Source organism: Rhea pennata, chromosome 4 (assembly GCF_028389875.1).
Source record: "Rhea pennata isolate bPtePen1 chromosome 4, bPtePen1.pri, whole genome shotgun sequence".
Lineage (NCBI taxonomy): Eukaryota > Metazoa > Chordata > Aves > Rheiformes > Rheidae > Rhea > Rhea pennata.
Genome location: NC_084666.1, coordinates 56,304,481 through 56,448,659, shown reverse-complemented (window position 1 = coordinate 56,448,659; position 144,179 = coordinate 56,304,481). Strand labels below are relative to the sequence as shown.

At 37.0% G+C, this 144,179-nt stretch overlaps 3 protein-coding genes across 6 annotated transcripts; all 3 read left to right on the top strand.

The window, feature by feature from the left end:
- The first annotated feature begins 41,207 nt into the window (after positions 1 to 41,207).
- Positions 41,208 to 95,417, top strand: INTU (inturned planar cell polarity protein). Of its 3 annotated transcripts, none has more exons than XM_062573986.1 (16): positions 41,208 to 41,325; positions 50,006 to 50,592; positions 61,986 to 62,071; positions 69,463 to 69,666; positions 74,171 to 74,289; positions 74,948 to 75,037; positions 75,605 to 75,682; positions 76,826 to 77,015; positions 83,222 to 83,275; positions 84,697 to 84,759; positions 85,780 to 86,001; positions 86,548 to 86,970; positions 87,500 to 87,597; positions 88,296 to 88,485; positions 92,405 to 92,559; positions 94,890 to 95,417. In XM_062573986.1, the coding sequence occupies exons 1-16, from the start codon at positions 41,237 to 41,239 to the stop codon at positions 94,999 to 95,001; spliced, it is 2,760 nt and encodes a 919-aa protein (XP_062429970.1). In that variant the 5' UTR covers positions 41,208 to 41,236; the 3' UTR covers positions 95,002 to 95,417. The 3 variants fall into 3 exon arrangements, with proteins under 3 accessions (XP_062429970.1, XP_062429971.1, XP_062429969.1); XM_062573985.1 differs by lacking the exon at positions 41,208 to 41,325 and adding an exon at positions 47,190 to 47,329; XM_062573987.1 differs by lacking the exon at positions 69,463 to 69,666.
- A 3,926-nt stretch (positions 95,418 to 99,343) lies between these two features.
- On the top strand, positions 99,344 to 108,894 carry SLC25A31 (solute carrier family 25 member 31). Its single transcript, XM_062574947.1, has 6 exons — positions 99,344 to 99,560; positions 100,389 to 100,516; positions 102,685 to 102,802; positions 103,818 to 103,972; positions 104,195 to 104,320; positions 108,080 to 108,894. The coding sequence occupies exons 1-6, from the start codon at positions 99,344 to 99,346 to the stop codon at positions 108,278 to 108,280; spliced, it is 945 nt and encodes a 314-aa protein (XP_062430931.1). The 3' UTR covers positions 108,281 to 108,894.
- Positions 108,895 to 110,489: 1,595 nt separating this feature from the next.
- On the top strand, positions 110,490 to 141,034 carry HSPA4L (heat shock protein family A (Hsp70) member 4 like). Of its 2 annotated transcripts, XM_062573983.1 has the most exons (19): positions 110,490 to 110,746; positions 115,057 to 115,114; positions 116,559 to 116,699; positions 118,423 to 118,545; positions 120,082 to 120,181; positions 122,161 to 122,294; positions 123,277 to 123,521; positions 123,613 to 123,689; positions 124,862 to 125,013; positions 125,499 to 125,605; positions 125,984 to 126,117; positions 127,772 to 127,974; positions 130,586 to 130,687; positions 131,205 to 131,342; positions 132,005 to 132,130; positions 133,306 to 133,413; positions 134,631 to 134,750; positions 135,142 to 135,303; positions 135,771 to 141,034. In XM_062573983.1, the coding sequence occupies exons 1-19, from the start codon at positions 110,640 to 110,642 to the stop codon at positions 135,963 to 135,965; spliced, it is 2,532 nt and encodes an 843-aa protein (XP_062429967.1). In that variant the 5' UTR covers positions 110,490 to 110,639; the 3' UTR covers positions 135,966 to 141,034. The 2 variants fall into 2 exon arrangements, with proteins under 2 accessions (XP_062429967.1, XP_062429968.1); XM_062573984.1 differs by lacking the exon at positions 130,586 to 130,687.
- The last annotated feature ends 3,145 nt before the right edge of the window (positions 141,035 to 144,179 follow it).

The following is a 144,179-nucleotide window of genomic DNA, read 5'->3' as shown; positions in this document are numbered from 1 at the left end:
CAAACAATTAATTAATAATACTTTCAATGTTTTGAGAGAATACTGCCCCTAAATTACCAGAGAAAATGACTATTTAAAACAGGATAGTTGAAATCAAAGAGAAATACAACTACTCCAATCAGGGTTGTTATATTTGAAATCTATCTAACACTATCCTCAGCGCTATACAGAACAACCAAAGGAATACACTTTCATTCTTTTTGAGTTCAACGGATGGAAGAGGCTGTAGTACGAATCAGTACTAATTACTACTTAATGACATTATTACTCTGCCATGGAAAAATGAATACTATACTGATACAGTTCAAGTATGTTATCTAAAGCAAAAGGAGTGAACTGAATACACTCCAGCTGACCATATCCTTAGGAACGTAGCTACCAATTTCCTATTGAAATTCCCCACAGAATTATAATATTTGTAGGGAAATTGTACCTCATATAGTGACATTAACAAACTGAGTATCCATGGCATTTTCTAGAGAACATGTTCTGTATAACAGAGGGCTACCAGCTAGTTCACCAGGCTATTGAGAAGCACAGTTTAAAAGAGGTCTTGTCTAGTTCTAAGGAACAAGTTGGATTAGAAAAGAACTCCAGGAAAGGTATCTTGCGGCCAGGCACTATTCTGCTCAGCAACTTTCAGAATTTTGCTGACAGACAGATTTAATCATCTCATACAAGCAGATATTTCTTCTGCCCTCAGTTTGTAGCTTCAGTTTATCAGCTGTGTTCATCAGCACCTTTCAATATCCAAAACCACTGCTTCTGCCTTTCAGCTGGTCACTGAAGGTAATCCCTCATCAACACCAGAAGGTCACAGGACTGGGACAAATTCCTCTCACAGACACTTGACCAAAGCAATTAGAGTTTTTATGGTACTGTAATGTAATTTTGGCTAACTCCTATTTTTTACAGTTTGCATTCTGGGGCGTGTATATTGTTGCTGGAGTAGAGGTTTAGCTTGTGCCACATATTCTACTGCCTGATTAGAAATTGTTTTATTATTGGATTCACATGCTTTTGGGACATCTGTTTTATCACAGACATTTCACTGGCTTCTATTTCACAAGAAGTTTTGTGACTATCTCTGTGACAATTTTGTTTAACACAAGTGGAACAAGTACCTTTCATAAGTACATCAAATTTCTCTTTAACTTAGTATGAAATATTGTGATGTAAAAATTTCTCAGATGTAAACAATATTGCTTAGTTTCAAAACACTTTATATTATCCCAAAAAGTTATATTTAGCTTGCAGACTGAGACTTAAAATGCAGAAGCTACTGTATTACTCTGGAGTGCACTGAATGTGTATTGCTGGCTCTGGTGTCATTTTAAGTGTCCATGTACATCTTGGATGTGCCACAAGGCAGGAAGTTTGTTCTTCTGGTTATTAGCTTTGAAGGCAGGAAACCTGAACCATCAACCAGAAATAACTGTAATTGTGATCCTCCCTGGCAGTAAGCCTGGAGCCGTATATTGTACTTTTGTGGGCTCCTGTCCACTCCCACAGATGCCATAGCGGTTTGTCAATACAGACAAGGAAGGAAGAATGAGGCTATAAAATTAGAGGCAGTCTGCGAAAGGAACATATAAATAAATGGCATTCAATCCATTAGACATGGCCAGAGGCCAATACTCAGCATTTGGGTGTAAAGTGAGTGTAAACATACTTATGTTCCCTAGTTACACTTCCTCACACCTATTTACTTATGCCCTCAGCTACTTCATTACTGACTGGTGTCTTTCAAATTGTTAGCTTAGGAGGCAAAAATACTATTTTTAGGATGTCAAGAGGCTACCATTACTGTGTTGAGTTACTTCTCTGCATTGCCTACTCATTTTGAGCAACTCAAATGGTCCAAAGTGCAGAACACATTCAGGAACACTGATGAGGGGACTTCAACAGATAAAGATGCAGTTCCTACCTCTAATTCCACACCAGTTCAAGCAGATATCCAAAGGGAAGTAGAGACCATCGATCCTTGGGGGGAAAAAAAGGAAAACAACTGGAGCACAAGCAAAGACATGTAAAATAAATTTACGAGTAACATAAGTATTTAAATTATGTTGATAAAGGGTGAGCCTTTTAATGAATTTTGTATATTGAGAAAAACAGCCAAAAATCACGTAAAATCATAGTGTAGGCAGATACTTTAACCTGATCCATGGAAAAGGAGGATAAATGTATTAAAATTAGTTGTAGCAGCAATAAAACTAAAAACATTTATATCTTCCTATTATTATATACAGGATAAGCATGGCATCTAAACTTAAAGATTTGTCTTGAAAGAGTCTGAGTACACACTGCAGAAGTCTCAATATTTTTCATATTTGGATTCTTCAAAACATATGCAAAAAAGTCAAATATAAAAGACTAAAGTTGCATATATTACAGATAAATTAACACCTTCCAGGTTCTACTGATTTCAATAAATGAAGGCAGAGGTGGTGCAGGATCATTTTGTTAAGATGAAGCTGTGGAAAATAATAGGAAAACACAATCTCTTTTCAGTCTGCAGTCTAGAATGTATGCAGACTACTGTACATAGACCTTTAAGTGGACACAGAAACGAGATTACTCTTTTTAATATAAATCTTGGCCTTTGCTGAACACCTGTTTGATCAACACCAGTGATGTTTCAAATTCTTAGGCTAGATCCATCCCAGCAATAGCAGTGCATAGAACAGCGAACAATAAGTCATAGTGACTAAGACATTATTAGTTCAGAGAAGGAAACAGAGCTGATATATAATAAGTTTGGAAGTTAAATAATTAACTAAGATAAATTTTAAAAGCAGCCTAAAAATGCTCTAAGATTCACTGAAGCTCTGAAATCTACACACACAAAAAAAAGAATATTAATTATATAATTTGGAAGTAAAAGAGTAAGTAGTGAAAATAACCGAAATGTTATCTGTGTTAGCCTCTAAGAGCTAAATTCCCTCGCTTCCTCTCTTCTTTAATCCCCAGTGGTAGCAGAAACAATTCCAGCTCTCTGGCCTTTCCTCATCCCAGCAGGTACAAGAAATTCAGCAGAGAGCTGAGCTCCCATATTTAGGCAGGAGGAATGAATTGTAGTGGAGAAAAGGGCACTCTAGGTTTGGCCAGAAAAGAGGCTGTGGACACAGATTCTCCCAAAAAGGAGCTTGGATGCAAAGGACAGGGAAGACATCATATCTTCAGGCCAGATTACCTGAAGATAGGAGAGAGAAATATTGATTATGTAGCCTTTCACAACCCCATAAAACACTGCTGATTTCTTAGGCCCTTCTTCAACTTCTTCAACAATTCAGAGCCACCCCTGGACATATATGTGTACACGTGTACACACATGCACACACACACACATTGCCTACACAATTGAAGAGCCCAGAACCAGATTTCAGCCTCTCAAATTTGGAATCTTTTAACTAGTCTTCAGTTTTGCAAGGTCTAGGCTGGAATCATTCTGCTTCAAGAGTATCTCTGCCCAAATAGAAGTCTAAAATCAAGCATTAGAACAGAGATGCACCCTAACAGAAAGCAGGTGAAATTATAGACACCAGCTGGCTCCAACAGCCTTGCTTTCATTTCTTCACAATAGGTTTTTAAATTTTATCTTTGACCTATTTGAATTTCTTTCTCACATGGACACATGATCATCTAAATGACTTAGTGTTTTACTTAAATAAATAAATAAAACTAATAAATGGCTTTTAATTTAAACAAAATAAAGTTGCCACAGCACCTCCTTTTGCCAGTTTTCCAATTACTTGTGAAATTATGTGTCTTCTACTTTCCCCAGTGACAATGTTGGAGAGGAAACCAAATTTGAATTATTGTTTTCATAAATGTTCATGTAGACACTTAGACATTGTCCAAAGCTAGTTCTGTACAACAGATGTTACAAAAACTGAAAGCCAAAACACTGAAATTTTTGCATTTCTAATGAGAAAACTGCTCTTTTTTTATTGTCTTACAGTGCATAGATAGATTTGGATAGGTCTGATAAATGTAATGATACAGAGATCTGTGTAATAGTCAAACACCGCAGGTGTACCTCATTAATGTCAGATATGAAAAGATGGTTCCTTAGAGACTGGAGATTTATATAGCTGAATGCTTTACATATTCATCATTGAAAAAAGCTAGATGCCATGACTCCAAGCCAAAGTTCATAGCTAGACTCTACAACATAAGTGGCAATCAACTATCTTAAAATGCAAAGCAGAACTTTTGTTTTAAAACTATAACAAGACATAAAATCACAATGACTTTCAAGCTGTTCTGAAGCTTGAGTCAGAATCTCACTCATTTTTTTTTTCAATTTTCTCACAGTATAGGGTAATAATATTATTGCAAGAGGAAAAAATGCAGTGACTTTCCAGAGGAGGACGTACATCATGGTTCATTTGGAAAAGCCGTTCCTTGGAAAGGACTGACAGGAGCTTTAGTCTTCCACTCTGTACTAATTGGGGTAGCTTGCAACTCCACATCACAAGGCAGAGTCACAACCGCATGGCTATATAATCTACTCCCTTCAGACTTGAGGACAACAGATCCTAGTGTAGGTGTACCTGCGTGTGTTGCTTTCCATTTGAATTGTAAAAGAAACATTAGAACAGGTTGAGCTTTTGAACTCAGACAAGATGACCATCTCTTCCACCGTGAACTGAGCCTTGCTGGTATTAGTCCTAAATTTTTCCATATCCTTCAATAGGATGACTTTTTTTATCAACGGAATAGATTTGATAACATTTTAATAGAAGCTATTTCATACATCACACACCAGCTCAATTTCTAAGTCACACAGAAGCTCAATGGTTCGCTCATTTTAGAATTTTCTCACCTTTTCTAAAGACAAACTTTATAGCCTGTTTCAGCTTAAAAATAACATATTTACCAAAATTATTTGTTACTGCAAATAATCCAATTTGACTCTTGATATTAAAAAATAAGATATTAATATTTAAAAAATTATTTATTTTTCCATTTTCTCTAATTCCTATCAAACTTCCTCTTCTATTTTTAAACTGGTGGGTAAATTCCAATGAAGTGAATGTTTCAGCAAGATAAGGTATAACTCAATAACGACATTTTGTGTCAACACACAGAAGTAATCAGTGTTCTCCCACTTATGTTCTCTTGAAACAAGTGGGACACAGCAGAGGGAATGTGAGATTTCATGTACCACCTAACACAGAACTGAGTGCTAAAGAACCTGTGAAAAGGTGGTATTAATATGCAGCTGCTGCCAATCAAGTGATTACTTGACAGTGTAGGGGAGGGATTAGAGGATGTGTAAGCACTTCTGTGCAGTTCTCTCCTTTTCCTTTCACAGGATATGACTTGTTACAGCTATAGTATGAACTGAAATATTGTGGCTTGTATTTTAACGCAAGCATCTGTAAGCACTCACACACCTGTAAATATCTGAAATTTCACTGCACACATGTTCCAAAGCCTGACCTCTTTAAGGAGGAAAAAGGGAAGATATTAGGTTCCAAATATAGAAGGTGTTTGTCTTATAAATTCTTAATAAGAAGGACTGCATTTACATCATATTTGTTGTAGGCCTAAGCAATCATCACTGCTCAAACATTTATCAAAGAGATATTGCTATAAATACATAGAACCTAAACCACATAACTTTGTGCAACCCCTGTTCCTTTTCCCAGCTTTCATAAAAGCCTGATTAGAAACACAGGTTAATAGGTATGCATTTCCACAACTATGCTGTCAGAAATGTGCAGTTTTTTGCTTGAATGCACATGTAGCCAGCACAGCTATTTGAAGACACACAGCAATGTGAATCATGTGTCCAGCTTCAGAGTCTGAACTGCAAGAGTGAAAAATGATTGGTAACACAGTATGAATCTTCCTACTAAAAGAATAAAGTCCAGCACTCTTTCTGAAGTCTCTCCATGCATGTTACTGAAGTCAGATTCATGCCAAGTCAACCAATCTAGGAAAAACACCAGAGATTCATATAATCTTTTGTTTGGAGAATGAAAAATAATTCTTATGACAGTGTTTCCAATCTGTTGGCTATAGCACCTTGGGGCTATGACAAGTTCAAAGGAATCTGAGACAGACGAACAGTGGATACAATTCTCCAGGTCCACTTAACTCCTCAAGGCAAATGTTCTGTTGGGATTATAAATTGGTAAATACATCCTTGAAAATTACTGCAGTGGCTGGACCTGATTCCTTCACAGTTTGCATATGCTGTGTTCCCTTGAAAGGCTAAGGCAGAGGGAAGAGCTAGCTGTTCCCCTTGTACTGGCTCCTGCCCTCTAGATCAAGCAAGGCTCTCTGGAGCAGAATTAGGTATCTCCCCTGGGGAGCAGATGAACTTACCGAGCACTGAAAAGGTTCTGGAGTGCAATCTGGGGCAGGCAGAGGAAGGAAGCAATGCACACAATAAGTGAAAAACCTGAGAGGTGACAAAAGAAAAATACTTTTTCCAGGAACATAGAGGAGACTCTATAGAGGTCTCTGCAGTGTGCCAGGCCATACCACTTTTCCTAGAATAACAGCAAGCCTGAATATGCTGCATGCAAGGTTACAACATGTAGAGAGGAAGACACACATAGAAATATTTTTATTCTGTCTTACTCAGCAGATACTTTTTTTTCTACTTGGTAAAAGTGCATAGTTCCAGTTTGTGCTCCAATAAAATTAACTTTTGAAGCTCAAGGCCCTTTTTCTTCAGGTAAGCTTTCTAGCAATAAAAAAGATCACAAAGTCACTTTAAAACACTGGGTGCATTTGTCACAACCTTTCCTCCTCTGCTTTCCCATGTTTGTGAGCTAACTTCTCTACAAGAGTGCTGGCAATAAGGCAACCTGAGAACCTAAGCTTTATAATTATTTTCTGTTCACACCAAGCCTAGCAAGATTTCAAGAGCATGTGCCATCATCAGAACTTCTTTGCCCATATCAAGAAGCATATGGCTTTCAAGTGAGAAGAAAGTGGAAGCAACTCAGTCAGAGGAAGAAAAATAACACAAGAAAGTAGAAGAGGAATGGGAAGAAAAGCAAGGGGCAAAAGAGAATGTGCTGGGTAGGCCATGAAAGAAGGAGGATAGGGGAGGGAAATTAATTCATCTGTCAATCCCCTTCAGAAGAGTTCTAACCAAAAAAGCACAGCAACCAATACCTGAAGAATAATGCAGTTCTTCGCTCCCATTGCTGGTACCCACATGCAGTCATGGATGTGGAAACCATGTGGGTGTTGACACTCACATCCAGTGAGGTGGAGACATAAATGAAATATAAATCAATTGATAAACACACAGTGAGATTTTCAAAACTGTTCACCCCCACACATAGTAACCTCAGTAGGGATTTTACTACTTGAATTCACAAAAAATTAAATGGATGATAATATTTTCAGAAAAAAACACACATACAGCTTAATTCATAGTTCAGTTATATTCACGTAAACCAGAAATCCCCTTGAGACAATTAAATGACATTAGATTAGATTCAGGCCCTTACAGCTTTGACTCCTGCCAAATACGCTAGGTTCATTTGATCATAGAATTCATAGTAGATTGGGACCTTGGGAGGATATTTGAGCCATCCCTTTGCACCTAGGCAGAATCAGATACACATACACCATCACTGATACTTGTTCTTCTAAGCTGTTCCTAACTTCAGAGAGGCTCTCTATTAAACTTATTCCATATTTATCTGCCTGAGGTAGATATTGCCACTAAACATTTTATCTCACCACAGCAGCCTCAGATTATTCCTATCTAAATACAATGTTTTGTATTCATCTTCAGTGAATTGCATTTTAAATATTTCAAAACTTAGCTCCAATTGGTCAAGATGCTTTAAAATTCTAATATTATCAGCTAATCATAATATGAAATTATTAAATTCTGAGATTACCATCTCCAAAAGAACTTAAATAAAATATTCTACTCCATCATTCAAGTTATTAATGAAAATTATGAATAATAATGGAAACAGGATAGCCCCCTGAGGGACTCCATTGACATATTTTTCCATTTTTATTGGGAAACTTTGATAATTACATTGAGTATGACTTTCCAGGAACTGATATGTTAATATAGTAGTAGTTTAATCTACATCACCTTTTACCCATTTAACTAGTAAAGTATCATCTGAGACAGCATCAAAAGCTTTATTAAGGCACGTGACATGTGCTGCTTCTAATCTATCCAAAGAATTCTGCAAGAGAAGAAAATTAGCCTGTTTTAATACAATTTAGTCTTGAAAATTCAATGTTTGTTTATTCTAGTCACTTAATTACCTTTCAGGTAACTGCAAATAGATTAGTTGATTATTTATTCTTTTATTTTTCTGAGGTTTTAACTTGGGATGACTAATGTATAATTTCCTTTTAAAAATTTCATTATGAAGACAGACATATTTTCCTTCCAGGAATCTTGTCTTTTCTTTTTCAGTTCTCAGAGACAGCTGCCAAAATTTTAATATTACATTGATTTTATATTTCCAAAACAAATTTATACTCAGAAAGAAATTATGAAGAGCTAAGGTAGAGCTATATGGATAATGAAAGACATGAGCCATCATTTCTTAGCATAAAAGCATATTTAAGTGTATATTACAGCTCCATCATCCCCTTTAAAATGTTCACTTTGTATTTCAGAATACCTGCCAGGGTATTTTTATGGTGAGGTTTCTCATTTTTAATCTTCAGTACTGCACGATAAAAAAGTTATATAAATTAATTCTATTCAGTAACGTTATACTCAGCTTATATACAGAATATATACATAAAGTATATAGCATATGTTTATAGAATATCTCTATTATATAGAATATCTACCGTATATAGAAGGGCTAACAAATAGAATCTGCATACCTCAGTACAAAAGTAGTTTTTAATATTTGCAAGCCAGAGCGCAGCTATTAGCCAAGTAACAGAGCCTTATGAGAAAATTTGGAAAAAAATGTTCCAGCTAAAAACCTCTCCACAGCTCTGAAATCTTATTTTATTTCTAAAGCAAACTCCAAATTAAAAATAACTAACTCACACTGGAGAGCTACAGCCACTTCCCAAGTTTCAACACAGATGAGAACCCTCAGCCTTTTCACTGCAAGTCGCAGACATCCCTACCCTTTTAAACCCTTGTTACAGCAGGTGCAAGTGCTAGATTACCTCCTCTTCTTCCATGACTTTTTGTATTTTCTACTAGACAAACAATTTGTTTATAACTTAATAAAATGACTTTTTTTGTCTCTTGGCTTGTAGATTAAACTCTTAAACCAGTCATCTTAACTTCAGTTAAACAATCATGACCACAAAGTATTGCCAGGATTCTATAAAAAAATTATCATCTGCCCCAGCCTTTTATGGGAAAACAACAACAAAAGAATGTGGCTATTCTCTCTCAGTGCAATGATTTTGATCAAGAAAGATAATAAATTGTTTAATGATTGTAAAACACTATGCATTTTATAACCTACTTTTTGAATAAAGGGTGAAAACATGGAAAATGAAGCTGAGTGCTACAGATGAACTTAGCCATTAAAAAAAATCACAGTGTGGAAAGTCTGATAAAACCACACTTGGTTTTTTTGTTTCATAATTAGTAAAAAGCCATTCCACCCAACGATTCTTATAAAGTATGTTAGAAATCACCAGAGGAAATCAGATAGAACCAGAATGACTCATTATGTACTGCAAGAATAGTTAAATCAGCCTCTTTAGACATTCAGAGAAACTGAGTGAGAATTATGTGTGGAGTGGAGTCTCCTTCTCTGGAGATACTCAAACCTGCCTGGATTTGATCCTGTGCTCGAGGTGACCCTGCCTGAGCAGGGGGTTGGACTAGATGTTCTCCAGAGGTCCCTTCCACCATCAACCATTCTGTGATTCTGTGATTATGCAGCCACAATTTATGCAGGAGAGAATTAATATCTCATAAAAAAAAAAAAAAATCCCCCTCTGAAAAAGTATAAATATAAAGTATTAGAGCAGCAATTTCAAATTAAACTGAAGAGCAGACTTCAGATGCCATATGACCTGAGTCCATCATAAGAAGGTATCATTAATATGTCATTGTCTTTTTTGCATGCCAGCATCATGGGTATGATACAATCACAGCTGGCTCCCAGACAAATAAACCTGCAGACCCACTAACATAAGATATGTGGAACTGTGTTAAAGAAAGGAAAAACGCCAAAGTAAGCATCAGTGCTTCAAAAACACTTTTGGAGATGGGTTTTTGCCTGGATAAAAAGCAGGAAAAATCGGTACAAAACAAACAAAATCTGTAAAAAATAGAGGTAAAAAGGCAAGAGGAAGTATGTGGATAACAATGCTAAAGTTCAAGTGGTGGTTGAAAGAAGTAAATCATTTTATCAGCTCAGCAAGGTCCCAGCTAGAGAATTTACATTATCCGAAAAGGTTGTCAAGAATAAACAGAACAAAAAATAACATAGAGTAAAAACAAAATGTGATACTTTCCAAGGGCTAACTCAACCAGCACTATAGGACACTTAAACAAATTACATTTCCAGAACAAAATATTAGACATGCCACACCACAAACTGGGGAGCAAAAGACTTACAAAAAGTTAAAATCTGTGAAAGTGAAGGCAATGGGGAAATAATACAGTACCAACAAAAATCTTCAAAATAATAACACTTGAAATTGAGATACCGAAGTGTCTTACATGAGTGTGATAAAGTCTAACAGTTGTGGAGGTGAACAAAAATAAGGACATAAGTAAGGACATAAGTAAAGTCATTTCCAATGTCATTTCAGGCACATTTTAAAAGAAAAGCTGAACTGAAAGCTAAAGCAAGAACAAGATGAATTTAATGTTGTTGACCAGATTTTAACCCAAAGAATAACCATCAAAGAGTGTATCAAATACCATTTACCACTCAGCACAACTTCACAGATTTCATCAGCACATTGAGAGCTTCCATCACAAATCACTACAGAACATCTTGAATTGCTGTTAAATTAAAGAAAATAATTGCCATCATTACAGTGGAGCTTGCACAGTTAAATAAAGGCTTGAACAAATAGTTAACCATATAGCCTGATATTAAATAATTACATATTCTTTCACCTTTAATGCTTGGCATTGCCATTAAATGCAATATAAGAAAACACAGACTGACACAACATATGCTTTCTATTCAAAAGCAACAAGAGATTTTGAAGCTCTAGACTCTGTTGATGACATTGCTTTAAACACTAGCTCAACAAAAGTGCAAAGACCAAAGCAGTGTCTAATAATATTAAAAAAAATGGTCATGAGAAAAACTTAAATCTAATGAAAACCATAGTAAACTCCAGCTCATATATTTAATTAGAAAGTTGAAGTACATCAGGAAATGAGTCCTTTCCCCTAGACAGGCAATGATAAAGAAACCTACAGAATTTCCAGAAGGAAAAATTCAATAAGTGGGCAAGGTAGCAGGTGCATTTACCAATTTAGGTAAGATTTGGCCACTAAAAATCCACAACTTAAAGACCAATATGGGAACCTCTAGCACATATTATTACCATTTTACCAGATGGATCTGAAAATTGGAAATCTACTAGAGATACACAGAGACAACTAAATGCTTTCAAATGCTTATGTTTTAGATACAAAGCATTACACAGATTTATAATGCTACAATTCATCAGAACAACATCAACATCATCTTATCTTTATAGTTATCAAAGAGAAAATGGAAAAATTCAGTACATGTTAAAAGATGGTCAATCAAAATGATCTTTTCTTAAAAATCATTGAAAGAAATATTCTAAGTGAACTAGACCTCTCCTTCCAATTTAAGACATAATGGTGGAGCCCTTTTATGCCCTAACAGATCTCTGACATTACAGAAAGAATTCAGACTTTGAACAACCTAAAAAAGGCATAAAACAGTCATTCAGTTTGAACAATATTTGCTGGGATTACATGCTATTTATAGTTCTTGCAACAACATCACTTGCAGAGAATTAACATATTAATAACGTGCAAAAGTACAGCATAACATATGATAGGTTATAAAAGAACAAGAGTCCATCTGGCAACCATGTAAGAGACATTAAAGACTATTTTTATATTCAACTTTAATTTAAAGTGTTACTCAGATTTGATCCTTAATTTTTTGTTTATTTAAATTGGGTCAAGACAGCTTTAAAGCCTATATGAAAATATGTAGAACTGCTTTAGGTTATTGCCCAGATACACCTCTAAACCAATGAATACTGTATTTGAGATTAAACTTTCCAGCCATAATAGGAGGCTCAGCCAATAAAAAAATCTCTACTTAGAATCCATTTCTACAAACTCTTACTCACTATATTGAAGTCACTTGCCTGGGCCCCTCTGACACAAGATAAATGGAAGAGCCCTGCTTTCCTACAGCAGCAGCTGGAAACCATCTGGGACACCTCGGGACACCTAAATTAGCACAAGACACCTGCATTAAATCATGCCCTTTGTTTTATTGTTGTCTGTTTGATTAAAGTATCAGAAAAGGAGTCTAAGACTCAATGCAATACCTGCACAAGAATGATACAAATTATAGACATGATTTAATAGTGTATTATGAATTCAGCTCATGTACATTGAAAGTAAGAAATTTATGGTGAAAAAAATTACGGTGAGTAAGGGAGATATTTTTATTTTCATGTTTTTGCTGTTAATCTTTTACACAGCAGTGTACCTGACTAATATGAGTGTATCTACATTCATGGCATATACCATAGATAAAACTATTTCATTTGGAGGAAGATGGTTTTGAATAATTTTATCCAGATGTTGGTCAGAAACTTAAAAAAAAAAAAAAAAAATCACTCACTTAGATATCCAGTGCAGGATCACCTGGTTTGACTCAGGGAGATGTGGAAATAACAACTCCTGCTCCTGAAGAAGTACACTGAACTGGAATTTGAAGTACAAGTCATCTTGTAGCCAAGACAGTATTAGGCAAAGAATGAGTACTGGGCAGAGAATGACAGCAAAAGCAAAACATGCAGGCAAAAACCACCACCAATTCCTCTCACTCCGACCTCTGTTAATACACATGGACAACCTGTTCTCTAAGCATCCACTATTTATTCTAAAATGTTCAGGCTGTACTTCAGTCAACAGCTAATTCAGAGACTTCACAAATATAATTCTTCTGCACTTTTTTCTACAATGGCTATGTAATTCTTCTATGGCTAGCAGTTCCCTATTTTTTGGAAATCATGAAGATAAAGACACTTTCCATTTCTGGACTGTTTGTCCCTATCCTGGCTGCTGGTAGATAATGCTTTTTTTTTTTTTTCTGAGAAATCTATAATGTGAAATCTGGGCATATTCTCTGAACTGCATGTGCATTTTACCTGATATACCCAAGTCATTGAAGAAGTCATCACAGGAATCCTAACCCAAATGTTAATTTCTAGGCTCTGAAGGAATACTTTGCCTCAAAATCACTTTTAAATATGAAACAGTGCAATGAACTTATGTTTTTTCACAGCTTCACTGGAGGACTGGCTAACAAAAACTAAAAAAGACAAAAGCATTTTCTCCAAGGCTGAAATACAGAGAAAACAACTTTCATGAATGTAAAGATGTCTATAAACCCAAGTAACAGCCAACTAAAACTGTGCTATTATTGCTTTGCCTGTCTGAGTCTTCAGATTTTATATTTTAATTTAGTCATTTGATTTCCTTTTTCTTACGGACTTTCATGTAACAGAGACATATTTTTATTCCTATCATAAGTCTAACTAACACAGCTTATATTGCAAATAATAATCTTTTTCTGATACCCTGCCAGAAATCCAAGTAACTTTTTCAGTCCTTAAAGGAAAGAAAAGATTAGAGATCCACAGCTCAAGTTCATATCATGCATATCAATCATTCTTAGCAAATTCAATACAAATTTCATTTAAAATTCACTTCTTTACAATGGTCTTCCTCCATGAGATACAAAGATAGTGATAGAATAAAACCAAGAAGGGGCACCAATCAACAAATTAGTATTGGAATAACTGGAATCTTTGTGTAAGAAACCCATGGATGCCTATTTTTCATGCTGTAATATCCTCCTTGTCTGGGCTTCTCAGACTCAGCTTATTACCATGTTATTGGTTTACTGTGCCCTTGCCTTCATCTCTTTCTCCAACGTACACACTCTAAGCATGGCATTGAAGAGCATTTCAGCTTCCAATAAAAGCATTTTACATAACTCTAACTGGTGAATAACTCTAATTGTTAAAGTAGGATGATAAAATGGCCATGTAAAATCAGCCCTTCCTTTAAGTCTTTCCCATGTCCATGCCTAACAGCAAGTGAGGAAAAGGTGGAGGAACATAACTGTGCTGTATAGGAACACATTGTTGAGGTGACTTTCAATATCGCTTCCCAGACAATCTTCAATGCAGTATTTGAGTCAAGTATTCCTTTTCTTTAGGAGGAGAGTAGTAAGATAAAATCACAAATAAGCACTGTTCAGAATTTCCTTGTTTCCTTGTTATTATCTCAGTCCACGTCTTTAGTTTTCAGATTTCAAATGTGATGATTTGCACATTTTTTTTTCCTCTCATATATCATCTTGACCTCTTCAGCAGAAACCATGCCACAGATCAATACCTCAGTGTGCGATCAGGAAAGAAAGCTGTGAACAGAACTGCAGAAAACCCCAAAATCTACAGTGGATATAATCAAATAACACTGCACTTTTTTGGTTGCCTCTGAAGTTAGATCTCATGTGTTTATGCTTAAATCTTAAGTATATTAATAATTATTAGTACATAGTTCAATAATAACTACAATTATAATAATTAGCTGCTGATTATAATTCTATGAAGATGTGTGTCATTCTCTCCTACAAGTCTGTTTCTGAATGTCTTTTCCAAATTGATGGAAGACAAAGCATTCTTATTTCTGCTGAAATAAATAAATTTGAATACTGCTTTGATGGTGAAATTACAGGCTTAGGGTAAAGAGTGAGTTGTCATTATTCCCATTAAAATATACCATGATTTCTCTAGTGGTAAATGAATGACTCTGTGGAGTCCCATGAGCTCTTCCTACAAGATTTTTGGTGTGTTGCTGCTTGTTACACGTGTACGTAGCAAAACCGTGGCCTCTGTGTGGTAGACATAGATGCCATACAGCCTGAACTATACTAGCACTCCAGCATCCTCTCTGTGTTCTGTGAAACAGAAATAGATATTATCATTGAAATCTCTTTAAGGAGAGTAGTCCAAAAGGTGAAGATGCTGCAGGATAGCAGACACTCAAATGAGGTGGTCATACACACAAGCATTACATAAAAATTCTCAAAAATATTTCTCCTCCAAGATATTTTTGTATTATCTTAATGGCAAAAAAAAAACCATCTTTCCCTTTTGGTTGCACACACGCAGTCCCACTAAAGTCACTGGTGCTAAAGAGAGCATTTGACACACTGTATTGAAAGAAGCTATCAGCGTGACTGTTAGAAGAGCACACGGACTAGGCTAAGGTGTTGCTGGGAAATGGGAAAGAAGATCTTCTGAGCACGGGAGTCAGCAGAGGAGGAGGCAGTGACTGAGGTGAACCAGCTGTGCTGTTACACTGACAGAGCTGCAGATGGGCTTAAAAACAACAGGTGCCTTGTGTCACAGAGACACTCCAGACAGTCAGACACGGGTGAGTTTTAAGATCTATTATTCATAAGAAGATACAAATATGTAAGCTAACATGGCAACTGGTAACGAAAACTTATTAAATGTATTTTTATAATATTTCTGTAATTTTATGATGGTTTTACTTCAAAAAAGAAATTAGAAGGATACTATTCTTCTACCTAATTAATTTGAAACAAAACAGTCTTTTTAACTGACTTTCCCCTTCTGTAAGGATGATGTAAATTGGCCTATGTGTAAAGGGACTCACTTCTACTATGCTTTCAGTTTTTAAAGTAGTTTCTCCAATAATGCAATTCAAAAAGGAAATCTGTGGGGGGGGGGGTCTTTTTCTTTTTCCCATTTGTTGTAATTCAAATAGTTATAAAACCTAGTAGAGACAATGTCTCGGAATCTCTCATATTGTCTCAGCCTAAAAGGAGATTGCTGATTTTTAAACAGTTGTTTTTCAGCTGCTTGTTCAGAATCTCTTTTAGAGTTAAATATGCCAATTTGTCTCTTATTAATCTGCTTGAGGCAGATAGCTATGTTTTCAGAACAAACAAATATTAAAATACATGTAGAATTCATCTGACTGTTAAAAACAGTGCAAGGGAGCCTGCTCATAGATCACCGCAATGTTTTAACAATGATCTAGACATTTTATGATATTAATTTAAATCTCTGTTAATCAGAACATCTTTTATTTTGTTGTTGCCTTTGGTGCTGAAGACCCAATCAGGCCACTGTTAACTGACCCAATAAGGCTGTTTTAAGTCACATTTTAGCACTACCTTCTCAAGAAGGTATGATGTCACGGGACTCCGAAGGGAGGTGTAATTCCACTCTATTGTATTTGCAAGGGGGGGAATTTTAAAGGAATGATTGGCAGAGCAGAGTTGTGGCTCAAGTAATTGTTACTTTTGCATACAAATGTATCTAGTGATAAAGTATGTATCTTTGAAGGGGAGAAGGTATAATGTTAGGTAATATTTTTGTTTTTTTCCTTGGCCTGTATTTGAGCTTTTACATACTAACCATTCTGAAGTTTTGCTTTCTTTTAAAAAAAGAAAAAAGCAAAAATTCTCAATTAATACACATATTCTTTTTAAATAAGTACAGTTTTCTGCTAAGATTTTATAGATTATTTGATGTAGTGACTGTAGAGAAATCTGAAAGTCATAGATTAAAATTAGTAATGCATTGCACCCTCTTTACTAACAGTTATGCACAACTCCATGATTTTTTTCCATGAAATAGCTTATTTACTGAAAAGGCTTTGGTCATTCTGAATTTACCTATTGCCTATTTTTGACAGAACACCCCACTTGGAAAGTTTTAGGGCTAATCAGACAAAAGAAGGAGGTAGTGGTGGTCCCTTGAATGCCAAGGAGCAGAGGTGTCTGCCATCTCCTTTTCCCCTCTTCCCCTCTTGCCAGACTTGTATTCCTAAGAGGATACCTCAACCGCTATTTTTTTGAAGATGTTCTGGATCTCCTTTGTCTTCAGTTGACTGTATCAAATACACTTTATATTCATTGGAACAGGACCTGTTTTGTCTAGAAAATAAGAATCCTAGCCAGCAAGCTGGAGAACTGTTCTCTCTCAATCTGAGTCAGTGTTCATGTAAGTATCTAATTGAAAATTATACAGCTGCTACAGCAGCACCTGTACCGAGGTACAGGCTTGCTCCAGCCTGGTAGATAGGGCATGATCTTGGGAGATAGATGACTGGGGGTCAAATCCACTCAGGGATGGAAAAGTCTTCTATTTCCAGATAAGCTCCCTAAGCATGGGACGACTGGGCAAAACAGCAGAATTGCTTACCCTGCGATATCAGCAAATATCTCAGTTGAAGCTCGTGTGATTGGGTCTTGAACCAGAAATGACAAATCTAGAGAGATGCTCTAAGCAATGGCAAATCAAGAAAGATGCTCTAAGAAGAGCATCAGAAAAGAGACTGCTGTTAACGATCAATTTCAATATAAAAACTGGTATTCCCTTGCCTTTCATCTCAGTCCCTGATATAAACTTACTAAAATGTAACTAGATCATAGTAAACAAACTGATATGTCAGCACCTTCTCTGAAATAGGCAACTCTGGAAGATTCAATTGAATTGACTGATTTCTTCTGCAGAACAATAAATGACATCTAAATTTGCCACATCAGGCCCAGTGCAATTGTATGGCTATTCTCTTGGCCACAGTTAGTAACAGAATTGCCACTCTAGACTTGTTGCTGAAGAAATGCTTGAATGAGAGAAATACACAAACATCTGACTTCAGCTTCTCCACAAGACACAGTACTCTCTTACACGACCGGTGAAAGAACAAGCCGCAAGCTTGCAACTCTGAAGAGGATAATGAGTTACAGCAGTCAACACTTAAAAATGAGTACAATTTCAAAGATATTTTTAAAAAATTTAAAAGTTTTGCCCTTTGAACATGGTCAATTCACATCTAAACTTAAAAGGCTGGCCAATCTCAAGACTGACACAGTCTCTTCAAAGCAATTTCTCTGATTGTCTTGTGACACATTTGCTAGACTTTCATGTATCACTGCATAACAAAACTAAGATGTGCACTAAAAATATTTTACATAGAGCACAGCTGAAAAAAGAGTTATTTGAATGATCACTTTCTAGACTTATTCTGAGTAAATGCTTTGTCTTAAGTCAGTTACCTGGAAAATCATATTGGTGCTATCACCCATCAGTAATGCAGCTTGATATTTAGAGCCCAAAAACTTAGAGTGACTTTTATTTCTGGGTGTCAGAATCTGTCTGTGATACTTTGAAGCTTTGAATAAGGTTTTTCAATTTTCATCTCAGGAGCTCCAATGCAGCATAGTTAGATTACTTCTAGTCTAGATTTTTTTTCTGCATGTTATAACAATGTGTGCAGACATACATTTACAAAAATGCACAGGAAGACAGTAGTTAGTGTCAAAAAGGATTCCCTACTGCTCTGGAAAGCTTTAAAAGGACTGAGAAAAGAAAACTTTTATTTCAGAATCGTTGTCCTTTATCAACTGCTCCCTGCTGCGCTTTTTTTTTTTTTTTTTTTTTAAGAAACTACATAATTAATAGTAATTAAGCAATACATGAGAGTAGAGGATCTCCCAGATATTATATTTGGTATCTAGTTACTTCTATCTGATTGTTCCAGTGCAGCTCTGTAAGAACTATTTTGTAGGATCCAGTACAAGTTTCATTCAAGACTTGGTGTATCTGAGCAAGTACTTTAGAATTTGCTAATCACACTGTGTGTAAACATGTAGCCTGATAGGATTTGACTGAGAAAGCTGCTACTCTTTGCAATAATATCAAGCCTTAGCATGTTAATTCAAGGTTCTTAAAAACTAAGACAAGTTGCTTTTTTCTTAAACTTCCTTTTGACCTTTTCACCAGCATATCCTTTTGCCTTATATTCTTTTTCCAAATAATCTCAGTTTTTTCTTGACTCACATCCAAAATATTTCTTTTTGAACTCTCTCAACAACAAACACTCCTCTGCACAATTTTGTGTTATCTGCTCAGTTTTTCTTGTTTTCCTTGACATTCAGCAATCAGCAGGCCTGGCCTGTGATCAAATAAGTGTTAGAGCTGAGTACCCTTGAACACATGGAGTGACTGCTGACATCATGGGGTCAACTGCAGGATAGATTTTCCTGCAGTCTTTGGTATAGAGTATCAAACAGATTGTTAGCTGTTGTTCTGACAAGTTATGTCCATTTTTGTCCCACTAAATTCTCACAGGACCCTCGAAAAATTTGCAGGCTGAAATAGATGGAGCGTAAATACATGCTAACAGAAGATTCCACATTGTTGAAGATTTTAATCCACAGCAGGCCAGATTGTGAATGGCTTTTATGCTATGCGCAATACCGGGCATTCACCCTCTTATCCTTCACATGAACCAACACCTGTACAGTTGTAGTATTTAGCATATAAATCTACTGTTCACATCTCCCCTTAAGACTATCTTGTCTCAGTCCAATTTTAAATATTCAAGAATCAGAAAGTATGATCACTTCTAATTAGGAACAACTTGTATTTTAGAGTTTTTTAAAGTCTTATTACTCCATAGTCAGTTTAGGAATGTTTAGAAAACCATCCAAACAAAACAATATGAGAGCCTAGAAATTTATGAGCTAGCATTTTTCTCTTTCATTTATCAGGAAATTAGGCTTATTTATATAATTTTAATGTAGGCATGACCAGCCTTTCTATTTGCCTAAAAAACTAAGATCCAATATCCTAGCAGGGCCAAAGAGGTCACATAAATTTTTCAAAATAAATAATGGCCATTACTTTTCTCTAATCATACAATTATGAAAAGGTCTTTCTTTTATATACACAATAACCATACATCCATACATCTTGGCACAGCTTTCATTACAGTGTTATCATATAAGCAGTCTGACAAAATGAGAACTAAGGACATTGCACTCTACAAGATACATCACTGGGAAAGATTACCAGAAAGAAAAAGTGTGTGTGTACATACATATATGTGTGTGTGTGTATATACATATATATATATATATAAGTATTCATCATTTGCACAGCTAATATGCACCCATGTTAGACAATGTAATCATCAAAAAGTCTAGACTAGATTAATTCAGGGCACTATAAATCAGGGTAATGTGATTATTATTATTTGTTTTATGTAATAGCAGCTAACTGCCCTAAGAAGTAGGGATCTGAATTGCTAAATGTTTCCCCAAAATAGCAGTTCCTTGTCCTGTTGAATCAGATTGGAAATTAAAGAGGAAATATAATAAATGATAATAGCAGGTGAAGGAGCATGGCAAAGAAAAACAAGGGAAATACTATAATATGGCATACTGTTGTTGAGATATCCTTCCAAATCACATAAGAAAATAGTGAAATACTGTCCATTGTGTTTGTAAATCTACATACTAGCAACACAAACTGAATTCTTCATCTTTTGAAACCAAAGAAGGGAAATGGAGATGAGATAAGGAAATATTTTTGAAGTGTGAATTCCATTAGAAGAGGAAATGTTCAAGCAAACAAAGCTGAGATTTTTATTTCACTGATCATTTAAAGTGAAAAGAAACCCTGCAAAACATGTATCAGTGAACTACTGCGAAGAACAAAGACCAAAATATCAGATAAGACCTGTTACAACCTGTAACAATAAAAAGCAGTCTTAAAGTGCAAAAGAAAAAGAAATTCTGATGAAAGACTGGATGAAAAATGGAAAGAGCAATAATGAATGTTAGAGCAACATCAGGAAAGGAACACATGTACCAGTAGTGCAGGGCAAGAAGGGAAGAGAATAGAGGAAGAGAGGCTGTTAAAAATTCTGGAAGGAAGGTGAGGAAAGAAAGAGAAAGAAAAGGAAGCCTGGAAGAAGGATCAGAGAAGAAGAAAGGAAAATAGCTTATTTTTTGCAGAAAGAAATATGTTCACATTTTGGGGAGGAAGGAATAATCCAGAATAGAAGGCTATAAAGTTATGAATTATGGCATGGAATTTCATCTGAACAGTTCTGTGAATTGAGTTTCACTGTTAAGAAATTAAGCTAACAGACCCACCCACTCTTCTGATAAAATAATAGCCCTTTCGTTTATACTCAACTGTTTATTCTATATTTAATACTCCCTGTAGGTGTTAGAACTCTTGGGACTGCAAGCTGTCAACACAGCAATCTGACATTCAGTATTAACGAGTCAATAAATATGTCCTCTTTGTTCTGTATAAAAGCCCAAAATGTTCTTCTGTCTTTGATTTTTCTTATTCATTAAAAATATACAGTCTTTCAAAGCATTCCCTGACAAACAGTGATAATGGAGATTTCATTGGCCATTGCCTTGCACATACTGATGTATCTTCTAAACAAAAGTGTCAGAATGTTTACATAGGAGGAATTTGGCCAGCTGGATGGCTTTACTGAAAACTAAAATATAAAATTAAAGCTTTTATAACGTTTGTATTTAATGTAAAAATCTGCAGAAGGTAATGACTGAACGGGTAGTTTAAAACAAAAGCACCACTGGTCAAAGAAATAAAATTATAAGTTAGCACTGGAAATTCTTGTTCCAGATCTCTGGAGAGCATAGTTGAAATATAGCAGTGTAGTTTTTAATACAAAACAATTATAGGCATCTCCAAATAATAAAAATCCATAAAATCCATAAAATTCTCTGGTGTTCTGGTTCATTTTTTTCATTAGATAATGTTGAAAAGATACAGAATCCCATTGCATGCTGACAGCTCTCCACATCTGATAAGAGCACTGGGGAGATACAAATGCTTATGTAATCAAATACTGTATATTTGCTTTCAAATGCCCCCATTATGTTTAGTACAGCATTCTGAAAATGAATATATGACCTTGTAAAAATTGAGAACTGTATTTGCTCCTTGAAAAATGAAATTCAGTGCCTGTAGACATGTTGACACAACTCAGAGTACAGCAAATACAAGATGTGAAACATCTCAAACTTAAATTTGGCCCATAATAAATAATCTAAATGACTTTTGCAAACTTACTGCTGATTGCGCCTGTGATGTCACCCATATTGGGAAAATCAGTAATCTTTTCTTTGCATTCTAATGAAAACTCAGTATACTCAAAAGCCGAACGGAATAGACTGTTTCTTTGAAAATCAAGATGTGCAGCTTCCAGACTCATTACAGACGCTCATTAATAGAGGAGGTTTTGATACCTCAGAGGATAAGCCCAGCACCTAATCCGTAGAGAAATGTGATCTCAGCAATCTGAGCTACAATTTCCATTACATATCCAAAAAATTTTCTAAATTAAAACACAGATATACATGCAAACAATTATCTGTAATTTTAAAAAGCATCTTCCTGTTCAAATTGGTTAAGATGGGATAAGCCCTTCCTACTGTTATGCTGCTCCTACAATGAAAATTTCATATACTCTTCAAATGAATCCTCATCATGCCAAAATAGACATTTAACATTGAAATGCTCTGAAATGTTAATATTGACATGTTCTGCACATAGCAGAATGCACGTTGATGAAGTGTTTTGCCATTAGAAAGATTCTCAAAGGTCATCTATAAGAATAAATGTCGTTAAATCAATAGACCTGAACAATCTCTGCAGAATGTAGATCTGTAAACTGGATGACAAGATTTGTCTCAATGATAATGTTGCAGAAATGTTTCAAATATTCAAAACATTCCTGGAGTCTGGAAGAGAGCTCTTTGTATTTGAAAAAGGCAAGCCGTTTGACTCAAGAAATTATAAACATAAACAGAAAAATTATATTGGATTCAATTAATAAAAAATTCACATTATAAGCAATAGCATAATAAAGAAATAAACTTTCATTTTTCAAACTTATCCTTGTACTACATTATAAATTGAATGGCAATAAGTTTAGAATTTTTAACTGCAACTGAAAAAATATTCCATTAAAATATTACTAAAGCACATGTTAAGTAGCTAAAAACTGGTCTAATTATAGATCTCAAAGTAGATATCCATAAAAATGGTCATTCAGTAATGCCATTTTTGGGAGGGTTTTCCTGGCATTAGTACTGAAGTTATTGGTATCCAACATGTTTTTTTCAACAATCTGCAAGTAAATATAAAAATATAATTGATAAAATTTGAGGGATACAAGAGGATTGTCAGACTGGATCATTATTGCAAGAGTAAGGAAGTCATGTGAAGTAATCTGGATCATTCAGCAGGAATACTCACTATGTTACAAAGCTAAGCATGTGTGTTATAATTCACCCCAGCATCTGGACCCAATTCAAACAATGCATTGAATATAGTATATGATAGGGAGAGAGAAGGCGTGAGAAGAAGCAAAAATGTTGATGGAGCTTGTAAACATCCATAGTTCAACAGTTCAGAAAAAAAAATAAAACCTTTTGTCTATCTCTGTAAATAATAATCTGACACTGGTTTTCTTAGTATGTCCATTGTTATTTGTCTAACAAGTAGGTAGGTATCAGATATCCATCCTGAGAAAAATTTGAGCGAGGGTAGTGTTGATGAACTATAAGCCAGTTAAAATAGACTCCACTTACCAGAGTTGGCATAAAAAAAATTGAGGAAGAAATGAGAGAGCAAAGTAAATGCAGCTTCATTAACAGAGGGGCCAACGGTGAAATACAGACACTCAGAATAGGAAAGGCACTGTAAATGTTTTTCGTCGTGGAGAGTTTCTCAATGAAACACAAAAACAGCAAAGTATTGAACTAAAATTGAAGTTTGTGTCATTTCTGCAAAGTAGGTCTCAATTCTGAGATTTTCCTGAGAAAAATTCAGCATATGGAACATGCAGATGGCTTAAGCCTGTGAAGCAGATCTGAGGCATTAGGGATGTGTCTCAAATTACTGCATAAGTATAAATCAATATTATGACATAAGCAGTTCAGCCAAACAAAATTCTGGAGAAACAGAAAATATCCTCAAATTTGACCTGAAAAGAATTTGCAATAGGAGAAATTGGACATAGGTAGAACTAACTAATGATGTCCAGAACAGTGGAATGAGATTCTGCTGACAAAATTGGATTTCTTGAACTGTATTCCCTGTATTTATGAACATAAGCAAATATTTTACCAAGATTTCCATTGAAATCAATAAAATGTTTGCCATTGACTTCTACAGCGGTACAAACAAGCTCAGTGTGCGTTTCTGACAACTATATAAACAAGTTGCCACTTGGCCTCTCTCTTGGGCTCATCACTCAAGCAAAGTTCTCATCATTTCTAGGGAAGGAATTATCTGGGACTGTTTTGAATGGTATCTGCAGATTTAGTAGCATTTAGTCCATTCAGTCCTATACTTGGCAACACATTCCTATATTGAGCACAAAGCACCAGCTGGGTTTTTTTCTATTATTTTCGATAAAAATAGAATTGCTTTCAAATACAGAAATATTATTTCAAGATTAGCTAAACTACAAAATGTTGTTAGGTATAATGATTTGCAAAATTAAAAATCATTCATTACAACAGATGAAACAGATTCTCTTTTAAAGATGTGTTCTAATATATTTTCAAATTGCACAATATGGAGTTTTTCCTCAGTCCTTTGTATAATGGTATTGTCTACATTTTCCAGCCCTTAATCAATAACACTCTACTGTGACTGTTGGCTTTTTTTGTGGAGGAGATCAGACTGGGATTCGCTCCAGAGATACAATTCCTTAACCTTTACAGAATTCCTTAACCAGCTAGAGGGCGATTCTTCACATTCCCCTTTCACAGAGCTGAAAGCACAGCCTCTGCTGCCTAACAGCATGATGGAAGAGATCAGGGCAAAACTACATCTCAAAAGTATTCTTAAAAGTAGCTTGTTAGTATTTTTATACTCTCTTTTGAGGCAAAAGAACATCCTGAACTTGCCCTCTTGCTCCATTCCTGAATAATTAGGATAAAACCAGACAATCATAGAATCATAGTATCAGCAAGGTTGGAAGGGGCCTCTGGAGACCATCTAGTCCAACCTCCCTGCTCAAGCACGGTCACTTAGAGCATGTTAGACAGGGTTGCATCCAGGCAGGCCTTGAAGATCTTCAGAGAAGGAGACTCCACAACCTCTCTGGGCAACCTGGTCCAGTGCTCCGTCACTCGCACAGGGAAGAAATTCCCCCTCACATTCAGGCCGAACTTCCTGTGCTTCAGTTTCTGCTCATTGCCTCTTGTCCTGTCACATGGGACAACTGAAAAGAGTTTGTCCCCGTCCCCTTGACACCCTCCCTTCAGGTACTTATACACATTGATAAGATCCCCCTCAGTCTTCTCTTCCCCAGGCTGAAGAGGCCCAGCTCTCACAGCTGTTCCTTGTAGGGCAGATGCTCCAGGCAGACAAATTCTTCTGTAAGTCTTACCTTCTGCTCAGATGTTGACCTACTCTTTAAAAACTTGTGCACATTCCATAGTGCTACTTAATTTTGGAACTGAAGCAATTTAAATTACAAATTTTTATTTCTTTCTTCATATATGACAGATCTTAAAGCTAAGAATCCAGTTCTCTGAGTTTAAGAAAACCTTTTTAATTGCATTGACCAGCTGCTTTTTACACAGACCTTCACTTACTCCTCTCTCTCTTCTGAACATTCATATTTAATAAGACAAAGGAGAAAACAAGCTAATTTTACAAAGTAATATCCAAAAGTATGCAACAGTATCGCTGTAATATCAGCCAATACAAAAGAAGGTGCCAGAGCCAGTAAGAAGATCAGTGAGCTTTAAAGTGTTTGCATATTAAATGACTTATTTTTATTTTAGAAATATTTTTAAAAGAATGTCCATGTGCAGTACAAGTAGAAGTATTCTAAATGTTAAAAACAATACTGCAGAAAAAATAGGTGTACTTTATAGTTTACTATAAGATGGAAAGTAGTAGATAATATAAACAGTATTAGACCATTCCCTTCCAGCATTCCCCAGTAAATTCATAGCATGACTTCATCAGTTACCAATCAGAAAACACAACCCTAAGCTATAGTATGACTTTTATTGCATACTTTGTCATTGTTTTATTATAATCATGAAGGCCTGTTATGCATCTTGACATAACTGGGCATTGATAAAAACAGAGCTGCTTTATAGATGTTTCTGGAATGCATTATTTTGGCATGCTCTTTTATACTGAAGATACATGATCTGCTGTAATGCAGTTGATTTTTCTTCATTTAAATCACTTGAGCTCAAGAAAATTCCAAGTAAACATAAGCTGAAGAAGTGATTTGTGCAACAAGTACTACAAACAGTCAAGTTACTCACTTTTATATTGCAAGTTAACTGATAAAGATTTTTCTTCTTTTTATATAGATCATGCCAGTTTCCTCCAAAACACTGTTGAGTTTTCATACTATTTTCCTGCTAGGCAATGCACTGATGTGGTTTCTCTTCTTAAAAGCTTCCCTGATGAATACTAGCTTTCTTCCTCAAGAAAACTACTGAATATTATCAAGTGATCAGACAGGTATTTTGTGAACATTGAAGATGTGCAAATAACTTGCTGATTCCAGTATTAAGGGCCCTGTCTTCAGCTTCTCCTGAGAAAGAAATGAGGCATATCATCTAATAAAGGTTAACTACATCTGCCTTGACTAGTCTATGACATTAATATTAAACTCATTCCTTTTTTTTCCCTAGTGAAGACAAAGCCTTTATAATTAGATTAGACAGTAGGAAGAGTCAATGTAAAATGCTTAACTCTAAATTATTTCTGCTAGGTTCTGGATACGCAGCTGAGTCACATTAACCTGGCTATGATGCTTGTTTTGTGTTTTACCCTTTGTATTTAAACAAGCAAACATAGTATAGACACATGAAAGATCAGTAAATAATGACAGTCTTCCACCTATATGAAGATTTATCCTCGAACCAATAAAAAATGACATTAAGAAAAATTTAAGGGGGGTGGTTCAATATCTGCCCCTAAGTGAGGTTTCAAGAACATCAGATGACAAAAAAGGGAGGCCAGCATCAGTGAGAACAGAAATGCAGCACTGTTATTGATTCCACCTAGTACTCAAAGCTAAAAATGCTAATATCATTACTGTAAGCCTTCGTTGTAATCTTCTTTAGTAGCACTGTGTAAGAGTTAGATTCACAGTTTGGTGTTTTTATGTTATTCTGGTTCTTATCTTTAAGGTTTGTTTTGATGAAGGGAATAAAGGAAATACCCTATTAACATGGTTGTGTCATTCGTGCCACCCCATGCCTCTTTGATCTAAACACTGTCACATCATGAACCACTGCATAGCTGCCTTTGACTACTATTGTCCTTTTATCTACAACAATGTAGGGTATAGAAACAGACAGAGCACTTTATAATTTCAATTTGTTTTACACAATACTCCTTCCTGTAACAGATGAGCTATTCAGATAATGATGTCAAAGAGCTGTAAATAATGTTGCTCTCTTCAGCTGATACTAACAATATGAATGCTGCCCCATCCTGATAAAGTTGGATCCAATTATTATTATATGATTATGCTATGTTTCAGTGCTTGCCCAGTTCATACTTTGGTACATCACGTGAAAAGGGAATTCACACCTTACTTGTTTCAAATAAACTCGCAGTGCCTAGATGATACTCCAGAAACAGATAGCAAAAGCAAACCAACGCAGCTGAATTCTGGGCCTGACATCCTGATTTGTGCCAATGACATACTAGAAACTGCAACACACAGTGTGGCTCACAGAATAATGGTACATATCAACTTACTACGACAGGCCATAGACTGTTACACTGTGTACAGTTTTTAGTGGTACAGTAGCCCTTAAAATTTGTATTTTTGGAACCTAAAAGTTGCGGCTTAAGGCCCTGATCATTGTTGCAAGTCCATTGCCGAAAGAAGGTGAAATAATATTCTAATTAAGTCATAGCTACGAAAAAGACAGTATCATTCAACACTTCAGCTGGGCAACAACTAAGGACTGATCAGCAGCACAAATTCTTAGCTACAATTGGTTATTAGCAGAAACAGATGGAAGTGGTAAAGAAAACATTAAGATAAATATCATGATAAGACATAAGGTATTTTCAGTACAGAAGGAGCCAATATAGTGTTTCAGTTCCTCAAGATCTCTCATTTACAATCACCAACTCCTTCATCCCATTAATGTACGGTTTTAGTTCATTTCTCTGCATCTATATTGCCAGTCATAACAGCTGTTAACAGAATCCATAGCATCTGAGACTCTCAAAAAGAAACATTTTAAAATCACATGGTGAACTTGTTCAAGTGAAAAAATATGACTAGTAATAACACCCATCAGTTTATTATAAAGGGAGAAAAAAGCTATTCACAGAAGTCTAAACTGGGGAACACAAATCTGATTCTGTTCCATTGCGAAACACTATAGAAGTTCTGGTCTTTATTTTGTAAGCTTCCACTACAGATTTTCTGTAAATTCTCAGGACATTTCTGTATAATTCCCAGCCTTACAAATTTTTATTGACAGCTTGTGATGAGTACAATTAGATTTCTCTTATTTCTGTAAGCCTGGGGGCTTATAACAGATAGAGAAAGTTAATCTGATGATCTCACTTGCTAAAAGTTCTTCTGTACACTTATTATTAACAGATAAATATAAGATATGGTGTAACCTTGCTACATCTATGCCATTGTCAGTCCCACCAGTGTCACATGGGGTGCGATAGGGGTCTTTTGTGCTCCGAAGTGGTTATATTCCACATCTTGCTTAGACTTTTTATAGTCAAATTTATCAAAAGTTAATTTGAAACACTAATCCACTGATGCAAAAACTCCCTTTACCTTATTTTCTTTTCCTACAAAATATACTTCTAAAGCATAATCTGTATTGTTGTGGTACATGATTTACATCTTCTGATAATTAGTTTGTTAGTTACACAAGGACAATTTAATTCACCATTACTTTATGTGCAAGTCTGATACTAGGATTCTGCACTGGAGTTTGCACAAAAGATTTAAAATAGCAATAAACAATGATTCCTCTTTGGAAAAGGAGTGTTGCCTGCTTGTTTTCTTATTTCAGAACATGCTTCATAGGATTCCTGCCTACTACATGTCTTAATTCTCTAATGGCAATGTACCTTTGTTGGGACTGGGTTAAAGTCATGGGACACAACATTTTCATTGGAGTTAGCTTTCTATTTCTCTGCATCACTGCAGCAATATTCATGATAATGACATTACTGTGCATATGTATCTGAGTTTTGCATAAAATGTACTTCATTTACACTGATTTTTCCAAAAGAAAACTTAGAGGCATAAAAAAGAGTAATTTCTTCTTCTTAGTATGCACCGACAAAATCCCTGAGCACAATTCAATTGTAATAGATGCTGTTAAAATTTAGCTGCATTAGCTGGGTAGTGTAGCAATATGGAAAATGACTTAGGAAAAACATTCAAGTTTAATCAGTTTTAGTCACAAAAATAGTTGAATGTTAAATGCCACAGAACTACATGCAGGTAAAATAGTAAAAAATGTCAGAAAGGAGGTCCCTTCCGACCTTACCGATTCTGTGATTCCGTGAACTTTGGACCCTCGGCCTGTGGTGCACACCTCTGTGCAGGCTGGCAAAATAGGAAGGAGAGAAGCAGAAGGCTGCCTTTCCTTGCACCACTTTGCATCACTCTCTATCTTGCACTAGTCTGGTACGGTGGCAACATTTGCACTTTTAAAAATAAAACCCTTTATGAAGTCTGCCTTATACGTAAGTACTAGACATCTTAAAAGATAAAGGGATAGGAGAGAATAGGCAACTTCTCCTCTCCAAGGAAGACATTCCTCTGTTACATCCCACACATGCAGTTCTGCCTCAGGAACTCTTTGCACCCTTGGAATCTCTACTGCACTATTCTTTCCAGAGAAAAAGATCGGGGAAATCAATTATAGGGCACAGAAGTGTCTGAAGAGCCCACATTTTTTGCAGGGAAATAAAAGAACCATCTTGCAAGTTCTATTCCCATCACTGAAAAATGACTACCAAACTACCCTAAAATCCCTTTTCTGCATATACTCACTCTCTGTTTACTTCCCTTTTCTCTTTATGATGAACACATGCAGTTTAGAACTCATTTGAAACAGAAGCTAGTGATATTACAAGTATTATTGTGAGGATTTAAACAGAATTGTACAATGTATGAAAATGAAAAAATATTCTATTTCCCAGAGACAGGCTGGAATATATAATCTCATCAGCTGCCCAGCCCCAAGGTATATTATAATTCCACTTTCAGAAAGTATATGTACTTAACACTTGAAGGTATTTAATACTTGAAGGTATTCAGAAGTGCTGCATTTAATATTGTTTGGCCTACAATTTCAGAAAAATCCATGTGCAACTATAATTATGTTGGTTTGTACTGCGTGTATTGCATGTGCTTGCTAACCGAAACAATCATTGTACTTGCCATTTAAATGCCAGTTTTTTCTCAGTCTGCTCATGGTCTCCACAACTTTTTCCATCATGTTAATAATCTTTTATTTGCTAATCACATTGAGAAGGTTGCTGTTAAAGTAGAGCACTGTGGAGTTAACAGATGTATGTGCACAGAACTTTTAATGCCCTCTAGTGTTTCTCACTTGCAAATTAGAATTTATAGTTGATGAAAAATTGTTAGCATGGTTAGTTACCTGGATTTTTAAACCCCTTGTGGATACTGGGCATAAACCCATTGTAAATACTGCCATATCATGGAGCATAGGGGATTAAGTAAAATTATACTCAACTGAGACAGGCTATGGGATGTTCTCAGTGTTTAAAATTGAAATACTAAGTAGCCAGCCTCTCAGCTTCTCTTTCAAAATGTAAGGTCCCCATTCATTGGTAAAGTCACGCATTGAGCACATGCCTGCACAATGAATATGATGGATATGTGCTTGCACCTACAGTTTCCTGGTGAGAAAGAAGCTGTGACACTATCTGCCACCAAGGAAAAAACCTTGCAGAGGTTTTGGGCACAGGATTAGATGGCTCTGTTGTGGTAGTGCCACAGTCTCCGTTCAACTGTACGATCCTATGCGCTAGATCAAGCTGCCCAAGCGCATCTGCTACATAGGATCAATGGAGCAGGAAGAGGCCACGTCAGATCAAAGTGCCTGGAAAGGATAGAAGGCAAACAAATAGAAGAGATTTCAGAGATCTAAAGGAACCAAAGTCACATGATAGTTCGATTAGCATTGCATTATCTCAGCAAAAGAGTGAGAAAGAGTTCTCTACCAAAGAACTCCACGCTTATCCTAATTTTTAATTCTGTGGCAAAATCTTTGTCTCTGTTATACAACAAATTTGACCATTCACTGCCATTTAAATTAACTTTTACAATATGGATTTATGGTCTGATCCAAAAAACACTGAACTTAGGAATTTTTCTTTTAGTCTTGGATAAAGGCCTTCATGAACTAAACATTAAGACCGGTAATATAATCATTACATGGCCTCCACACTTCAAGTTTTTATACACCACAGATGTGTAAACTGACAACTGACAGCTGACTTATAAAAGCTGCCAGAGCTGAGGTGAAAGACTGCAAAATGGAGGTTTGACATCCGACGATAGAAAAATGGCCATTTGAGATAGTGACATAAACACATTAGCTGGCTATTTCTTCTCAAACATCAGCACTGAAATATTTAATAACATTAACACTTAAATCATTCCATTAGTTTTTGTACTTTAACTCTTTCAGAAATATATGGAACAATTCTTACTCTTCCAGACTGTTATTCCTGGCTGCCTGTTTGCACAGATACTTCATGGAGTCAGTTTAAGTGTTATTTACTTTGTTAAGACTTCCTTCATCCCGCAGGTGGTAGAATACACTGTGCTTTTTAAAAAATGATAAGACAATCTAGGCCATGATGGGGGAAGAGGAGGGGTTGGAGGGACTGTCATTAAATGTTGGAAGGTGGAGTGCAAATTTATGGGGAGAATGAGACTCCAGAAAGGCAGAATTTCAGAATTCAGTGGACTCTCAGTATAGTAAAAGTTTTCATGGTACAACAGCATACATAAATGTACTTTTTTAGTAAATTCCTGAAGATTGTCCTGTATATACTTGTGGCTCAGTTAATTTGTTCACAAAACATTTGCCATGAAATCACAAAACTAGTGAAACTTGCTTAGCCAAATAGAACTACTTTTTGCAACCGAGGTGACAATATTAAATAGTTTATATTTAGAAATGAAGTTTCACTTGTGAAGCATTCTTTCCTGTAGTTTTACATGGCAGCAATCAACACAAAAACAACAGAATGCCTCAACCCAGCTAAATATAGTTATTTCATGAATGAGAACAGGAGATTTGCTAATCCATTTGGCAGAGGCATTATACTAAATCTAATGGAGTTCCTTCACTTCATCAACCCCTCAAAGAAAATGCACTGGAAAAAGAAAAAATAATTTAAATGTGAAGAAGAAATTGAGTTTCTACAGTTGCCCTTGTTCATATACAGCCTCCTAATGTATCAAATAGATGGACTGCTTAAATATCAGGAGTAATGCTGGTAGTATAATTATATATTATTTTCATGATCATCTATTAATAATGCTTTTGATGACACTAATAGAAAGAAGCTTGTTCTAGTAATACGTGTACATAATGAGAAATAACATGAATGCTGGAGGTCACTAGACAATCAAGCCAACACATGACATACTTGGTATATGAAGTCCTCTCCCAAATAGCATAGCTTTGGGTTCCATAGGACATCTCCACAGTTACCATGACAGATTCAAACCTTTATTACACACTGAACACAACACTGGAGGAGACAGTAGACCACTACTGTGCACAGTCTGCAAAACAAGGTATCAAGTTCACTACTCTCAGGCTACATTGCATTTTCTTACTGTCACCAGAAAGAGAAAAGGACACAGCCACATAAGTGGGAGGAACTCTGACAGAGACTGGAGAGGGGGAAAAATAGAGGGAAGGGATAGAAAGAAAGTCTTGAGTCTATGGGACAGCAAATCCGTGAAGTTCCCCACAATCTCATCACTCCATGCTGTTCAGAAGTAGCTCAGGAAGAAATTCTAGCATCAAGCACACCACCAGGAATCCCCATCAAAAACACCTCCAAATTCACCAAGAATGTCATAAACTTCCTGACTATGGGGGAGTAACAGGTTTATGCTTTGGCTTTCTTCAAGCACCAGTATCAATTGTGGCTGCAGTCTGCAGCTGCATTTTATTACACACTGTCCACTGATCTATTCATTCACTAGAAGGCCAAGAAGAAGAATACTGAATCCTAGACATACACAGGAAATTGCTCATATCCAATATGGAGAAACTTCTTCACTGACAGAATTTTCTCTATAGGGGAGGCAAAGAATTTTCCACTTCAAGATGAGGCCTTTCTCGTACAGTGTTTCCTTCAGTACATCTCCTCTTCTCCTGTTCCAAAGCCAGTGTGTGGTATCTGGGACCCACACCATGGCACCAGGCAATACAGCCCAGGACACCAGGCACTTGTCTTCAAAATCTTGTTAAGAGCAAAATGGATGAAACATACGTTATAGGCTGCACAATAGAGAGGTATCATTACAGGATCACGCTCAAGCTAATCAGTTTTTATGACACTTTTAGAGCCAAGCTACTATCTCATACAGCATCACTCAGATTTGTTTAGGCTTATGACTTGGTAGTATAAAGATCTCTGTGCTCCTGTTGTGCACACACATGAAGACATCATTGGGGTCGCAAGTGCACTAATAGGCCTTAATTGCCCTGACCAGCCTCATCTGGGGTCTCCACTACTGCATGTGCCCAGAAGATGTATTTAAGCTCAGCCTTGGGTTGTCTATTTCTGCTTGAGCTAAGCTATAATGATGCTGGTCTCCAGATTACTCATAGCTATGCTGCTGCCTGGCTATGTGCCCTGGATCTGGACCCTGACCCACAGACTGACTTCCTGCCTTGAGCTCAGACCTGCTGCATCACTTTGGACCTGCTCAGCAATCACTGGCTCTGATCCTGACCTATGGATTGACTTCTTGCCTGATTGAACCTGACCACTATCTGAAGGTCTGCCCCTGCTTGCCTCACTTGGAGGGTGGGGGGAACTCTGGCAGGAGGGGCTCCTGTCCTGCAGCTTGTGGGATTCCCCCCTGGCACTTGGTGTCACAATCCTTAGGAAGTAGCTAGCCCTTGTTATGCCCTGATGGATGCACCCTTATTATCTCTTTATATTAAAGTTTCTGGTTTTCAGTTTCTGAATGTGAAAGTACTTAATTCTATCTTGCTGATCTCAGAGGGGTAGGGGGAAAATGTAAGAAGGAATGGTAAACTGCAATGCAGGAAAACTCATGCGAAACTCTCTTTGTTCTTTCATGGTAAATAAAGGTCAATAACAGTTAATTCTCCCCAATATATAAAATTTTAAGGCAGTCTGTCATCCACTGCTTTAGCAGGAATTAAACTAGGTTTGTGTTTTTTCTAGGTGGTTTTATTAGCTGTTTAAGGGCAGAGTAGGTTAGAACAGATACAGCTAAGCTTTGTGGGAGAGGGTTTGGTTTCAATTTTAATGATTAAATGTTGGTTTCCTTTTATTTGTACAACCTTCAGAATTGGGAAGCCTTAAGAGTGAAAGGCTAGCTGGAGACTGAAACTTAACCTACAACTTTAGGTAACTAGAAGATGTAGCTGGAATTAAGGATGCTAGCTGGGATGTCACATATAACGATGTTTTAATATTTTTCAGGGGCAAGGTAATTGAGGACTGTATAAAAATCACACAGGAAATACATTACTCAAACTAGAGGTTACCTTTACATTCTCTTGCAAAGATAAATATGTAAAGTTAAATATGGGGATCCTGATCCTTAATTGAAGTCTAAGGATGTATTCTCAGGCACTTAATTTCCCATTTATTTTTGACAGCTTCTAGGCATCTGAAGTCCTTTCAGGATGTAGATCTTGATCTCAATTATTCTCTTTTCAGCATGATGAGGGAGCCCTCAAACTACTGGTGTAGTTAACCTTTATCTGTAGTTCCTGGTGCTCCCCAAGAGTATACCAGTTTGTTATGAAATCAGAGAAGTCTAGAAAGCAGATTTTAATAAGTTCTTACATGTCCAGAACTACTTCGCTACAAGAACAACTCTTAGAAAAAGTCTCTAATAATTGGTAAATAGTGCTTAGAGAGAGTCAATGATAGCAATAGTGCTAGTGATGATGGCATGTCCCTAACTGTATCAACCTGTATCACTTGAATCATGACTCTGCAATGCAGTAGTTTCTCCGTATAGCAATATTGGAGATCAGAACTTGTCGTAAAAACTCTGCTCAGCACCAGGTGGTGCTATTTTGCTTTTTTAAAGCCTTTCAAACTACCAGAATACCTAAACCTTAAAAGAAGAACCTTGGTTTAAAACTAGAGAAAAGTATCTGTTATCTCAAGTTAACAGCTAACTGACTGTTGTCGTATGCATTCAGCTATTTAAGAAGCAATGGATTTTCAGCACATGATAGAATTAAATGTCTTTAGTTTTAAAAATAATCCTGATTGACTCATGATTAAACTAGTTAAACTGTTTAATCCATAAATATTGTAGGTATGATTCTTTGAGTGTCTGATATAAAAGAAAATTCAGCTTAATATAAAAGTGTAGATTGTCAGATGGCATGTACAAAAATACACCTCTGAGAGTGAATTTGTTAATTCCAGACATGTTTCAAAATTTTCCTGTCATGGAGAACTAAATCAGACTTGTATGTAGTCAACACTGATTATATGAATACACAATATGTTCTTTACCACAGGTTACTGTTAATGACTTACATAACACTGTTAACTCCAAACAATATTAGCATAAGTCACATCAAGTAGGTTTCTTTGAGATTTGCAAGTAATAAATGTATAAATGTATGCCTTTGCCTTCTTAGTATCTATAAAGCTGACTTTTTAACATTTTATTTTGAAACAATGTGGCACAGATTTTAGTTTTCTCAATAAAATTTCTGTGACTAGAAGCTGGACTTGAATGTTTGTCACATTATATTCACTTTTACAGAAATTGAGCATTTCTTTCAAGAAAAGTGTTTACAAACAGGTTTCTTGCCTTGAATGAGAGAGGCAAGTAGGCCTACTTGGTGTTCACTAACTCATTCCTTCCATCTTTTTCATCAAGCAGCAAAGTATTTTGCTTCAGAAGAGTTCAGAATGTGGAAATAAAAGGCAGAAAAAACTTTAAAATCCTTTTTGGGAAAGGAGAAGTCTGTGAAAGAATAAATGAGATCAAAGATCAAGGACTTTATTTAGCATCTTTTTCAAGAGGTTCTTACACCTTTCCCAGATGCTCATATAAAATGAGTTGCCCCTATTCATGGTTCTCATTTATTTCTTACAAGACCAGATGGTTTCAAACTATATTTATTGATAAACTTAGGTGAAATCTATCAGTTTCAGCTTAACTTTATGTTTAACCAGCCTTTGAAATGTATCTATAATCCATTATTTTAAGATAGTCTTTCCAAATAGATTTGGGCTGCTCACTAGAGCAGAAGTCTATTCCTAGATTCTCATTACTGCTCCTAGGAATCATTTTACTGGCCATGAAGTAGCTGCATGTCATCACCTTATTCTGTCTATCCTGCAAACTGAAAAGTCTCCTCACAGCAGAGGAACAGATATGGAGTGACCTCATCCTATGGTCCTTCTCAGTTTATCACTTTCTCCTTGGATTAATAGTTCATTTATGGAATTAATAAATTCTTATTTCCAAGTGTTCTTGTATTGCTGACTTTGCCAGTTTGTCAAAAGCATCATGTTTCTGGCTGATTTTTGTAGAGATCCCAGAATAATAGAGCTCAAGAATTCTGACTGACTAACTGGATTTTCCCTTTTGCTGCTGGAAGGCCTTGAACTGAAGGAAGCCATGGCAACTGCACATGGTGCTGCAGTGCTTCTACAGTTCGAGGAAAAACAGATCATCGCACTTGGCATAGAGGAGCAAAACTTGCTACTCCTTGAAGTGCTGATATAAGACAAATGAGTTAACAGAACAGCTGAGGGAACCTAGCTTGCCCTGTACACACAGAAAAGGGGGAGCAGTTCTTCAAATCATAATACCAAATTTTCTTCATAGTATTCTAGACTTTTGTATAGTTAAACAAATCCAGAGGTAGATGTCCATGTTTGATCCTGTCAGAAGTGAAAGGTAGTACTGCTTCTGTCTCTTATAATTCTGATAGCCAGTTATAGAATGGAAGTGGAGTCTGGAAAGGTTCAGTCCTTTCTTTGGCAAAAATTTCCCTTCTTTCCCACCTCTCAGTGCTTCAAACAGGGTAATAAATAGGCAGGTGGTAGCAGCCCATCCCATTACCTCAACATTAGTACTACTATGCAAAATTGCCATCACTCTCTGCTATTAACTAGCAAAAGATCAAACAATAGTGGAAGATAAACTACCATAGGATTGAAGAACATTCCTGCACAGCATGGCAGGATTTATGCATATTTGTTCTTTACAGATCAAGGTTCTGAAGAGTTAAATTTACTAATGTAATTACTGCTTTCTTTTTTTTTTTTTTTTTTTTTTTTTTTTTTGCAGTTAACTCAAGTTTAGAATTATTTGTGGGTTTTAATATAGCATATTTGGTGATGAACTCACATACCAGAAAATACAACACAACAGAATAAACCAGTACTAACTGACCAATTTCCTCTCTTTTGCATCCTATGCTTGCCTTTATGTCCAAAGATAAGTAATTCTTTATTTAAAAGTAAAGGTAAACAATGTATAATCCTATCATGAGGCTGGGGTAGGGAGGGTCCTTAGGCTGTCAAATCTCTGCATTATTAGGTGAGCAGAAAAGGTGGTCTCTGGTGCATCAGCCTTGGATTTAGCTGTGGTATTATATGCAATAGATATGTGAACTTTACTCAGCTGACACAGTTTATAGCATGGCATAATAAAATAAATAGAAATAGATGAAGGCTTAAGTTAGTACAGACTGGACTATGAACTGCAGCTGGTAAGTATTCACAGTACCTGTTCTGGAAGGCTGTGATAGCCAGGGAAGTAACAATTTACCAGAGCTCTTGGTTTATAAATTGAGTACAGAATCAGACAGTCTCTCTTACTCACAGGTATAACTAAGCAGAAAAAATAACCTTTGCTATGAATTTATAACCAGGACAAGAAATATGAAAGGTAAAATCAGATTAAGAGACAAGTTTTCCCTGCTTGATACTCCTAATTTCCATTAAATTCTTAAAATCTTGTCACAGCTTCAGCCTTATCTAGATACCAGTTTTCTCACAGTCAACCAACTTCCATTCACGTCTCATATTTAACCCCTCCTGGGCTTATAGTAAACAATAGCCCACAGCTGGCTGCTGCCAGTACATTGGACTTGGGAAGTTCTTTCTGCCTCAGAGTGCAGTAGTAGCTAGTGTATGTTTGGGAACGATGAATAGTTATCCAATATTTATATCTCAAAATTTAATAGAAGAAATTGAAACTCTTTCAACTATCCCCAAAGTGTTAATTTCTCCCAGCCAATTATATCAGTGGCAAATAATATGCATCAAGCAGTGATAATCTGATATTCATCTTTTTCAGATAGGAAGACAGCAGCCAAAGAAAGCAGGTTAATCTTCGATCTTGTGATATGCTAAAACTTATTGGCCAAGTCAAGGAAGTCAAAGGTCTTCAAATATAACAAAAGTAACTTTAAATCCTTCTTTGGTCTTTTCCAAGGGAGACGATGATCCAGAAACTTTTGATACTGTCAATATAGGAAATAGTTTCCTAATCAAGATCCCAACAATTACTTCTGTAAGGAGGGGGGGAAAAAAAGGAAAGAAAAAGAAAAATTACAATCTCAGAGAACCCCTCATAAGCTTAAGATCTTAATACTTTGCTGTTTCTTTTATGTTAGAATCACCAGAAGTGCCATTAAAGCAGAAGGGCTTCCATAAGGCAGTACAACTAGCAGTAAAAGTACCACAGATGGAAGGGGAGCCCAAGCACACTGCAATTATTTTGCATGCAGGGTGCCCTTTAAAATTTCTTTTGTTGTTGCTGTTTTTAACAAGGTTGTATTTTCTCCTCCCTCACTCACTAATGTTTTTATTTTTTACGTTGCAGAGCTTTTAAATCTTTCTCTAGCTGTATGTATTTCACTGGATACAAGAAACATGCTGGATTGCCATGTTTTCTATACGTAATGTGAGTTAAATATAAGAGCTGACAGACTTCAAATGGAATGATGACCTCCCTTTTTCTCTTGGCATAATGTACACATGCTAAAATCTTAAAATACAATAAAATGGCACTTTGTATCTTAGTGAAACTTAGCTCTGGAAGACTCAACTAAAATAATTCTTGTAAATGTCAAAGGCTGGGGGATTTGCAGAAGCTGTGTTTAAGATTAATCCTTCTAGCACAGAACTCTTTCTACAAGAAACTTGTGCATAGCTAAGGAAACAAGTATGTCCAGGAAAGCAAATACACATCTCTGAATGTATTCACTGTATCACTTTTGAATTTCTGCTCCTTCTTTGCTTTTCCAGTTGTGTCATCTGTAAATATTGTGCTTGGGCACACTAGATTTGGTAAAAGCTCTAATCTATATCTAGAAAAACATTCTGTTTGATTTTAAAAGGAGTAATTTTGCCTGTTTATCAGCAGCAAAGTGCTGGTGGATTTGTTATTTTACTTCATAAGTTACACTAATCCTAAATTTTCTTTTTTAATTTTGGCACACTTTGAAGCTCTATTTATATTTATAAGCTCTAATTTGCTGTAAGCAATTTTAATAAAGATTTTTCATGCATAATTTTAAGCCCAAGTTAAAAATACAATATTAGTCACAGATGATGTTACTAAGTATTAATATAATTATTAGATCAATAGTTACAAGAAAAAAAATCCTGTGAGAAAGATGAAGAAAAACTAACAAATTGTTTGGAAAGGCCTTCTGGCAGTACAAGGCAATTTTGATGTTAATGTTTGGGTTTTATTGTTGTTCTCTACCAGCAAATGCCAGCCCTAGAAATGGGTTTTGTGTTGCCCTAAGGAAATGGTGAAGACACAACCCTGCTGAGTACAAAATTAAACATCTTGCTTCCTCAGGGCTTAAAAATAGAACTAAGTTAAAAAAAATACAGAAAAGTAAATCTCTGCAGCTCATTGCTGCTATTACATAATACTGTTCTCATAACTATACTGTACAGAACTGATGGGAATCTAGAGGTCCAGAAAAGCTGCTGAAGTTCCAGATCTACATGAAATACTATCTTAAACTTTATAGCCTTGCTATGCATGTGTAGGGACTGCCTCTCATTTTTTTGAGGAAAACATGCAAAGTATTAGCATCTCTGGCTCCTAATCATGCTGCTGTTGAACGCTGAGCTGGCAAAGGCTGATTCCTTCAAGAGGAGTTACAAAATATTTTAGGATTAATTGATGCTGCTTTTAGAACCATTAGCTTTTTTTCACCCTCCGCTTCAGCACATAGATAGAGTGAATGTACAGCTCAAATTACTTCTGCCATCTCTTCCCCACTTTATGGAGCACATAGCAGGTACGCTATGAGGACACAGAAGTTATTACATCTATGAGTGGGAGGAAATATTCCCACTTGTAATTCAGTAACAATATAAAAATTTGTAATTAATAACTTAAAAAATGAAATAAAATGACTGGATTAGGGTAGGTGGGATTGTTCATTTTTCCTATTAATACTGGAGGAAAGAGAAATAACTGAGCAATTCTATTATTTTACCAGCAGGGGATGGAGGGAGGACTTTCTCGCTTAAGGAGAGCTGTTGAAGGAGCTGGCTGCCAGTTAGGAATGATTTGACTGCGTTTATGTAAAACTTGTGTTTTCAGTTTTTGCCAGTTTCCGAGAGAGAGAGCAGGGTCTAAGAGCACAAGGCAGGCCCCGCTCGTGCGGCCGGCAAGAGGCCTGGCACAGAGGCCGCCGGGCCGGGCGGCAGGAGGCCGCCGCGCCTGCAGCGCTGGGCGAGCGGCCGCCGGCGCCCCGCTCGCGGCGGGCTCTAGGACCGCGGGGGCGCGGCGGCGGCGGGCGGGTTGAAGGGCTCCCACCTGCCCGCCCGCCGCCGCGGTCTCCGACCCGCCGCGGCCCCCGCGGGGCCGGCAGCGCCGCTGGGCTGCGGGCGATGCCGGGCGCCGCCGCCCGCGATGTTCGCCGCGGGCCGGTTCAGCATCCCGCGGCCCGTCACCAGGAACCTGGAGGACCTGGACTCGGTGCAGAGCGTCCTGCTGCACAGGTCAGCGCGGCGCGGGCGGCCGGGCGGCGCGGGCGGCGGTGCCTGCTGCGTGCCGCCGCCGGGGCAGAGGTGGCGCGGAGCCCCCGCCGCGGCGGGCCGCGCAGTGCCGGCTGCCGGCTCCCCCACGGGGCTCCCCGCCGGCAGCCGGCGGTCGCTTGGCTACTCGCGCTCCGGGAGGCGGCGGCCCCACGCCGCGGGGGCAGCGCTGCCCGAGCGGCGCTCCGAAGGGTGCCCTGCGGCCTGCGCAGCGCTGTGTGGGCACCGGCGGCGGGGGGCTTTCTTCGCTACGCGAGAAAACAGGTTCATAAGCACTTTTTTTAACTTAAAATCCAACTCTCACAAATCATCCACGCTGGGAAATCCTTAAGTGATTGTGCAGGAGGAGCACTGAGAAAAAACTGCTTTTTCCCGTGCTTTCACCATCCCTAACATGCAATTCTCCACACTTTTTCCCTCAAAGAAATCTTGACAATAAGACTTTATTCAGCAGACCAGAACAGGAGTTTGAAAGCCACTCAGTGCTGTCTTCTTTGCGTCAGAGAGCCACTTACACGCTATACTACAAGCTCCATCCCACTCAACTCAAGTATCCAGCAAAAGATCATCTGCAGTCATTCTGTAATGTGCCTATTTCTTAAAATATTTTCTCTGCTAAATTGATTTGTTTCCTACTACAAAGAAAACATGCAGGTTTTCTCAGGATCAGCTCCAAAGAGATCTTGCTATGGGAACTAGGAACTTAATATTTACTCAGCTCCTCTCCAGCCCAAAGCACAAAACTGAGTAGTCATTACAATCCATTTCTATGACACTAAAGATGAAAACATTGATTGCAAGCAGGTAAAGCACTCAGGAATCAGTATATTACTATACTGCACTCTAAAGCAGCTTTATCTGAATAAGAGTAAATGCTCCCATATGCTGCTTCTGATATCTGAAACGCTGCGGATGCATTTGTCAGTCACTTAACAGAAAATGTTCCGCTTCAAAGTCAGATTAAAAACATGCTGCCCCGTGGTTTTGCTTATATTAATATACTTTCTGTATACTAAGGTACTGTTCATGCTTGAAACATTTGCATGTTGATTGACTGTGAATAATAGTTTTCTGTCATGCTTGACCTGTCTGTCATGCATAGCAGGTGATCCTGAAAAAGCCTGTAGATTTAAAGTGAAATAAAAATAGTAGGAAAAGTCTTATTTAAAATTACTGCTACTCAGTAGAGAGAGAGCTCTTAACCCTGTAAGATTTTCTAAAAGATTGAGATAGGTTGAATTACTCTTTCTGAATTCTTCTTGGTGTCTTCCATTGTTTTTACTTTCTTCTTCTGAAATACTTTTTATGACCTATTTTAACAATTTTATAGAGGGAAATTGATTCAGAAGTTTAAAAAGTCAGAAAGATTAGTCTGTTTTAATTTATTCATTCAGCATTAGAGTCTTTTCGCACCAAGTTCTACTCTTTTTCTCACAAAGGAAGCCTTCAATCTCAATATAGTCTGCTTAAATGTAAATACTCCAATTAAAATAACAGTGCGTGTCACTATTCAATTCATATCACTTTACTGTGGATGCTCTGTGTAATAATGTCAGAAAAGTTGTGAAAAAAGATTTTGTAATCACACGTTCTTGTTTATATAATCTTATGAAAACCTTACTGTAAACACAAAACCTTATTTATTAACTAATGCCTTTGAAAAGTGTATGCCTTTTGTCTCTCCTAAGTAAAGCAAAATTTTGAGAGGGGAATTAATCTTGAAAAATCCTCTTGGAAAAAGAGTAACTCATTGTCTTGCATATTTTAACTGAAGCTGTGCACTGGAGAAATAAATTAATTGAAATCTATAACTCAAAGGTCTTGAATTTAGCATTCTAGCAAAACAGATTTGCTGTTGCATTTTCTCCAGATGTTTGTTTGAGCAAAGCAGGTGTTAGCAATAAGAAACAGAATTGTTAAACAAAGAAGAAAAGCTGTCTTAACTTTATCTGCTTGGTACCTGCGTCATGTTATGTATGTTCAGTTGTCAATAGAGCCTCCCTGGAAATACTCGGCTTCTCCAGAAGTTGAATATCTGATTTGCAAATTTGCAAACAAGCAGGAAAGAAAAAAACAAAACAATAATAAGTCATTTAGATCATCTTATTTCTTTATCAGTAGTGAAGAGCTATAATTTCAAGTATGGAAGGGAAGAGGGAAAGCAAAGGGCTGTTTAAAATGCTGTGGATAAATGTGGCCAGTGTAAGAAAGATGGACTCCACTGTAGTCCAGGCACCTCCAGTGAGGTTGGTATCACAGTATTACTAGGGCCTGTTTACACTGCCTCAGCTACACAAAAAAAAGCCAGAAGGCTGGCAGATCTAAACTTCTCCCAGTTTAGAGTACTGCTCAGATAGTACAGAGACCGTACTGCAGTCAGTGCTTTTCCTCACCCACACTGGCATATGGCATGGGTAATGTTGCTGAAAAAGAAGGGGAGATTGTTGAAAAATCACTTAATTGATGTAATTTGTGGACAGTGCACCCTCACAGGCATAAACTGAATGCTCCAGATTATGAGCTAGCATTCACTTAGAGCAAAGGGAGTGGTAATTGGCCCCCAAATATCAGAGGCACAAAACTGTCCCTGCTTTCAGCCCAATCATATCCATGATTCAAGCCAAATACACCTTCTGAATATGGATCAATGAAATCAATCTGGCATATCATTGGTGAATGATGGGTCCTTGTAAAACTGCTAAGATTAGGCCCAACTACACAAAACCAAAAAATGCAAGTTAGAAAAGTCATAAGCACACATCCATAGCTTGCCAAAGTTCCACCTGCTACCAGAAAAGAGACTGAACTCTTCATCCTCAGGTTGAAAAAAAATCAGTAGTCAATATGTAACAATAAAGCAAAATGTTAGTAGTTTAAATTTTCAGTTATGTGGACAGTGGTTAGAATAGGAATTCACAAGTATCTGTACCACAAAACCAAAATTGTATTATACTCCTTTTATCTTCATCCTTTATTAGAAAGGACTAGTGTATCTCTCTGGTATCTCATATACACTTTTTCTTGTAACCCTGATCCACTCTTGAATATTAATTTGAATCAAGGTAGGCTGTAAATTTTAAAGCACAATAACTTTAGAAGCAGGTTAAGCTAAAAAGAAACAAGGAACTCTTGTTCTGAAATTAATGTCTGCACATGGAGTTAGTTCCTTGCAGAAACAGCTAATCAGAACAACCCTTAGGTCAAAGAGAGTGTTCTTTAATTGTCCACTTTTAAATGTTCATTAACTGTTTGTCCAGTAAGGGAAGGTAGTAATACTGGTGCCAATGATGCCCTGTGGCAATTTTTTACCATCTGCTTGTTAATAATAGCAAGCTAACAGGGAAGGCTTATGGAGTTCTGGGGCTCATGGGTTTCTTAGAAGCATCAGCCCAACTACTTGGGCTAAGTGTAAAGGATCTGCTAGAAGACTATTTCAAATCTCTTTCTAACAGTTATGCACAATAAATTGTGAGAGGCTTTCTTTACAAGAGGGATTGTGTAGGAAAATCTGTGTCTCCACTAAAATAAACCCTGCTTTGTGAGATACATGATGTCTTTCCATCTTTAATTGTTTCTCTAGCAGCAAAAATCTCCCAACCATTTCAGAAAAATACTTAGATGATTCCTAACTGCTTCTCTCAGTGGACCAAAATCTTCTGACATCTTTTCCTTCATGATATGCTTATCTCTATAAAACAGCACAACAGTGTAAGACTTCCTCCTTTCAGGAGAGCCCATACTTCTCACTTAGTGAACAAACAACTGGAAACAATTAACCAACTCTTGAACTCAGCGATATTTAACATAACTAACAGAACCATCTGGCATAGACTATCACTTCTTGACAGAAACATTCTGGTACTGTTCACTGCATTAAAGGTACTAGCAAATATAAGTGAAATTAGGGAGGCTGGGACTGCGTATGTCACCTACCTCTATTCAAACTCTAACTCTGGCGGTATCCCTTTTAGAAAATCCCAAGTCATTAGGCTCTTTTGAAAATGTTGTTTATGTGGACTGTTTTGAGGAAGAAAATTGTTTGGGATGCTGGGCACTTTTTAAAGGTTTATTTTTTCCATTTGTTTTTCTGGAAGCAAGGAAAGAACAAAGGTTGGTATAAAGCTTGCATTTTGCCAATTGCAAATAATTGAAGGTCTGAATCTGTTTAGGAATTGTCCCCCATGCACGGATTGTATACTTTGAGTAAAGTGGTTGTTGCCCCCTAAGATAGGAAAAACTTAAATTTTCTACCATGTCCTGTCCTAAACTGAATGAAACCATACTGTTAAACTTCTGCTTTTTTTTTTTTTTTTTTTTTTTTTCTTTCTTTAGGCAGGAATATTTCTGTCTCCTTTGGAAGATTTGTGTGATTAAAATCATACAACAGTCATTAATCTGTAAAAGAAATCTTCTATAGGCACTTCAGAATCATAAGTGGTCACAAAATTAACAAAATTTAGTTTAGGGTATCTCCACCTGCTCCAGTTGAAGCCTTAATCACATAGTTAAGAATGAGTCCAAAATATTCCTGTCTGTTAGTTCACTTGAATTTGTATTTATTAGCAAATGTTTCCCTAAGACGGTTTAAAGCACAGGAATTTCATACCAGAATTGAGACTCCTGCGGTATGCTCCAGCACTATAAAACCTCACTGCTGAAGCTGTGCAAATATCCCACTGAGCAAAGATTAAATCCAAAGTATTAAAAATGTTCCAACAATTATTCTCCATCCCTTTCCTTATGCTCCATGCTATCTTGATAGGCTTACTGACATAGCTACACAGCAAGTTGTCTGCAGGGTTGCTATGGGTCTTGTTCTTCATGGATGTGAATAATTAAAGTCCTGTAAATTGAGTAGGTTTCCCCCTGCCCTTTCTGTTTATTGTGCATGATTTTGCATTTGTAGACCTTACCGTTAAGATGCCCAATCATCTACCTTGTTTGAGTCTGTCTAAAGTATTTCATTTTCCTCCACAACTTAACTGCTCTCCTGACTAAGCTGAAGAAAAGTGATTTTACTGTCATGGCTCTTTAAATGATTATAATAAAGCATAACACGAAGCACAGAGGTATGCCAATGCTAACCATTTGATGTGATGAAAATTATTGCTTAACCCAGGATTCTCTTCCCAAATCAGTTTTTGATTATAAGCAGTGCTTTGAGGCTCACCCCAGGACCAAGAGTTTCATTAATAGTCTCTTTTATGCGACTGTTGCTGAGGCCTTAATATCAGACAACTAAATAAATAGTCTGTTCTCCATTATGTGTTCCTTTTTGACCCTCTGATTTTCAAGAGACTGGTGAAGCTTAGATGTTTGTTTTGAGAAAGTAAACTGGGAGGATGGGCACTTCCAAGTGTTTGTTTATTATCCCTGCGAGTGAAAAAGGGAAGGAGAGCGGGTCCTTCTGCCAGATGCTACGCTAAAACAACAATTACCTCCTTACAATTACCACCGCCGGGCTGCGGTACGTGCCGTAATTAGCGCTTCTGAACGCGCTGAGTTCAGAGACTGGCCGGCTGCCGAGCGGGACCGGGCGGCGGGGCTTTCCGCGGGTGCCCGCCATCACCGGCGGCGAAGCGCCCGTTAACGGTCCGCGCGGGCGGCCCTGGGCGGCGCGAGCGCATTTCCCCCGGGAGCTAACTGCCGCGGGAGCTCGGCGCTGCGCGGAGGCTGGGCCTTCCCCAAAGCCGCTCCCCTCGCAGGGCTGCGAAGACTCGAACCGCCCGGCCACGCCGCTGCCGCTTCAAGCTTCCCCCGTCTCCATGGCTCCGCTCCGGGGCCGCCAATGGGCGCGCGCGGCGCTGGTCACGCGGCGGCGCGGTGTCATGGCGTCCGGGGACGGCGGCGGGCGCGCAGCCGTGGCTGGCATGGAGCCGTGGCGCGGAGAAGCCGCTGAGCGCGCGAGCAGCAGCAGCAGCAGCAGCGAGAGCGGCTCGCGCACCGCCTCGCTGTCCGCGAGCTCCGAGTAAGGGCGGGGCGAAGCAGGGCGGGTGGGGGGAGCGCGGGGCTCCTGGCCCTTCGCGCGCGGGCCGCTGGGAGCTGCTGTCAGCGGCGGCCGTTACCGGGGGCGCCAACGGTCGGCAGCGGGGCGCTGAGCCGACAGCGGGTGCCTGTGCGCGGGGCAGCCGGGGCCCACCGCAGGCCCCGGCGGCTGCGGACGCTTACTGCCGTCCTCTGAGACTGAAGTGCGTGCGGTTATACCCGGCCGATGCCTGCGAGACTAAAGCCTTTATTGTACTCTTCAGACGAACATTGAAAACTTGTTCATTTCACCCTTTTCCCTCTGGAAACCTTTTTCCCCCCCTAACTATTATTTGAACGTATTTTTCTTGCTGAGAACACGATTCTGCCTTCAGAAACTATCCTGAACTATAATCAGATTGTATATAAGAAGAGCATTTGGTTTTGGTAGTACTATTTCTACATGCAGAAAATGTATGTATTTTTTCATCTTTAAGACTACTGGGTTTTGGCATAGTAGCCCTAAAAGTAACATGATGAGCTCCAGTATTAGTTTAGCTAATAGGCAATTTTTGGATCAATTGTATTCCTGCTGGACACTGCCAAAGAGAGATAAGTGGAAGAATGGACTTGGCTCATATAATATTAAAAATGCTTTATCATTTGAGATGCGTTTCTCTTTAATCATCTGTCTTGGGAAATGGGAGGTGAGAAGACAAGACTGTGTAATACCAGTTATACTAATATGTACTTCTAAAGGCATACACACAACCAGCAGTTTCTTGTTTGATTTTTATAAAAATTTACTGTCTGGCTGTCATTTCAATATTTTGAAATTGTGTTTGAAGGTCTAATGGATAGCATTTTATTTTGCATGTATTTTCATTATATAATATGGTGGGGGAAAAAAAGGAAAATTTCTGTGGGAGAGGTATGAAGCATGTTTCAACATAGGTTGTTTTGTAGCTGTCCCATCCACCTGGCTCAGTGAGAGGCAGAGCTGCTGGGCAAGCACCTACATTTTAGTTGGACTTTGTGCCTCTTTCTCTTTCCCTGTATCTTTCTCTCTTTTTCTCTTCCCCCCACCCGCCCCCGCCCCCATACCATGTAATAGGTTCCAGTAAAAATCAGCGAGGAAGCTGGAGAACATGAGTGTATGAATTGCTGTGCAAACTGATATTTTGACTTGTGCTGCATAGAAAAAAAAGCATTTCTAAAGAGCACAGTGCCTTTTGAAAAGGGAGTTAAAAGGCTATCACATGCCACAGGAGTTTCTGCTAGCCTAAATATTATTTTGTTGTAAATTTCTAATGTTTCCTTATTAATATCGCTTCCCCCACTTTTTTATATGTACCAGAATGTGTGATTTAATAATAAAGTCATTTTATTTCTTATATAGTACCTTCTGAGAAGTCACTCAGATAGCTGTCTGGCCTCAATGTTCATTAAGTGTTGTTATCATGCTGATACTTTTTTGAGTAGTAACTTGCAAAGATACAAATTCTGGCTTACTCATGACCGTAGCTAAATCCAGAATATTTAAACTATCATGCGTGGGGGCTTAGTTACCTCTTCCTTTAAGAGCATCAACTTGGGCAAAATAATGTATCTAGAGAAAGTGCATGGTATTTATATTGGTACTTCTTAAAGTAGTCATCAGTAGACTTCTTTAAGTCACTGGTGTTCCAAAAGGGAATAATATTGGATAGCTCTTTATATTCTTTGTTCAGTCAGAACCTCTCTTGGCCCCCTTATAATTGCTGTGATGCAGTGTCTGTGCATACTGTTCTTTGCTTAGCTAGACCTTGGAGCTGTATTGTATTGTTCATGTGTATTCAAATTAATGATATATTTGAATTCTGTATTAATTCTATCTCTAAACAAAGTGTAATTCCTGGATTCAATAAAGTATAACTAGTTGTAGTATAAAGTATACGTTAACAATTGTGTGTGGTAAATGATCTTGATTATTATGTAAGTCTCCATTTTGGTTTGTTCAAGTAATTACATTCTGTACTGGTTTGTTCTAGTAATTATGTGTTTCTTAAAATGTACTGTCTAAAACTGGACATGGCTGACACATGGCCATTGCCAAATTAGGACAAAAACATATTTTGTCTTGCATATGGTACTCCTGTTACACATCCTTCAGTTGCTTTGCCTTTTCTTTGCGACAGCATGATGCTGTTGACTTATAAGTTATCTGCTCCAACAGCCAAACTTTTGCTATAGCAGCATTGCTTATTTACATTTTTTCTGTTTTCTATTTGCTTGTGAACTTGAGTGAACTATTTTCAAATTGTCTAAAAAAGTGTTATCATAGTTTTCTTTTTTTTTTTCGTAAAAGTGGGTTTTAAATGTTAATCTAGTCTTTTCAAGGGCTTGCAGTGCAATCCTTTTAAACATGTACAGTAAAAATAAGGGGAGAGGACCAATAGGATGGTACTCTTCCTGTAAGAGAAAGCCTCATCATGCCCAGAAATATAATTAGTTATTAAAACCTGAATGTGAAAGGAGCAAGAATTTTAACAAAAGGGAATATTGGATAACACTTTTTTTCCCTCACGCTCTCCTTATCCCCACTCTACTTGAAGTAAACGGATGTCACTTGCACAGTAGCCCTCTGTATCAGAGATATCACTGATCGTTCTTCTTTCTTTCTTCTTTCTTTCCTTCCCAGTGATCTTGAGCCTGAGTGGCTGGATGGCGTGCAGAAAAATGGAGAATTATTTTATGTAGAACTAAGTGAAAGTGAAGAAGAAATTCTGCTTCAAAACAGCTGTCCGGAAATGCCAGCAGTGAATCACGTCAGATTTCGTGAAAATGAAGCTGAAGTTATTCAAGAGGGATCACGAAAAGAAAGAAAATATGAACTGAAGAAATTCACCAAACTTTTAAAAAAGAAGAATCTTTTACCAAAGCATTCTGGTAAAAAAGGCAGTGGAAGCTGCAGTGGGCACTCCGCTGGTCCTACTTCCATACTGAAACACCAGTCCACTCAGAAAATAGGTGTCAATGTCCAGCAAAAATTCAAAGATATATATCTTTATGTAAATCCCAGAAAACTCTGCAGTACTGGAGGAGAGGAGCAGCTCAGGCTGCTGGAGGCCTTAGTAGGGATTGTTCATCAGTCTTCATGGAGCAGCAGAAGAGCAGAAAAACAAGGCGGGAAGGATAAAGGCATCAGAGGAAATAGTGAAGAGAAGCTTGTAGTACATGGTTTGGTGCCAGGTAGTTCAGCAATTAAAACTGGTCAAATTTTGATTGGTAAGTAATCAAGTAAACAGTTAACTTTTGCTGTCTCCCTTTGAAATGAAGATTTTTGTATGCTTTTGAGAAAAGCAGATGACTTGAATATTCCTGAGACTTAAGTCATTATTTAAATGACTACCTTCTCTGTTTCTTAAGTATTATTTTAAATAAATGTCCTTGCATTTCATGTTTTGTTTCCTGTTCAATTTTACCATATTACTGGTTCTGAGAACATATGATGTAAACTAGAAGGAATTAAGATACTAAGAAGATGACTTTCCTTCAAGCTTATGGGGAGTAAGTAACTTGAAGTTAGTAATTTGGAAAGAAAAACAAAGAAACCTTCCCAACTTGAATTTAATGCAGGACTCTCTCAAATAGATAAGTGGGGCTGCAGAAAAACTTCAGTCAGTCAAATACTGTATCTTGTTTTTATCCCCCCTCCACAATAAGAAGCTCTACTGTATATGCATTATATGGATTTTGAGAACTTAAAAAATGAGGAAAACTTGCTGAATAAGGTATGTTCATGTGTTATAGACCCCTTCACAATCTTATCTGAATATTCTTCTGTTTAGCAAAGTAAAAGCTTTTCCTTCGGCGGTTGTGATCGTAAGGCCTCTCGTATACAGAGAATCTGCTGTCTGAGGAGGCAGAGAGCCAGTGTAGCAGCACTCTTGTGCTGGTTTGGCTCAGACACTTCCATGAGCTGATGCAACTAAATAACCTGGCAGAAAACTAACCCAGAAGAAAAACTGTCTATTTTTTTGCTGATCTAGTAGGTTAAACTGGGTCACAGAAAGTCTAATGAGCACCAGAGCTTGAATAAGTGAGGGCAAGGAGCTCCTGTGGCCGGTTGTGAGGGAGCGGAAGCAAGAACTCCCACTTGTAGCATCAAGGGGAGCACTCCCTTGGAGGAAGAGAGCAAAGATACGTGATGTTGGTTAGATCACAAAAATCTGAATATTATAGTAGCACAAATCCCACAAAATCAGCTTCAGCACTTTTGAAATTGTAGTGTTGTGTGTGTAGAAAGACAAATCGTGCTTTTGCTAGCTGATTCTTCTAGCATGTGTTTTGGGTAGGGATGCTAAAGAATACTCTGGGGGGAAGATTGTATAACTTTCAAATTTTACCAGAAAGAACTGATTAGCCAAGAAATGGAGAGTGCAGAATCAGGTGTGAGAGGGAAGAGGAGGGAGAGAGGAAGTAATTTTCAGCTTGACCTGCTGCACTTAATGAGTGTTAACCTAATTAGTATAACAGTGTATAACCTTTAAGTTAATTTTGTTAATTTTAACAAGCATGAAGGCAGAACAGCATAGGCAAATGCAAGGCCTAGGAGATAACCTTCTAAATGGTGATAGTCCTTCATTTGCTGCTCTTGATACTTTCTGGGCATGAGAGGGACAAACAAAATTGTATGGTATATTTTCTCATTTTCTTGTTTTTAAATAGAAGAATATTTAACTTTAGCTGAAGAACCTGGTGTCGTAGGCTATCATCAACCAATACTGCTTGTTTTCGCATATTGGAAACAAATATTTTCAGGCATACTGCAGTTATTCCGCTTTAAACTGAGAAAATGAGCTGTAATCCATGCCAACAGTATAAAATGTATTATTTTCATATAAAAATACTTCCAAATTATACATCTGTAGTGAACACTGAGTACTCTAAAATTTTTATGTGGTGTCTAGATACAGAGATGTTTTGCATAAATTAGATGCTTAGGTTTCAGTGCTTTTGGCATAAAGAATATACAGTAAAAATCTTTGTTCCTGACAGAAAGCTGTCTGGTTTACTGTCTCCACATTGCACATCAGAGGACGAGATAGTTATACACCCAAAACCTGATCTGGAAATACCTGTAATTCTGTAGAGAAAATTTCTGTCCAACTTCTGACCTTGTCAGGATCAGAAGAGTCTATGAAAAATAGAGGAAAAGTTTGCCCCTTTGTTGGCCTTTTCCTCTCTTTCTCCCTCCCCCCTTTTTTTTGAAGTGTTAAAAGCAATTCAGCAATTCTTGGGAATTCTCTTGCCAGCTGTGGAAGTAGTCAGTATGGAATATTTCTGTGGCCAGTGTAAAATTCAAGTATTTGCACAAAGTTAGCAGTTCATCGAGCCATTCACAAACTGGAAGTGCTTGATCAGTACAGCGTGGTGCCTGTTGCTCAGTCTGCTTATAACTTTGTTCATCTTTGTGGACCTGCCTATTCACAGACACTAATCTGTTCTTGCTTGTTTTTAATTATTTTAACAGCATGTGATGATGCAGGCCCTTTTTGTAGTAGTCTTTCCGAAGTAAACACCAAATACATTTCCATCTGAGGATGGAATGTGCTTTGAAATAACTCACTGTGATCTTCCTGTTGACCATTTTGCATCAAGCGTTTGTCATGGGCAAGACAGTCTTGGCTCAGGGAGTTGATACTGAATTGAATTTTCTGCCTATCAACACAAAACTTCTCGGTTTCAAGTATTAAGAAAAAGAAAACAAAGAAACAGTTAAACACCTAAGGAAACACCTTACCCCCTAGCCTGAACTTCAGTCAAATGCCGCCCCTGCTCACCTTCCTAGTCTAACTTCCCCTCTTTCCAGCATGGGTTATGCTCCCTCGGGCCAAATTCCTTCGGTGAAGTGAAGGGCCACATAGGAGGTTGGGGTCATGTACATAGCAGTTTCCTCCTGCTGCTCCTTGCTTCTTTCTTGTTTTCTTTTGCACCAGCGTGAGTCCTCCACCTCAGATGCTCAGGGGTGTCCCTGCCCGGTGCGGGCTGCCTGCGGTGCGCAGTCCCTCAGGTGGTCCGTGTTGGGGCACGGGTCGCTTCCAGGCCCCAGCCCTTTCCCCAGCGGCTGTAGCTCTTCCTTAAGCATGTGTGAGCAGAGGTGCCAAGGCTCCCCTGGCTGGCTGAAGTTTGGGTGGGCAATTACAGGGTATTTACAGTGTCAGCATCAGCCCAGCTCCTGCCTTCCTCCCACACAGGGCACCCCTGCAGCCCCCTGCTACCAAAACTCTGGCAGTTATGCCCAAGGATATTCTAACTCGCTAATCGTATTTACATTTGAGCTCTCTAGCGTTTGTTTTTTTTTCCCTCCAAGACTTGGGTTTGTAGTATTTTGAAATATAGCCAAGTTACAGATTAATTTGTATTTTTATTGGCAAATTAGTTAATTTCAGTGATAAGTGCAGTAGCCACTTAAATGGTAGCAAGGCTGAACCTAAGGGAGACTAAACTCTCTGTGTTTTCACTCTGAATGAATAGTTAAAAAGTGGTCATTGCTTTAACATTTTTAGTAGAAGTAACTGCTTTTTCTTCCCCCAAATAATCACTGTATTCAGGTGGCTTCTTCAATTAGTTTGGATATGTGTATCTCTACAGCTTTCAACACTTAAAACATCTGTTCATTATTTGTGCACTACATTTTATTATTATTTTTTTAAGTTTGCATATGGAAGTCGTAAGTCTTGTTGCTGTACTTTATTAACTGGGTAGAATGTAGGTGCTGACCATATGAAAGTACATATAACAGTTTTGTAAGCTAAAAAGCTGCTGCTTTATGACTCTGTAAAGGTTGCCTCTTTACTCATGTGTTCAGTTTTTCAGTTCATTTCTCTTTCATGTATTTCATGTTCACCCTCCACCTTAAATTTTCAAAAAAACAAAAAGCCCTCATTGATTTTAAGTTCTTTCTGTCACATTCATTCTGGTTAAGATGAAATGCAGTTGCTTGTATCTCAGTTTCTTAAATGTTTTTTGTATTTTTGGCGAAATTCATTTTCCTTACCTGAGTGAGTTCGTTATTAACAACGTGCAAAGCTTGGTCTGCTAAGTAAAACTTTCTAGGAAACTCTTAAATTAAGTCTCATCTTTGAGATTGTCTTGAAAAATAGAAAGCTCCACCAGATATTCACTTTTAGGTCCAGATAAAGGAAGGCTATGGTAGGAAAAGCCATTATAATACAATTTCTTTTCTTTAGATTGAAAGGTATCAAGTTCTGAGCAATGGATACTTCTTAAGCATTTCTGCTGATCATCTTTACAGTGGTATAAATGGAAAAGTGATTTTAGTGGCACTCAAAATACAAGAAAGCTCTTTCATTGCCACAGAGTATTGTTACTTTTGTATCTCTAATTCTTATTACACTCGTCACTGAGTATCTGAATATTTTGCATTAATTCTCTCACCTGATCACTAGTTTTATCTGTCAGAATGCTGTGAGAGCTACCTAGAGGGACAGGGGTTAATTCTGAATGGTCATAATGGTGAACCATAATAATTCAGTCTTGAATGAGTATGCAAAAGATGCAAGTTATTGTGCAAGCTTCACCTGAAAGATCCAATCCCATTTACTGATAGATGATTTTCTATGGGTTTCTAATACAACAGTTTTGCTGGTGTTACATAGGAGAGTTATCTGTTTTTTTCCCCTGAACAAAGAAATGTTTAAGAAGCAATCCTTGCTCTTTTAATTTGAATAGTAAAAACACAGATCTCACTGTTGGGAGATCTAAAGTTCAAATCCTCTGAATAATGTCTTAATTCAGCGACTGGTCATGGACTGGTGAAACAGGCAATCATTGCTAGAGAGGAAAGTATATCTGTTAAAAGTGTATAGCATAAACCAGTCGTTTAAAACAGTAATTCATCTACATAAAGATAAGTGACTTGAAGGCATCTTCCTACAGTCAAGGTAAATACTGTCTTTGTCATTTGCAAGATGAACATGGAATTAGGATTTCTGTCAGAAAAATGTTTGTGAAAGAGCCATAATACTGTGAGAGTCTGAGTTTTTCTTAAGAGATTACCATATATGGTGTATTTGCTGAAAAGGCTCCCTAAAGCAGAGACGTTGGACATTTAAGAGAGAAATACTGAGCTTGCATAAGCTTTGCTATGTTCTCACTGTGGAGTTTGGGATGTCGTTTATGTTCTTTTAATCTCCTCTTGAAGCAAAACAGCATTGGTTTGGGTAAAAGCAGCCTCTTAACATATAAAACAAGTAATTGATCTGGCTTTCTTCAGTAGAATGTGTTCTACACACTTTGCCTTTTTTGGAAAGGAGTATGTGAACATTTATAAGACTTCCTCTAAGTCACTACCAAGAACAGAGGAAGTTAAATATCAAGAATTCATGAAAAAGTCTCAGTCTCTCTCACATGAACAGCATGGTTCTGATTTTAATTCATCCAGAAATGTTCACTTTCCATCACAGCATGTAAGTGGTATTCAGTTATCAACCAGTGTCCCCTAGCTTCATGCAAAGAAATTCTGCTTTTGGTAAAATTACACTCAGGTTTATCTCTAGGACTGGGAGACTTAATAGAGATAATAGACCTGTACTTCATGGGGCAAAACTGTAGGCATTTTTGGAATAAACATTTGTGAGGATGCCAAAAGTCCCAAGACTTTCCTAAACTTTCTCTTTTTTTGGAAATAAGGAATAATTCCATTTGCAAAGCAGGTGTTTGCAATCAATATATATAGTTATTAGACAATACTGACTTGATATGAGAAGTATTTTCTAATGAGATGAAGGAGAAAGTGGAAAGATTGAACAAAGAAAGCAGGAAAGTCCAGAATGTCATCTATCTCTGTTCCATCACTCTAGTAAAACTCAGGTCTGTTTAGTTTTTTATGGAGAACGTATGGGCGTGTGTGTTACAGCTTCTTTGAGGAATGAGAAAAATCTTTTTATATAAATGACAGAACTCAAAAGCTTAATTATTCATTCTTTGTTACTGCCCCCCCCCCCCAAAAAAAAAAAAAAAAAAAAAAAAAAAAAAGTTTATTCCTTAAAGAGAAGGCTATGTATTTTTCTAAAGATGTATTTATTGACTCAAGTTCTGATATCTTGGAGCTGCTTCAGTAAAAACTTTCTTTTCTCTATGGCCACTGCATACTGCCTCTTCTAAAAATGGAAAAGACTTTGACTTTGTTCTAATGTTCTTCATCTTGTAACATATGTACTAGTGACTTTCATGATAGACAATAGTGAGCTTGTATTTTCTGGCAGAAGTGCAAGCCAATAAAAGCAGGTGAAATAATATCCATTCTCAACAGTAAAATTCTTGTATGCAACTGGTTTGATTAAAAAGGTGGGAAACTACATTATTGTAGATCATTTTTGAAAAGAACATTTTATAGAAATGTCTGCCTTTTGTCTAAGCATATATGTCTACTTCAGCAAAAAGGAAAAAAAATTACTCTGAGCTCTGTTCTTAAGAAGAGTGGGTTGGAGGTTTTTTTCGCCTCTTTACAGAGAGCATAAGAATCACTGAAAAATGCAGTTGCAGTACTATCTGTTCAACAACTTCTCTCTAGTAAAATGTCTTTTTACATCTGAAATTCATCTCTGGTTTAGTCTAGGAAGATCAAGTAAAAAATTTGACTTAACTCTGCAAACCATCAAGTTAAAAAAAAAGTAATTTTTAAAATCAACTGAAACAATTGCAAATATGATTTACCCTTTTACTTTGTTTAACTTAAATTGCTTGAAGCATATTTAAGCTAATTAGAGTAAACTTTGTACATTCATATATACTTTTTTTCCACAGACTTGATGTCCAAGGACTTAAGTCAGTCTCACTTTCTTTTTTTTTCACACTGCTAAGGGAAGAAAATGATCCTCGAAGAAAACATTGTTACAAAAAAATCTAACAAAGGAACACTTGCGTATATAAATGCTCACTGGCATTAATTATCCCACTGGGTAGATCTTGTGGTGATGTGCTTCTTCCAGATATTCTATGTTCATAATTTTACATACTTCCTACTGTGTCAGTGATGTGTTTCATTCTATTACCTAATAGTCTCTATTCATTTAATTGCTGCTGTGCTTTGTCAAAAAAAGAACATAAAACAAAATACCTTTGGAAAGTGCGTACTGATAAACGTAGCCTTTCTCAGTTGTATGTCAAGTTGCAGTTGTTTAACAGTGATGCAGCATTTTCTGGCTAAATGAGGATAGCCTTATGGGACTGTTTTGGCTGTGTCTACTGGAAAGCTGTTCCATTTATGGTGCGTGATTACATTTTTACAAATAGAATGGAATAAATATTTATTACTGCAATGAAAGCTTTGCATACATACATTGGGCATCAAATAAATAAAACACTTTGAATATGTATCATTTAAATACTGAGGAATCTTTTCTTTTCAAAGTGTCTCTAAATATTCTGCCCTGTGAGATGTGGTACAAATATATTCCCATAAGTGCTAAGGTGAATATGTCCTTACAAAATGTGTGCAGCTGGTTTGAATACCATTGTGCAGCAGAGGATTAGATGACCAGACTGCTGTCCTTACAACAAAATTCATAATTTCCCTAGTAAAGCTAACAGGACTAATAGAACAAACAACTTTTGTTTAAACAATGTTCCAGATTACTAGGAGAGCAAATTCTGTTTTCTGTTATATTTGTGAATGATGATCTTTAATACATGGTACTCTGCTGACACACACCTTAGTAATTCTGTTCATAAATTTTCATTATATTAGTGTAGCTTGAGTACACCACATTTGGTTACTAACTTGCAAGTCCTGGGGCTCTGGCAAAGGCTCCTTCAGTTTTTTTTTAAATATTTAACTTTCAACTTTCCTATCTTTGAATTGTTGCTCTGTTGAAGATTCAGCAGGCCAACACTTTACTGTGGTGCATATCAGGAAATAGTTATAGAAAAAGCTGCTATTACTTGCAATAGAAAAACAACTGATTTAATTCCTACCAAGGAATGATTAGATTTTGTCTGTATAATAAAACTTACCTCTTTGGGGTTTTGCTATAAATAAGAATTATATTGAATTTTGCTTTAATGCAAAATACCAGTGAGTAAGTTGTGATTGCCTAGTTTATTAGAGAAGAACCTTGTCTTCATTCTCTTCAGGTTGTTTTTGATTTTGCTTACTGCTAGTTATGAAAAGTCCTTTCTCCCCTTAGCCTGGATTGTGTCTTGCACCTATTTTGAACCATCAGCCTAGTAGCTGAGAATAATTCCAATTGCATTTGGTGGCTTTTAACCACAAGGTGAAAGGTAAAAATAGCAATAAGAGTGTCAAAATCCTTTCCAACTTTCTACTGGGTAACAAAGTGCAGTCTTCAGCAGATTCAGAGGAATTGGAGCAGCCTTAGAGCCACAGATTCTACTGCTCTTTGGCATGGAAATGTCATTACTGTCACCGTTTGTTTAAGCTGAACAAGTCTTGTCCCTAGCAAACTTGGTGTATGCACTGAACCTAGAAGTTCCTCAGTGCTTCATTTCTGCAGTTGAGCAAAATTTTATTGGCAAGTAAAGGCTCAAGATGTTGTTATACTAACGTGCATATTTGCTATGAATCCATGTCTTTTTTCTGATTTGTTTACACCATCTGAAAGAACAAAGAGGATTGCTGCTACTAGCCGGCTGAGGATTTCTCTACTGCAGATATAGTTGACTGCTGCTGTAATATTGTCTTCTGATGGCATTTCACGTGTCCTGGGACATAAGAGAGAGCAGTGTCAGGAATGCAGCTTCTAGTCTGCCCAAGGTGTCCTGGAGTTCATGTGTTTCCCAGCAACCTACTAGTGTAGGAGCACTAGTGGGATAAACTTGCAAAGGAGATGCTGGTTTATTGCACTTTTTTCAATACAGCTCACCAAAATGTGCTAAGTAGATAAGTTTTTTTTTTTTAAATCTGTAAACAGAGGAATTAACTGTCTGGTTGTCTCTGGATTTAAGACATGCATACATCCTCTATGCAAGTCCTAGAATTTTCCTTCTCCTCAGACCTTCCCCCCACACTAGAATAACTCGTATTGCATATGCTGCCACTCTCCCTAACTGCCCTGTAACAGCTGTTTGGACAACTTGGTGTTTGCTGTGTCCGCTTGTGAACTGCCCCTGGGCAGCCTGGAGCCCCAACAGAACAGATAGTGAGCGCAGGGCGCAGGTTTACTTGGGGCAAAGGAAAAGGGAGCGCGGCTTCTCTAGCCAGCAGCTGACTGAAAGAACTTGCAGTATTTCTAACAGTTGGTGCCCCCCCCGCCAGCTTTGTCTGAAATTTAGTAATTGGCTCAGTTTTTAATAGTACAACTGCAGAAGCTTCATTTCCTTAGACAATGAAGCCTGAAGGTAGCTAGTTCAAAAGAAAACCTAGTAGTTCCATCAATCCATTTTACGTTTTCATTTGTTCATTAAGTGCCTCACAGTACATACGCGTTACACTCTTCTAAAAACTAATGTTAATAATATTGGAGAGGATGTGGAGGTATTTAGGGTAGTATTTGTGCAGCTCAAGCAAAACTGGACTTGCTTTTCAATTTGCTCTCCCAGAGTAGCACTTGGTATTTTTATTTCACTCCTGTAAGGAACAAGAACAACCTTGGGATCAAGTCACTTTCAAACTTAAATAAGAAATTTCTTTCTTTCCTTTTACTTTCCTTTCTACAGACAGAAAACTCAAGTGAGCAAACTATAAACTAATCAAGCTTTTCATGGTGTAGGACAGAAAGCAGAGGCAACTGAAAGCGACACCGACAAAAACCAAGTAGAAAATAAGGCCCATTTTTTTCCTCTGAGGTTGAATATTTGGGGTCTGGAAAGGACTTAATGAACCATCAAGTCCTGTATCCTGGTATCACTGGCAGTCATTTCATACATTTTTTTTTCATAAATGTTTGTAGCTTCATCTTAAATGTTTTGCCACAGCTAGCTTTACTGGAAAGCTTTTCAGAATTCCTCTGCTTTGAGAGTATGGAACTCTATTCTAGCTGTATTTGTACCTTTTGTAGTGAAAAGTGCTTCTAACTTTGGGGGTGGGCATCAGAGAAATAGTGAGGATCATCATTTATTGGCAGCCTCTGTTCTAATTTAGGTGCAACTTAAAAATTCATCCTAAATGTTCCAAATTACCAGTTTAAGTTATCAGGCTGGTTGAATTAGTCTCCCATTAACATACCAAAAATATCTTTAGTCTCCATCTTTTTCTTCCTGCTATTACCACCACTTTTTTTTTTTTTTTTTTTTTTTTTTGGTATATGTATGGCCAAAAATCTTGTATTTTTACTTTTTTATTCCTTTGTCAGGTCTAAGCAGTTACAACTTTTGATACTCATTTGTAGCTTTACACTTCCTAACTTCTTGGTTTTCTTCATTGATCCTTCTCCTTTTCTTTTCCTTCTTACATATTCCATGCTTAAATCTTCTGTCCTTTTGAGAAGGAAGGGGCAGGGATTATCATCTAATTGTTACTGGGATACTCTCTAGAATATTCTTCATTGCTTAAGATAGAAATTCCAGTTCTTTTTTTCCACTTTTAACTTGAATGTAGATTTTAAGTTTGTAAGCTGTAATTCAGTTCTGTTTGCTTTCACAACTGCCTTTGATTTTTTAAACCTTCTCCATTTGCAGTTAAATACTTTCTTTGGGATCTTGTTTTATATTTATATATCCAGTAATGGGAAAAGAATCAGTTTTAGAAAACACAAGATGACATTAGGCAGGAAGAATTGGCAGAAAAAAGCACAAAGAGGGCTGACTAAGAAGCCACAGAAGTAGGCAGGGCATGAGAAAAGAGGAGAAGGCACTAAGTCCTGAAGTGGTCCGAAAGACAGAGGAGGTGTAGGGGTAACATGAGGTAGCTATGATAAAACAGGAGTTAGGATAAGTGAGGTTTCCCAAGATGAAACCAGCCAAACTAACTACTAGTTACCACCCCCTGCTTCCCTTTTGCTAACTCCAGTGCTCATTTGAGGGAGCATTTGTGTTACAAAAGTTACCCACCAAAAGTACAAATGGCTTTCTGCCAGTTTAGTGATCTGAGCTAAGTTATTAAGCTGTCTGACAAGTGCCAGGACTGGTTCAGAGAGAGAAGCTAAGGGATGACATTGCCCCTTTTGGCAGGAGTTTTCCCATAGTTAGGCTCAGCCAACACTAGAAACCTCTGCTGGAGCTAATGGGCTAGAACTTGAAAACTTAAGTACAAGAAGAGTGAATTTTGGAGAGCTTTTGGAAGCAGCAGTGTTTATATCAGTAGAGGTACCAGTAGAGGATTGGCAAGTGAGCAGAGATGATTCAGGAGGAAAAAGAAATAGGTCTTGGGCATACTTGATTGGATAAAGTTGTGAGGCTTTTTTGATCAAGTAACAAGAGTGATTCAAGCTTAGACGGAAGAGGAAAGGCTTTGAGTGTTATCTTGATAAAATGATACTCGACTGGCAGTGAGAGCTTAAGAGCTTTGAGGTGATAGACTAATGTTTCTAAACATAATAAATGTTGCATGTAGATACCATCTACTTAAATGTAATGAAAAGTCATTTAAGATCGTTCAAATGCCACATCAACTTTGAAAAGAAAACCGTGTCATTTTTGTATTGCCTGTGTAATACTCTCTCACTTTCTTATGTTTTTGTCTGTTTTACCTCCAGGAGATGTTCTAGTTGCTGTAAATGACGTCGATGTGAATTCTGAAAACATAGAAAGGGTTTTGTCATGCATTCCAGGTCCCATGCAGGTACAATAGTTGAAAATCTATTCCAAATACCTTCTGTAGAAACAAATACTATGGTTTCTGTCCTACTTTCCTTAGGAAAAAAAAATATTTTTTCTTGAAATTTCCCTATCTAATTTTTGAAGATGTTGGTTGATTGCAGTCAAATTTGAAAGAAAGCAGAAATGTCAAAGAATTTAATTCTAGTGAATTTTGTGAAAATGGGTAGGTAGGTGCAAATAAGAAACTCAAAGCAATGTCCCACTGAGGGACAGAGGACACTGTTCAGCTCTTGCATATTCTTTCTGTCATCAGCCCAAGTCAGAAAGCAGGTGTGAAATTATATAAGAGTTGGCATGCATGTAGGTTTAGATTAATCATAGCAGCTGACGTTTTTTGACCAGTGTATGTGTCAGAGAGTATTCTATGTTTGCAGTATTCTGGGTATTTGGTATGAGAACTAGCACATACAGAAAATCAAATTTCATTACTTTTATTGCTCAGAAAACAATTTTATTATGTTATAATTTGCATCAAAATTACTTATTTCTGGTTGAATATAGGAAAGTAACTCCTTTTTGACACACACACACAAACATTTTACATACAGAAATTATAATTACATGAAATATTGGCTAATATGGTTGCTTTCAGAGTTGTTATTTTGAACACCATGATCTCAGCAAGTGAAGAACAAGGTAGGTAATGTTGCACTGCCTTGCTCATTGTGATTAACAGGGATGGGGATGTCTGATCTGACAACAGAATGTATAAAACAAAATGTTTGTGTCTAGCTTAAAAAAAGCATTGGAGAGTAGTACTGATGAAGAATGAATAAATAATGAGGAAAGTGCTATGTTCACCTACTTTGGAAATGCATATGATAGAGGAAATGTCAAAGAATTTCTGAATGGCTTTTTTGTAAATTATTGTGTTCTTAATGGCAGTTATAGCTATGTAAATATCTACATGAAATAATTATCTCTTTCTCAATATAAAAGAGAATCACAGGTGAGTAAAAGGTAATTGTCTGAATTCACAAGTAGTGCTATTAAGTATCTTTAAGAACTCTTTAATGGAGAATTTTGATAGTATTTCATATTTAAATAGAAAAATATATACTTAGGTATTTAAGAGCCTTTAGATTAAATGCATTTAATGTCTTAGAAAACTGAATAGTGATCAAAACTGATAGAAGACAATAACAAAAAATGGTATTAAAAAGAAAATACTGACCTGATGAAGAATGTCTTTTTTCTCCTTCAAACCCACTATATTCATCTTCTCTTCTAGCTGAATAATAATTTTGTCAGGTGGTTCCTAGGGAACAAGTATTTCAAATCATGATTTATTTCTCAAGTTAAATTAACTGTTTAGTACTATGTTATTTTGAACACCGTGATCTGATATACTAATATACATAGAGATCTTCTGCAGAAGAGCCTTCCTTCAGGTAGAAGGTGCTGTTGATTTTCTTCCATAAGCTGCTATTTCAACTGCCTCAACAGTGATTTTTCACAGTTCAATATCTGATATTCTTTTTTAAGAAACTTTCATTACAAACATATTGCTTTGATTTATTGTGCTAATTTTATTATTTTGATATGTTATAGCATCTTTAGTCTTCTTTATAGCTTATTATAATTTTGTATTTCACTTTAAACCTATTTAGGTTACAATAGTTTAAAAATATTACAAACAATTAATTTCATTCCCTATCCCAGTTTTTCATTAGGGGTAAATAGCTACACTTCTACAGCAGTTAGTTCCTCTTTGGTAGCTATATCTGATCATCTTATTCCTTTAACTTGTAATGAATTACTGTCTGCTGCTTTAAAAAAGCATTCTTAATCATTCTTAAACAGGTGGGAACAATTTGCACTACTTCTAAAAATTTAAATAGCCTATATTTTTGGAGCTATCAAAACATATAAATGTATAAAGAATGAAAGGGGAGAATGTTAATTACCTAGGGTGTTAATAGTGTAAAATTAAGTATTTTAAGTTTTTTTGCTTAAATCCATTTCTTGAGAGACAAGGTAAAAGTTGCAAGCTGATATGAGATGGAGCATATATATGTCTGTAATCCCCAGGTAGTGTTTTTTGTTTTTGTTTGTTTTTTTTTTTTTTTTGTATGTAGAATATAGGGTTATATATATATTTTACTAATAAACATTTTCTGTAAAATGAGTAAGTTTCCTTAGAGCATCTGGAACCTGAACATTCTAGTGGCATAATATATGAGGTGATAATAGCAAAAAAGTTTTACTGCCCAGGTGTTTTTAAAAAAATGGAAATTTACAGTTTTGATAAGCATGCTTCTGTTTACAACTTAGTGTAAGTGCCTGTAGAACTACATCTGCAACTGCAGTAAGAATGAATATCAGAATGTCAGTTTAGGAAGCTTTCCAAGATATTTGACACTCTGAAGCTTGACTAAGCTACCAGAGTTGTGGTCAGGTATTGGCAGAGCTCCATGGTAGAAAAGCCTTGTCTTGCCTGTCTTTGACCAAATATGGAGTTGCTGTAACTATTAATAAACACAGAATGATCAAAACAGCAGAGATGATATAGTTTACTTAATTGTATCCTTGCTAGATTAGAGTATATGTATTGCTTGTTGATAAAATCCAATGCAACCCTTTTTGTAGTAGCTACTTTTAATGCAACATTAACATTTACATTGTCCCTAAATCTGTCAAGTAGACAGTGATTACTTGAAATGTATAACTGTTCCTCCTGTTGGCTTTCCAAAACCTTTTATTAAAGTATAATTATTCCTCAGTTACTATGCAGTTTCAGTCAAGCCAAAAGAGTGATTACGAAAATAGACTAGTGGATAATTTAAATACATAGTTCAGGGTTTTTGCAGTGTAGAACACTGCGTTCATGCTGCTGGAGAAGCAGAGATTTGTTGTTTCTATGATTTAGTAGTAATAAAGATAGTTTGTTACACAAGCAGACTAGTTAATGTGCTCTCATTCACTGTATGTTGCAAAATGTATTGACCAAAAAAAGATGCAATCCAAGCAGTTATAATGTAGTTATGAGTTATTTTATTAATAAACTATGTTAAAAATTACTGGAAATAATTTCAAAAATAAACTACCTCGCTTCTTTCAGTCCTGACATATGACGTAACACTTTTCATCACAGTATTATATTTCTATAATTTTGTTTTTCTTACTCATATTTAGGTAGACTGGCTTCTAGGTATATAAGGGCTAGTTTAGTGTATTTACTGAGCAAAATGAGTTCAAATCCTACATCATTCTGGATTTTTCTTTTTTTTCCATAACAGAACTGTTTCTACTTGGATGCTTGCACTTCACCTGGTAAAATGAAGTCCAAATTCTGACTAAAGCATTAGACATCTTGTTTCCAAGTCCTATAGCAGTCATTGAATGTGACAAACCAAAGTGTATCCTCAGTCAGTGCTTGAGTTAGTATAATACAGTTATGTTCTACAGTTTCAATAATTTTACGTTTCTGTAATCAAAGCAGATCCTACCTAATCTGACACTGATCACTGTCATTGTGTTCACTGTTTTTACTCTAGCTTTGCTCATATGAATATTCATGAGACTAGGCCTTACTACTTTTTTCTTAATTGTGTTTAGAAAAAAAATAGGACATGCATTCATATAGATTTAAATAAATTTAGTGCTTTATTTTAATTCAGTATATTTGACTGTATTTCTATACATCCCATGAAATTATTAAAAATACGTAGATGACAATTTATCTGAGTCTCACAGGTTAATACAAAAAGAAAAGAGGCTTTTCTCCTTCTGTGATCTCTTTTAAAGGCTAATGTAGCTGATGTTTTTGGTGAGCTTTGTAGCCCAAGTTCCTGAGGAAGCTGGTAGACTACTAGTTGGTAGTAACTAGTATTGCTTTTAGGCTTCCCCCCAAGTTGTTTTTGTAATATAAAAAACATGCTTTATCATCATCATTGTTATTGCTATGATTACAGAAGAATTAAAATGACTCTCTGTGCTGCTTGACTGATGACAGCATTGATGTTACAGCTCTCCTATTCATCCAGGCTATTCCTATTCTTAAAAGCCAAGCTTGGAAGCAGCAAAAGATCTGAGTTGTTTCCTAGCCCCACATGACAGAGGAGACAGAGTAAGAAGGCAAAGACGTGGACAAAACAATATGCTTTCTTTAACCTAATATTTGAAAATTGCAGAACCATCTTAGCAGAAACTTTCCCAAAGTATTCAGCCTGAGGCAGACATCCAGAATCATAAATTTCAGCCTGAAATTTTGAGTTGCAGTTTGGTAAATCATAAGCACATGGAAAACAGCAACTTATAACAGGAAGCGGCAGGCAATCTTAATAAGCAGGCAAGGCCACCAGCTCTACCTATAATAAAAGCCATATTCTTAAACATACAGCTTTCTTACAGATAAACAGAAAACATGCCTTTCTGGGTGAAACCAAAGGTACATCAGCAGTGTATTCCATTTCTTACACTGGCAAATGTTTAAGAAAGAATATTAAGAAACAAGTCAAAAATACAGAGTGACCTTTCCATCATACTGTCCCAACTTCCAGCAATCAGCAGTAGGGAATTGCTAGATCAGTTACAGGTTTGTACTTTTTCTTTTTTTCAATTTTGTTCTTAAAATTCCTTTGACTTCCACAATGTCATTTATCACCGAGTTTTATAAGTGATTTATGTAGTGTGTCCATTTTTATTGGTTTTAAAACTAAAAAGTGTGTTTAGCACACCCAGGTTCCTGGGCTATGAGAAATAATTAACTGTCAATGTCTTGCTCTTCATATTATTCCATGCTGTTGGAGAGCTCTGTCATGTTCCACTTTTGTCATCTCCTTCCTAAGCTGAAAAATTCCCATCTATATAGCTCATGGTATTCTGTTATTATTTGTCACCTTACTCTGCACCCTCTGTACTTTGATTGAAGTCTTTGTGCGAACTGCTCTTGAGGATGTGCCCATACGGTGTATTTAGAGTAGCTTACTAATATTTTCTGTCCTTTTCCCATTCTTCATTTTGTAATGATTTCATTTCCTTTTCTGATTGTTTTCATTGTGTTGAGCTGATTTTCTTTAAGACAACTGGAATCAAAGTTGTGAAAGATTTCAGTATTTAGAAAATGGTTCTTCAGTAATCACACATTTGACCAGATCCTGTGCAGTGCTCAGGACTAAGATTTATTTCTTCTCTACGTAAAAAGACTCTTGGTCTCTTGGTCATGTCCTATTCCAACTGTTTTTACCCTAGATTGTCTTTTCCACAGCCTCTTCTTTAAATGCAAGAAGTAGGTAAGAAGCTGGATGAAAGTATAAAGAAACACAACCAGTCAAGCTCTTGGAGAGAATCAAGAAGATCTAGAAAGGGACTGGAAGTCAGATTGTGAAGAGAGACCTTTCTCAGAATAGTGACTTCAGATCCGCGAGACGTGGTGGTACTGTCTACAGTGATGTAGGAGACAGCAGGGAGGCCTGGGTGTGGAGGGAGAGTTTAAATTCTGCAGGCCCAATATTGTTTGAGCTCTTGCCTAGAGGGCCATAAGGACGTGTCTGAAAGAAAAGACAGACTGAGATTTTTTTTAACTTGAGAGACTACAGTGAGCACATCTGTGTGTCATTAGCATACGAACTGTAGCCTAAGCATTGTGAGTAAGTGTCCAAAGACGAGATGTAGTAGAAGTTAAGAGAAATAACCATCGAGCCTTGAGGAAATCTGCAAGAAGTTAAACAGAATATGAGGAAAAATCTTCTGAAATATATGCAGATGAGGTGACACAAGAAAGAGAACTGAGTCAAAGAATGCTAGAGAAGAAAAAATGCATCTATACAACGCTGAACAATCACGTTATTAGTCACATTATTGGTCACATTAAAACCTGCTGCTTTTTAGCTTGATGTTTCTGCTCCTTGAGTACTGCTAATATGCAGTGTGATGACTTCAAACAGAAATGGAGAGCGAGGGAGCTAAGAGCTGCAGAGAAGAAAGCAGTAGCACATGGAAGAAAAGCAGGAGTAGATGTAGTCCTGTTCTAAAGAATGGGGAGGAAAAAGAGAAAAAAGCTCATAGTAGCCAAAGTAGGAGAGGAAAAGATTAATGTGAAGTGCTGGAGGGAGTAGACTGGGATGGGAAGAAGGCAGGCAGTGACATAAATGGTTGTAGTTGGAAGAGCTGATGATTGCAGCTTCTCTGACCTAGTTTGACAGACATTGGGTGTTCTAAAGCATCACTATTTCTTGCCAGCTCTCCTATTGTTACATGTGTGTATACACATACACACAATTATGAAAATAATACCTCTCTATATTTAAATTTCTCCTCAGGTCCTTCAAATGTATTGCCACTGGGAAAATGTAAACTTTTTTCCTTGCACCAGTCATTGCCCTAAATTGTCACTGAATTTAAAGGAAAGCAGGACTTGATGTAATGTATTATGTTTAGAATTCCCCAATCAACAGGCATTTTAAGGATACTTTAAACCAGACACAATTTTGAGTAAAAACATATGAAAGAGGGAAGTGAGAGTGTGTCTGGTTAGTTTAAATAGCTATATTTTTAGTCTCTTTGAACAGTGATGAAAATGCAGATATCTTCCAAGAAAATAAAGCATTTTATTCTCCTTGGAAACGACAATCTTATGCTCAGTCAAGAGCTAAGTATTTCTTGTGTATCCTTCTTTTATGCTTAGTATAAAGTGTTCATTCACAACAAAAATTTTATTCTTCAATTTCACCACTGCTAAAACAAATAATTTTTGCAAGCCAGTGGCTCATAAAACAGAGGTTTGTAAAGCCAATTGCAAATTACACTTCCAGACCAAGCCCAGATTTTATGTTGCTTGTAATTCCAGTGAATGTATATTTATTCTAAAACTAAAGTTGATTTTACTTTATTTGGGAAATTAAGAACAGTAAATTTTCTGTAATTCTTTGACAAAGCAAGCTTAATCATCTAAATTTAAGTAGGTTTTAAGAGAGAATGCTCTGTAGTGCTTAGATTACTCTTCTAAAGATGTAGTACACCAGGTGATGTAAACAACAAATATTTATGCTTCCTGCTGATAGTATATAATTGTTAAATATCATGTTGACAACACTCTCATTTGCTGACTTCACAATTAAGAAAAAAGCACCATGAGGAAAAATGAAAATTTTTGCAGGTTGAATAAATAGTGATAAAATTTCTTTAACAGAAAAGTGACTTTTGCAGTGTCATGTAAATTTATTCTTCTGTGCTAATGTACTTGTCAATCTTAATATGCTCAAAATAGTCAGTACATCAGAGAACTTTGCCTTAAAAAGCTAAGAAAATTTCCTCTTTTAGGGCTCAAACTATCTTTGTATCTGTTTCATCTGGTATTTGAAAGTGATTCAAGTAAAGCCTTATTTTCTCAATAAATAATTATCTTATTAGGTCAAACTTACATTTGAAACATCGATCTTTGAGCCAGAAGGAAGCTCTCAGCAAAGGTATAAACGGGCCCAGTCAAGCATGAACAATCTAGTTCGGCTTCTGTGGGGAGAAGACAGCATGGACCTTCAACAGGCTATCCAAAACGTGCCTCATATTGTCATGTTCCTCTCACTGAATCTGGATTCTGAAACATCTAAGGATGAGGTATGTGGCTAACTAAATACAGCTGAAGAAGAAAGGTAATAAGGAACAATGTCAAATGCAATGGCTTTAGATTAAAAAAAAAAAAATCTTGCTAATCATTTTGAATAGTGCATAGTCTGCAAAATGTCTATTTTGACAGAAATAAGGCCTGAAATTGCATGAAAAAAAAGTTAGCAACACCTGACACACTCTAATTGAACTTTAAATCACCCCAACACTGCTACAGGTCTTGACATAAAGAACACTCTACAGGTGTTAACAAAGTAGAGAAAAATTCAAAAGTTCATTATTGTTTCTCAAATGCTTACTGTGATGTTTACAATACTTCTTTCAAACCTAGTGTACAAAATACACCTAGTCAAAAAAAAATTTTTTTTCTAGTAGGAGCTGTTGGCATTCTCCATATTTAGTCTGTTTAGCTCTTCCTATTTTGAAATGATTATGCACCTTTTCTTAGAGAACTCTCACGTGTCTATTGTTGCAACCAAATGTTGATGTTTGCTTGGGCAACGTTCTCAAGCTGCTCTTTCTTTATCCCACAAAGTTTCCATTCTTCTTTCCCTTTTGTGTTCTTCAAAAAAATGTTGTCCAGCATATATATAACCCATTTTAAGTTTGTGTAGATGTAGTTGACAAAGCCATAGCTACAAATACTCTACCCAGGATGCATGGAAGATACCAGTGTGTGTGGAGGGCTCAGTTTGGACTCTTGCCTGACCTGAAAATGGCATATGGCCAAAATGGACTCTTTAGGAACACATGTTTGGAAAAACATTCTTCCTCCCTTCTATAAATTCTCCTTTGAGAGGAGCAATTTTTTCAGTCTCTGGGAAAGAAAAGTGAGGGAGCGTGGAGCGCAGATAGGCTAGGATGCATTTTTTGCTTTCCTTCCCACCAATTGTTAGATCCAGTGAGTGCCTCATCCCTTTTCTGGGATATTATCCTTATCTTGCTAATACTGTTATTCAACTGACAGAAGTCTTTATTGCTCTGCTGAAGATAATTAATGGAGAAAAAGGATTGCAACCACATGGAATGGAGTTTAGTTTTATCTTCTAGAGACAGGACTGGGAGGAAGACCCTAGAAAATTACATGATATAATGGTAACATTAAAGAAGTTGTATGATTTACAGAGTCAAGTACTTGAAAGCTAGGAAATGAGAGATTTATGGCTACTTTTGCAACTTTAATTCAGCCCTTTTGTACATATGTGACATGACAACTGTCTTTCAGAAAAAGTATAGTATTTAAAGATGCCTGCCTTGTGCAAAGCACAAGATGGACAGATGAAAGTGCTATAATTGAGGCTTCCTAGGCAACCATGAATCTGGTATTTTGTAACTCTGAAGTACTTGACTTTGCAATATAAATTATCCTTTTAAGTTAATATTTTAAGCTAATATATGTTTCGTTATATATTACAGCTACATACTAACACTTGCAAACTTTGGTTTGCAGTTCCTTCCAATACTGTTTACACTTTTGCATAGGAGGCACCTTCAGTAGAAATTAGTTTATACAAGTGTCTTTTATAATTTTTTATAGCCTCACAACCAGGCAAGGGCACTCTGTTCTCTTTTTCTCACCCTGACACTGCTTCCCTTAAAACTACGGTATCACAGTATTTTTCCACTTTTATATTTCCCTGTATTAAAAATGAAAAGAGTTAATTTAATTGTAAATCAAATAAACATAAGATGTTTCATTAAAGTTCACTTTTATGTTAGAAGTTATTTTTTTCTTCCATTCTATGTTCATTGTCCAAGACTTCTGTTTTAGGTGCATGGAGCAGCTATGACAATTGCTGTAGACTTAAGACCAATGTTATTCTGGTCACTTAAGTAAACTTTATGAAATATATTTTAAAAAATGGATTTCAGAGCCTCTGACTCCCTATTGCAAGGAAAGAAATACGCAGATGTCTAAGTGCTAAACAAATTGCAGTTCCTGCACTTCAGAGTAAATGGATCACTGGTTTCTTGTCCCATTATTTTTTAACTCTCTCCCAGGAAACAGGATTAACTCCAAATGTTGAGCAGAGGTAAAAGAGGGATTGTAATGTACTTATTTTCCCTTCATACCAAGGGAGAATTGTTTCTGGAGAAGTCCTGGCAGTTACGCAGTTCAAAATACTCTCTACTGCTAGAATATGCTTTGCTGGCATCATTAAGCTCTTTATAACATTCATTAACAATAGAATGTCGTCTTCTTTGAAGTAGTGGTCTTTAATTTCATTCGGTAAATAGTAAGAGACATTTATCCCATAGACATACTGTTCCAGATTTAGTTTATACTACTTCAAATTAATATTGAAGTTGCTACACATCCATGCCATCTTACACAATAAAATTGTAACGATCCTTTACTAAGCTGCAAAGGAGACATGGTATGCAGATCACATCCATGTAAATAATGGCAACTACGACTAGTTACTAATTCCCCCACCTGTGAGCCCTTGGCACCCAAAAATGGAATTAATGAACTCTAAGCTACATGAAATTCTAAGCCACATGAAGTTGTATCTATTGAAACATAAAGGAGAGCAGTTTAAGAAGGAATTTAGGCTGTTTTTTTTTCCTCATATAATGTGTGTTTCAGTAAGTAAGTTTGAGATTACACATATATGTGTGTGTGTGTATATATAATATTTTTATGTTTTAGTTTACTCTATGCATTATAACATATATTATTTGTACCAACGTACATTCTAACATCTTTATATACTTGAGGTGCTTTTGATTGATCTCATGCTTTAAAATAATGTTCATATTTCTTCAACGTAATAGTGTTACTGGAAGCTTGTGTTTAGTACACTTACAAAGTAGATATTACTGAGTAGCTATTAAGATAACTTGGTTCATACAGGCACTGACTGTGTACTTTCTGAAGCATTTCTCCCAGTTTTTATTGTTTCTGAATCAGTCTTTAAAAGTTCATGGTCGTCTTTTCACCTGTGCACAGTCCATTGTCTCTTTTTACTCTGGTGCAAAATACAGCTTAAAACATACCTTGTCAGTGCACTGCCTGTGAAGATTGCAGGAGATTTTTAGCTAGTCAATAGTGTTTTGACAAAATTTCTGACAGCCATTTCTTTTGTTGTTAAGACAGCACTGATCGGGAAAAAAGTGTGGTGTTTAATCTTATTATTTGAGAAATTAGTAAAATAGAAAGAAAAAGGGGGAACTGGTTGAGAAGCCATTAGTACAGATACTTGAGAGCTCTGGTCGAGTTTTGAGTTGTGGGTTTTTTTGGAGAATGAGATGGGTTGTTTTATTTATTTATTTATTTATTTTACCCTGTTGAAAAATAAGCTATTTCTCATTTATCAATTTCATTGTCCTTGGCCTATGAACTCTTTGGATAAAATGGCACATTTCAACTTACTCTGAAGAAAACTGATCTTCTTGTGGGTGGTATGTGCTGAATCATGCTAACCCATTAACATATATCTAGTGGAGCTACAACCTTTTGTTACAGTTGTTTTTTCTTTCGCTGGGAAAGTGTATAGATATTTCTCAGATGGACCTCGTGTAAAGGTCCTTGTTCAAGGAGGGAGGAAAAAAAGGTTTCTTTCTAGCCCTTTGCAATGCTGTAATTAGGAAATGGCATTTTTTCCTGCTGAGGGATTGATTTAAAAGAAAAAAAATCCTTGTTCCTCAAGAGTATTCAAAAGTAGAGCTAATTAAGTTGGTAAGAGTGCAGAGGTCCTTCAATATAGTTGCCAAGTCCTTCTGTAATGGAACTTTACATTTTTTTTAATCTTGATGAAAGAGAATTTTCTAACAGATTTTGGCACTGCCTGCATGTGCTTAGTGACATAAAATAGGAATGTCAGGGACTTAGTGTTGCTTTTGTTTGTGTAGAAAGATAATATCATGTCCTCTTCACATTGGATATGTTTAATATTTCACATTATTTCTGGCCCGTCATGATTTTGCAGAAGGCAATATATGTGGGGAAACCTTTGTTTGCTTACATTATATACTTAATTTTGATGAAATAATTATTATAAAATTTTGGAAAATGCTTATGTAATGATTATTTTAAAGGACTGGACAGAAAAATACTTGTTACAAATATTTATCTTTACAGACCTCCAGCTTCTTGCTGTGAAGCTGATGTCTTTAAGAGTATGCTGACAAGAACAGTCAGAGTTTTGGTGATAAAATTATTAATGATGGATGTACTAGCTTAGTATATACCCCAGTTATATTTGTGCTATACATGTAAAGTGATGAGGTAGGGATTTGTATAGAAAAATATAGTTTTCGTGTTCTTATTTATTGATTTTAGAAGAGCTGTATGTTTGATTGACAATGTGGCCCTTAAATAACAATTTAAATATTGAAATAACCATACAGATATTAGCAATCTCTTGAAAACAGATTTGTTAACATTTAAAATGATGTACTTTAAACTAGTGCCAGTAAAAAGTTTTTGTTAGCTTGTTTTGTTAATTTTTTTTGTGCTTTTCTTAACTAACAGCTTAAAATTTCTTCACAGCAAGAAATTCTTTATCAGTACCCCATATCAGAAGCATCCCAAAAATTGAAAAGTGTGAGAGGAATATTTCTCACACTGTGTGACATCCTGGAAAGTGTAACTGGTACCCAGATTATCAGGTAGAATCATTTTGAAATTAAATGTATTTATTCTTTTATGAATTTGTCCATGTAAATAAAAACACACATAGGTTGTGTGTCTTTTTTTAGAAAAAACAAGAGTGACTGCATCTGTTAGGCAGTAATTTTTTTAACTAGAACAGCATGATTTGTTCTGCTTAGCTTGGATATATAGTGCACATATATTGATTTGGGAGGTGGGGGGAGGGCCCTTGTCATAGGTGTCAACAATTCAGTTTTTTAGTTTAGTGAGATTAATTTTAGATCCCTTCCTTAGATCTCTTAAAGAATTTCTAAACTGGGATTCTGTGGTGTTAAAGCTAGACAGGTGTATGACAGGAAGACCTTTAAAGAGCATCTTCTGAATCATTCAGAGGAGGATTGTTAATCCTTTATGTTTGTACTCCAAAATACTGTTAATACTGTTGTAATCTTTTACTTGGAATAGAAATCAAGTCCTGAGCATTTCTAGCAATTTATCTTGGAGGCTCTTCGAATTCTGTAATAATTAATATGTTACCTAGCCCAATTTCATGCATGTTATTTTAAATTAGCATAACACTTCATATATAAAATATGTGAATCGTTATGACACATAATGGTCACCTCTTATAACTTCATAGTGTTAATAGAAGTAGTTATGGATTAATTTTTCTAGTTCCTCCCTTTTCTTATGTGAAAAACTGGTTCAAGTTGTTTACTGGAAAGAAGCTGACAAGTTGCTTGTAATCGGTCTTCCTGAAGAAAGGTGAGTTTCAGATAAAATACTTTTTCCCCCTCCTTTTAATTTTATTTCCCATTTTACCAAATATTGTTCTCAGATTGCGCTGTTCTCCTCCTATCAAAAAGTGATAAAGGGAGGGCTTACAATGTACTGCTTTTACTTCAACTATTTTCTATAGCTGTGATCCCACTCGGTTTTCATGTATTTTTTTGACTGACTTCGTTCATATCTTTTATATATTCCTTTGGTCTTACTAGGTCTCAGAAACACACAGGCTGGAGATTTGTAATTTTCAGTGTTTAATAAAATCAAGTCTTGATTAGGTATTACTGAATAACTGCAGTAATATTACGTATCTATTTATTCTAAGAGGCAAGAACTCCTGAAATTTTATTTTCAGCTTTACTACTGATCTCTGTGCGATCACGAGCAAGTCACTCAAAGGAAATCTCTTATACAGTCCTATAAAGTATTTTTGCTTGCAATATTATCACTAGTTAAGAACGCAGCTTTGCCAAAAATGCCTCTGCTAATTCATAATAGAGCTAAACCTATATAAACTTAGATGTGCATTTTTTTATTTTTGTTTAGAGTGCCACTTTCTCAACTGAGGAACATGATTGCAGATGTTGTGAAGACCTTAAAGTTTATGTACAGTTCTTTAGACAAGTGAGTTCTTTCTAAGCTATTTTCCTTTCAGGCCCTTATTTTTCATTGATACTCACTCAAGAAGATGGCCAGCATCCATTTTCAACATTTACATGGATTTTTTTGCATGCTCATTTACAGTTATGCAAGAACAGGGTTCTGTTATTCTCAACTTTGTTTTATACTAGTAAGACTCTTAAACTATCTTTAAGTGTTACTTTAGAAAATTTTGTCCCCAATTATGTTAAGTCATTCACATAACTTAAGTCACCAGATGTCAACAGCACTCTGCAAATGTTACCTTCTGGGTTAGAGGACTGTCTGCAGAACATATATATAAATCTCAGTGTTGTATTTTTAATAAAATAAACACTCTAGAGTTTTCAACTTTATTTGGCACAGTGACTGTCCTCCTCTGTGTTTGGAAATCATCCAGAAAATTTTCAGTCTGACTATAACCTAAATAGTATTGCCAAGGTAGGCTATTCATATACTTGCATTCAATTCAGGGTTAAAGTGTGTATGCCATAGAGAAAATCATAATATTTATATTATTTTTGTGCTGTTTAACAAAGAAAAATGTTTTAGACAGAATAATCTGACATAGTATCAGGCCTTTTTTTTTTCTCATGACATTTTTCATGTCATTTCACAACAAGGAGCAACTTTATATATTATACTGGCGACTAAATGCATCTCAAAAAACTGCAGCTTTAAATATGAGAGGCAATATAGTTAATTTTGATACAAATGCAGGAGGCCATTTAGAATATTAGAATCATCACTTTTCCACATCTTCTGAAGAGAACATGAAGAGTGTTACAACACAGTGATCTGTAACATAAGTAGTTAAATAAACGATTAAAATAAAAAACAAGCTGGACTTTCCAGGAAGAAAGCTAATCATTGTCTCATCTTCAATTACTCTAAGACACTACTATGAAACTGTACTGCTTTTAGCCAGTTAGTTTTTTCTTTGTGTGTATGTACTGTCCTGGATACTAGCCTAGTGTTATTTTTTCGTGTGTGTGTTTACAGTGGATGTTCAAAAAAAAAATACAAATGAAGTATCATGCTGTAACTGCCTGCTATAGCACAAAGGGTTATATAAACAAGTTCCAAGTTTCTTGATGTTATTCTAACTTGGAGTTCATGTTTGTTCAGTGCTTTTTGCCAGGTGGAAAATGTTTCTCGCCTGGATCATTTTTTCAACCTGTTCTTCCATCGAGCACTTCAGCCTGCAAGATTCAATGCAAATGCCAGCCCCAGCGCTCAACACTATGATACCTGCAGTGCTTTATTCTTAGACAGTCTCCCAGGCTTGCGCTGGCTGACGTTGCCTCAGGAAATCAAGGTAATCTCGTTTTCAGATCTCTTCAAAAAGAATTATGAGAGGCCAAAAAAATTGACACAGGTCTTACATATGCCTTCTGCTATTATTATGTAATTTAAATAAGTGCTTTAGCCATCTGAGGCCATCCATTTTTTTCTGCAAGATCCTTCTATGGATTATGTTTTGAAGTATGCATTCATTTCCATAGCAAACATTGCCATTATAAGTGTAGATTGGTGGCTTCAGTTGACAGTTATCTAGGAAGATAGCATGACAAAGGATTTAAGCCTTCTTTTAAATAAAAACATCTTTAACAAGTTGCAAACACAGTGGGGATAGCAATTTCTGGTATGTAGCTTTATGCTTAATTTTGAGCATATATTTTTTCATTAGAAAATATTACTCCAGAAGCCCAAGTGCAGCTTGTGATTTAGGAGAATTATAAAAAGCTTTTGCAGAATCAAAATAAATACCCATACTACATTTGTTTGGCACCATCTAGCTGCACCTTTTCTGCACCATTTGATAGTGTCTGATTACCTCCCAAGTAAAAACAGAGTTCAGCTTTAAGCAGTTGTAAGAGAAAAGCTAGATTACAGTAAGTAGCAAATACAGCCTTCAGTCTTAAATCTTAATTTCATGAAATGACTTTAACAAGTTAATATAGGGATCATTGGGGATAATTATTAGTAAAGAAATAACTTTAAAATAAAAATAATATATGCTATATATCTGGGTACTGCATAACCCCTTTCAAGTCTTCTGTGAAGTAGTTTTCCATATATACAATAGAATTGACTTTATTAGACAAACTACCTAAGGGTAGTATCTCTCCCAAGTGAAACAGTTGTAACAATTTTTGTACTAGGGAAAATGATCTTGATTTCAGCAGTGGAGTTGTTGAGGCCGACACAAATTCCATTTAATCAGATACTCATGGTATTATTTTGAATTACATGTTTAAGTTATGCAAAATGAAAAAATTTGTAAGAGGCGCTTAAAATAGAAAAGCTTTGTCTTACTGGGTGGCAGATTCTGTAATGCTGTTCCAACATGGTTTGGCTCTGCATGGATAAGCAAGTCCAAGTTGTGCTGCAGAATGTAGTTGGCAGACAAGCTTGTTACAGTATCTTTTATCAACATAGTAAGTTCTGCAAAGTGAACAGACTCAGTCCTCAGACAGTGTAGGGGAAAACTTTTATGAAATTACATTTAGGACAAAAGCTAGTAAGCTAGTAATTTTGTCTTATGTACAGAAAGTTTCTCTGAAACATTTTCTTTCTTTTACAATTGTTCTTGTTATGTACACAGATCATCTTTTTTAAAACCTTGTGGATATTTTATGTTAATTAGGATTTCAAATGTATTCTTTAATAACACAACTTTGTATGCATTTGTTTAGAAGCAAACAAAAAAAATTCCCTTACCCCTTCAAAGGGCTACTAGTTTCCATCTTTTTTCTCAATATTTTAATGTTATAGTCTGTTATATACAGACTTAACATCACCACATGAAAGTTATGTATTCCAAGTAAGGCACTGCTAGAACATGACAGTCGGTTCAGATATATATGCTGGGTTTTGCTAGGTGCAGCTTGACTGTTGCTTTATTTTTCTAAAAGTACATAAGTTAATCTGTACTTTCAAGACATAGAGATCATGAAGAAATGACTGGTTTTAAGTGTCTCATCAAAAATACCTTCTGGGATGTTCGTGTAGCATAGAGTAGGTAAAACCTTTCTTTGGCCAACTTACTCCTATTTTCTGTATTTTCTTGCGTAAAAGACTATTCATGGAAGATGGGTAAGGTCTACTCACCAAAATAAAGTTAGGCTGTGATAAGTGACATGGTGGCAAGGTTCACCATAATTACAAAGACTACCTATAACCGTGTATTTTTCCTTATCCTTCTTCGCACAATACAATTTTTAAACTATAGTTTTAAAATCAAATCTACCTTAACTCTAACCAAGAAGTTCAATTACATAAGAAGCTGTCCCCAGTTATTTGAAAATATTTTACTTCACTGATACATGTGCAAGTTTTATTTACTATATGTACAATCAGATAACAAAGACTTTTAAAATGGCCTTGAAGTATTGAGAAGTTTTGTTGTGGTAAAACACGTAATACAGTATTATAACAGTCTTGCTTGAATGAAAACAATCCACTTCTGAACAAGCTATTTCATAGCAGTTTACCAACAATGAACAGAATAGAAAAGCAGCTAGTCTTCTGAGTGTCAATACTCAGTGCCTACCAAGGACCTGTTTTTATAAAGAAGACAGTTCCAAAACCTACTTTGCTTTCATGGCGTAAAGGCATTCCAGTCCTGCATCACTGCTCAGACTCAGGTGTCAGAAATTCCACCTTATCATAAGCATCCTTGGGCCTGCTCTCTCCTAATAATCAACTGAACTTTTATTAACCCCTCCAAACTGCTTTCAAGAAGCCCCTACCTCCCTGTTGAATAGGCTCATCAGTGGTTTAAGTGCACTATAAGCTGTCAGAATATGATCTCACTTCATTGCATACTGGTCTTGGATAAGAATGTTTACAGTTTGGTTACAATGATTGTATAGTTTTGAAATGCAGGTATTTCCCATTAACAAATTTAAACCAAAGCATACAATAGTAACAATACATTCCTTTTCTGACCTGTGAGGTTTGCACAGTATATCACATACTTTTTACAGTGTCATGTTTACTATATATTATATGCATACTTGCATATTACTGTTGACTGAACAGTAATATGAAAATTCATTAGAAACAAAACCTGCATTTTTAGCTGGTGTGAATTTTTAACTGGACTTCCTCATCTTACTTGGCTTTAAACGTACTGTGTATTTTCTAAAGATAAATAGTTGTATAGAGCATAAGACAATGAACACTGAAGGAGTACTGTATCAGACACACAGTTTTAGAAACATTTTCATTATCATGTTTCAGATTTTGCTTTTTTTTTTAATTCCTCTCCCTCCTCCCAACTTTAACGTAGTCTGCCTTTTAGTAAAGAAAACTAATCCAAGTTGATCCAAGTTTAGTGCAATAGTATTATTAAAACCCTTTATGGCTTTAAAGATGGCTTGTTCAACAATTATTTCCATTATCAAATATATACATTATATATATTGAAAGCATCGTTATCCCAGGCTAGAAAAGGCATATTGATTATTTGACTGGTTTGGAGCTCTACAGTTAAATTTATAATAGCATGCTGAGAACTATTCTGTTTTATGCTTCCATATTTTAAATAGAACCTTCCTTTTATTATTTAAAAAATATGTTCTGCTAACAGAATTCAAAAGAAATCTTCTTGTTGAACCACATGGTCAGTTTATGAATGAATGTGAATTCTGTCCCTTTTCCCATGCACATATAGCAAATCACATGTTACTGAGGAAGAGACTCATTTATTTTGACCCTGCAACAGGAAGCAGATCTGCAGACATTCTCCTAAATGCAGCTTATAACTTGTAATGTTAATTGGACTACATGTGACAAGTGATGGTTATGATTCTTTCTGGTATTCAGACCAATTATGACTTTAAACTGTGTACTAGCTGCAAGCACAAAATCTGATGTGGAGATGAGAAAGCTCTGTTTCTACAACATATTCATTTCCCAGGATGCTGTTAAAGGTAGTTTTGGAGATAGTTTGTGTATATTTATGTAGAGTAATTTTAATCCTGAATTTCTAAAACCTTTGGATCTCTTAGCATCTTAGAGCTTGTAGCTGTATTTTGGAAGTTCTTGCCTGTTCTAAATTAAATAATCCAGTCAGCAATTTCCTAATGATAATAAATCTATTAATATTCTGGGAGATAATTTCAAGAAACTGAAGATTTTTATTTACCTTAGTAGATAGTACTAGAATAGTACTTAGTAGTAGAGCTACAAATTCTCTTTACCAAGCAACAGAAAAATATTTATTTATTTATTCATGTTCTCATGTGTAGAACATGCCAGAGAATTAATAATATATTTTGCAAGTAAGTTATGATCTAAGACATCTTTCTGAGAAAGCACATATGTACATGCCTTATCAGGAAAGTACTTAACCGTCTGCCCAGCTAGTTAGTACTAGTACTAGAAGTACTAGTGTAGCTCTAGTACTTCAGTTGTTTCTAATGTGACATATTTCTTAACCGCTTTGGAGTTTTTTTAGCATCAGTTTAAACATTCATACGTTCCAAGCACCTGCTTTTTGTTTTGATAGTGTGTGAAGACATCAGCCTCACCTTGTTCTAGATCTGTGATACAAATGGCTACAGTTGAGCCACTAATCCTAAACTCTTCCTGTTAGTAAATAGGGAGAATATGGCACTTTAATTAATCTGATTTATTTTAGTAGTAATTCGTCTGATCTATTTCAGATGTTTACTTTACTATTAGATGAATCATCCTTAGGACTCCTGTGACAGTGGACTTCCTATATTTTCAGTCATTTCATTTCTGAGCCTGGAGTGGATAAATACTAACACTGAGAAATGTTCGCTGCATTTTCATTTTCCATTGTCTTGAACACTACTGAATCTAGGACTCATCTTGCTTTCATGATACTTAAATATTTTCAACTCTGCATTTAAGATTATATTTTCTACATCATCTGAACGGTTGTTTGAAAATTTTTAAGTCAGTATGTGTATGGCAGTTTTTACAAAAATTCAGGGCAAAAAGAATTCATTAATCTGGAATTATTTTAAAAATATGTTAGCCTTATCATAATAAGAGTTTGCTTTTTCGTGAGTGTTTGCCATTTTTTAATGCAAATGAAACAGCTCAAACTCAGCTCAGTTTCTCAGTCTGAGAAATTTTCTTTTATGGAAGGACAAAAAATATTTGTAAGCTTGTAGATTTCCAGACAAAAATCTGCTAACTAAGTGAAAAATCTAGAGGGTTGTACATACTCCTTTCCGTGCCCATCCACGTATTTGGAAAATCCATGCTGCTGTAACTGAAGGGAATAAAATGATTAGGCAACATGTAGTTGCAGAATATAGTCGGTCAGCAATCTAATGTGTTTCAAACTTAACTTAGTGCATCTCTAACTACTATCATGCATTTTTTCCTATTCAGGAAGTAACACTTCTCTTTTTCTTGTGCTAGTTGGTGATGAATCTTTTCTCCTACATGTTTTTCTTTTTTTTTTTTTTTCCCCTCTCTCTTAAGTTTCTGTAGAGGGGTTCTGCGACACTCTGATCTTTATTTTACCTTGCAAGTTGTTTTCTTTCTTGTGAAATTTGAAGTTTTAGGGGGATTTTTTTTTTAATTATTCCATCTGTATGATTTGAACATGTATTTCTCAAATTATCTTAGGTCATCCACAGTTTCAAGCAAAGTTATGTTCTTGCAGAAGATGAAATTTCCAGTAGATAAGTTTTGGTGAAGATGTTCATATTGTATAAAGAGTATAAAAATAAGAACATCAGTTCTTTCTTGGACAGAAAACCATTTAAATTTTAACTGGGGGAAAAGCTGAGGGTTTAGTTAGTTGCTGAATGCCAACAGCCTACCTGAAATTTCTCTGAATTTGAAAAATTGTTTATATTTCAGTTAGAGGCAGCTTGTTTACATAGCCCCCTAAGTGCATCACGGTTGGTTTTAAGTTCTTTTCATTAAGTAGCACACTTATGTCATGAACTTCAGTGGCCAGTACTGTGTTCTTTAAAGGACAGTATTTTTAGCAAAACTTAAATTAACCAACAGCTTCTATAACTGAAGAAATAACACAAGTTTAAAGCTGTTTCAGTTGAACAAAGGTAATGTGTGAGAAAGTTTGGGGAACTTCTATAGACACAGAAACTAAATCCATCATGAATAAGATTTTTCTAGCAACTCAGTTGGATACAAAAGTTTGCCAGATTCCAGGGCTGTCTCCAGTGTTCAAAGCATAGTCTCTAGACTTCATGTTTGTATGCAGGCCAAAGGGAAGATTGACATCTCTTTTGTATAGCACAGTGGGTTCAGGAGGCGGACAAGCAGAGAGATTTTACAGTTTCAAAGAAGAGGGAAATATACAGTAATTGAAAAGATTCTTCTTTAGTCTGATGAATTGAGGTGTTCTTGATGTATGATGTTGTTAGTGAATAAGTATATACATTTTTACCATTCACTCTATACTTTTCAATCCTTATAAGACTAGCAATTTAAAGAGAGCAATGCTATTACTGTAAGTAAACATCTTGGAAATTTCTATTAAAATGTACTCTTTAAATATTTCAGATGGAAATTGACACAGCCCTGAGTGATCTGGAAGCAGCTGATTTTGCAGAGCTGGTAAATGTTCTTTTTTTGTTTGTTTGCAGCGCAGAGAATCTATTTGCTGCGGTCATATTCAGTAGTTTAAAAAAGCACTAATTCCAAATCCATCTACCTTTTTAGTAAAGTGGAAATCAAAGCAAAGTTGTACTATATTATTCTTGTTCTAATAAGTATCTCAATCTTACCCATTTTTTTATCCATGGTTAACGTTTTAACTATATTATAGTGTTATGAGATTAGTCACTGAAAATCCATGGTCTACTGTAATTCAAGCCCATAGTCTACGTTAGCTAAAAGGACAATCTCATTTTAGTATACCTGTTGGCTGCTGTTGTTTTTTTTTTTTAATTAAAAAATCTTTATAGGTAACTGTCCTTTTCAAGTAATTGCAAATATAAGTGACAACTGCTGTGGCACACTAAGAACTAAACTTACACCAGTTTTATGAAAGTTATACAAGCTATACATATCCTAACAGTGTAAGGAGAAGACAGTAGCTTACTTGAGTATTACTTGCTCTGCATATATAGCATGGTAAGATGAAAATGTATTGAAATTTTGGTTTGTTTTTTACAAAAAAAGGAATTTCTTAAACCTGTGTTTCAGAACATTCATTTTTAAATTATGTTCTTGTAAGTGTACTAAGACATAAAGAAAATATGTTTAATCACATATTCAGCATAAAAATTTGGGCATACATTCTTAATAACTAAAAGGTATTTAAATTGGAAAATACAAGGTAGGCAGATACATAATCTGTCTTGCTTAACTGTTACCTATATCTTAAAGGGTCACAACAAAGAAAAATCACTGTACTAAACAAAGTGGATGAATGTTTACAGAAAGTAATGTCTGCAAGTAGTATTTTATTACAGAGAAACTAATTGCACTCACTTAGTTTAAAATATGCAATACCCACCTAAAGTTAGTGTAATGAATCTGAGAGCACTGGGCATCTACATGAAAAGATTAATGAATAGGTGTATTTTAGGTAACAGTTCAAATATCACACACACAAAAAGGTTTGATTTGGAAGATTTGCTCTAAGAGGACCCTCTGGTGTCAATGGTTATGCTTCATCTGCTGCACTGTTAAGAACTTTGAGAATTAGCTTATCCTACAAAAAACGTTTATGGAAATATAAGAACTTAGGAAACCTGAGCATTGCTATTCTGAACCAAAAATTGTTGGAGAAAATGTTTTTTTGTACTGATGAAAAGTCAATAATGAAAGCTAAAAGTTTCATACATTACTTAGCTCTCTGTTCCACTGCCATCACTACCTTTCTGATGTCATAGTGATTAAAAAAAAAGAAATAATAAAAAATGAAATTATTAAAAAGACATTGATTACCACTGACTGGAAATAATTTACTTACATTCATTCAGTGAAAGAAAAATTCTGAATTAGAAATTATACCATGCTCTTGTTCACAGTCTGAAGATTACTACAACATGAGAAGATTATATATGATTTTGGGTTCATGTCTCTTCTACAAGGTAATATTATTGATTAAGACTAGAGGTTAAGAAAATACAATGGAAATCTAATTCAGTCATGCATTAACTCTTTGCAGAATCTGATAAATAAGAAAAATATAAGATTGCTTTAAATGTGTAATGCTTGAACCAGACCTAAAACTGAAACACGTTAACAGTGTAAAGTATTTCATGTCATGTAGTGATATGTACTATGTGGTTAGTAAGAGCAGTTTCAAACAAGTATTTTGTTCTATGGAAATGTTGTTGTATATGGCTCAAGGATTGAAGAGAGACAGTAAAGAATGACTCAATTCAAACGAGACTGTATGACAGTCTAATAGCACTGGGTTTGCTTGTTGCTGTTTTTTTATAAAAGAAGACAACAGGTGATCTATCTTTAATCTGTCTTTAATCACAGACTTGAGAAATTGGATCAACAGCTTTTTTTCACTTTCGGCATCATTTGTATTTATAATTTTTTTTTAATGTGGCAATATGGAAAAAAAATGAAGATAAAGCCTTTGCTTTAAGACAATTTACATTTTAAGGATTCTTTCATGCAAGCCAGTAGTGCTATGGGACTAAACTGTCAGCATAAATGTCTACAGTAACTTTGCTCCAACTGTAATCCCATCAGTGTTAAGAACACTGTTGTACTATATAATTTACTTGGAAAATTTATTAATTACAGTTACAGCTCAATATTTTGGTAGGCAGGAAATGATAATTAAAACACCTTAACTCTGTAGCTAGTTTTGTCAGTAGCTATTTTGCAAACTATTAAACCATACCTTTCCCTGTTTGTCTTTGATAATTTTTGTTAATTTTGTTTGTTTATATTTCAGTATTTAGATTCTTCAAATATGGTACTAAAGAATAGTCTTTATTGTACAATCATATACCCAAAACATAGTTCCTGGCCAGAAATCTTATAATCTCAAGGAGTGTAGAGCATGTATCTCTATATGAAAAGTACTATTAAGTGATGTGTTGTTTTATTTCTTACTGAATATATTTCCTTTTCTGTGTTTAATTAAGGGTTACTTGATTGCTAATCACTTGCCAAAAGAAGATCTTATTGATATAGGTTTATATAGTCGGCACTATTGTCTGTTACCCTTAGCAGCTGAACAGAAGATTGGTCAGTTAGTGATATGGCGGGAAGTATTTCCACATCATCATATCCAGCCAAGTGATGCTTCAAGTCTTACAGGATATGGGGAACCTGAAGCAAGATACTTTTTATTGATAGTTGGCTTGGTAAGTTAATGTTTCCAGCGTGCCCAGTCTCTGATGTTCTGTTTTGCTGTTGTATATTGTCTGTTGTACAGTATGATCATACATTACTGTACATTAATTCAATGATTTTACAAAATAGCTTTATTATAGCTGTTTCATAGGATAGCATTTCTTAGAGAATAGAATTATTTAAATAACAGATATAAAACTTGCAATTTTAATTACAAATTCTCATTATTTCTATCTCTGTTTACTTCAGTTGCAAATGTCTTTTATAATTTTGTATTTTCAGATTTTTTTTAAGAAATGTGTTTTTTAAAACAACTAATGAGTAAGGAAATGATAGTTTTTATGTTTGTTTTGTAACTTGGTTAACATGGTCACAGAAAGATTTCCTCGGACATGATTTTGATTTAAAATAAAAATCAGCAAAAAATACAAAGCTCTGATGAGGAAGAACTGTTGAACATAGTGCTGTATTCTGTCCAAATATAAGATGAGATATAAATCTAATACAGTATACATATTTTAAATCAAACACTAATATTCATACTTCCGTATTTACAGAGACACTTCATGCTATGTGTTCTGCTGGAGGCAGGCGGCTGTGCATCGAAAGCTATTGGGAATCCAGGACCAGACTGCATATACGTAGATCAAGTCAAAGCCACAATACTTCAGCTGGAAGGAATAGATGCCAGCATAGAAGAAAGGCTAGATTCTCCCTCCGTTCCACCTTTATCTTGTGCCGACTGGTTCCTTCCCGCAACACGAGACAAAGTAGAGAGCTTGACAACCTCACCCGTCCTAAGCAAGCTACAAAGTACTTCCAAAACAGTAACTGCTCCAGCAAGCAAAAGGATCCTGTTTGGTGACTCTTCTTTAAAGGCACGTAAGCCGAGTCCTACAAGAACCAGCGGGTCACCTGACCGTGGTAATGAAGGTCCTGCAGAAGATGGAAGCAGTAATCTGCAGTCTGTATCTGATCAGGTCTGAGAACAGGGACAAAGAGAACTGTAACATTCTGGTGGGCCTGAGGGAGGTGGTAATTTATTTAAGATACACTATTTTTACTTATTTAAAAATTTAATAACTAACTTTTAAAGAAAAACATAGTTTAAAAAAATGTAGAGGCCTTGAAGTCAGTAGAAAAGACTTTTGTTGACTTAAGTTTTGGGTCAGCTTCAAAGTCATCACATTTCTTTTGTCTTGATTATCATTGCTTCTAAATATTTTGGTCTGTGGATGACTGATTTAGGCACAGCTGTGTTGCAAACAGCAGAAGTAAATGAAGAATATCTCCAAAATAATAGCATAAACAGAAGTGATCAGGACAATTTGCTGTACAGTTGTACAACTGCTCCTGATCCATTTTAGCCCAAACTAAAGTACAGCGTATAAAATACATTTATACAAGTTGAAGCAACTGTTTTGAGCATTTTTTTTCAATAATACTGTATTTTATTTTTTTCACTGAGTGTGATTTCTCTGTTAGTTCATCTGTGTATCTGTTTTTCAGGTCTCTAAAAAAAAACATACCCTACCAAATCCATTTCATCTAGGAAACCTTAAAAAGAACCTTTCAGAGAAAGATGCAGAACTTTATGACACTATCAAGTAAGAATTTTTTTGAGTACACCATTTTTAAGGCCATATTCATATGCTTTTTTTGAAGACACATAGGTCACACATGTTCTTGAATACTTTTAACCAAACCAAAACCTTCCTATGCAAAGCTTCTAAAAAGTGAAGCTCTTTAATGGAGATTGTTAATTAGAAAAGAAAGATGTTTCTCAAGAGTATGTCCCTGGAATGCATGCATGTTCCACATACATAATCTTTGAATCTCAAGTAAATGAGTCTGCTGGGACCGCACATATACCTTGTACCTCTTTGTACCTCTAGGTAGGTGTGCAAAAACAACACAGCCAAGACCATCCTAGTTCTCTCTTGTCACTTGTGACTGCACAGACAGCTTTGGTGTGTGTTTGAGCTTTACAAAAAGCTTTCCTTATCCCTGCCAAGCTTTTATTTCTCCTTCAGTTTTTCTTTGTTTCGATAAGAATTGTTGGAAATGTAAGTGCAGTATATAACTTGTGCCATAGTCACTTTTTTAAAAAAATTTTGAGTGTTAACAGTCCAAATTAGCAGGATTTCCTTGGTATAGAAAGAGGCACTTTTGGAACATCTCTACCAATTTTTGTACTCTACTGTAGCTACCAGAGAAACAATTCTGTTTTAAGAAACATATGTTGTGTAACTGAAAAATCATTCAAAATTATTTGAACATTAAATAAATTTTCCTATTTTTGAAGGTTGACATCTGGTCCTGAGAATACCCTCTTCCACTACCTGTTTTTGGAAACAATGCAAGGAATCTTTATTACTCCAACTCATCAAGAAGTAGCACAGCTCGGTGGCTCCATCCACCCTCGGTTAATTGAGAATTTCCATCGCTGTTGTCTTTCAATTCGTTCCGTATTCCAGCAGTCCATAAAGAAAGAAGTATGCAAACTTTTTCTTACTTCTGTTTTTCTGCTGATATTCTCAACTCAGTGCTTCAAGATTGTTTCCACTTCATTATTTAAACAGTCTACTAGCAGGAAAAGCTTTCTGTATGTCTGTGGTTGTTTAATGTACGTGTTATCTTTATTCTTAAGGGCAGTTTCTCTCTCTGATTTTCCAACCAAGCAGGCATGCAATAAGCACCCTCTGCCCCTCCAAAATTGCTCTCAAAATAAATATGCTCTGTATCCAGTATAGCATTTTCTTGTTCCATTTGATATTAGGACTCTTGCTTGTAACTTAGCAAAAAGTTTCACGCGCTGGGTTCAAGAATTATAAGAAGTAGCAAAAGAAGGATTTTCTAGCCATTTTAATGCATTGGAGAGGTTTCATATTGGCAGTAAGGGAAATTTTGAGCCTATTTTTTCTTCCAGAAATTATTTCATACAGGCAGTGACAGTGCAGTCTCCCCTCACTTCCGTGTCAGTGTGCCTGAACAATGATCTGAAGGCGGCATCTCTGAAGGGAAGAGAGTAATTCATTCTACAATTACTTACACATTTTCCACCTGCTCATGCTTGTAATAGTTTGTTCAGGAGGTATTTGTCTAGCAGAAGACTGGCTGTAATGATCAATCACTTTTAATTATGCTGCCAGATAAGCTCTTTTGGATCATAGATTAGGTGGGATGGCAGTGTAGGTGAGGCTTCTCCTCTTTGCAAAGATGCCAAAGATGATCTAAATTATAGGCATAAATATCTCATTTTATGAGACACTGCACTCAGATATTTTCTGTTCAGTTCACATTTTATTTTGCTAAAAGCCTGGTTTGTTAGTTGCACTGTTGATTTTTATTGACTTGAATCAAATCAGATTAACAGATCATCCCTGCTCCTAATTTGTAACCTGTTTAGTCTCTAGGAAAGAGAAATAATTACATATAAACATACAGCAAATGCTATATATCAGTTGCATTTTTAGATTCTAAGGTGACAATCCAAGCTAAAAAAAGAAGTAGTAGCAGCCCTAAGCTGCAGACTTTCTGCCAATAGTGCAGTGCTGATTATGAGGAATAGCAAATAACAATACAATTTGAATAAATGCCGTTTGCAAATGCCAGTATAATTTTTGTTCATATTTCTTTGAAGTTACCAAAAGAATCACTTCTGATTAGACTGATGAGCCTCATAAACCATATAGGATTTTTAAGTATTAGGAAAAAAAATAAGTTAGTGGATTGTTTTGTCAGTTTCATATGACATTGAGGTTCAGGCTGAGTGGGATTTTGACAATGAATCATGTATTTTGGGCACATCTGTTGGGAGATACAAAAACTCAAAAGCAAGCAGAGGGACAAAGATCAAATTGCCTTTGGTAACAACTGTTAAAGAGAAGTTTTTTTCCAATTTTTACTTCAAACCAAAAATATCCAAATAAAGAAACAATTCATGTGTACCATGAAAATTCATGTGTACCAAAAAGTGAAAACTCATACTTGAAAGTGAAAACTTCTATTTCGGCCACAGCTACATCAGTATGTGCTTTTCCTGCCTCTTTAGGCATGTGTCAGTACAGCAGGTAGCTGCTGAGTTCATTCTGCCCTGAAGGTTACAAATAATTAATGAATGTGTGCTTCAGTGTAAAGTCTTTCTTGTAGAGCAGAATCTATGTTACCTGTAAAAGACAGCTTGGTAGCAATGGGAACTGGAGTGGTTTTACTCAACAAATCTGAGGTAGATTTTGTATGTTGGCTGCAATAATTACTGCTGATAACTGCCAGCTTGCTTTACAATGCAAGAGCAATGCAAAAGAAGAACTAGAGGTTTTCCTTATTCATAGTGCATGACTAATAGAAATCAAACACAGAAACATACTATCATATTGCTTATTCTTTCAGATCAGTAAAATATTGCTGTAGATTAGGATTTAGGGAATTGTGCAGATAATGCAAAATAACTGCAATTAAACTGATCAATAATCAATGATCAATAATCAATTCACTACCTTTTAATTAACTTTTAAATGTATTTGAATAAATTTGAAGTTGAGCAAAAATAAGCTTTGGAGTCTTAAACTGTAAAATATACTTCACTGTACATAATAGGTGGTTATCATTTTAAATAATCATCTAAGTTATCATTTTAAATCATCATTTTAAATTAAATGGTCTTACTTTAAGAAAAAAAAAAGAATAAATTTTAATGCAAGTGGAAGTATAGGACTAAATTACCTTCATAGTTGTCTCATATAACCCCCTCCTAATGTACATATTTTCTGTACTTTCCTTGACTATTTTCAGTATGAATAGTGTAGTGTAAGACATTCTGTAATACGTTTGTACAAATGTCAACTTGGAAATTGCATGAGATAACTACACCATTTTGAGGGGAGAGGAAAATACTAGACTCAGTACTGACATGTTCCTTATGTTTTCTCAGCAGCAACATTCACAAAAATTAGGTTTGAGACAATTTTATATACTAAGAAAAGATACAGAAAGGATTAAGTCATCTATTGTGAAACTTGTTCTACTGTATAAACTAGTAGTAATTTAGAATGTGCTTTATCAATTTAATCCAAAACATGTTTAGAGAAATTAAAATATGCTTTCTCATGTAAATATTAGCAATTTTTTTTAGAAGTGCTGAGTAGCATTTCACTTTTTTTCCTACCCTTTCTTGCCAGACATTAGATAGTTGCTGTGATACCTTCCACCATCTTTGCTCTTCTAGACCTTCAGCTCCACAATCTTCATTATAGGCAAACTGAAAGAAGTGGTTTCTGCTTCTGCATATGGCAGACAGAAATTCTTTGAGATTTATTTTCAAGAAAACCTTTTCTTTCACCTTCAAAGTAACTAATTGGAACAAAATTTTCATTGAAAGGATTGTAGTGGAACCAGAGTGGAACCTGGCTTGACAAAATTCTCTTTCACATTGCTAGAGATTTGAGACAGATTTGTTTCAAAGGAATCTCCACTTCTGTTTCTGTAATGTCATTATGCCTCTCATGCTTAAAAGAAATTTTTTTTCATTATTATGTAGATATTTATTCACTAAATAATAATAAAATTCCTTTGAGTTCAGCAGGAGAAGATTTAGACAAATGGAGAACCATTCTGAAATTCCCCCAGTGTCTAACTCTGTGTCCATTCTTCTCTCTTTGCCCTCTCATTTCTGGTAAAAGACATAGTGGCTACATTGGACTCACAGGACTGTTGAGCACCCTGACACAGCCAAGACAGAAAAGTAGTTTTTGTGCATGCAATTTAATCCTCACCAAGTGGGGACCAAGAGTTCAGTTATAAACACCTGGAACTTTTACAAGGTTTATTCAAAAGCTCTGTACAAAGCATAGCCCTAAAAGTCAATGAAAACGAAAAAGCTTTTTTTTTTCTTTTTTTTTTTTTTTTTTTTGTACACGCTATGTATTCATATAGAATAAGGGCAAGAAATGCTCCGAACAAAATACAACTTTTTATTAAAAAAAAAAAAAAAATCCCGCCTGACCATGTTTATTCAATAGGCTTTTAATACCACAATTTATAATTAGGGAGGCACTGAGAGAAAGAAAGGGGGGAGCTTAACTGTTTTAATACACTTTTTTTCTTAAAGGCGCTGTATTATCTCAGACGTATTATTAAAGAGAATGGTATTCAGCATGAAGGAAAAAAAAAATCAAAAAAGAGAGTATGTGTCTACCTCTAAGTTGTATCATATAAAAAAACTTGTTAATACCAAACTTACAAAACTGTGGAGAAAAGAATCGTATCTAAGCAAATTAATTATGTCTTCTAAAGCCAGATTTTTGATAGCAAGATCATTTAACACAGATTCCTGAAATCATACTGCAGTTACATTTTCTGCTTTTTGAACAAAACTATTTCATTCCGTACTGATACTTCACCTATGTTCTACAGAAAAAGAAAAGAGCAGGCGGTAAGATTTCAGAATTCAGCAAAGAAGCTGAAGACTTAGATATAATAAAAGAACATGGAGTTTTGTTTGAGTACTCTCCTGATAACTGGAATGATCAGAAGAAACCACCACCAACAATGAGTTACTGGGTTGTGGGGTAAGTTTAAAGACAGATGTATCTTTCTCTCAAAGTGTCTTATTTTGAATATGCCACTGTACTCTTCAAGAATCAACTTAACTGTAGCGTATCGTAGTACTTGAGCTGACTCTGACTAAGTTGCCTTTGCTCGGGAATCTGGGAAGTTGTATCAGTACTTCTATGAATTTGTATTTGGATAGTTTTATCTGGGTGGTTCCACTGCTGTAAGACAGAGTAAGTCAACGTAGGCGAGCACTGTGGTCATGTCTAACTATCACAAAGACCTCACGCTCTATTCAGCACACCACTGCACAGCTCCATGCTGGGCTGAATAGACATGCTAAAGTGCTGTAATCTTACCCTAATACCCTTTGCTTTCTCTATATTTCTCACAGTCATTCTGACCTCTTCACTCTGCTTTGCAAGTAAATCCCATCTGTCTTGCTCCCATGCATAATGCTGATTCAGTGATACCAATGAGTAAGGGAACGCATGTAGTTTAGAAAAAAAGAAACAGAAGTGAACAATTGTAGTTGGTTTTTAGTTGGGAAGACCAAATCAATCTACCAGTTCATTTGAAGAAATTTGGAAAGGAAACTTACTTTCCTCAATTTGCTTTGAAATATACATGTATGTTCTGCTGTTACCATTGCAAATTGATAGTGCTTTTTTCTTTGTGTTATTATTTAAACTTAAGTGATTTTTCTTAATGGTGCATATAGGCCTTGCTACGTAGCTAGCTAAGGCTAATTTGTATGACAGAACAGCATACTGCCTGAGGCATTAAATATTAAAAATAGTATTGTTTTAAGGTAATACACTGTAATGGGAAAATAACCTGCATCATTGCTTGATCGTTCAGAATGTAAAAAATCTTGCAATTGTTTAAGTCAAGGCCAATAAGCTACATTCCATAGCCACTATTTGTCATCAGCACTGTTTCCTCTTTCTACCTACATTTTGCACTGTCTACATTTTAGCTCCATTAAGCAGATATTCATACCATAATTAGACAGTCAATAGGATTTTTGCTGCTTCTGTGCATTCATCACCTGTCTTTGTACTAGATAGTACATAAGTACTAGATAAACATACGAAAAAATGTAAATGTTTGATAAGGTAGAAGCTGTTTTCACCATACAAAGAACAGATTCAGTCTGGGCAAGGGATGAAAGGAAGATAAATGATTATGCTTGATTCATTAAATTATTATTGTTAACTAGTGAAACTATTATACAAATTGGAAAGTCTTTGAAATCAGTAAAATACATTTCTGAATATGACATAAGAACTTTTTTTTTAATACAGTGAGAGGAAATGTCATCCACAGATAATGATATTTGGCCAGGAATACTGATTTAAAAATTGACTCTAACAGAGCTTTTTTTTTGACCTGTGTGCCTTCAATTAAGAAGTTTTTTTAAAAAATGCATACACACACAAAAAAAAAGACCGTATCCCTCTGGGTATAAATGAATGGATGTAACTGTACTTTATGTGTGCTTACAAGTGCTATTCTTTGGGTTGGAAAGATTAAAATCCTGGGAAATGTTTAGGCTGTTGTTGTCACCTTTAAAAATCAGTTTTCCAGACTCTGTGTTACCAAATGTGTTATTTGGACTGTTGTTTGCAGGTGCAGTCCATTACTATATACTAATGTAATACTAAAGTATACTATATACATATCATAGAATCATAGAATCAGTAAGGTTGGAAGGGACCTCTGGAGATCATCTAGTCCAACCCCCCTGCTCCAGCAGGTTCACCTAGAGCATGTTAGACAGGGTTGCATCCAGGCGGGCCTTGAAGATCTCCAGAGAAGGAGGCTCCACCACCTCTCTGGGCAACCTGTGCCAGTGCTCCGTCACTCTCACTATGATGCTATTCACTGTTATGTACAGTGTTATGTACATGTTAACAACTTTCATGTTTTAGTTCTTTCTCTAAAAGAATCTATTGGGTTGACATGTAGGAATGTACCTACCAAAATATAATATTAAGTTCAAGCATAAGCAAGTATGAGAATATTTGCTCCCAAGTAACTTAATTGTAGCTTGTAGCCTTGAAACTTGGATTACAGCAAACAAACCAGTATCACAGGAGCAGATACTGAAAACCTGAAAAACTTCTTGTACAGAGTCTTGAGAAAACTGAGGTGAGATTAAATTGATTTTAAAAATCTAATGTATGAAAATAAAATATGCAGGAGAGCTGCGGAGATGTGCTAGTTGTTTTATACAACGATTGTACTTAACATCTTACTGAAACACCAGAGTACAACCAGGGTATCTAGAAGAGTCAACGAAAAAAAGCCTAATGCCTATGACAATTCCTCTTTTGTTTTTCAGGAGACTCTTCCTGCATCCAGTACCTCAGGAGTTTTATGTTTGTTTTCATGACTCAGTCACAGATGCTGCAGTTGAAATGGCCTTTAAAATGTCCTTCGGCTTAGCTACATAGATGAGCCTTCTGACTATTCAGCACTTCTGCACGGCATTGGAATCTCTCTATAGTACTTACATGTCAAGAGAAATTAACTGAATTGTGGTACCCATCTATGGCATATATTTTAAACATTTTTAAAGAAGTAAATCTACCTTGTGGTATGACACAGGTTTAAAATTTGTTATGATTTATTATCTAATCAATTTAACATTAAAAAAGATTTCAGAGAACCAAATCCCTTATTTTTATACACTGTCAAATTATTTATCCTGATATTTTTATTACGTGAAAACATCACCGTAATTTGTACATTCACTGGTGTTCACTGTACAATATTCAATGTGAAGTGGTAAGCTGATAGGCTCAAAGTGTTCTCTAAATATTTGGCAATCAGTGATGAAGAAAAAAATAAATTTTCCAGTTAATTAAAATTCTGTGGCTCTAAGGTCATGAAAAATCCTGAATATTTTCAGTAGCCTTGAGTTAATAAAACCAGAAAGAAATCTTTTAGCAGATTAATGGCACTTAGCCATCTAAATCTAACAGCTTATCTTTTTTTTTTCCAATACACAGTTTTGCATACTCAGGGGCTATAGCGTGTTTGGTATTTTACTTGATTTCATGAGTTTTATTTTAAAAAATACTTGTATTTCCTATAAAGCAGTTGTGAAGGCACAAAAGAAAATATGTAGGGAAAAAAACAGTAGTTGGTAGTTTTGTCTGATACCTATGCATGAACTTGGCTACTTTTATATTATTCTTATGATTTTATAATAAATAAATGTTTATTTGTCAAAGGTCAGTAAAATATAACCTTAGTTTTTGTACTTAACATATTTTCTCATTTGTTTATTTAAACAATATTTATTTAGCTAGGCCTGCTATAATTGACAACTGGATATTAAAAAAATATATATCTGTTAGGCTGTATCTATATGAGGCAAGAGAAGACAAATGCTTGCAAAATCTAGAATTCAGCTTACCTGCAAATTGCTGAAAGGTTTGTAATCTACAGACTAACTGCTCCTAGAGCATTTTTACTAGAGGTATAATGTATAATGTACAATTTTAGAACTTCTTTCCGCCCAGCCAGCATATTTTGATATGGCCATCTGCACAGCATGTTATCCCATTCCATGTCAACAGTTCAGCTGGGTTTTTTTCTCCTTCTTCTGTTTGTTTTCCATGAGTGATTATCATCAAGTTCGTAACTACAGATGCATATAGAGCAATGGGATCAAAAAATTTAAGTATTTATGAAAATATACTCAGTTATGTAGGCTCCCATGATCAACTCCTGAAATTTTGTTTTCAGTAAAAAATTATACCATTTAGAATCTTTCTAAAATAGTCAATGAAATGCCTATAACCGTTAACTCTGAGTGACTCCCAGCTTCCTTTTAATTACTTAACAGTTGATTTGATTTCAGGCAGTAGAAGTCTTGGGCCTTAAGTTTAAGCACATGCTAAAGGTTTTGTTAAATCAGTTTTTCCCAGAAATTCCTAGTGCCTTGACAACAAATAACCTTTATATTTCAGTGTGAAACATACAGAACTGAGTTACTTCAATACAGTATTTTTTATCTGAGTTCCTCATCTACAAATTGATGAAGAAATGGTGTGAGGTTTATACTGCTTGAAAATAAGGATAATGTAATAGAATGGATGATACTTGAAAGAACTTTTAAAAATTCTAAAATACATATTTTTTGAACACAGAAGGATCTTTTTGTAGTTAGAAGAAACAGAAAAGAAAGCAGTCTTTGCTGCACTGTTCTTTGCAGGTTTAACAGCTTTTACAGAACCTATGTGTATGTTTGTGCACATACGTGTGTATCTGTACTGAAAAGTGTCATTTTGCTGATGTTTGTTTTTTCTATCTTTTAAAGGTTGGGCTATACGGTTTGACTCATAAGACACTCTAAAAAGACAGCGTGTTCAGACAGGTAACCTCCATCTAGATTCTTGTGCTTAGTCAGACTGTTAGCTGACTTCAGTTCTTCAAAACTCTCCAGTAAATGGGAGGTACTCTGCACAGAGGCTTACGCTTAGTTACGCTGCTGTCTGTAGTGGGTTAAACTTGGATGGCTTGCTATTGGGCCAAACAAATAATTAAGCCAATGCAGAAAAAAATGTGAATATGTAGATGTGTGTGCAAAAGAGAGGAAGAACTGAAGGACTGTGGGACTCATTCTAAAGCAGTCAATGATTGATTTAGATTAGCTCCTTCACAAGGAACTTCACAAGCTTCTGAGTATAGTCCGAAGACTCCGTCCTGAATAGTGTGCACTTTAAACAGAATTTATATGCTCAAAGCAGTGTAGTACAGCAATAAAACATGTTCCAAAATTAGCATTGACCTTGTTGATACTGAACTTTAGGAGACTTTTACTGGTTATTTTGTTAGTCATCTAAATGTAGATTAGATTTTGTAGATGTTAAAGAATATATTTAAAAAGAGCCCCGAAGGATGGAATGCAATTTTTTGCCAGACATCTTTGATACAAATCTTTTAGCTTTGTAACTTTTAGCAAAATTGTAGCTGTGAATCATGATGTATAGAGTTAATGCTAAAAGGGAAAGATATAGAGAACAACTACTAAGGGAGCTGAAACTTCAGTGTTTTGTCTCAAACGAAATGCATTTATTTTGCCTTTAAATGATTGCTTATAAAAATTTAAAAAACAAGGGAAAGGATATAAAGTAGCAGTGTTAGAATGACTGAATTCATGGGTAGGTAAGATACAAACAAAAAAACATTTAAAAGCATCAGCAATTAAAATGTTTGACTCAACAAATACAGTGCTTCATGCCTTCGTTAGTCACAACAGAAGTCAGAAGACTGAGAGGAAGCAATAAAAAAAAATTTTTTATAAAAAGCTTGATAATGGCAAACCAAGAAGGTATTGGTACTTCTGACCAGTCATGGAATGGGAATAAATTACATGATTAATATTCATTTACTTATTATACGTAACGTTCGATATGAACAGGAAGTACTCTGGCTTACACCACTATCTTTGCCTGTTTATTTTTTATTCCTTGGGTCTTTTTATTGGGAGCTGGGTATGATTCCACAATTCACAGGAATTTCTGGAAAGTCTGATAAGCTTCTGGAAAGCTTGCTGACTAAAGTTCAGGGGTGCAGGCTCCTGAGAAATAAGACCTGGCAATCTTTCGTCCATTATGTTTAATATAAAGTTATCTGCTAGCATGTGTGGCACTGAATCATTAGCTCTTGTGTTTTACCTTCTGATTCCCAAGTGCAGCCTGTTCCTTCCCTGCCAGGTTAGTCTGAGTTCCTGCTGGGGTCATCAGTGGGTCACTGTATACTGATTTTCCTGTTACGCTGTCAGTCAGGCCTTCTTACCTCACAACTCCTCTGTGTGGAAGCCTGGAAAAAAAGATGAGAGCAAGTTAATCCTCTTACATTTTATTTCTTCCTCCTTCTTGATCAGAAAGAGAATTCAGCATCTTTTTTCATCACCATAAAAGCAGGTAAGGAAGGAAAAAGAGCAACTTAAGTCCCAATTGCAGTTACAGCATGGCACAGCGTAAGGGTCAGTAATGAGGGAACAACTGTGTCTCCCCAAACTTTTATACGGTGCAGTTTTATTCTCCACCATCCATAAACCTCATATTTTTGCTTTTTTTTCCTCCGCTCCACCACTTAAGTGTTCTGATCCTCTTAAAATTGTACTCTAACACTTAAAACTACTTTATCTAAAAGTTGTCTGTTCATGCAGAAGAAATCAAGCAGCAGGTGGCAGAAGCGTAACAAATACTTTTTCTGAATTTCCATCTGGATGCTGTGGCAAACTCCCACTTTCACTTGGCAGACAGGATTCTTGAAGCAGGTTAGTGTTTGCACTCATTTGGGCATTACATGTAAAACAAGGCAAGTACATCCATGGTGCTATAATAATGATACGAGATTTAACATATTAACTGCTGGGGTATCATAAAAAAAAAAAAAAAAAAAAAGTTTGTGCAGTATTCTGTCAGTTGATCATCAGATTGCCAATAATTACCTGTTTGGTGTATCTTTTGGTTAACTTTTTGCCCTGTAGATCACTATGTAGTGGCAATTCAGGTTCCGTATGCCACGGAATATTGAGCATTTCATAGAAATTGAGGCGAGGAAGGCTGCGGCACCTCACAACACGCGCTCCTGAGGCACCAGGTAGGCCCGTGAGGCCCTGTGAAGCCGCGTCGAGCGGGCACTTAACGGCCGGCCGCCGCCCGGCCCCGCCGCCAGCGCCGCGGCCCCCCGCAGCCGTTAGGGGCGGGGCCGCCCGTGTGGCGGCGGGGCGGGCGGCACGCGGCGGCCGTTGGGGGCGGCGGCGGCGCGCGCGCCATGGCGGGCCCGCGGGACGAGCGGGTTTTCGACCCCATCTCCTTCGGGAAGGACCTGCTGGCCGGCGGCGTGGCGGCCGCTATCTCCAAGACGGCCGTGGCGCCCATCGAGCGGGTGAAGCTGCTGCTGCAGGTGCAGGCCTCGTCCAAGCAGATCCGGGCGGACCAGCAGTACAAGGGCATGATCGACTGCCTCATGCGCATCCCCCGGGAGCAGGGTAGGGACCGCCGGCCGCCCCCGCCCTCCCTCGGGGTGCAGCTTCAACATACGCAGTTGCTGCAGCAGAGGTGGGGCTCGCGTGGCGGGTAGTTGGCGGCCGGAGGAGCACTGTTACTTGGGAAGGAGGTAGCGAAGCAGGCGTTACCGTCATGTACCTCCCCAGAGGCAGGCGCGGTGCGGGGACAGCGTCCATGAACATTTTCATGTATGGGATACGTTTTTCTTCTGTGAGCCGCGTACGATTTGCACCTACATTACCACTTGAGCTCCCCTTAGCTTCTTAATGCACTTACCTTAGTGTCCAGAGGGATCATTTTTGAATTTAGAAAAAAACTGTAATTGCAAAAACCTTACTAAGTTTTCAGTCATTTGTATAAACTACCTAGCCGTTAATGTGGAGCCTGAGCACCCCCTGTAGAAGCTAAAATGCATATACAGGCTGCATGAGTAAAACAGTCATTACACAGTTCAGTGAAACCTTATTCAGTTGCCACACTACAGTATACAGAGGTATCCCTAGTCTTACTTACGAAATAAGAAGGTTGAAAATCTTTTCATTTATCTCAGCATTATTGCTGTTTCTCTTGTAGTTCTAGGAGATTTCCTTGTGCAAACACCTAGTGTACACATCTGTTTGTAAGTACCAAAATAAAGAAAGATTTCCAGTGCCAAATGCCTGAAAAATGAAAGACCTGAAAGGGGTAATTTTTTTGGCTTTATTACATCTCATAGCAAAACAGAACAATAGGAAGAATGTCATATAATATACTCAATGTAATACATACTTTGCAAAAGTAATTTTAATAATCCATTTCCTTTTCTGTAGGATTTTTCAGCTTCTGGCGTGGCAATTTTGCAAATGTGATACGATATTTTCCAACGCAAGCTCTAAACTTCGCTTTTAAGGACAAATACAAACAGATTTTCATGTCCGGAGTGGATAAAGAAAAACAGGTAAATAACTTGTTGCCTGTTAGTTCTATTTAGTAAGTAAACTACTTGTGGTACATCCAAGAGCTGTGCAGTTCCAGGCTGTGCCTTCTCTCAAGATGGGTTGGTAATTAGCAGTATATCGATAAGATTTTTTTAAAGAATTCACCTTTATTTTATAATAAGAGGAACAGTGGACATGGCTTACTGTATAGCTTACTCTTGAAGGTACTGAAAAATAATAAAACCTTTTTAATCTTTAATGATTAATAACTTCATGAAATACACATAGATAACTGCTTATAATAAACTAGTCTAAATTTCCAAAGCTTTGTTCAGAATATGTAATTATTTTGGAGTTAACTGATAGGAGTATTAGGACTGGGGATATTCAAAATCTTGTACTCGGGAACCTATGTTTTCGGACTTTGTGAAAATGTAAATCTGATTTTTGACAGTTAAGTTTGCATTACCTCAAACTAATCTCAAAAATGTTTGTGCTCATATGCAACTTCACTTGTGTGAAATTACTGCTGCTTTTGTTCTAGTGTGTACAGTTCTTGGACTGTGTCCTTGAAGCAAGAGCCTGTTTTGTGTTTTTGTTCTGTTTTTGTTTTAACTTTATTTCACATAAATATAAGCTTTTTCTGACACTTGCATACAAATGGTTATCGAGAGAATTAAGTAAGATGTCTACTATAGTAGTTAAGTAATGTTTCGCATTGATACCCGAATTCTTGTAGAGCTACAAACGTGGCTCTACGTGGCTCAAACAACACATGTAGAGCTACAAATAGATTTACAAATAGTTGAAGCATTTCAAGAGCTTAGTTTCATACAATGCATCAGAAAGAAAAACACTTCTAGGTTATGGCATGAAAGACTGAATTTTTGGTTGATCCTGCCTTACGTTGCAATTCTATGTAGTTGGGAAGAGGAAAGTTCCTGTACTTGGATAGACTCCTGCAAGGACACATAGATCTACACCCATGCAACTAATTACAAAACTAGGCCAAATCTTGGAATGAGAATGTTGATATTGGCATTTGACAAATTACATGCATATAATTCATTCATATCAGCAGAATGGAAAACAAGTTCTTTATATCTAATTTGTTTCATGTGAAAATAGCTGAAAGTCTGCTTTATTTGTGTCTGCTTTAGATTATCTTTTTTAGGATTTCTTTAGTTGGGCTTTTTTAATTGAAACAAAAATCCAATGTTCTGTACTTTCTCCTCTTGGCATTTTTTTTTCTGCAATGCCAGAAACTAGTCTTGCCGCAGGCTTTTCTGATGATGCTGACCAGCAGGAATGCTGTCAATCATTAATGTTTGATTAATTTCCTTGTATTGCGTGTAAATTCTTAAGCTGTCCTTTTTCAGTTACAGTTAATTCATATGTAAAGAGTTTAAGGTTGAAGTTTCTTTTCTAACAGTGGAAAATGTAGAACACGCATGATGTAAATAACTCAATGTTTATAGTTTTTCAAATCTCTTTTCCATCTCCAAGAAGTGTTTCCAGATGGTTACATGTGTATGGGCTTGTGACTCAAATTTTAAAAACATTCCATGAATAGCACTCAAGATTAATTTCTTTAAAAATACAACATTTAGCAAAGCTGCATATGCGTTATTGAAACTCAGGGTGCTGATATCCTTGGGGTGTGTTTTGTACAGGATAGGAAATAAAGACTAGAGTATTGCTATATGCAAAATGGCTTTTTTTCTGTCATTAGCTTTTTCCTATTTGGTGAACAGTATAGACTATGGTGTAAGTATATGGATTTTTCTGTTGCTGCATTCATCATGGAGAGTTGATGCACAGCTGTTACATCATGGGGATCTACAGGCTGATCGTTATGCAGGACTGGACAATTATAGATCAGAAAGAGGTTATCTGCTATCTGGATTACAAAAGCACCATATAATATTTTATCATAAAAGCAAAGATAGACAGGAAATCTTTTCAAAAAGGAGTTCTGAAATACGCCATTATATGCCTTAGTCTGAAACTGATGTTTTTTACTGCATTAATTTGGGAATAATCTGATGTTCTAGAATGATCTAATTCTTCATGTTTAAAATAGTTTCATTCAGTATCTGCAACAAAGGTCAATATTATGTTACATAATTATGTATAATTATGTAATACTGTATTTTCATAACTGTACACAGTAATTTTTGTATTTCAGTTCTGGAAATGGTTTTTGGCAAACCTGGCTTCTGGTGGAGCAGCAGGAGCAACATCCTTGTGTGTAGTGTACCCATTAGACTTTGCACGAACCCGGTTAGCTGCTGACATTGGCAAAGGTAGCAAGATTTCTTCTATGACATTTCTAATATGTCTGTGTGTTTCAGGTTATTTATATTTACTTCATTCTAGTTATTTATCTCATTTTAGAGACAGACCTTTATTGATAGAATATCAATTGAAAATTTTCAACAAAGATTTGGGCAGAATATGTTGCTAGATGTGCATTTCATTTCTTCAGACAATTAAAATGAATTTCACTAGAGCAGTGTCTGGAAGGCAGTACAGCAGAGAAAAAGAAATCTAGGTTTCTGTTACTGCCCTTGGCCTTTCTGATTTGCGTATGATAGGGCAAGTTAACTTCTGTGACTCTCTGTGCTGTGCAGAGTGTTTTTTTTTTTGGGGGGGGGGGGGGAGGGGTGTGTGTGACATCTTGCATCTAATAAGGTTGACAGTTTGGGAAGGATTGGAAATTGGTGTATTGCTTGCTGTGTTTTCACCGTTATAGAATCCTGAGGGCTTGTGTTTAATTCACTGTGGAAAGGGATGAAAAATCTACAGATAGAAAAATGGATTTTGCATATTTGTCATAATTTGTGGGTAGTGTCCACATATTAAAGACGAAAGGAATACTACTCACCATAACTGTAGTAAGAATGTGTGGGGAGGGAGTGAAGGGATGAGATTGCAGCGAGTAATGTATTTTCAGGCAGAGGAAAGAGAACTCATGTGCAAGTATTTGCTGAATGAGGACAAAATTGAAATGATAGTTACTTGGCCTGAATGTGTTTCAGCAGCTGGATAGCAGTATCTATTTGACATCTTCTTTGGGTTTATTTTTGCTGGAATGTGTGGTCCTCATCAGAATTAATAAACTGTGTCCTCATCCATCCCTGTACCTGGATTTCTTCATGCGTTGGTCGTAAGTGGAGGAAACAGAATGATTTACTATGTTCTTATGATTTTCCTGTGATAAATGTTTCAGTCTTGCAAAGTAGTTTGTGCTAAAATGAAGGGGTTCTGTAAAGCGTAAGAATGTGCACATTACTTCATAGAAAATTTCTTCTGTATCAGGTGCTGCTGAGCGACAGTTCCAGGGACTTGGTGACTGTATTATTAAAGTTGCAAAGACAGATGGAATTTCTGGCCTGTACCAGGGTTTTGGCGTTTCAGTACAGGGAATCATCGTGTACCGAGCCTCTTACTTTGGATGTTATGACACCATTAAGGTATTTCTTATGAACAAAAATGCATCCATGCAAGATGTTTTAAACAGTGTTACAGCTTTTGTTTTTACAGTTATTTATGCTTAGCAGAGCATATATTTCAGAAGAGCCAAGTCATTTTACATCAGGATTAACGATATAAATTAGCCAAATAATATTTGGTACCAGGTTTGACATGTATTTTGAAGAACTGGCACAGACATTTGTTGTTGCTTTATTTTGCAGGGATTATTGCCAAATCCAAAACAAACCCCATTCATTTTTTCCTTTCTCATTGCCCAAGTTGTGACTACATTCTCAGGAATACTGTCTTATCCCTTTGACACTGTCAGGAGACGCATGATGATGCAGGTATGGTCCAACTTGGAATTATTTTCTGAAAATTAGTAAGTAAGTTTTTAATTTCATATGCTAGTTAGTGCTATATAATCTTACAGTGTTTGAGACTACTCAGAAAAAGTAGTTTTCTCATCTTTTCTCCAGAAAGAAGAAAAATCTGAACTATAGTACTGTGGGAATCTCAGAAGTATGCTTAGTTCACACCATGGTGAGAGCTTTTTGTAGAAAAACACAATGTTTCTACTCAGAAGCCAGCTATTTGGAGTAAAACAGGTTTGTGGGGAGAATTAAAATTTCTTATTTGCCCAACTCTGTGGCACACAGCCCTTCTTCAGGCCTGAAATAGAATCAGTAATCTTCAAAGCTCAATACAAGCTGAGAAACATTTCTCTGCATTTGACTAGGTATGATAATGTATTATTAGCTGTTACTGTTGGATCTGGTTGCTAGCTTTAGGTAATTTTACTAGATAGTTAAAAAAATTTTAGGCATATTTAATAGATTAAGTTCTGGCTATCAAGATCATCCTCAAACAAGGAAAAGAATCCATCATTTCTTGTCCTTGTTCCCTGTATCCCTGAGGAGATTTGGCCATCTGGTATTACAAAAGAGATGTCAGTTTCAAAAAAAAAAAAAAAAAAAAAAAAAAAAGCAGTAAGTTTTATTTTAGGAGTATCTTTTGATACCCCGGGAAGTCAAAAGAAGATCAGAGCAAATGTAGGCACAGAACTTGCTTAGGTGATTTCAACAAAATCCCAAGAGATATTTAGCTTCTTACGTAATGCCTGCATACCTCTGGTAATCTGTCCTAAATAACAGAAATCTTAAAAGCCTCCAGTGCACAAACACCATTTTCATTACTGACTTTTTCCTGTCATACTAAATATTATTCCACTGTCTTTAGATTCTGCGTAATCTGCTTAATTAGCAATAGGTGTATAAATAATGCTGTTTTGTTCGTACATGTGCTTTTTGAAGTTGGCTTCACTAGAGCATTGCATGTATTTCTGGTAATGAATTTACATCTAAGAAAGAGAGTAGTACCAAGATTAAAAAAGATATAAATTATAGTCATATGAAATAAGACAATGATTTTACTAGCACAAAAGAAACGAGATGAGAATGCGAACACCTGTGTAGATGTAAAGGTACACTATATATGCTGTCCTTGTTTCTTTTATTTTTGAGAAATAAGTTGATATTTTGCAGCTTAACATATGAATACAACTGCTGTTCAGTATGATTTTAATGGTGGTGAAATTAACTGTTCCTACAGAACCAGTTTCTTATTGTGACACTCTGTTCTAAGAAGCAGCCATGATTAAATATAGCACCTTCTATTTCTTCAATTAAAAGTATATTTGGCAGTCAGGATAACTTTCTGAAATAATGAGCACATGCAATTAAAGCTTTGTTGATCTCTCTTAGCTAAGCACTGGTGTTCTTACCAAATCTCCTTCAAGCTGCATATATTCAAGTAGATTCAAAACAAAATATTTTAAGTGCTTTTTAGTTATATTGTTATGCTTATTATATAGACTTATGTGAATGTTTGTCATTGCTGTATTTCCTGCCTTTATTATATTCAGGAAAACTGTAATGACCTCATACACTGATTTCCAGGAGAAGGCATAACATAACATGTAATGCTACTCAGAAAATTCAAACTTCACTTTAGTAACTGTAGAGTACATCACACAAGGGTTTAAAAGTAAGCAAGATTTCCTCTATAGACATAATCTTTCTGCCATTATATAGAATCTAGAACCTTACCTAGATGTTGACAACATTTTATGTAAATATCTAGGAAACAAACTGGATGTACAAGTCTTACAGTATAATGTAATAGTAGTTAGCAATCCATATACATTTTATAAAGGTGAGATAAATACCCAAAGTGCAGGAGATAAAGAACTGGGTTCTATTTCTTCAAAAAATATTTTTCTGCTAATAGGAACAGTTCTCTGCTTCTCTTTTCATTTATTTCCAAATCAAATGTTTCAAGTATCTTAGTAAAAAGATCATTCTAGCAAATCTAGCCTGTAATCTTAAAGCCAAGTGGAATTTTTTGGGCCACTGTACCTCCAACACTGAGAATCTGTATTCAGAATTTTTAGAACAGCGCTGTATTGATGGAAAGATTCCTTACTGATTTCATTAGGTTTTGATTCAAACTGTGAGTAATCATTCTGTTTGTGAATCACCAATTAAAATGAAATACGGTTTTGCTTACAAAATTGTACTGGCTCTACTATATGAAAAGGGACACAACATCTCTAATAATCTCTGAGATGTCTATTTTTAGTGAATAAACATTTCTGAATAAAAGTTCTCAGAGCAGAGCTAACTTTTAACAGCTTAGGGAACCCTCTCTAAGAACTGTCCAGGAGTGACAGAAGTGCGAATCTGACACTAGGCCACTGTGGTATGACGCTGGTATTACTAAGACTCAGTTTATCATCACATCCTGTTCTAGCATTGCTAATGTTACATTCTGCTTTGACTCGAGTGCAAAGGCAGACACGTACTCGCAGAGTTAGCTGACAAGACATTCTTTTCTCACTATAAAAACCTAGTGGTGGGTTTGACCTAAGATGTAGCTAATTTAGGTCAAATTCCACAACCATAAAGCAAAATATTAGAGCATCTTGTTTCCAGTAGAATTTCACATAAAGATAGCAATCTGATGTTAATCTTTCAGAAAAAGTATGCTTGTTTTTGTTAGTGAAGACAAAAACAGTATCAGTTCCTAATGCAATACTCAAAGTTTGAAGACACTGCAGTTCCAAAACAGATATTGTTTGACAGTTTACTAAAACATGTCCAGAAAAAGATGCTTTGTCAGAAGTGTGATACTGAGAGTATTTGAGAGATCAGCTGAAGTCATTACACTGAGTCTCACAGTGGGCAGTAGTACTTCCCAAGTGCTCTGGGGTACAGCATTAGGTACAGCATTCTTCTGGGCTGTTTTGGAGCTGGTGAAATTTTCCAAACTTAAGAGTTGCTGTGACTTTCATACTGCTTGCGAAAAAGCTGGTAAGGGAGAATTAAGTGCTTTAGCACTGACGTATAGAGTTACATGCGCGCATGTGAACTTTCACTGCTTATCTTTTTTCCTTCACCTGTAAGCAGTTGCTCCACATTCAAGCGAACGTGATGGCGGGGTATCTAACAAATCTTCCCTTTTGCTTTGTTTTAACTTCTCCAGCAAATTAATGCTCAGAAACAAGGTAGGTTGCATGACAACTGTTTGGAGTACAATCCTCAGCCTGTTTTTTTCCATTATTGTACTAGCCAGGACCTCAACGTTTTTTAATAGTTTTTGGAAAACAGATGGCTGCTGGATGGACTCTATTGATTACTAATGAACTGGAATCTACTTGCTATGAAGTTATTTCAGTAGTACTAAAAAAGGAGAAAAAATGAGTTGTAAAAGTTTTAAAAGCATTGAAACAATTCAGGACACTCTTAGGACTGGAGTGACCTCATTTAACTCCTAAGCCTTCTTTCTACTTGCCCAGTAAAGCTTAAAAGCAGCATCACAAGAAGGATCACAGCCTTTCTAAATTTAGCAGTTGGAACCAGCTAACAGAGCATTACATCAGATAAATATTTATTAGTTAAAAGATCTCACCTTTGCAGTAGGTGAAACATGAGGAAAATGTTCTTTAGTGTTTTTTGCCAAAGAAAGACAAATTGTTCTAAGCATCTAAGTTTCTTTCTCAGTGAAGAACAGTGCAGTAATGGTTTGTCTTTATTATTTGTATGCAGAGTGGGGAGACTGAACGTCAATATAAAGGAACCATTGACTGCTTTCTGAAAATATACCAGCGAGAGGGGCTTAATGCTTTTTTTCATGGAGCATTCTCCAACATCCTTCGTGGAACAGGAGGAGCCTTGGTGTTAGTTCTTTATGACAAAATTAAGGAAGTTTTTAATCTTGATACTTCAGAAAGTTCAGGATCTGATTAAAATAGTGAATGAACATCTATTTTGTTTGTGCAATGTACATGATAGGCTTCTCATTGTTTGGATAGCATGTTTTTAGTTTAAACGTTACACAACTCATTGTAAAATCATTTAGATGTTTCTCTGAATAAGCATGTACTAAATCAAATACTTTGTTTTGAGGGAACTAGACAGCACTGTTTTCATTCAAGAAATTAATTCAAGAAAATACTTAACCTCATTTAAAATTCTGAATGTTTCCGTTTTATTGATGCTAAATGTTAGACATCTTGAATTTTAAAGTACAGCATGTACTTGAATGTATTTTGCTAACAGCAGCTTACCTAGCCTGTCAGCATATCCCATTGTAAGTACCAACACATTAGCTTGCCCCAGTTTCTACATAAACCACAATAAAAAGGAAAACCTGGTTCTAGGCTGTTGATGCTTTTCAACGCTCATTTAAAGCCCAAGAGAGGCAGGAAACAAGTTGACAGATTTTGAAAAGTCAGCATTTAGAAATACAACAACTCATCTCTCTGTGTGTCTCTGTCTCCCCTCAAATAGCATTCAGCATATGTTCGTACATTATTCTTCAGGAAATGTAAAATGGTCGAGGATTCTTTGTAAAGAAGATAAATCGGTATATGTAAGTCTCAGAATCTTCATTTCCTGGGGAGGCTGTTACTTTTACTTGTGAGGTAATAATTTTAAATAGGGAAAGAAAAAAACACGTTCTTGTGGAATATTGGTAACTTTGGGACTAAAGAAGGCATTCAGGAAGCATTTATTTAAATGGTTAGTTCACACAAATTAAGGCTAGAAGCGTTCATAATGTTTCTCACGGACCGTTCAGTTTCACACAAAACCCTCAGATCCTTCAGTTAGTATTTTTTTATCTTCTAAGAAATCAGATGTGATCCACAGGCAGAGAATTGGGAAGACTTGGGCATCACCAATCCCCACGGCTGCTGCAGTGACTGTAAATGATAATAAGCTCAGACAGTCTTACTGGCAATGTCTGTGAGGCTGAAGGAGCAGGAACATCTGATGGGCCCCAAGTTTCTGGCTAATCTGACATCAGTGAAACCATTCCCTACCGTCAGACTGAGCAATCGGTATGACACTAAGCATGCAAACATGATTTTTTCTTAATTGCTTAAAAGGTTTGGTTTATTCTGCTTGCAATCTCATCTCTAACAGTTGCTCCTGACGAAGCAAATAAAAGGCCCATGGCCTCTTCCTTGCCCGTGTCACGAATCTCCGCACGCGTCTGCGTGGCAGTCTGCAGCACAGGGGTACCTGAGCCAGCTCGCTGGGCCGCCGGCGGCAGTGCTGCAGTGGCGCTGCGAAGCTGTGCTCCCGCTCGTTTATCCCGCCGAGAGGCGAGGCACGGCAGCGCTCCCGCAGCGAGGGCTCGTCCCCGCTGCTGCGCCGTTTCTTCCCGGCCGCCCTTAGCTGCGTCGCCTGGCTGCACGGGGCGCTTGCGTGGGGTCTCGTGGCCCCCGCGCCTTCTCCGAGAGGAGCCGGGCTTGCTGGCGGGGCTCCGGCAGCGGCGTGCTGCAGCACCGCGATGGGCTTTGTAGCGGGGGTTGAAACCTGGCTTGGAAGTGGTCGCCCTGGCTGCTGCCGGCGGGGCTGGTCTGGCTGCCCGCTCTGAGCCCCGTACTGGCAAGGAGAACTGGCTTGGTGGTGGTACTCAGAAGTGCTAGTTACCCTGCACGGGCACATTAACCCTGTTTCAGAGCTTGCTTCAGGGGGGCTCAGAGGGAAACGGCACCCAGTTCTGGCCTTGAAAAACTAGCGGACTAGACCGCTGAAGCGTGACCCGACGGTGAAGTCATCCAAACGCTGGACGCGGATGTAGACCCGGTTCAGCGCTTCTTGGAGCAGTCGCTCCAGCGGAACGAGACCCCGCCGCCCCCCCCGGCGCCGCGTCGTCCCGCTGCGCGGAGCGGCGACGTTGGTTTGCGCACGGCGACGAACGTTCGCGGCCCGCCCGGCCCAGGCCGCGCGCTGCGTGCCGGCGCCTTTAAGGGGACGGGGGGGCGTGGCCGCCGCAGCGCTGACGTCACGGCGCGGGGTGTCGCTCTAGATAATACCCGGTCTCTTCCTCCCTTTCCAGATCCTTCTCGAACGCGCGGCGGCCGCGGCGCGCGCAGCCCGAGCCCTTCCGGAAAGTGCCGAAGCCCGAGCCGGGGCCTCACGGGTTCCCCGCCGGGCGTCACAGCGCGCCTGCGCGGAGCGCAGTAACCGCCGGTTGGTGGCAGCTGCTCCGCAGTGGGGGAGAGACGGGCGAGGAGCCGCGTCCCAGCAGCCGCGACGGTCGCCGCCGCCGCTGTAGTCGCAGGCCGGCGGGGAGCGGGAGGCAGCGGGCGCAGCCATGTCCGTGGTGGGCATCGACCTCGGGTTCCTGAACTGCTACATCGGTGTCGCGCGCAGCGGCGGCATCGAGACCATCGCCAACGAGTACAGCGACCGTTGCACCCCGTGAGTACCGGGGCGCCGCCGCGTCCTCCCCCATCCCATCCCATCCCATCCCCGCCGGGCCCGGCGCGGCGCTGCGGGGCGGGCGCGGCCGCCTGCGCCCCCCGCGGGGCCGGGCCCTGCTGGCCCGGCCCGGCCCGGCTCGGTCCGGTCCGGTGGGTGCGCGGCTCCCTCCGCGGGAGCGCGCTGCCGGCACCCGCTGCCGGCGGGGAGCGAGGCCGCGGGCTCCTGCCGGGGCCGGGCGGAAGCCCCTTGCTCAGCGGCGAAAGGAGCGTTTTGAGGAGGTGCTGTTTGGGGCAGGAGGTGACCGAGAAACGCTCCCCCCCCCCCTCGAACTTGCGGCTCTTCCGTGTCCTTGAAATACCGCGGCGCCCGTACGGCGCAGGAGGCACAAAGGAGCCTCCTGGTGCCCGTGTAACAGCTCTCTTCCGTGCAGCGAGGACCTCGGCTGCACTGCGTGTGTTACCCCGGTTCGCGCTGCTGTGGTTGCCAGGGCTTGAAGGTATTTCACTAACAACTTCGAGATGGAGTCGGGGTGAGACTGGGTAGGAGGAAGAGGAGGGTGTTGATTCACCAGGGAAACAAGGAAGTGGCGCGATGAGTTTCCTCTCCCTAAACCTGTTCTTACTTGCACCGTGCTGCATCTGTTGGCTGTGCAATACCGAGGTTTCTGGCAAAGAAGGGAGGGGGGAGGAATGGGCTATGTTAGTGATGATGGGATACGCAAGAGTAGGTGGAGATTCTTCTTTCTGTTTCTATGGGATACGCCTAGAATTTCTGAGAGCTCCATCTGTGCATAGTTGTTAAGAAAGAATCAGGAATTCATATAATACTCATAAAACTCGAGTTTTGGACAGTGCTTTCCTTCATAAAAGGAATTCATAGCTGACAATGGAAACTTATTTCTGCCGTATGAGGCCACAGTAACTTTAGCATTATTATCATTTCAGTCATGGAGAAATGTACATTTAGCAGTGCTTTATAAAGTTTTAGAGAAGTCCAGAGTGGCGTGCTAAAATGCAGGTTGTCTGTATTAATGAAAGTACTCTTTGAAAATGCTTAGCACTGTGTAGAAAAAATAGACCAGCTTCTTCTCTCATACTGGGAACTTTCAGGAAGATGTTCTACTGGTGCAGGTTTTATGAGAATTAAAATTCTTGAGGCATTTAAAATTCTGTGCAAAGAACCTCCTGAAATTGTTGTACAGAGTCCTCAGAACATCCACAGTTTCCTTCTCCATTATGATGCAGAGTGCTTCCAATTCCTGGCTATCCCTGGAGTGAATTTTTTGCAGGTATGCTTTGTGTAGGCTTTAGTGTGTTTAATATCCCTCACATTAACATATGTGAGTAGCTGCTTTCAATAAATTTGCAAAATTATTATAAAAGGAATTTAAAGCACAGTTAGCAAGACAGTGCTCACTTGTCACAGTGAGTGAACAAATACTTAAAGGCATTAGGCACCTTATTTCAGGTGATGTTTCTCTTGGCATGTTTCTTCTTTCTCTGAAATACAATATAGGAAAAAACATTAGGAACTTTTTAAAACTCTAAAAAAGTTATGTCTGCTCTACAATTTGAATTGCGTATGTTGCATAGTGCAGCATGAAAATATCTGAACTAGCTCTGGACAAGCTAGTACACTTAGATACAGAGTGCATTAAGACGTGAAAGGATACTGGGTTAGGTGCTAAAGATAGGATATTCCTGCCTGTGTTGTGCAGGGCTAATTATCACAGCTGGCTTCTGGTTTGGAGCCGATTCAGATGTCCATGCAATATTGCTGCGCACAGTACAGTGTTAGTGTAAGTATACTTCTGTGCTACGAACAAAGCGACATAGACTTCTGGAAGATGGTTTATTATCACATGTTAATCGAACACTCTTTAAATTGCGAGTCTGCTGTCCCAGTTCTTAAAACGCTCTGGTGAAAGCCCCTGGGTTAGCATTTTGACAGTGACCCTTTACTAGTATTTTCTGTAACCTACATCCTGTGATCTAGGGCATGGGATTACTAGCATTTTTATAGTGTGTGTTATTTTTGAAGTTTTAGTAGAAGTTTGGTAGAAAGAAAGAAATAAAATACTCTGCCATGAAGCCATTTATTTCAGCACAACTTTAGATCTGTAAGTCTTTTCATCCTTAGTATCTCTTTGGATATTAACTGACACTTCAGTTTTTCTGAGTTGGGAGCTCCAGCCAGTGGGTTGCAAGCATTTCCAGTGACCCTGAACAAATGACCTGGTCAACTGCTATATCTCAGAAACACGGTTTTGTGGGGAAAAAAATGTTGATTGTTGATGACTCATAATATTTTAATAACTTTTTTTAGACCATGAACAATTAGCATAATTACAAACTGTAATTAAAATGAGGAGGTAGTATCTTCTCCAAAACAACACATGGAAAGGATTGAAATGCCCTTGTGGTGGAGGGAGTTGCTGCTATTATAAAAGTCTTTGCTGTTCAAAAATGTCACTTCTGAGGAAGCCAGGGGATAGGCAGAGAGAGGTCTGTTGTCCTACCTGTTGCATCTCCTTGTGGCAGATGTGGTTCTTAAAGGGCTGTCTTGGATACAACTGTGAAGTTTAGAGCCTAAGAGAGCATATCTTTTTTTTTTTTTTTTTTTTTTTACCCTCCCTCCCACTCCCTCTTTCTAGCCAAGGGGGAACCCATGCTGTTGTGCTAGGACCTCAGTAACATAAGAAAATGATGGCAAGAACTTTCTCACGGGCTGGGACTTGATGTTTCATGCTGTATTATAGGTGTGAAAGTAATGATGTTCTCAACAGAGTCCAGAAAAAGCCTAATATAATGGCATTAACAAACTAACCATTATCCATAAAATAAATGCCTTTTAAGCCACTTGCAACCTTTGTTACTTGTTTTTTTTCTGATGTTTAATTATTACAAAGAATAATTAGGAACAGTAATATTAAACAATATAAATACAAAATGCTTACTGTTTGTAAAAGCTGAACTACTTGTATAAAATTGTAGTGCAGTGCATTCTCTACTTGCTGCAGTTAAATCCAGGGAAGGTTCCACATGTTTATTAAGGTCTTTATAGTAGAAGAGGTTGCTGGATAATACTATTGAATTACACACAGTACTGCCTTTGTAATGAAGATGGAGAGGAGGCGGGAAGCAAGCTACTATACTGACCTTTATGCTTTCACTAAACAATTCAATTTTGACTTTATGAAATCTAGATCATAGTTATTACTGCTGAATGATTTTAGATTGGTTCCTTTTTAGGGAACCAGTTCCATTTCAGATCTGTAAAAACAAAGGTGGCAACAGTAATTTCCAGGGGGGCATCACTGACAGTGCTTGGGAATACACTGATTAGAAGATAAGCTGGTTAGAAAATCTGCATTAAAAGTGAGAGGTAATGTGTGTGTTTTATTACTGGAAGAAGAAATTCTTTTAGGTACTGTGTTTTTACTTAAATTGCTCCCAGAACAGTTAGCACTGAGGCAGTAGGTAGAGCTGTCACTGGAGTTGTTGCGTATGCTTTCTGTAGGCTTTGTTGCTCCTTGAAAGATGGCCAGCCTGTAGTGCCCTTGATGCTCATTAGTAGGCTGGTGGAGAGGTTGCTGAATGCAGCAGGAAGGTGGCCAGATGTGTCTGTGGACCTTGGGCAGTCCTGTGCTGGGGCCAAGCAGGAGCTTGGTGGATAACCTGGAAGGCTGTGAGAAGAAGCAAGCCCCAAGGGGCCTTGTAGCCGGGAGCTTGGCAAGCTTGTTCCCAGACCATCTCCCCCTTTTGGCTGCCTGCCATGTGTGCCTCATAGTCCTCAGTCACGTGAAGTTCTTGATACGCAGTTTATAGTATTGAGCTCTTTGACTGTCTTGGGCTTGGAAGTTTTGTTTTTTTAATGGTTGTCTTATGATTATTTTTGTTAACGACCCTGAAATGTGAATATAGTTCTAGCAAACTTCAGGGTTTTTGAGTCAAGAAAACCTGACTGGTAAAATTCAGGCTTTTATAGTAAATGTCACAAGCTCTTTCAGTTACGAGCTGTGACCCTTACCTTCATGATAAGATCTGTAGACTACATCAGTGTTTAAAGAATATCTTAAATGTAATTATAAGGAAAACAACTGTGGTTGCTATCAGTTTCTAAACTAATTCACAAAGAACAAAAGAACCAGAATTTCTCAAGTTCTGGTGCTTTGTATAATAAAGTTAAATACCCCATCTGTGTTCTGCTACTACATGTATTTTAAAACTGTTTTTAAGAGTACTATGAAAATACTCTGTGTTCTTTGAAGCTGAATTTCTTCTTTCCTTTTTTTTTTCTTTACTTAGAGCATGTATATCCTTAGGCTCCAAGACCCGGGCCATAGGGAATGCAGCAAAGAGCCAGGTAAACGGATCAAAAAACCCCATAATTATCTGACTTCTTATGTTGAACTGTGGAAACAATAGTAATGAATGAACTTGGTATTCCTCTGTTGTAGAGGAATTACTATTGTAAAATACAATAGATAATTAGTAAGGTTCTCACTGCTTCAGTTCCCTGTATTGGAGTTGAAACACTGTTTCTGCCTTGTTTTCTGTCATTTAGAGTAAAAGTGGAGAGTGAAAAAAATCTGCTCCCCTCCACAGTAAAAAACTTTTCTTCTTACCCACTTGTCTCCTCAATAATGGAGTTCGTATTTCAGTCTCAATTGGGGGAGTATACTGTGTTTATATTTTAGAAAAGCTAAAACAGAAGTTGAAGAGTGAAAGCCTAGAATGTATATATTGATGTTTGTAAAGTGAAATGAATGCATCTTAGTAATTTGTTGTCTTAACTCAGAAGTTCAGACAGAAGTAAAATTTCTCTGTAAGTCTCTAATTTCACTTGCCACCTGAGAAGACAAAGAACTTTGAGAGTAAAATACTTTATGAAGTCTTCTGCTCAGTCATTTAATGACCAGTGTGAATTTAGAAAGCCAAAGCAGATGAGATCTTGCTGTCTTTTTCACATATACATCATGTTAGCATGCTGAGAAGAAGACTTCTTTCTTCTTAGCAGTGTGTAGGTAATTGGAAGTTGAATTAGCTACTTTGCCCTAGTGGATGTAAAGGTAATGGAGCCCACTGGTAATACTATGAATGCTCAGTATCTGGCAGAGGCTGTATCATTTTCTTTCTGAGAAACTTTACACTGCTTATCTGAGCTCAGCTTCTGAACTTTAAGATACCCTGTCAGTCACAGTTTTCTCCAGCTATTAAGCATGGTATTTAGACTAGTAAGCTCAGTTTATGCTGGAATAATTACCCTGGAGTAACTTTTTTAATAGTTTAAATACTGTGTTTGTTAGGATTTTTTTCTGGTCCTTTATGTTCTTAAAATACTTTAGGTGAAACACTGACTAGGGAGAGTAGCTATGAGGTGGTTTTTATCTCTAGGTGGAATCTGAATTAAAGCTGAATTTCAAAGGAAATGGAAGGCTTAAATTTGTTAAAGTTCCATTTAAGGTTAATGTAAGTAGGAGTTTCATTGTTGCAATGACTGTCTGCACCAATGAATGTGTAATAGGATAATCAAATGTCACATGCTGTATCAGAAAGCTCCTTTTAATAAAAGATGCAGTAAAAATTGACTACACACTTTCTGGTATTAAAAAGGGGGGAAAATGAGTTTTATAATGGAGAGAAGATTTTTCTAAAAAAAAAAAAAAAACTTTTCCTGTATGCTATGCCCCCCACCCTCTTATTTTCCAATAAATATATATTGCTTGAAGCAAGTTCAAACCCCTTCTGGATTGTCTTCTATACCACGTATATCATGGTCAACTCAAAGTGAAATATGTTTTCTACAGATTGTCACAAATGTAAAAAATACATTACATGGCTTCAAAAAACTGCATGGAAGAGCATTTGAAGATCCTTACATACAAGCTGAAAGGGCCAAACTTCCCTATGAGCTTCAGAAGATGCCGAATGGCTCGGTAGGAGTAAAGGTGAGTTAGAGCTTTGTGCAGAATATCTCTAGTGGTAAAGATTAGCACTTAAGAGCTTTGTGCCTTCCTACTTGAATTTACCTAAGTCTTCCTTAAGAAATCTCTAAATCTGTTCATGTCCATTTTAAAAAGAAACATCAGTTTAGCAGTAGAGTAATGCATCTTTTATTTTTCACGAAGTCTTCCTTAGCATATTTTTGTTATCTTTCTAATGTAAAGAAGTGAATGAATTATAAGGAGAAATGATTGGAAAGATCAAGAGAACTTGATCTGCAGTATGTACACATTCTTTTACTAATAAGACAATGTAAAAAGCTAGTGTGAAGCGTACCTGTACAGGTACACTCCAGAGCTATTAGCTCTAACCTAAAAAAAAAGGTTGTTTGGCTTGCACTTGCCTTGAATAAAATTTACTGTGTAATGAAGTTTCTATCTAAAGATGATGAACATTATTTACCCTATAGTAATATATGCTCAAATATTATACTAACCTTTTTGCTTTGAGATGTCAGTTGAGCTTTCTATACTTAACTGTAGTAGGTTATACCTTACGTTAACAGGTTACTCTCAAATAGATTTAATTATAGTGCATGACTATTAATCTTGGCTAAGTTTTAGCTCTTATGGGCATGCAGACACCAAGTTTCAAGGAAAACAGATAATGTATTGAATATTTAATCTGAACAGGTTATTTACTCTTAATTTACTTCTGAAATAAATTACTGCTGTTCTCAAAATTTAGACTTCTGACTTCAGACTCTGTATACATCTACCGTTAACATTTTAATTTGGATGCAGAGTGCACTTTTGAAGCAAATGTTCCCATCATCCTCATTTATTGCACTTTGGGTTGCTTTGCCAAGGAAATTCTTTTACTTTGTAGACATGCTCATGTTGTGCCTTAATAACTGCCAGTGTAAACATAGCCGTAGTTGTTCTTTTTTAGGTTCCCTGCACAGGGGTGTTCAGGATTGCTAGAGAAACCCCAGACAGACAGGAATTCAGGACATACAACCTCATGTGACACTCCCAAGTACAGGCTCAAAGATAGAGATGTGTTTTCTGGGCAGGACAGGACTGCTGGGGTTGCCTTGATTGCCCTTGCTCCACCTTATGTGCCTGGGTGATTCTTGAAGAAAATGAATGTTCATTGCATTTGTTCCAAAGCTTGGATTTTTAGCTCATGTCAGGAAGAACATGATGCTAGCTATTAAATTTTTTAAAATTAAAAAAAAGGCTGTAGCGTTTTGAATAATCCTTCGAAATAACTGAAGTGTCAGGGCTTCCTACAAATGGATGTTCAACAAAACTGATCTGTTACAATTTGTTCAAGTAGCATGAATCCATAGCATCAGTTGACATTGTGTTACCTATGGTGTTAAACCTGGGTCTCATTGATCAAAACTTAAAAAAAAAAAAAAAAAAAAAAAAAAAAAAAAAAATCAAGCAGCATGTCTTAGGGAAGAGATGACAAGTATCTGAAAAGATATTTTTGTGTTTTTTTGGTGGGACTTTTGGTGTTGGGTAGGCAAAAACGAAGCCTATAGCCTTCAGATTAGTTCTTGATTAGATGGCTTTGCCAAGATTTCAAAGGGAAGTTGAAAAGCTCACTTGTGCACTGGCCCGGGAGTAAATGCTTGTCCCTGCAAAATTACATCCACTGGTGCTGAGAAAATTTAACCTGAGATGATTTATTACAGAATTGCTTTTTTTTAAATTTCAGGTGAGATATCTAGATGAAGAGAGACCATTTGCAATTGAGCAGATAACAGGAATGTTACTGGCCAAGCTCAAAGAGACTTCAGAAAGTGCTTTGAAGAAGCCAGTGGCAGACTGTGTGATTTCAGTAAGTTGTAATATATTTATTGCCATTCTGTTCACAGATAACTTTAAACGTAACAATTTATGTCATGATGCGTGTGGGAACAGATAAAATAGAAAGAAATCACTTACAAAAAACAAAAAAAATCACTTACAAAAAACAAAACTGCAAATTTACATTGCAATACACAACTGTTTACCTATTTATAACTGATTTGCAAAAAAAAGTAGGCCTCTATTCTAATCTTTCTGACTGATAGTGTTTCTGTAATCACATGTCAGAAAATGAAAAAAAAAAAAAAAAAAACATTAAATCATTGTGGGTTTGGACAGAAAATACTTGCCAAACTGATGCAGATTTGCTGACTCGGTGCTAAGATAACTAGCTTGTTATAAATGGGGACTGGCCTATATGTGGTATATTGTCCTCATTTCTATAGAACTGTCCCAAACATATGTTAAAATCCTTTATATCTAAAGTTGAATGCTGTTGAGTTTTAGTGTAGATTCAGAGTTGCCTAAGCTTCGTGGCTCTGAGGGTCATACTAACAATTTCTGAGAAATATGAATGGCCCACATTTTTTTTTTATGGTTAGTTTGTTTTACCTGTGGAGCTTCTTGCTTTGATAGTCTCCTTGCCCAGGTTTTGGTCCTGATACAAAATTCTAGATTTCTGCCTTTCATATTGTCTGTTTCCTTTTCCTGCTTCACTTCTGCTCTTGTTCTGTGAGACATCTAGGCATGAACTGTTTGGGTTACCTCCCTCCTCCTTCTCAAATAGAAGGAAAATGGAAAGCTGTATGTGTTAGAAGTCTGTTCTGATCTTTTTTGCTTGCTTTTGTTATGGTGTACAACAACTTACACAAATACCTCCCACATAATAAGGAATCCTTGATAATACACTATAATGACAGCTAATGATACAGAAACTATGAATGTAGTGCTATGGTTTTAAGTTTCAATTAGGTTTAAAAGGTGACAGTTGATTGCAGCTAGTTTCTAAGTGGGTTCTGACTGTGCTTTGGCTGTTTTTGGTGGAATTGAGTATTGTTATACTGCAGTGCCAGCTTGCAGTGTGCACGTGGTAACTAAAAACAATACAATATATGGTATAGCGTCAGTTGTAACACAAATCCAGCACTATGGAATTAAGCTTGAACTATAGCTTAGTGCAGTAGTACTTTAATGACAGTTTATTTTTAGCAAAGATGTTGACTTTATGCTATAAAAATGTTTTTAGAAACTTTTTTTTTAAAGTAAAGACTTCAAGATCAAAATCTCAATAGAAAGAATGTAAAGAATAAGGGTTTTTCGTGCTTAAATCTAGTTCAAAACACTTGAGTCTGGACCTGAGCTAACAAATTTTGTTGCTTTGAAGTTTTTAATTAAAACATGCATTAAAATGAATTATCTAGCTGTTTTACTTGGACTACCTTATTAATCTGAGGCTAGCTTAACTGTTTCTCGTGGTATTAAAACGTAAAGGATTGTTTAATGGTACATCTGATTTCCTAGAATTAAAGTTCATGTAATGTCCTATATAATGATTTCTTGTGAACAGGTACCCAGTTTCTTCACTGATGCTGAGAGAAGGTCTGTAATGGCAGCTGCACAGATTGCAGGATTAAATTGTCTGAAGCTAATGAATGAAACTACAGCAGGTAAGAGGGCTACATGCACAGAAATAAGCAGCACTGCATGTAAATGCGATGGTGGGTTGCCTTTTCCCCCTACTTCAGGTTATTAATCTGTCAGGCCAGTGAGGTACCAGTGTTGCACAATCAAGAGCTTGGGAAAAGCTGTCACAGCCAATACCACCCAGTAGCAGCTTGGGAATTGGAAACAAAGTAACTTTGCTAGTGATGTGGTGTTCTCAGCTTACCAGACAGGGTAAGAGGATGAAACTTCCTTTGTCAACTGCCTTGAGCTGCCACATTAAACATAGTTACTCTGCTTCTGAAGTGTCTCTGCTATGGCATGGAGCTATGTTGGGAAGGCCTGAGCTAGCTTGAGAATCTCTGATAGATAATCCAGCTACAGCAATTCTTGGTTGTTGCATTAAATAATACTGTTGTACAATATTTTCAAAACCAGCTTTTTTCTTTCTAAAGATGACAGTAAATACACTGCTTATCTATTATCATGTTTATCATTTATGTCTGTAGTGAAGTCTTAAGTGTGATACTCTCCATGTTTTGCTCTACAGTGCATTTTCAAACGATGTCTCACTCATACAGCTTTTTCATTTCATTTGCAGTTAACTATTAATACCTGTTTATTTTCCCCAGTTTGATAAAAATGATAATGTGACTTTCTTGCTTATTGGAAGATGAATGTACTGGAATAAAAAATAAATCACTTGGGAGTATTAGTGAAATACATATTAATTGTAAGCTAGTACTTACTTGAGGTCAGATATTTAAGGGGGATTCCAAAAGGTGTAATCTAAAATATAATGCAGGCAAACTGCATTTTTATGCAGCTTTTTCTGAAAGCAGACCTTGCTGATCATATTTAGAAATAACTGCAGGACTTTCCAAAACATCTGGATCAAATTGAGCATAAGTTTGTGGGAGTGTGACTGTGTTTAAACTACTGGCAGACCTATCAGTTGCTGTAGCACTGGCATAAATGTCATTTGTATTAAGTAATTTGCTTATTGCAGTTTCCTGTTGCTGAAAAGTCTTTAGGAAGTTCAAAAACAAAGGTTTATAGAGGGGACATGAGTTTGCCTGCTGGCTGTGGTGAATTGCTTTTGAGGTACCGTATAAAAAAAGGCTGTGCTTCATGGGAACAGAAGTGGAGCAGTTTGAACTAGTAACAAAGTGTTCCTTGACTTAAATTCTCTTTTTTAATTCTTCAACCAACTTTATTGAAATCTAAGATTTCAATATCAATATTAAACTAGTGTTATAAATTTTTTTTCTTTATTTCTTACATTTTTCTTTATTTCTTTACACTTGAATTTTGCAAGATTGAAAGTAAGGTGTTTGAAGGAGAGAGTTCTATAAGGCTTGATCTGTATTAATAAAACAACAATTGGAATAGCCTTTTCACAAACAGCAATGTTAACGTGGCTACAAGCAGAGCTGAAATGTGAGGTGATAGCTTTAGTAGTGTTGAAATTTCACTTGATGTTCATTTTTCTATATGAACAGTGAAAAATCTGTTTTTAACAAGTTAGTTTTGCTTGTGATGAGCTCCTTCATATATGAACAATAATTCTCAGACTTTAAAATGATCTGATAGACACTGAATCTAAAAATTTAAACTGATGGAGTAAAGATGCTACTTAAAGTTAGCAGGTTGGAGGTGCACAGTATGAGTGCAGAACATGATTTCTGTTGGAAAGAGATGTTAGTTTATACGGAATGTTTAAATGTTAATTACTCAATTACCTCATGTTCAATCATGAGGCTTATGCAACTGTAAGTCAAACAGTAAGAAATGAAAATCAAGTTTAAAGCCCATGACCCTTTGCAGCCTTATGTTCTATTTGAGCATAGTAGAAGAGGTATCTGTAAGAAGAAATATAATAAGCAGCATGGTTCCTTTTTGTATTGCTTTTACCATGCTTTACATTTGCATACAGCTTCACCTTTAATTTACATCAGTAACTTCCTTGTGTTCTTTTTTTCAGTTGCACTAGCCTATGGAATATACAAGCAAGATCTGCCGGCCTTGGAAGAGAAGCCGAGAAATGTGGTCTTTGTAGATATGGGACATTCTGCATATCAGGTTTCAATCTGTGCTTTTAACAAGGGAAAACTAAAGGTAACTTTTCTGTGCTATACACTAAAACGTATTGACTGATACGTCAATACTGTGCTGGGAAGTGTGTGTTGTTTGTTTGTTTGTTTGTTTTTTTACTAGTAAATGCCTGTAGCAAATACTTTAGAAGTGCTGTATACCAAAATATTCTGATATTTTGGGCAATTTTGCCAGAACAATTTCTATGAAGTGCAGGAATAAAGTAGAATAAAGTAGCCCAAAGTATTCTGAAAAGTGCTTGACAGCTAAGTGTATGCATGATGTTTGTGCCCTGTTACCTCACTGAAACAGATGCTTGTATTTTTTGGTAGTCTCTATCTTTGTAGTCATGCAGCTTGCTTCTTTCTCTTCAGTAGAATGGGGAATTGGTGAACCAAACTTTTTTTCCCCCTCCTGCCATACATTAGGTCTTAATCTAAATATGTAAAATATAACTGAATGATCTTCACTTTCAAATTCTGAGATAACCACCACTCTCCCAAACTTAAAGGATGAGAGAATGTTTTTGTAAATCTATTTTGCTAGCAAAACATGGTCACATACAGGTCATATGGAAAGTGAAACTTTTGTTACTTAAAACACAGAACTAGTAATAGCATGACAGGATAGCTATCTCAGTCTGCTGCTTTAGTGAGATAGTAAATTGTGTAGGGGATCATAGCATGGTAGGAAGTAACATGGTTAATGTATTGGGGGTGGTTTGGGAGTTCTTTGCTAGATGAGTTTTTGAGGATTTCTGTTTTGGTTTGGTTTTTTTTGGAGGGGGGGGGGCAGGAACTAAAAGTTTGAAGCATTAACTTTAAATAAAAAGTTGCCCTGTCAGGTGGTTGCATAGTAATAACATACAGCAAAATCCATTGTGATTTTCTTATCATACCTGTTTTTTAAAGATGCTAACTTTTAAAACCATGCTCCATATAAAAGCTACCCCCAGATCTAAAACATTAACTCTGAGTTTAATTTTTGTTCTTTTGCTTCTACATAGGTCTTGGCTACTACCTTTGACCCTTTCTTAGGTGGTAGGAATTTTGATGAGGCTTTAGTAGACTATTTCTCTGAAGAATTCAGGACAAAATACAAACTGAATGTAAAAGAGAATCCTCGAGCACTGCTGCGATTGTATCAGGAATGTGAAAAACTGAAGAAGCTTATGAGTGCAAATGCTTCTGATCTTCCACTCAATATTGAGTGCTTCATGAATGACCTTGATGTCTCTAGCAAGATGAACAGGTACTGTGCATTACTTTCCCTGAAGTGCAATGAAGTGTGGTCTCTAAGCTGGCTTGTAATATGAGACCTTTTCTTTCCCCCATTGTTGCAGAGCTCAGTTTGAGCAATTGTGTGCTGCCCTTCTGTCCCGAGTGGAACCTCCCCTGAGAGCAGCCATGGATCAAGCTAGTAAGTAGGAGTTAATATAGGTGTTACTTTTGACTCAAAGTAACTGGTAATACAGTTAATCCTAGATCTCTTTAATGATTATTTTTTAATATATTTTTGTATTTATTAGAATTGCAAAGCTAAGTACTGAAAAGTTAAATGTAAGTTCCATTCATGTGCTTGTCATGTATGCATGATCTCATTTCTGCCTCATTTAGCGCACAAATCACAATGCAACCCTGGTTATTGACCCTCATTCACTCTGTGCAATGGAAAAGGTTGGCCCTCTGAAAGCTTGTTTCTTCTCGTGAGCAATGATAGCAAAACCATTATTCTTTGCCTTAACGTTTTGCTAGTGTCTGGCCAACTTCTTCCATATGTGATATGTACCTGTCCTCACTGATCTGAGAATCTGGCAATAGATACTTGAAAAAAGTTACTTGAAGCATGTGCAAATAACTTTCTTTTTCTCACATTACATCAGGAAAAAATGGATAGTGAATAGCTTACCCTTAATTTCAAGCCTCTTCAGCTAAACAAAAAGGAAAAATTCTCCTTATGTCAGTTAGCTAGAGAAGTAATCAAAGTAAGAACTTGAACAGTAACAACTACAGTAAAACTATACAAGGACTGATAGTTGTTAGCAATCACTTTGTGCACGGAAGTGTGAATCAAGAATTAAAGTTACCCTGCAAGTACAGTGTGATATTTATCATACGTTTTTAATTAAGGTTTTGTTTTTCTGTATTGGCAAGCAAAATTAAATTGAACATTTAATGAGATATATCTGAGTTTAGTTTATTCTTGTTTGGGAGGGATGAGGTGTTGTCCAGCAATACAGGGGTGCCTAAGAGAACCCTGTTATACACACTTGGGCTTATGGACACCAGAAAGAGGCGACACATGGACAATGCATTTTGAAGAAGAGCTGTCATGAAGTAACCACTGTTTAGATGTTTTGCTTCTGCATTTCCAGAACTATGTAACTAGAAAATTGTGTAGCCTTGCAGAAGGGACCAAGATTTGAGTAGAATATTACTACAAATCTGTTTTTAAAGATTTCATTGGTCATTGATTATATTCATTGCTTGTCACAGTGTGTAGATAATGAGTCCTAACCTCTTCTTGGTTGACCAAAACTAGCTTTTTTTATATCTTGATGATAACCTAAAATCCTGTGTGATCTTTTCTAGAACTTCAACGTGAAGATATCTACAGTATAGAAATTGTAGGTGGGGCCACTAGAATCCCAGCAGTAAAGGAACAAATCTCTAACTTCTTCTGTAAAGAAATCAGCACCACGCTGAACGCTGATGAAGCTGTTGCAAGAGGCTGTGCCTTGCAGGTATGGCTATTAAAATTCAGCTTCACTATTACTTATTTAATGTGATGTACTGCTAAAATACAAAACTAACCAAAAGGTACTACAGCTGAAACAAGGTGTAAGGTCTGTCTTGCTCTTTGAACACTTGGTCACAGTGGCCATGTAAGAAATTACATTTGGTGACTTAGCACTGATGTTAGAAGGCTGGACTTGAAGTGACCTGTTCAGCCTCATAACTCACACTGCTGTATGGTGGTTTGGAAGCTTTGTTCATTTTTTGTACTGACACTTACTAGCAAAGTAGCATCTGTTATTGTTAGCTTAATTTAGGTAAGTCACTCAGCTCAGATGACCTGATTGCCTTTCTACTTATAGTAGGAAATTTGTTGAAAAATTGTGATAAGCAGGACCTCCGTATGACCTGTACGGATTTGTAGCCTGTTTGCACTTAGAATACAGTAATTTCACCACATGAATGTAGTAAAACTCTGATCTTTCTTTTCTAGTGTGCAATTCTTTCCCCAGCTTTTAAAGTACGTGAATTTTCCATCACAGATGTTGTTCCTTATTCAATAACGTTAAGATGGAAATCATCTTATGAGGAAGGAACAGGGTAAGCTGTATGGTGTTAATTAAAAAGTGTGTGTGTGTGTATGCATGTATATGCCTTGAAACTCTGTTTATCCACTTGAACAGTTTCCATTTTCTTTTGTATCATACCTCTTGATTTTCAATTACTGCTTAGTCATAGAGTATGTATTTTAAATACTTTAGTGTTATCTTGCTTATTTTTTGAGAAGTGTGGCATAAAATGTATGGTCCAGCTTTGAGACCTACAGATCTTCAACCTGGAGCTCTTGTTATAAGCTGACTCTTTAAGTAAACATTATTTAGTTACTCGTTAACATGGCCGATGATCATCAACATAATGCATAATCAAAATCAAGTTGTGCTTCATGGTTTAACTTTATTCAATGTTTTCCTACTTCAGGGAATGTGAAGTGTTCAGTAAGAACCATGCTGCTCCATTCTCAAAAGTAATTACTTTTCACAAGAAGGAGCCTTTTGATCTGGAAGCTTACTATACTCATCCTCATGAAGTGCCTTATCCTGATTCCAGAATAGGTAAGAACATAAAAAAAACCAAACCTGACTTTCACAAAGTGTGTTTGTGGGAAATAAAAGCCCTTTTTAGAAGAGGTTTTATCTCTGTATTTCCTAGGTCATAGAAAAGCCCAAGTTCTTTTTAGAAAGGCTTGGCACAGTCTCCACTGTTGGATACAGTCATCAAACAGTATCAATACCATTTCATGGTAGTTTCTAAAAGGTTTACTTTCTTCATTCTGTATCTGTTTTACTGTTTCTGAATGCTTTAAGAAAGCAGGTACAAAGAGTTCAGCACTCTGTTCTGTGGTTCTTTTCACCTCTAAAATGGATCAGGATCTGATATGCAGGCCAACTTGGATTTTTCAGAGAAATTGGATCAAAAGAGCTCTTAACACTAGTTATCTGTCTAGACTGGTATCTGTTTTGTCTTTCTATTACTCTCAGAACATGCAAGATGGGCATTTCCTGACCTTAAGCATCTGTAGTAGAGTCTGAAGTGTTAGATGGTGTGAATATTTTCTTTGTAGCTAATAGTATCTTATTAATAGTAGTCTTCAGAGTTTTTAAATAAAATTACTAGGTATTAGTTTCTGATATAAACTTGGTAGGTATTTCCTATTAAACCATCTCTAAGATGACTGTCTCTTTTTTAGGAAAATTCCTTTACGTGTGCAGAGTCTGTATCACTTTCACTCAGATTTGCAACCTGTGTCAAAATGGGGTATCAGCCTCATTGCCTCCAGAAGGCAGTGTTCAGACTATTCATTTTCAAAAGTGTGAAGTGCATCTGTGTTGCTATGTTTTGTTTCTTAGATAAGTGTTCAAATTCAGACCTTCCAGGGGAGCACAGGGCTGCTGCTGGACTTGCTCCTGTGTTATATGTGGGACCAGTAGGACTATGGGGGTGTGCCTGCCTTTCAGGAATGAAGATGTGTTGTGATGCTGAAACAGCCATTGTTGATATGAGCTTTAATCTTTCTTTGTATCCTCTGCGCAGCCTAACTCACTAAAATATCACTGCATAGCCTTTATTAATATCTCTATTGAAAAGCTTAAAGTAACAGGTTTAGATCATGTTCTGTGTAAATTTGCAAAGTCTTACTCTGCAGAGCTGCAATTTGCAGTTATGTTCCCAAGGCTTCTTGTGAAGCAGTACCACTAGAACTGATGTTAGCTTGATAGTCTTGTCTGAGTAGTGGAATAAATGTTTGCCAGGCCTTCCATTGTCTTCAGATCTTCAAAACTTCTGGTGCTAGCTTGAATGCTGTGGGAATGTTCAGGTAGGATACTGACAACATCCATGCCTTTTTTTTTCTTTTTTTTCGTCTTCTTAACTCAGTTAAGTAGTAGGACTTCTCTGATCTGAGAGTAAGAGCCAATAATAGTATCAACTTTTTTAAATGAAATACAGAAAGCAACAGCATCCTATGGCTTATAAATTAACCAGTAATAATTGGGAAACTAGGTTTTCATTTCTCTAGCTTCAGCTTGTATAGCTAAGTACAAGATATATCAAAGTAAGAAGCTTCCAAATAGATATAACTTAAAATACATGAAGCCTCTATTTAAATTAACACCCTTCTAGGGAAGGAAGAAAAAGTGATATAAAACAGAGTATCCTTTCTTCTACCTTTTTTGAGCTATAGTTTAACCATATTTTAAATTTTTTAAGGGCGTTTCACTATTCAAAATGTTGTTCCCCAACATGATGGTGACAATTCTAAAGTGAAGGTTAAAGTGCGTGTCAACATCCATGGCCTTTTCAGTGTGGCTAATGCTTCAGTAATAGAGAAGCAGAATATAGACGGAGATCACAGTGACACACCTATGGACACTGAATCATCAAGTAAGAACCAAGGCAAAGATGATGAGCTGGTATGTAAACTTGTAACTATCTACACTCCTTGTAATTCCAAAAAGAGCCAGTAATTAGAGATTAAATCATACTGTATAGCTTTTCAAAATTATCACTTCTCCACCCTTGAATTACTACTTCAGTTATGTAACACATTTCTTCATGTCCATGCTAAAGTACTGATGGTGTGGTTATAAGAGCAAAAGAGTATAAAAGCTGAAAGATTCTCAAGAATTGTTTTATTCTTTACCAGTCTCTGTGCCAATCTTAAGTATCCAGTGGGAACATACTTAATGAGACTTGTTGGTTCTCAGAGCTTGTTTTTCCCAAAAGCACCACATAGTTAATGGATTAAAAAAATACAAAATATTTCTTGATACAATGCATGGAGAGACTTGTTTTTCATAAACAGTCTTTTACTTATGTATTTCAGTACTGTTAATTCTTAAGATATCTTTTAATACTACAGTGGGGGAAGTGCTGGAAATAAATGTGTTACAACTTTTGTCATTAAAACTGAGAATTCAGCATTTTGTATTTCCTGAGCATATGGGCCAGCAGTTACATAAATGCTACAGATCCTCGGTGTCAGCTCACAGTATTTGGTCCATCAGTTCTCCTGTATGAGACCGTCTCCCTTGACGGTGTGTTACCTCCTCAAAGTAGGTGGTTGCGTTGCAAGGTAAAACAACTGTGTTGCAGAGCTGAGGACTAGGCACCAAGGAGTGGTTTGCAGCTGGAAGAGGCACCCCAAAGGTGACCTCAACAGCCTGCCTTGTTTGCTTTTGCCCTTCCTTAACTTAGTATTTTAGGTACTCCACTGCTCACAGGGGAGAAAGAAGAAAGTGTAGAGGAAAAAGAGCAGACAATAAAGCAGTAAGCAAGTTACTGCTTGCTGCTCCTGCTGTTTCTCCGAGATTGTAAACTGCTCAGTGGTGACTAGTGTAAGAGGCTGTTGAAGGCCCCAAGGGAATGTTCTGTTGCTGAGTAACTTACTGTTTTTATTTGAGAAGAGGAAGAAATAAATGCATTTCTTCTCATTACTTGTCCTTTGCAGCTTTTTCTGCTTCAGTTGAATATAGTACAGGAGTTGGAACAAGTAGTTACACAACTAGTATTAGGTGATATAAGCAGGCTCCTTAAACACTCCACTGTGTTTAAGGCCTTAGAGGGTAAACTGGTACTTTGAATACCAAACTTAATGCTGTTCTTTGTGGACAAGTCTTTAGCATCTGATATTTGTATATAAATGAAACAGTTGAAAGGGACATGGCTGGCACTTTGTTTAATCAGTACTGCACGTGGAGGTTCCTAGGAGTACTACCCTGTGTTCAGTGTTAGTACAAGAGTAACTTCTTCCATCCTCAAGCTTTTTGTTTATTTGTAGTACTTCTGTTCATCCTAATAAATCTTCTGTTTTACAATGGTGCATGTCAGCAATTATCTTTCATTATTGAGGATGATAACCTCGACTCTGAAGAAGAGGTTTGTGGTGTATATATACCCATCTTTTTTCCCCTCTAGTTTTTTTTCCTCGTAGAAAAAACTTTTTCTTCCAGTTGTTGCCTTTTCTGTGTGAACAGTAAGAATGGTAAATGAGTATTTTCCATCCTCCTCAGTCTGAAATAACAAAGCTTAAATTTGGGAAAAACAGCTTGCTTTTTAACTTCTATGGTTAAAGACTTGCTGAATCAATTAACATGCCTAACCTGCAACAGCTGCAGCATATGTGCCAGTGCTGGAGTCTGAACAAAACCCTCTAAGTACATAATTCCTTATTTCCCAGAAATAACAGTAAATTTCATGCGCATATGTAAAGTGTGAATCCAGGAGCTGCAATTGCTTGTAATTGAAGTAATCATCGACCTTGAAAGCCTTAGTTACAGCTCACTATTGATGTGCTGGTTAATCTGAATATTGGAGTCATCCTGAAAATTTGAGACTCTCCCATATTCTGTTATGAAAGGTTTTTGCGAAGACTACAAACTGTATTTTTTAAACTAAATCAAGTGACTAGCTCTGATAAATACCACCATGTCACTAGGGCCTGCAAATTTAGAAAAAGGCGTAGGTAAACTACAGATAAGTTTAAGCAAAACACATTCTTTAGGATGGCAGGGGAAGACAATTGGTCATGAGCCTACTAAAGAACTATTTTTCATGGACATATGGTGCAGATGCATGTAACAGGATGATTAAGCTACTTTTGCATTGGATGACAAACTTCAGAACTTGAGTGAAGCAGTAAGAGATTGCAGTTCTGGCTGTTCCATAGAGAACTTGTTTGTTTTTGCCTGTGTCAGTGTTGTGTTCCTAGAATGTTCTTTACATACATTTTAGAGGTATTTATTTTTAAATTAAATTGGACAGAGTATTCACTGAATTTAGTGTAATTCTGCCTTAGGGAACAGAGGATGCATTCTAATTACTTCAAGGGGGACAGGCACAGTAGAATCTCAACTGAAGAGGATGTGAATGCAATACTGTATCAAAATAGCTGTCTAAACATGTTGTATCAAAACCTAAGACTGAATTGTCCATATATAATATGTGATCTGTCATAGCTGACTTCAGTCATAAAAAACATACAACAGCAAAGCTGTACATTCAGTTTTGTAACTCTCTTCCTAGGATAAAATGCAGGTTGATCAAGATGAAGGTATTCAGAGAAGTCAGACTGAACAACAGAGCCAAGCAGATGAAGAAACTGAAAACACAGGAACTGAAACAAAAGTTTGTATTCAGTATTGATAAGGAAATGTTTCTCAAACTTTCTTTGCTTGGTGTTCTCAAATTCTTTCTATTAATCAAACACAGTCTTGTGTATTGCAGTTGATGAGGACCACAGCTCCACTGCAATAGCTATATTAGAAATCCTGTGTTAATGCTTTCATTTTCAATGTAATACATGGTTAAGACTTTGAAGTAAGCTTTCTTTATTTAACATACAGTCTTATAGTGAAGATGGAATTTAAGGAAACTTAAGAAATGGTAAGGAAAGGAATGTGCAAGTGCGTTTAGCTCTTGAACAAGTTTTATTAATAGCTTAGCTTTTTCAAGTTACCTTTAAAGAAATTACCTTAGTTTTGAACCAAACTAATGGAATGGTGATTCTGAATAGCAGTAGTAAAACTGTATGATTTATTTACATCTGATTCACTTCTAGCTGTTTTATTAGAGTGGTTTGTTTCCTTTTGAGCAAAAATGTAATAATAGTGCTGTTCAAAATTTGTTGTAAATCTTTTTATAGACTGCTTCTGGAGACAAGCAAGATCATCCAAACCAGCCTAAGGCTAAAGCAAAAGTCAAAAGTATTGATCTACCTATACAGGCTAGCCTCTACAGACAACTGGGACAAGATATTATCAATTGCTATATAGAAAATGAGGTATGTAGCATAAACAGACAGCTCAAACGAATGACACTGTAAATAATTCTCCAAGAGTACTTGCAGCCATAAACTTACTTTATTATTCAATTTAAAGTTCCTTAGGGTTTTGTCTTTTTATTATCATTTTTGTTTTATTTTGAAACTAACATACTGTGTTTCACTGAAAACACCTGACTCCCAGGTCATCTTGAAAAGATTCTCTCTGAGCTTTCCAGGTGTCATGTTGATTCCTGTTAGGATTCTACCAACATAAGCTCATCTCTGGGAAACAATATGAAGAATAAAACAGAATATGTAGAATGAATGAAGTAGAATGTATAAAGAATAAAAATATTTTTGTTGGACAGAATAATTCCTAGTAACTTTTAAACCAAGGTCAAGGCTTTTCTTCACTTCTAGTCCTCTATCTATGGTAGTTTACAATTGATACCAGATCCAATTTCTTTGAGGCATTTACCAACCAGTTCCCAAATGAAAACTCTACCCCCTCCCCAGTTCTTCCTGTGGAGAATACAAAAGTTACAGGAAGGTGCAGATATTATCACTGACAGTGAATTAACACCCTTTGGGGAAGTTCTGTGGTAAAATTTCAAAAGAATAATGCTTCAGATTGACACTTAAAATGCCTTTAGCTTAAACTAAGTCTTTTTCCTCCATAGGGGAAGATGATGATGCAAGACAAGCTTGAGAAAGAAAGAAATGATGCTAAGAATGCTGTTGAAGAGTATGTGTATGACTTCAGAGATAAGCTATGTGGAGTTTTTGAGAAATTCATCACTGAAGAAGTAAGACATACCTGTGTTTCAAGTGTTCAAAAAATCCTTTGAATTCAAAAAATCCTTTGAATTCAAAGATTTGAATGTGGGTATGTGGAGGCTGCTGGAGTTCTTGGACTTGCTTCACAATGTGAAATTGGTTCATTTCACAGAGGTGAAGTTCAAGATATGTACGCTTCAGCCAGACATTTATGATACAAATATGTTGAGTTTTGTAAGCAGGGATTTCAGATAAAGAAATACTGCCCTATCGTGGGAGTCAAAAAGTAGGACTGATCAGTTAGCCTCTAAATGGCATCAGTGGGTAGGAGTAAAATGAAAATGAGCACAAGTGGAGTGACTGTGGCTGTGTTTTGTCCTCTATATGTCATAACTTGGAAATATGATCCCTTCCCTGCTTTAAAAGCATTTTGAACCTCATGTGCTATTGACATCCAAGCAGAAGGTGGTGGAGAAATTGTTTACTGTGCTTTTGCAAAAGCAGTATTGAAAGAACACTTGTCCTACAGCAGTTTCTCTGTAACAGCCATTTAAATAAAAGGTGGCTGGTAGCAGGCAACTAGTTCCTGAAACAACAAATATCCAGGAGCAGCAGCTGCTTAAGGCCTGCTGTCTTGGTCACCTGCACTAACCCAGCAATGTAGAGCAGGTACCCTTTACTATAAACTCCAGGGTGCGAGACTTTTTTTTTTTCCATCCCAAATTCAAAACAATCTGTTTACTTACATAAGTATAGACAATGGACAGGACCAAGCTCAAAGCTTACTTATAGCTGATAGTCCAATAGAAAGAAACTGAACTTCAGCATATGTATTTGTTATCCAAATTTCTGTTGGTTTCCTCTTCTTCCAACTATGCTACAGGAGTTCCTGATTAGCAGAACTTTGCATATAAAGAAAACATGCAAGCCTTTTTTAAAAGATGCCTGTCATTTCTCATAAAATACCAAAGTTATGTAATAACCATAAACTTCACTTGCAGATCAGATTAGTGGGGCTGAAGTGCTGCTTGTATGATTGGGTAAAATTTTGTTTTTGAAGTTGATCAGTCACTGCTTTCCTTTATGAAATCAATATTAAACTGATGAATTACAGTCACTTTTTAAGTATGGGGGTTTCTGTGTTTGTGTGGAGGAGTCTTATTTTTGTTGTTGTGAACATAAGTATTCCTAATTTGCTTCATAGGATTCAAATAAGCTGACCTTGATGTTGGAAGACACAGAAAACTGGCTTTATGAAGATGGAGAAGACCAGCCAAAACAAGTGTATATGGATAAGCTTCAGGAGTTAAGAGTAAGGCTTTAAGTTATTTTCTGTTTAAAAAATAAGTATGTGTCTGTATATGTGTGTTTGTGTGCACATGTATGTATGTGTATATATGCACACACTTGAAAAAACTGGGTTAAGTAAGCAGAGCTCCTCTAATAAAGGATGTGTACATCTGACTTCTAAGTATGAACATCCAGGTTGTTCACTGCATGACTGAAATACATCCATGTATATATTTAGAACTAAGAATATACAGTCAGTTCTAATGCTGACTGTGCTTCTAGTTTGAAAAATTTCAAACTGAAAAGTGAAGCAGGCTCTAAGTAGTTACCAATAATAAAACTAATTGCTGTGGGAATTTTGTATAATTCTTTTCTCATTCTGATAGAGGCTTAAGTGGTTTGGGTGTTTTTGTTTTTTTATTTAATCCCAGTCCCTCAGGTCTTCAGAAATGCACTTCAAAACTCATGCTCTGAATTTCCTGTTTCAGCAATATAAGAAAATTACATAGCTGAAATGTTTTGACAGCAGCTCACTGTCAAACCTAATTTGACAAACTCAACCTAATTCCTACTTTCAGTGGTATTCTACAGCTACATCGTAAAACTGAACTTTTTTGGTCTAATACTTAAAGGTAAAGGCTGAAGAGTGCTTTAACGGTAGCTTTCATTTTATTGTTTGATTAGTAACTACCACAAAAAAAAAAAGTAATCTCATGGGCAGATGTGAGTTCTGATGAATGACTGCTCAGTTTGTAATGATCTTTAACTATGTATCTCTAGCTCTTGAATTCTATTTTGTCTCAAGTGAGGTCTCCTTTGGGGGAGGGCTGATTGATAGAAATAGCATTACAATTACAGATCCTAGCAACTGGCTTCTTGCCTGGATACCAGCAGGAAGAAGGGGGGGGAGAGGGGGGCAACACTAAAATTTCAGATCAGCTACTCCAAGGTTAAATCACTCCTGCAAATCACATCTTGCTTCCCTTCCAGCTGTGTACCCAGGCTCCCCCCCCGCCCCGCTTCCGCCAAGATCACTGCAAAACACTAAGCCAGGTAGAGGCAGAGTGTTCCTGGGCCATTTCTTCTTGTTGTACTAAAGCATAGTACAAAGACTAATAAGCTCTTGAATAGCTGAGGAAAGGAGCAGAAGGGAACCTTTGCGCTGATGCTACAGTGTGTTCCTAGAACTAGTCTAAACTAAATTTGTATTTTTTAATGGTCTTGTGCTTATGTCTGCAGAAATTTGGACAGCCTATTCAGGAAAGATACATGGAACATGAAGAGAGACCAAAAGCTTTAAATGAACTGGGAAAGAAAATTCAGCTCCTTATGAAAGCAGTAGAAGCATACAAAAATAAGGTAGAAACAAATTATTTAGGGAAGGAACTATTATGGGTGTTTGAGGCTGGCTGTGGCTTTTTTTATATTTAAAAAATCCTATGGTAATAACAAGCTGTTTGTTATTTCTGTAATTTACAAGATACCTATTGAGGTTAGTCAACTAGAGTAAAAATCTCAGATGCCTTTCTGCAATTTAACATTAACTTGTGCTTTTGCGATGTGCCCTTAGGATCAAATTTTAAAATATTTCTAAAAAATAATTCCCCATGTCTGTTCTACAATCATTCTTCACTTGTTAGAACACCTACTTCTAGTGGACTGTAGCAGTGTTACTGTGTGTCTATGAAGTTCTTAATTAGGTGAGAGCCATATACTAATTGATTTTTTTTTTTAACATCTCTCTCCATAGGATGAAAAATATGATCACCTAGATCCTGCTGAGATGGAAAAAGTTGAAAAATACATTAGTGAGGCTATGAATTGGTTGAACAGCAAAATGAATGCCCAAAATAAACTAAGTTTAACTCAGGATCCAGTCGTCAAAGTGGCAGAAATGCTGGCAAAATCCAAGGTAAAAAAGCATCATTTTACATGTAGCACTCTAAGTTTTTTTTTTTATATATATATATATGTGTGTATATATATATATATATATATAAAGCTTTTTAGCCTGTGTATTGAGCTAGGATATTATACCTACAGAGACTTAAACAGCTATGAAAGAGGTATAGAGAAGGAGCAGCACTTTTACTGATAACTTGATGCTAGCAGTAACAGAGCAGTACCTCTGAATAACTTTTTTTGATAGCCTGACTTACAGCAGCAAGCTTGCTAGAGCGCTAATTACCATAGGCTTTTAACAGATTGGAAGGTTTTTAGCTAGTGGAAGCTTGTTTAAATGTCTAAATGTGACAATTGGAAAGTGCAGTCTTTGGAAGTTACAGGTGGATATGAATACAAAGTAAATTTGAAGAAGTCTTGTGCGATTACTGTGCTACTAAATGAACTCGCTTGTTTTCTCACTTCTAATACAACTAGGAATTGGATAGCTTCTGTAACCCTATTGTATACAAGCCCAAACCAAAGGTAGAACCTCCTAACAATGGGCAGGCGAAAGCTAATGGTGAACACAATGGACCAGTGAATGGGCAGAGCGGTGCTGAAACAAAACCAGATTCAGCGAAGGATAATTGCCAGCAGACCAAACCATCTGGAGAAATGGAAGTGGACTAAATCTTACGTTTCTTTCACTTAATTAAAATAGTGCAAGTAACCACAGGGTCCATTCTTTTGTCTGGTACACACCTCAAATGTTTAGTTATTCTTAGCCAACTTTCTGTCATTTGTTGTTGCAGTAGTTTTTTGAAAGTGTTTTATATTAAGTACATCTCTGTTCATTTCCACTGATGCTGCTTATGTGGAGCTTTAGCCAAATGTAGATTGTATAAGTCAATTCAAGCTTTCCCGATATATTTTATATCAAACATACGGAATTGATATATAAATGGCAACAATCTACCTTATTTAAAGCTTTTATTGTGGATAAACCTCAGCTCCTGTATTCAGGAAAGGATACTGTATTGCACTACTGATGCTCAAGTGTAGATCTAATTGCATCTTTATTTTGGAAAAATATTGGAATTGAAGTGGCAAACTGTCACTTGAAGCACTGACCTTTTCTAGTTATTGTATTGTTATAATTTAAATATTAAAATAGAGGTTAGTTGGCATACTAGTCCATCTGTTGATGTACCGTGAGAATTGTATGGTGTCTCTTTCATATAAACTGATAATACAAGCTTAAACTTTTTTTAAGATTCCCCATACCACTAACATTAATCTTAGTTATAAAATACTAGCATAATGGCTCTGCCATTTGCTTGAAGTTAGTGAATGGTCTTATTGGACATTGCTTTACATAATGTACTCTGCTTATGAGAGGATGATGCTAATAATATGAAGCGATAGAATATACAAGGACTGCATAGACTTCCCTTGAAAATGTCTTATTGCACATACTACTACTTACTACTCATTTCATTTTGAATGAAGTCTACATCTTGGATCACATCTTAGGCTGAGGAGAAACAGCAGAAACTGCTTATAACAGCTAGCTGTTAGAATGCTTAATTCTGAGGTTGTGTAAATGATTTTTTGCGAACTTGAAACAAACCCTGACTGAGGGCTTGTTTAAACCATGGTACTTGGCACAGTCCTTTTGGATCAAGGATCTAAACAGCAGACCACAAACTGGAGCTATTAGTTAATAAGCAACAGTGAAATAACTGAGTTACGGAAATTTATCAAATAGTTTTCTTATCTTTGGTCATTCACTTGATCTAATGGAAGTGTCTGTAATACAATGTATTAGAAATCTGAGTGAGTCACTCTTGATCTGTCTACTTTGACCAAATCTCAGTTCATATATTCTGAATGCTTATGTCAGTCATGGAGGAAATGTAGCAGTTTCTAAAGCAAGTTCATTTTCTCTTGATTTGAATGCACAAACCTTCCACACTCATTACCAGAACAAGAGAGATTACTCTAATTATGGAAAGTGGTTTATTAGTCAGTTAGTTGCACTGTAACACTTTCATGTTTTGAGCTCCATTTTAGAAATACATTAGAAAGGCATTAGTTAATAGGCATTCCAGCAACAGTTCTCACATGGAAAAGCTTATTGTTGTTGTAAATAAGCAAAGTGTCAAATGCTCTTACTTCCAGCTTTGGCAGCTCCTTTACCCATGTGCTGATATTCCCCTATTCTTCATGCTGTGAGGAGAGTAGCTGGGCCCCTGGCTCTATGTGGTAGAGGTGAACTGTGCTCTCCAATAGCTTCACAGGAAAAGGAAGCATCAGTTACAGATGTCCATACACCTGCTCAACCAGTTCAAGTGCCAGAATTATGGGCTAACATGAGTGGCTTTGCTTTTATGCTCTCTACAAAATCAGCTGTGGGTGGTCTGGCACCCCGTATTTACACACTTAAATTCCTTGAACAACTGTGTAACCTTGAAGCAAGCTGCAACAACTATGCAACCTCAGTCCTGAATGCTGCTGTAGTTGCACATATTAGGCAACAACGCAGTGATTAGTTTTATCAGTTGTTCTTAGTTTAAGTCAGCATGTGATGAAACAAGCTCCAGTCACATAGGCTTTAACATCATGAGTATCCTAATGGCTTTGCCACAATAATGCAATAACTACCATTATAAAAATATTGGAGTCTTAAAACACATTTAAATATTAACTTAAGTCAGCAGACTTCCTACCTGGTATGTGGCAGGTGAAGAGCTCGTTCAGTGGAAGAAATCTCTGGTGCAAGCTCTCCCACAGCTAAAAGGTCACATGTAAGAAAAATCTTGCTTCTGTTCTTGGTCATTAAATGTTCAGTATTACATTACAAATGTTGGAGGCAATTTTTATGTATAAGGCCAAAGTAATTCTACAGCTGCTTAGTATGTCGAGCTTAAAAGCAGCTGGGGTTAAGGCAAGCAGTAGAACAGTACTTTTTGGCTGTGCACCTGCTCTGTCTCCAGATCCCTGGGGAAGATGAATGTTAGAACAGGTTGGGAATTTCCACACGTAAGGAAGGGCAGAACTGTTGTCATTTGAGAATGAATGTTGCACTAACATGTCCTTGTTTCCTGCTGCAGAGGAATGTTTTAATACGACAGATCTACAGTTCTCAACTACTTAAAATAATTATGCACAACTTGAAGGTGAAGTCTTGCTTGTCAGACTCGAGAAGACACAAATTACATTGTGGCCACTTTGGCAGCACCAGAATGAATACTTTAGAGTAGAAAATTACAAATTTTACTAAGGTACCAACAGTAGTAGCCTACGTTACATTTTATATATTTTTAAAAATGGCTACCAGGTGCAAACACCTTACCATATAATACTTTCTTCTGAATGCAAGATGCATTTCTAATCTGTTTGAAAATGTTCCCTCCATCTCCTGAAAAGAGAAAGATGAAGTAACACTCTCTTAGTAAACACAATGCGGCTTTATTTAAAGAGGGCCTTGTTAAATCAGTTCCTAAGTTTGGATAGTTTAGTTACAAAACAGCGCAAGCGTTACTTCCTCTTATCTGTTAGAAAGAGCCGAATTTTTCCCTTTAAAAAGCAGTGATTCTCTCCCTTGAATGTTCATGGATGAGCAGTCGTTATTCAAAAAACAGCTTTTAAACTGATTGGCTTTACTAAAACAGCTAGTAGCAGCTAAGTTTAAAAATACTCAACTTTTTTATTATACCCTGCTTCAAAAATCAAGTTCAGGATTTCGTTTGAACTTCATTCAGATGGTGAAGATGATATAAACAGACATACAGTCTTCCTTGCAAGAATGGCTATAAATTTTGAGTTAAACTGACAAGGGGAGCTATGCTTTAAAGTAACGCAGTGCAGCTGCCTTTCTTGTTGGTCACTTGTTTGGCAATACAACAATTGCATGAAAAATCCTCTCCCTTTGCACCTAACTTGTAATAGAAGGCTTTACAAGACAATTTGGTAGAGGGAGGGAGAAGGAACTTACTTGCCCCTGTCTGGTATGGCAGGGGCCTGAGAGGAACTGCGGTTCCCACAGTACTACCCTTGGAGCACACAGACTTAAGCCTACAAAACTCTATCGCTGTTTCATACAGAAGGTACCATGGCTGACCTTACTTCAGCATGCAGTACGACGTTGCTGGTTGTTTACTTAAAAGTAGAAGAGCTCTTAATCTGAGCATCCAACCAGTGGTTGTAGATACAAATAAAGAATCCTTTATTTATCCAGTATTTGAAGTTATTTAATATTTCATGGAACATCTCAGTGTTCTAAATTTCATCCTCTGCGCGCTCTCTCTCTCTCTCTCTCTCTCTCTCTCTCTCTCTCTCTCTCTCTCTCTCTCTATATATATATATATATATATATATATATATATATTATTAGCTCAGATATTCCATATTTAAGTGAGGTTACTCCTTGTGGGGATTAAGTTTAAACTTATTGCAGAAAACAGGGAAAGAGCTAGTAGGAGATTTTTGGCCTAAGTAGGTATTTTTTGGTACAGATGTGTTAGCAATACACATCCTTAACAAACCTCAGAGTCTACACATCTTAACGTTCTATCTCTGCCATGTGATTACCTGACACTGGTTTTCAAAAACTTGAAACCATTTAGAAATATGCTGAACCTGCTGGTTCAAACCAAGTAGTTGTTCAGCTGCTCTGGAAAGAGAATCTAAAATTAATTCCCCTTGGTTAGTTTTACCATGAACCACTTTTCTCAAAATGGGGCTTTGATTTTTGTGTGACCACCCTGTAATACCGTAACAGTCTGCCTTCTGAGAGCCCTTGTAAACTCAAGTCCAGGTACACACCTTAGTCAGGGAATCAGGATAATGGCTGGAAACACCAAGGAAGCCTACAGAGCTCCTACTTACTTACTTACACTGAATTTTCTTTAATTGGTTGGAAGAATATTATGTTGCCCCTTACACTTTTTTTTTTTTTTTTTTTTCATTACACTAAGTTTTCTAGAATGGTTTCAGGCACCAGAAGGACAGAAGAGCACTACCAAAGGAGGTAGTAGAGACATTTTATGCCATGTGAATTTTTATTTTAACCCACAAGATAACATTTCGAGTGTAAACACAAACTCAACCACTACATAATCTCTCTAGTGTACCACTACCTCTAGTGTAGATTTACCTGAACTTTTAGTTCTGTGCAGTTGAAATTTGAAGACTGCAACCACCAATTAAACATGTAAATAACCAGTGAAAGCAACAGAATATGGCTGGCTGTTAGCGGTCCCTACAGAATCCTAACCTCAGGTTTTGCTTCCATGACTTAACCTGATAACAGTCATTAAAATCCATTTTTCATCTTTGTGTTCAGAAGGAGATAAGAATGAAAAGCAAGAGTCACTGCAATGTGGTATGTAAAGAATTATTTTAAACAACATGCAGTTAAGAGCTAGAACCACCAGCCACCTATAGAAAGTAAGTGCTGAAATAGTTAAATTTAACTAATGAAGAAGGTGGTAGTTGCTGAATGTTGCTTATTTGGAGTAGTTTGTTTACATATTCTAAACATATCTACAGGATGGGGGGAGGGGAAGAGGTAGGAGTGTTAGAAATAAAGCAGTGTTTACGTATGCAAAATGTTCACTATGTATGTAAATGGGATCCTTATTAGTGACAGATCATGTGCAAATTGAATACTTCAATTTATTTTTGAATGGCACTATAGATTGTCAAGGTTGTGTATAATTGTAATAAATATATAAACCTGCTACTTGAACCATAAATGACCACCTGAGACCTAATTTTTACACTGCTGTTCTTAAAAGCAGCTTTGTCTGGTTTCCTGAATTCATGTAATGTGTATGTTTGTGCAGAACAGCACAGGTAAGAAATGCACATTTTCAGTTCACCATATCCTGCTTCACTCAGATATGTGTCTGCTTTATCTCACTTTTCTCTTAGTCCCAGTCAGCTGCTGACTCTTTTCTAATGACGAACTCCACCAGATAAGTCATCTATTAATACAGTGATTCTTTCTTTTTTCTCCCCCAGCCAGAGCCTAAACATACTACTACTTATGTTCTAGGGAACTTCCGTTATTCTCACGTTTATGCATTTTGTAAGGCCAGGTTATCAAGTTTCAGGGAACTCACTCATCTTTAACTGAATGATTTGTTCTAACACATGAATAAGTTCAAACTATAATTCTTCTGCATCTTGGGCCACTTGGCAAACGCTGTACCTGAGAACCAGTCTGCTTCACTTAGCTACTCAGTTTCAAACACGGTACCTTTATGGATGTTACCATTAATGAGGGACTTCATGGAACAAGCAAGACTTGCAGCAGCAGCAAGACCAAGATCTCACATGAGCCATTAGTAGTTTCAAGCCTTTTTCAAGCAAGTTGCAAGTGTGTCACATGAGAATGTGTCCCTGGCAGGGCAGAAGACACCAGCTGGGAGTCACAAACGGGAACCACTATATTCGTTTTACATAAATTCCAAGTGCTTAGATTTCTTCAGAGCTGAAGAGCTTGACTTGCATGCATTTTGCATACATGTTTTGGGAAAGAATTCTGTTCTTGAGACTGAATTGTACTTTTTGCTATAAAATTTGAATATGATTTTCAATTCTAACAACCAAATTAGTAGGTACTTAAAACTGAACAGAAGGGGAGGAGTTTTAGGTGGAGATAACTAACCATGACAATAGATTACTTACTAGTGCAAAAAAGTTTTAACGCTAACTGCTCAAGTTATGTTCCTAATTAATGTTAGTTTCCTGGGAGTACAGCTTGATCCAAGTATGGTAAATGTGCTCATTTTAAATTTCTGGTAAACTCTGCAAGACTTGGATATCCCAGGCACTTCAGGGCTTTACAGGACATGATATAAGTTTGTTTGTTTTAAGTAAAAATTAACACACTCATGGGAAGAACAAGCTTACACTTGCCAGTAAAGCCCTGTTACTCTCCAGCACAAGTTTCTGGGCTGTTAATCCCTGTCCTTTTTGCTCTAAACTGAAAACATATTGAAAAAAAATTATCATGTATTAAAACTTGCTGTAGATTGTTAAAGCCTTTTTTAAGTGCTTTTAACTGCGCTGTGATTTCTACAAGCTGTCGCTTAGGTTATGTCTCCAGCTGCTTCCCCATAAAAAGAGCAATGTCTCTTAATAATTTACTTCAACAGAATATGCTACTCAAGCAGACAAGTAAATATCATCCCCTAATGTGGCAGGACCAAACTTCTTAAATAACTCAGAACCAGAGGACCGGGCTCAAGACGCCAGCAGTTTAACCACGCGTTCGTCACGCTCCGTCCTATTTAATTAACATCCGCACAGGCGGCCCGGACAGCGGGCCGCAGTCAGGTTTGCAGGGGGCCTCGGACTGGGGCCGGTGTCGCCCGCTGGAGGGGAATGAGTCAAGCAGCGGCTCGGTGCAAAAGCGTGGGGAGGTCGTGGTGGGCAACTCAGACGCGAGTCGGCAGGGCGCCCTCCTCGCGGCACGGGTGGCCCGCCGCGGACCTTGCCGCTCTGGTGAAAGCGGAGGCCGGGCACGGCGAGGCAGCGGCACCCACCTCTGGGCCTGACCTGGGCAGGAGCCCGACCTGCAGGAGGGAGGCCTGGGCCTAGGGCAGGAGCTGCGTTTGCTGAGCCTGGGCCAGGGAGAGCTGAGGGCATCTAACTGCGCTCCTCTGGTGGGCAGGGGAACAAAAACATGACAAAAAGCCAGAGCCAGACTCTCCCTGGAGGTACGGAGAGACGAGAAGAGGCGGTAATAGTCATAAGCTGCAACTTCTGTCTTACAGAAGGTGGTTACAGACCTGTCAGAAATTAAGGAACACGGGCAAATTGCTGGAGTTTAACCTAGATTCAAACTCCAGTAAGGCAAAGCCTCAGGTCACCCAAACGGTGACAGTAAATAAGCCAGCAGTAGCTGTACTCTAAATATGTAAGTAGGAAAAGGAGAAACATCTAAATTGATAGCAAAAAGGAAACAAAATTTATCTTCCTATCCACGAATAATAAAGATCATTTGCTTTAACTTCAAAGACTGACAAAAGCTCTCTATGATCCAGATTTAAACAAGAATTGAAGTGTTTGTGACTCCAGGAAGGTGCCTGCTGGTGACATTTGGATGGTCTGCCCTCACTCTGTTACATCAGTAATTTATATCACTTCATCTCCAGATTGGGGACCCTCCTCACATCAACAACCTGCTAATCCACCGAAGTAGCTTCTTTCAGAGAAGAATGTAGTTACTATTCAACTTGTGTCCAGCCACATAACAGATAAGGATGAAAAGAAAGAACAACGTTAACAGTAAAATTTAATGCACTAAGTAAAATTTCTGTCAGAAAAGTGAAATTTTCACTGTGACCTTGCAAAGAATACATCATGATTACGAAACTGTCAAGCACATTACCATGCTTCTCATGGGAAAGAACACCCTAAAAGCTGTCTATAGGTGTCAAAGAAATATCTCAAAAAATAAACTGCTCATAGTTATGTTTGTATTATTATTTAAAAATACTCCAGTTGAGTCCTACAACCTGAAGACAGAACAGCCGAGCATAGAATTTTATAGTACTGGGAACATGAGAGAGAAGCAGCAAAGATATATCGCGAGCTGCCGGAAGGAATGATGAAGAGCTTGGGCTCTTCATCGCAAAGCGAGGACTCGGCCGTGTCCTGAGTCCCCGAAGCCTCACTGCTGACGGCTGCCAGCAAAGCGCCCGTCCCGGCACCGCAGCCCTGGAGGCTGCAGGAGGGCAGCCAGCCCCACAGCAACAGGGCTCCTGGCTCAGGAACCGCCACGAGCCAAGCTACAGAAGAGTTTCTACAGGAGACACCCCACTAGAAGGTTGGACAGGGTAGGTGCTAAGCTACACTTTTAGCTTTCAGAGCACCTTAAGTGCAGTTCAG

What these genes read in the sequence shown, in the direction of transcription:
- INTU (XM_062573985.1), top strand. Translation starts at nt 47,190, where the DNA reads ATGGCGTCCGGGGACGGCGGCGGGCGCGCAGCCGTGGCTGGCATGGAG. An exon ending in CAGCTGATTTTGCAGAGCTG is followed by an intron (nt 83,276 to 84,696) that starts GTAAATGTTCTT and finishes TCTTGTTCACAG; the next exon opens with TCTGAAGATTACTACAACAT. An exon ending in TGCAGTCTGTATCTGATCAG is followed by an intron (nt 86,971 to 87,499) that starts GTCTGAGAACAG and finishes TCTGTTTTTCAG; the next exon opens with GTCTCTAAAAAAAAACATAC.
- HSPA4L (XM_062573983.1), top strand. Translation starts at nt 110,640, where the DNA reads ATGTCCGTGGTGGGCATCGACCTCGGGTTCCTGAACTGCTACATCGGT. An exon ending in GTCTCTAGCAAGATGAACAG is followed by an intron (nt 123,522 to 123,612) that starts GTACTGTGCATT and finishes CCATTGTTGCAG; the next exon opens with AGCTCAGTTTGAGCAATTGT. An exon ending in TTATCCTGATTCCAGAATAG is followed by an intron (nt 126,118 to 127,771) that starts GTAAGAACATAA and finishes AAATTTTTTAAG; the next exon opens with GGCGTTTCACTATTCAAAAT.
- SLC25A31 (XM_062574947.1), top strand. Translation starts at nt 99,344, where the DNA reads ATGGCGGGCCCGCGGGACGAGCGGGTTTTCGACCCCATCTCCTTCGGG. An exon ending in GAGTGGATAAAGAAAAACAG is followed by an intron (nt 100,517 to 102,684) that starts GTAAATAACTTG and finishes TTTGTATTTCAG; the next exon opens with TTCTGGAAATGGTTTTTGGC. An exon ending in GATGTTATGACACCATTAAG is followed by an intron (nt 103,973 to 104,194) that starts GTATTTCTTATG and finishes TTTATTTTGCAG; the next exon opens with GGATTATTGCCAAATCCAAA.